At 38.4% G+C, this 126765-nt stretch overlaps 5 protein-coding genes and 1 pseudogene across 5 annotated transcripts; 3 read left to right on the top strand and 3 right to left on the bottom strand.

Annotated features, from left to right (window-relative positions):
• Positions 1-6092: 6092 nt before the first annotated feature.
• c9 (complement component 9) lies at positions 6093-13168 on the bottom strand. Its single transcript, XM_042509542.1, has 11 exons — positions 13062-13168; positions 12868-12958; positions 11829-11979; positions 11607-11745; positions 10163-10301; positions 9790-10011; positions 9410-9650; positions 9188-9313; positions 8294-8469; positions 6784-7018; positions 6093-6681 (listed from the first exon to the last, which is right to left on the bottom strand). Exons 1-11 carry the CDS (start codon positions 13133-13135, stop codon positions 6524-6526), a joined length of 1752 nt encoding a protein of 583 aa, XP_042365476.1. The 5' UTR covers positions 13136-13168; the 3' UTR covers positions 6093-6523.
• A 3651-nt stretch (positions 13169-16819) lies between these two features.
• On the top strand, positions 16820-38225 carry LOC121959729 (disabled homolog 2-like). The gene is given in 16 exon segments (XM_042509199.1): positions 16820-16886; positions 28216-28485; positions 28593-28732; positions 29386-29484; positions 29570-29701; positions 30651-30731; positions 30982-31008; positions 31086-31127; positions 31236-31298; positions 32555-33178; positions 34945-35077; positions 35952-36170; positions 36173-36553; positions 36636-36799; positions 36895-36987; positions 37896-38225. Coding segments are annotated over 14 exon segments (2319 nt in total). The 5' UTR covers positions 16820-16886; positions 28216-28346; the 3' UTR covers positions 36970-36987; positions 37896-38225.
• Positions 38226-39261: 1036 nt separating this feature from the next.
• Positions 39262-56324, top strand: zgc:162472 (uncharacterized protein LOC553495 homolog). Its single transcript, XM_042508840.1, has 28 exons — positions 39262-39339; positions 41091-41293; positions 41373-42021; positions 42494-42597; positions 42740-42805; positions 43133-43297; positions 43554-43687; positions 43797-43891; positions 44009-44063; positions 44182-44316; positions 44408-44647; positions 44919-44982; positions 45069-45270; positions 45358-45452; positions 45585-45963; positions 46107-46241; positions 46868-46904; positions 47014-47127; positions 47236-51385; positions 51477-51631; positions 51779-52017; positions 53528-53591; positions 53681-53834; positions 53936-54071; positions 54160-54193; positions 54549-54843; positions 54961-55252; positions 55364-56324. Exons 2-28 carry the CDS (start codon positions 41097-41099, stop codon positions 55454-55456), a joined length of 8478 nt encoding a protein of 2825 aa, XP_042364774.1. The 5' UTR covers positions 39262-39339; positions 41091-41096; the 3' UTR covers positions 55457-56324.
• A 680-nt stretch (positions 56325-57004) lies between these two features.
• Positions 57005-66982, top strand: rtknb (rhotekin b). Its single transcript, XM_042509680.1, has 10 exons — positions 57005-57022; positions 60169-60368; positions 61381-61427; positions 61514-61567; positions 63266-63383; positions 63477-63716; positions 63805-63899; positions 64005-64111; positions 64209-64337; positions 66812-66982. The coding sequence occupies exons 1-10, from the start codon at positions 57005-57007 to the stop codon at positions 66980-66982; spliced, it is 1179 nt and encodes a 392-aa protein (XP_042365614.1).
• Positions 66983-85348: 18366 nt separating this feature from the next.
• On the bottom strand, positions 85349-90527 carry arid6 (AT-rich interaction domain 6). The gene is made up of 6 exons (XM_042509453.1): positions 90357-90527; positions 89286-89442; positions 88731-88783; positions 88423-88520; positions 88194-88341; positions 85349-86633 (listed from the first exon to the last, which is right to left on the bottom strand). The coding sequence occupies exons 1-6, from the start codon at positions 90366-90368 to the stop codon at positions 85710-85712; spliced, it is 1392 nt and encodes a 463-aa protein (XP_042365387.1). The 5' UTR covers positions 90369-90527; the 3' UTR covers positions 85349-85709.
• A 17523-nt stretch (positions 90528-108050) lies between these two features.
• Positions 108051-121737, bottom strand: LOC121959755 (annotated as a pseudogene).
• Positions 121738-126765: the final 5028 nt, after the last annotated feature.

The following is a 126765-nucleotide window of genomic DNA, read 5'->3' as shown; positions in this document are numbered from 1 at the left end:
ACTTTAGCTACATACTTACTTTAGCATTTTGTAGATAATATATTCCTTTTATTGGCCGCTGCCATAATGTGTAGAGCTAATTATTCTCCCTCAGTATGTAATTATATTAGAATACTGAATGAGCAGCTAAATAACAACAAAAGCATTTTGCAAGGACGAATTATTTGGGCCTATTTACAGTGTTCTTCAGTTAGGTAGGAGCAGTGGCAATGCAGTAACTCCCTTCCGCTGAAAGTCCCAGTGGAACTCTGCAAAACATTTTTAAACCTGCTAACCCGCCAGATTAACTTTTTCCTGTTGAGCCTATTTTGCAACTCTCAGTCCTGGAATAAAGACAGCTGCCTTCAGTTGTCCCATTCATGTGAACCCAAAGTAAGAGACAGTGAAAAGGTTTGAGACAGAACTCAACCTGGAACCTATTTTACCATGTTTGTGTGTATAAATGATTAATAGAGGCAACTATTTTTTAAATTGATCCGGTATTAAGTGAGAGCGCTGCAGTTGGCAGTGGGGAAACAGGCTGCAATGCTACAACTTGAGGCATTTGTGCAATGTTAACTTACATCCACTAAAGGTGTTTGTTTTTGCCACTTACAGGCTCAGATTGTCATCCAAAGTAAAGGTTTTCTGCAGAGACAGACCTGTTTTTAAGTAGTAAGATCCTTTTTGTTTAACAAGAAACAGCCCCAAAATCACTGTCGCCAAAACCACCAGACTCCATTTAAATAAACAGTTATTTTAACATGTGTAGAGCCAGCTGATTTTCACACCTAACTGGGAAAGTTAAGGGCTTATTTCTACCAAACCAGAACTGGTGATTGTTGGAACAGTAGAAAGATAAACCAACATGTTTTTGTGAGTTTTTTTTTCTGTTTGTCCACTTTGAATTAAGAGTGATTTACAATGATAAAATTACTCTGTATTAAAATGGAGTGTGTAGTTTTGTTGATAGCAATTCTTGTCAAAAGGAGAAAAAAACAAATATATATTTTGCTACTGCAATACACTAAAAGTCAGACTGTACTCTATATAGGGTACAATCACATTTGAGGGGACAGAGTTTTCTTGCTTTTAAGCAGCCATGGGAGGTAGTAAGAGTACCAAAATGGTTTCTGTTTAACAGGGCACCTGGCAGGATGGCAGTGGTGTGTTGTTTGACAACATGTTTTGTGTGCGATGCGATGCACTGCAGGAGATTTAAAAAGTAGCCGTGAGCAGTTAGTGACTAACTCAAAAAAGAAGAACAGCAGTTGTCAAGTCCACAAATTGGGAAAAAGATGAACAAGGTCAGTTGTTTTGATATGTTTTGCCACATATGTTACAGTATATGTTACTATGCTATGTGCTATGTGTCATGCTCATAATGCCTATTTTGCTTCCACAATGCTGGCATGCTATCTATAATCACACTCTTGAGCTGAGTGATACTGCAGTCGTTTAGTTCTGTTTAGAAGGGACAGCTCTTTTGCGTGATCTCTGTGTAAAGAGGGCTTATGGATGCTACACATTCTGACACTGAATTTCATGTCAGTTGCCCACTGACATTATCTGTTAAGTTTTAAAACACAGTGTATGAGACAGTTACACAGACGTATCTTTAACTACAACAAGCTTATTCCACACTAAGTCAGGCTGTAGAACAAAACTTCTGAGATCATTAATTTCAGCAAGGGTGTGTTTTATTGCTTATGTATCCAATTTTCATTTCTAAAAGAATTACGTTGTCAATATTCTTTTCTTTTTCATTTTAAACTTTTTAACAAGTTACTAGATTTGGGTCACAGTTCAGTTTTGACCAAAAATAAACAAACTTAGCAGAGGCAAAGCGGAGTGAATAAACCTCAGTGACCCACAGTAATTGGAGGTTGGGGGGTGGACTTGAGGAGGGCAGCACCCTGAGCTTTTAGAGAGGTGGGAAAGGTGGAGGAGGGGTTGATTTATGATTGAGGCTTAATGGGGGAAGGGAGTCCTACGAGAGAGGGGCTGCGCTGGGTTGAATGTCAGGGATTTCTCTCTGAATAATGATGCAAAGAGGGAATATTTAATCAGCCAATCAGATCTCTATCTGCTGTGGCTTCATAGGAATTATCCTTTCGTTACCTCCCCCGAGTCCCCCCCTGCAGCCAAAGAGCAGTGGTGCAAAGTTTTAAGGAGTGCAAGGAGAGGAGGGGGGAGACACAAAACAAGGCTGACAAGGGGCATAACTTCATTTCCACGGTGCTGGGACAGCTGTGTGGAGTAATCTGCCGTAGCAGCCCTCTAAAACTTCAATGCCTTTAGTGACCCATGGAGGTGGGGAGGGGGCACCTCCAACTGTGTCCAGGCGTTTAGGAGTGTGAGGGGGCTCCTTTTACACCCTTCTAAGGGCTTTTGTTAAAAAAATATCCCTTACCTCTTGCTCATTGAAAACAGGGACTATATGTTTATGAGATGGGACAACAATGGTACGGATTTTGAATGCAAACTTGAGTTCATTTTTTAGCTTTTGAGCAACAAGTGTGAAGAAGTGAAGAATTCTGGGATTTAGTTTTAACAAAATTCAATTGTAAGCTCTATGGTTGTCAACACATTTTTCCTGGAATCTGCTTGATGAGATTTGGAAAGTAGCTAGAATATTTTTTTATGTTGTCAAGGCTAGTTTGTTTAGCCCATTGAATCCTGGGCAAATTGATAGATAGATAGATAGATAGATAGATAGATAGATAGATAGATAGATAGATAGATATACTTTATTGATCTCAAAACTGAGATAATTTCTTTCAAAAACACAGGAAAAAGGCAATGAGCAACTTAAGAAGGAATGAGCCAAAAATTAGGAAAAAAATAACACAAAAAAACAAAAACAAAATAAAATAAAATAATAAAATAAAATAAAAAAACAAAAACATTAAACACAAAACAAAATAAACAAAATGAAAAACTAAACAAAAAAGGGAGTTAAAAAACAAAAGCAATAACAAAACAAAACAAAAGAAAGCAGCAACAGTGAAATTACCTGAAAAACGGCTTTAAAAATATAATTATCCTGAAGAATAATTTTAAATATATAATAATGATAATAAGATATATAATTCTCTGGAAATGTATCCCTAGCATTTTATAAAATTCCCTAAATCTATTAATTTCTTGCAATTTGTGGGACATCTCTACCAAATTGCTCATTGCCCACTGGTTTTCTTATTGAATATCTGGTAAAAAATGGCAAATGTCAAATCATGTCAAGAAATAGTACCCATTATATTCCAATATATGTCTTTGTTCAATCATTTAAATGCTCCCTGGTTATTCAGTTTATAGTACAAGTAAATATTAGTAAAAAAGAGAATTGGGCAGTCTATCGATGAGGGCAGGTTCATTATTTTGTGCTAACGGTTCTGTTGAAGGCTAAAGACAGAACAAAACATTTTAGCCTAAGATAATGGCCTGAGGCTGAGTTGCTGTCCGGAGTGAATGGGGTCTCCCTGGAGCTCAATAAGGCCCCAAAGTTTTACTCCATTATGCTGACATCCTAAAGGCCAGGGGGTACCACCCCCAGTGGTTACCTCTCAAGTATGCATTCATCAACCCCCCAACTACACACACACACAACATTTTAGACCTTTCTATTTAAGTGATGACAGGAGGAGATATTCACATAAAAGAGGGAGAAGAGTTAATAAATAATGTACTGCTTGGGTAATTTTAAACAAATTCACAGTCCTACACTATATCCAAAACATTTAACCCTTTTCATCCCCAACTGGTGTATGCACATAGGTTTTTAAACTTTAAACTGCCAGTAGAGCAGAGGTGTGTACATGGCTCTGCAGCAGACGAGTAAACACTGGGTAAACACTTGAAAGCAACATGGAGAGAGGTCTGTGAAAACTTTACGGTAGTTACTTCTCTTTGTATATTTCTTACTCATTCAGTCTCTCTTTAAAACTCGGAGCAGACCAATTTGGATCAATGTTTTAGCGTTGCTTAAGAGGAGACTGACTAATTAATGGTGAAGCGTCATTGCATCTCACCAGTTAAGGAGCTGAAATTAGCAGGTTCACCTGGGTGATGTGTTTCCATCAGTGCCAAAATTACTACTGCAGAGTCATTTGATACAGGTTTGAATGTGGATTGTACACTTTCCCATTGCATTAAAAAGCCAGATGTTGGCAGGTGTAAGCCGTTTTTCATGCAGTAAGAATTAGGCTTCTAATATGCAATTTGGTAGGTGTTTTATGTGCTTTGTTTCCTTTTAGCAAAATTAAAATCCATGAAGTGGTTTAATCATATTTAGGCCCAAATATCAATTATTAGTTTTTCCCACTGTTTGACACATTTAAGGGTTGAGGACAAGTACCCAAAGAATTCACTTTACTTTCCTCTTTAAAAAAAGCAGAAAAGAAACACTTATTGCAACTGAATTTCCATTTTACAGGTCTCTGTACACATTCCTAAGTATTGTGCAAGGCTGTAGCAGATACGCTCACCGCCTGTTTGCTTAACAAGGCTGTCTCTGGCACGAGGATCTCCAGTCATGCCTGCAGTGTTGGCGCTAAATGACTAAATCCGTGTGCAAACATGGAAATCAAAGGCTGTTAAGCTCAGCAAATATGACAGTGATCCTTTTTACCCATTGTGAGAGAAAATCCACCAGCATGAAAGCAATAACCCAACAGTAATGGTTTTAATAGACCCTTTTCTCAGCACACATTTCAATTCACCTGTGCTTTTCCTGCTGCAACTTCACAAAAGGCCTATATGTTGCTACGTAATCCTAAAAACACAGATATAAGTGTATATTCATCTTCATTTTAACTTGTTGCTGTCATTAGACTTTTTTTATTACCTTTAATGACATGTACCCTCATATGTTAGCCATCACAGAAAGACAGCTAATTTAAAGGGACAGTTCACTCCAAAATGAAAACTACACATTTTTCTTCTCACTTGTAGTGCTATTTAACAGTCTAGATTGTTTTACTGTGAGTTGCCAAGTGTTGGCGATATCAGCTGAAGAGATGTCTGCCTTCTCTCCAGTATAATGGAACTAAATTATACTCAGCTTGTGGTGCTCAAAGTGCAGCAATGTCTCTCCAGAAATCATGTCCCAATTACTCAAGATAATACACAGACCTTTTTGGGATCCAGTTTCATGTAGGAACTATTTTCTTTCTATAAAACTACACACACTAACCATATCGCTGCACAGAAGGAAGTGTGCATCTACTGATGGACACGAGGCTTGTGATTGTGACAGTGCCTGATCTTAACATTAATCATGTCCTCCTCAGCTGGGTTGTAATGTTAGTTAGCTTAGTTTGAGAGAAGGCAGACATCTCTTTGGCCGATACCTCCAAAACTGTGCAACTGACACTAAAACAATTTAGACTGATAAATAACACTACAGGTACAAGGAATATTGTGTAGTTTGGATGTGATGGTTAACTGTCCCTTTAAAGTTGATACATTCTTTGTATTTGATGAGGGTCAGTTTGCATCGGCACTAGTGTGTAGCTTTGTGTTAGAATAAAAAGACTGTATAATGGTGCTGCTTTCATTTCCACATGAAGACTTCCAAACTTAATGAAGCATTTTCCACAAAAAAGTAAAAAAACAACAAAAAAACAGAATCCAACTGTTCCCAAATTACACCAATGTGGAAAATCACAACATTTATGGGTTAATGAACAAATCTGAAAGAGGTTTCAGGACCTTTAAGTAAAAATAGATGGCGCATATAGTGTTTTCCTTTATATTCACGTTGAGCACCTCAATCTGTAGCTCTCTCTCCACTCTGCTTCTACTCATCTGGTTCTCATTTGCACAGCACAGCAAGCTGGAATGTGTTCATGCTTTTAAAGATGAGTTATTAGCCCATTAATACATACTTCAGCTAACACCATTTTAACTGAGCTAAAGTGGAAAGACACAGTGTTGTTTGTGGTCAGAAATCCAGAGTGCTTTTGTAAATGTAAGACTGATTAATGATTGAATAAGACACGCTCTTTTGTGCTGTGGACTGTGAGGAAGAGCAGACCTTTGAATGAAAAACTTTTAAGTAACTGCAGAACTGGTGTTGATATGAAGCAAAAAAACAAAGTATGCAGAAGGACTGAGGTAACACATTTTTAATAAAATAATAGAAATATTATGCCTAATACTTGTTTTGTAGCTGTGATGTCCATTCAGTTTATTTCATTTGTACTTCAATAAATTACAGAAGACATGTGTGCTTGGATACAATGGGTCCTTTAAGTTTTGCAGAGTTTATTTTCTATGAAATTCATATGTTTACATATTTACAATTGAATCTGAATACCCAAACTCCATATATTTAAATCACAAAAAAATGTCATACATACACATTAAAAAACTAATTTGATAAACTGCATTATTTATTACCCACCTCAAGATGGCTCCGCTCTCCTTACCAAGCATTTACAGATAACACTGTTTATGACTTTAAATCTTTTGGTTTTTATATTTTACAGAAAGGTTATGTGTGTACAGGGTGATAGTTTGTTTGTTAAATAAATGTATCTGCTTAGCAGTGTTCTTCACTGCTTGTGTCTCCTCTGCACACAGCTCCAAGGAGCCCATCTGTGTTGCAGCTGCGTGTCCTGGTGCGTTTCCCTCCGTTGCAGCTGGACCAGCTAGCCCAGCACGACCAATTCCCCTCCTGATTAACGGTAGGTCTTGTTCCTGCAAAACATTGTCCAAATTAACACAGGAAAGTCAACCTCAAGTAATGTGAATGGCCATGTTGGTATGTTGGGACACTGTATCGTATGATTTATCTCTTACCTGGGTGTTCAGCTTTATCACCCTTGAAATTCTGGCAGGCCATGCCTTCAAACAGGTGAGTGCACATGCACAAACACTTCCCATCCAGCAGAGCAAGAGTGCCTCCGTTGTGACAGGGCTTACACTTGCACACATTGTACTCCGCCACGTAGTCTATTGTAGCCTGCCTCAGGTTGGATATCTTGGAGTTGGCGCCTGGCATATCCACTGGAATCAACATATGGATGGCCTCCGGCTGTCGGAAAATAATTGAACATGTGAACTATTTTACTTGCCAGAATATGATGAGAGGAAAAAAATCTTTCATTTGCCTCATATCTTATGAAAAGAATCTACAGCAATGCAAGTGGCTGTGTGAAGCTGTAGCCTATAAGTCTCTTTCTCATTGAACAATAACTCACTAACACTCACTAACATCTTTTTTGTGTTTAATGGGAAAAGTTACTATCAGCATTTGTTTCCGATATAAATGATTCTGCAGTAGTCATGGGTATTTATCGGCTGCAGCTCCACTTAGTTCTGTTCAGCAATGATGGAAAAACAACACCTGGTCTGACATGCTAATTTTGCCCTTTTTTTCAATGATGTACTGCTACAATACATTATTTGTCTCCATCCAAGCAGCCCCTCAGCCCCTGCTCAAAGACAGTTGATACCAAGTTCTAAGAGTGAGGCTAAATAAGTAAGAGATATAAAAGACACATAACCACAGAAACTTTTGCACTAGCCTCCATGCTGCTTTCTACTGTTTACTAACCCTGTTTTTTGGCATGTTTGTGATGTCGAACGCAACATAATAGTACAAAAAGCAGAAAGGCATAGTCATCAGAGCTGCAGAGCCATGTAAACTGGAAATGGGAAAGGAGTCTTTTTTTAAAATTTTTAGCGGGTTGTCTAATTTTGGTGGGAAAAGGGTATTAGGCACAGCAGTGCTTTGAGCTAAATGCAAATGCCAGTTGGCAAACATGCTCAAAATGCTAATATACTGATTTTTAGTAGGTACAATTTTCACCATGTTCATAATCTTTATTTAGCATGTTAGCATGCTAACATTTTATAATGAGCAGTACACAAAGTACAGCTGAGGGTGATGGGAATGTGATTAGTTTTGCTGGAATTTAAACCAGCAAAAGTATTAGTAAAGTATTGAACAAATTCATATTTTGACCCTAATGATGAAAACGTCACCAACATTATAACAAATCATACAAAGGGGGACATGAATACCTGTGCCAAAGTTCACAGAAATCCATTCAATAGCGGTTCAGAAATTATACTAAAATCATCGTGGTTACACTAGCCTAAAAGCCAAAAGATCAACAAAGTCATGAGGATTCATCCTATGGACACCATGAATATTATTGCAAAATTTTGTGTTAATCCATGTTATAATTGTTACGATATATATGTGGTGGACTGACATTGCAATGCTGCTAGCCATGCTAAAAACATCATAGAATGACACCTATAATGATGTTACAGCTTCATTACAGCAGCCTAGCGTAGTTACCTCACTGGAGAGCAGTGCAGGGGCGTCAGCGATGGTCCGGGCCCAGTTCTGATATGTAGCGATGTCCATCACTCCTTCCGTATTCAGTTTAGCCCTCATAGTAACAGCACTTTCTAGTGTTCCTCCTTTGACTGATGTCATTACTTTGTCCACTACTGCCTTTCCATGAACATCAACTGTGCAGACAGGAAAAATCTTTAGCAACTTTCCACAATTGATACGTTAGCCTACTGTATATACATCACAATAATGCTGCAAAATGGATGAGTAAAGATATATCACAAGAGAGGTCTGGTTTGGACCTTTGCGAGTCTATCTTAATGCAGTCTTCCAAAGTTACAATCTGTAATCAAAGGCCACGGAGGGATGCGTCTTTGTAGTTGCAATGCCTAAGGCCCCATCTACACATTTTAGAATTTTTTCTTTCTCCATGAATGGTTTTGACGCCTACTCATTAAACAAAGCTGCAAATTGAGGTGATGCTATTGTTTCCCAAGCACTCCTTCTTATAAAACCATGTGGATATAAAGTAACTGGAGTTTTGGAAAATCTAAAAAAAATCTCAAAAATCTCCATTTTAGTGACCTAGAATTCCATTCGCAAATGACAGAAGGATGCAGATAGTATACCTATTGGTATACATGTAGACAGGGTCTTAACCTACACCTGATCACCAAAACAAAGACACCCACCCTCATTATTTGACTCAGATTGCTGAGACTCCATGCAAACCTTGTCTTGACTTTAGAATGCAGTTGTGCTTGGAATAAGGTATTGATTTTGCCCCGATGTATTGAGTATCAAATAGACCTGAAAAATCTTCAGGTTTACATTAAATATTTACTTTATAATCTGTACCAATCATTGTGATCTGTTAAAACAGGGAAAGCCCACCGTTGTTTTTGTTTGTGACATCATCACAGTCGTCACGTTTCAAGTGTCCATCTTTCAAACCAGTCTCCCCAAAGTTTGCTGTGATGCCCATTTTGACACATTTTTGAATCTTTCTCTCTGTCAGATCTGCAAGAATCATAAAGTATAGAGGGTTTGTGCTTATCATGTTTCAGCGTATTCAGAATGAGTAGTTTGAAAGGAGACTCTTTCGGTTACACTTACTTTTCGCTTTGATGGTGTCCTGGTTGAGGATATAGACCAACTCATATTCACCACCAGTCTTTCCGTTTTTGGTGTAGTGAGTTCCGTAGTCCTCCAGGAAGGCAAAGTAAATACCCTTCTCATACTCCACAGGCAGAGATTTGACATGTGCCAAGAATTCATCTGCGGTTACGAGGTCACGGGAGCGCATCCTGTAGGTGCTCAGCTGCACTCTGCCCTTCACCCGCATAAAGCTCTTGTTCTGAATGGAAAGAAGCATTAGTAAATACATATGCAGATGACATCTTTCTATTTAGATAACACAATGACATTATAATAAGATTCTTTAATTTGCTATGTGTGCTATGAACTACTCATACTTGTCACTGGCTGGCATTTACCTTGATGTTGGAGTACTCCGACACCTCTTTTATCATTGTTTTCTTCTCGTATTCATAGCTCAAATCCACCTTTGAAGGAGACTCAGACATAGACTCCTCACTTGGGCTGAATTTGAAGGAAAGACCAGCATCAACTTTAACACTCATCTCTTTAAGCATTTCCCTCAGGAGGCTGTGTGTGTTCTCATAGATTTCTCTAGAAGAGGTTTCCTCCACTAGAGTCTAGAAAGACAGAGAGCCAAAGTGTTTAGGGTAGACAGAATTTTCATAATCTTCATTGGCATCCTGCATATTCATTATCATTTTACACAAACACACACTGGAATTTTGAATGCAATCTTGGAATAAAGGAGGAAAAAAGGTTTTGACTAACCTGATAACTGAGTACACCCACGTTCCAGGGAAGCCTGTCATCCTTCCCAGTGTTTGGGTTCCTCACTAGATCACACCTCCCATTGAAGTAATCATTGTTGAAGGGATTCATCCGAGGATCTGCACCTAAGATGTTGATTCTGGTGGATGGACACAGGCACCACTTTTAAGACCATACACAGAGTAATGCATACTTAAGATGCAGTATTGGGAGACTATGAGTTAGGAGGTCGAAAACAGTGCATGTCTCTGCCTCTATATTCAATGCACTTTTGCTAGATGTTTTGAAATATTGCTCCTGTTTGTCGCTTATGTGCAAAAGAGTTGTTGCACTTGTGGCATCAACTCTTGAGAAGTGTCTTTGGAGGGAATCACTGAAAGTAGGGCTCGTGTGTGCGTGACACAGAGTGGCAGAGCTCCCCCCGCTCCTTACACATGTAGCAGGCTGCAGGCTCTGACATACAGAGCTCTCCTCTGAATTGAAGATTGAAAATGCATCATAAACAAATATTTTAATCTTAGAAAAAAATTAGAAACTGGGTTGGTGAGTTAAAAACTGCAATGGATAATGTTTATATACCCTAAATAATCAAGAAAAAATATTCTTCATTTCTCCAATACTGATAGCACAACCGTTAACATCGTAACAAGCTTATTAGTACTCCAGCCTTTAATAATTCGACCCTGGTGCCATTTCAAAACTGAGTTTCGGTACCCATCCCTAGTCATGTGTAACCTTTGCAAGTTGCCTACGCTGTTGTGAGAATTTATAATTGTGTGGTGGTGCATCTGTGTCACTCTGCATTCCACTGCCAAAATGCTGCTTGGATGTGGGGTATTTATGCCACTGTGTTTAGTTTCTGTGAAGTGCTATAAAGTTGGATTCATTTAAAACAAACAGAAAACATTGCCTATTAAGGAGCATTTTTTTAACAACTACAACAATTGGCTTCACAATGACTCACAAGGTTCACAGACAAAACATATCTAAGGCGAGATACTTTTACCCCAAAATTACTACATGCTAACAGTTTGAGTATGAGCTGAAAACATTTTACATTGAATACATTAGCCTCGCTGCTCGCAGTTTTTCAGCGTTAGCTAAGGTGTCAGAAGGCACAGTGTTGATTCAACGCAGCAATATATTTAGAGACTCTCTGGCTCTGATTGGTTGTTTTCATGATTCTTGCAAATGCCATTATGAGCATCGAGGCAGAGGAGCTGGATTTTTTTCACTGATGATTCGTACTGTTGTCAGAAAATAGAGACAGTTATGAAAAAATGCTTTTTGTCTTATTTGCCATGAAAGTTACCAACTGTAGCTTTAATCTTTGTCACAGGATCACCATGGATACGCTGTCCTGATGTAAGTGCTCTTCATGTCACTTTTGTATTATCTATGTGAACTATTTGAATCCATCTGAAGTGGTTCTTTAAAAACTTACCCATATCCTGCCGTCCTGCCTTGCTCATTGCTATCCACGGCCGTCAAACAGGTTTTACGAATCGGATCACAGTCCTCATCTGATCCATCCTCACAGTCGTAGTCACCGTTGCACATTAATCTCTTCTTGATGCATGAACCTGTGTAAAGATGGGTGATTAAGCTAACAGAGTCAAGCATATTACAGAGAAAGATACAGGTGATTTAAAAGAAAGTGAAGTACCTGATTCGCACTGGAACTCTGAGTCGGAGCACTCAGGGGGAGGCAGTACCTCGCATGTAGTATCTGTAACACAGGACTCCCTATCCCCCAGTGATCCCTGGCAGGACTCACCGCCAAACTGGCCAAACACTTGTATGCTCCGAGAGCGCCTCTGAGGATCACAAGAGATATCACACTTTGTTATTAAGTGCACCTTTTTACGAAGACAGAGAGCAGTTACTACAGACAGAGAGAAAAGGGTTTAGCAGAAGTGTAACAGATTTATAAATTAAAAAACCTTGTTATTTTGCCTTTTAAAGCTGATTGGTGCAGACTTTGCTTAAAAGACTGTTTGGATATGGAACTTTATGGAAAGTCTTGTTTGCATCTTGACTGCCAGAAATGTTGGCATTGTACATTTCTGCAAACCACAGATGTTACATTTGTACCTCATAATGCAGTGCATACGCTGAAACTTCAAGTGTCTTTAGGTTTAAAAAAACGCTGTGGTTAACGTGCGGTTTGTGTAGGCATGAAGTACTTGGTTATAGTTAGGAAAGATCAGGCTTTGACTTAAAATACCCAGTTTTTGTGGCACAATCCCTGCTGGAAATACACCAGTGTCAGTGAATATATTACTATAAAACACCTATTATTGGTGGCTAAAAGGTCCTGGAAACACAGGGATGCCTTCCTTAAAAACAACCCATTTTGCTGGTTTTGTATGTAGCTTGGCAGGTGTCTCACCTAGGTGTCTACTTCACATTTTTATTACAAATTCAGCCAATATACTACGTCACTTTAGAAACATTGAATATATATGTATGAAATGTACAAATGTAACATATCCATTGTTTTCAGAAATGTATGATTCCAGTATTCTCTTGTGGGCTGCTATTTCAACTAATAAGCCAGTTTAATAAGTTTGGAAATCAGATTCTGATCATATTTAATTTTTGAACAAATGTGTATATACTTGGTTTTTGGCTTCATAGGGCAGTACAGTTGTTCAAATGTTAGCTCACACAGTATAATGACGTTGCAGTTTTAATGGACTCACTCTTATTTTCGTGCAAGGATCACAGGAGCTCCACTCTGACCAGCGGCTCCAAACACAATTCACTGCTGGTGGATCAGGAAGTTCCACTCCCCTGAAATACACATAATAAGAGCCATTTTTCAATAAGTATTAGATTAAAAGTGATAAAAACAAGATCTTTGCTGTTGTGTAAATAAATTAGGAAATATACATACATTCCTTCTCCAAGAAGTGTGAGTGTTAGATACAGGCTACAGAAGCCCAGCTGGAGAGCAACTTCAGTCCTCATGATGAACCTTTAAAGAGAAAAATAGTGTTGTGTGTTTGTCCCCAACAAGTCTTTTAAGCTCCCTGTCTGTCAATGATTATTCAACTGCAAAAGGACCATGGTGTTTACCTCAAAGTCAATAGTTTGGATTTCAGGCGGAGCGATATTGATTTGTTGCTTGGGAAACTCCACAAACTAATACAATGTTTGAATTGAAACATCTTACTCATCCTGTCAGTATGTTTTGTTCTTCACAGTGGGAGCAAAGCTTCTTTAAAAACATAATAATCAATAATAATTTTTGCAAAGCTGTGAAGTTTTAAGTCATAATGATGAAAAGTTAGAGTCATTAATATTACCAATTATCCTAAGGAGGGCACAAAGGCCTGTGCCAAACCTAATGACATGTACTTCTCTTCTGCTAGTGGTTGAGAAATTATACTAAAATCTTAAGATGTCAACCTCATGGTTGTGCTAGACCAGGGGTGGGCAACCTGTGGCTCTGAAGCCACATGCAGCTCTTTAGCCCCTCTCCAGTGGCTCCTGCATCTCTGACTAAAAATTATATGGAAATGAATAATGATTGTTTTTTAAAGATTTTCATTCGATTTTATCATCATTTTAGGCCTAAAATTACTCTTGCATTTTTCAGTTGCAAAAACATGTAGCCTGTACACAGAATATGAAAACATATTAGCATTTTATTAACTAAAACATGCATCATATTTCTGTGGCCTTGGTGCCTTTTCTGCTAAATTTTGCCAAATTTCAAAAGTGGTTTGGCAGTCCTGAATAAAACAAGCTCGACTAGCTATGGATTCCAAATCCAAGATCTCAAAGGAAAATGGAGAAGTTAATAGTGCATGAATAGATCTGTTAATTAAATGCAAAGTTAATGTCACAAAAAACAATAAATAGTGGTAAAACATGTTAATGAATGCTCATTTTAAGTATCAGATATGTTTTGTGGCTCCAGACAGATTTTTGAGGGTTTTTTTGGCCAAAATGGCTCTTTTGATCATAAAGGTTGCCGACCCCTGTGCTAGACAAAAAGTCAAAGGATCAACAAAATCATTAGGAGTCATCATCTGGACACCATGAATGTCAGAGCAAAACTTCATGGTGATCCATCCAATACTGGTTGCAATATGTATGTGGTGGACTGATAATGCCATGCTGTTAGGAATGCTAAAAACATTTACATCATAGCGTGGTACCTATAATAATGTTACAGCTTCATTTTGCTAATCTATTGTAGTTACCTCACTGGAGAGCAGCACACATGCAGCAATGTCCATCACACCATCCTTATCCAGTTTAGCCCTCATAGTAACAGCACTTTCCACGGTCCCTCCTTTGACAGATGTCATCACCTTGTCCACTACTGCTTTTCTGTGAACATCAACCGTGTAGATACAAGGCAAAATGTTTCTTGATTTCCCACAATTGATACAGTACTGTATACACATCACAATAACACAATAACTATTTGGTTTGGACTTGGCCTGAGTTAACAGAGAGTTAACACCTTCCTCCGTTATCTCTGACTGGGATTTTAAGGCCTTGACAGACCCAACCTACATTAATTATAAATCATTTCGTCTTATGAGCTGAGTGGCTAAGAAAAATAATTTTGCCTCATAAAACAAGTTTGTTTCAATTTCATGGCCTCTTGACTCCTACCATTTGTTAATTTCCTCACACTGTCTACATTTCTTTTCTAATGCATTGAGCTGAACTGCCAATCAGCCAAAAAATATGTTGTATTTACTATGCTCTTTATTTATAATTGTCGTAATCACAATTATAATTTTTTTTAGCACTTATTCTGGTCATTGCATTCTTTTTTGTACTTGCACAATTTTTTGTTTCTATTTTTGAGGTAATGTTTTGTACAAATTTCTTGATAATTTTTGTGTCATTTACTCTTTTGTTGCTCATTGCCTTCTCCCCATGTGATTTTGTGCAAGCCATTTTGCTCCGGTTTTAAAGGGTTAAAGCGTAACCTGTTGAATTAGTGTAGGTGTAATCTTACAGCAAACTGTATCATGCTATATTATTGTCCCCTTCCCACTGAAGTCAGAAGGGGACTATGATAAATAAATATGAGAAAATTATCTATGTCATAATGTCATTTAAACTGATTTACTTTAAAAAATCTGTATGGTAAAATCAATGCAAAATTTGTCATGGTCAGGATAATCCTGAACAGAAATCTTTTGAATCTAACCTATCAGAAATTAAAAAGAATAATAATATACAAAATTAAAAAGCAGATATTTCTAATATGAGGAAATTATGAATACAGACTTTCCTTTTACATTTAATCTGACTTTTAAAGGAAAGTTTGAAAGGTCTGAAAGGTCAAACATGATTATTTGATGATATTTTATCTTTGGACCCCCATTTTTTAAATCAAGAAAACAGTAATCAATTTAAATAGATTATACTTGTATTTTATATAATATGCCTTATAATGTCTTGGCTTTTGACCCTGGACATCACAGGGCACAGGGGCAGGTACTCGAGCACCTTAGTCTCTCCCTCTGCACATGCCTGCTTGGCAGCATACATGATTGAAACAATGTGTTAATATTTTTGGTCATTTGTTAATTTTTTGTTCCCATTCAGTTTTCCTCAGAGTCACAGGAAACTGGAAACTATTCCAGCATTGCACTGGGTGATAGATAGGAAGGATTTAATCCTTAAATGCATACACATAGTTTATGCACAGGGCCATTTATTGTTTTTATTTTAGGAGAGCTGGTACTAACTACAGACAATTTCTTAATTTCAGTCTTTCCACGATGATGCAACAGGTTGGGTCACAGCAAGCAGAGCAAATATTTAAAAAGGCAGTTTTTTGACTGGCATCCATGGTACACGTAGGTCGCCATGTGAGTTTTGGGAAACTGAATAGCAAAACTGAACCACGTCCACACTCACTTTGACTGCCAGCAGTCAAGATGTTTGGGAAACTTGCCATGCACATTGACAGGGCTCCTCCTGCACAGACTCTGAAGTTCAGCTCTTTGTCCACAAGATGGCAACACCAAACAGATAACAGCAGCATGTAATGCTGTGCGTCTTACATACACACACTGTTCATGCACAAGGCAAACACACTTATAGAGAGACTGTTATAGTTTATGTAAATACACTTGTACTAATTTCTTTCTCTGACAAGTTAAACACTTTATTATATAATGTATATGTTTTAAAACAAGCATTGCACAATGCACAGGAAGTTTGAAACTGTTGCACCTAATGATCTGTCATGTGATCTGAGCGGTTTTTGCTGACTCCGCAGTTCTTTGTTCTTCAGAAGGAGGGAGTGCAGTGGGTATAAATCACAAAAAAGGAGAAAACTCCTCAGTGTAGACAGATGGAAGCAGCACAGAAATTAAAAGTGGACTTGTTAGGATCAAATAGGTGGATCATTCACGATCAGGTGAATCATAATTCATAAAGGCAGAGGTTTGACAGTGAAAAATCACCTGCTTTTATCCATAAAACCCATGTTAACTTCTGTAGTGTTCAGCAAGCTGACAAGTACTTTCTGCTGACTTAAACAAACACGCTCTGACTATTCCCCGATGTCTCCAATCTGGAGGCTGCCCTGTCCGGGTTCTTTCCGCGTATCTGCAAGCAGAGCCGGGGTAGTCTGGGGGCTATGTGGTCATGGCCCCCTGCAGAGGCACAAATATGTGCTGAGGTCACCACTTTTACGACGTTCGGCAGTTTCCTCCCAGATTTCTCAGGAAACCAGAGGGTAGGTAAGGTGCTTGACCAATATTTCTCCTGACTAGAAAGACTTCCTGTTTTTTGGGAAGGGTGGACGTTTTGTGGAAACATTGTTGGAACTGTTAATTTACACCCTATACATTTTATAGAATTTGTCATCATGTGCGACAGAATATGATGACGTTGCTTCCTGCGTTGTCCATGTTGTATTTTTAGAGTGAGCAGTGAAGGAAGCTGAGAGTTTAAAGATCAGGGAGGATAAAATCTAAGACTCCCTCAATTATGGACTGGAGATAAGTGGCTATCTTAGGTTCAGGCTGTGGTGGCAGCCGGTTCCAGGCTTCACGCCCTAAATGCTGGATGTTTGGATTGCGGCCTTCCTGTAATAAAGCGAGGAAAGGACACTTCCCATTAGATTGTCTCTGTCAGCGTTCTATCATAAAAGAAATCCTCTAATGTGTATGTGCTGACTTATGCCATCTGTTTTCTTGGAAAAGGTCTCCCATACTTTTCCTTTTCCTACCAGAGACTTTTACATGACTAAGTAGCATCCAACATGTCCTCCTATGTGTGTGAGTGTGTAAGGCTGCACTGGGTGTGCCACTTATCCAAGCAGACAATGAATCACATTCTGCAGAACAAGGAACCATCTTCTCTATTTGAGCGTCATCAGAAAGTGACACTGGACACGTCATTGAAGAGAAAAGGTTGACCGGTCTCGAAACGTATCTTTCTATCTCTGATTTTATGAAGTACAGTGAGTGATCGTGCAAATGTTCTGTGCCAGATGCATCCACATATAAATGCATTTCATTTCGGGTTTCTGCGATTCTTGACAAAAGTCTGGCGATATTTAAATGTTTAATAAGAGGCTATGAAGAAGATCATTCCAGCGGTTGGTGACTAAAGGGGAAAACAGACTCTCAGCTCGTCAGTTATCTGGCTTCTGAGGAGCTCATCTCCTAAAAAGCAGCTTCTGTCAGCAGAACACAGGATACAAAGGCAGGAAGGACGTCCTTCCTCTGTCCCTCTCTCTGTCATTCCTCAGCTCGCAACATAAAACGTACAGAATACTGTAACATCAGGCAACATTGTTTGTGTTTGCTATTGCAGTTCTGAGAGTGTCAGAACTATGTGACTGTAAATGACTGGGATCTGGGTTGAAGTAACAGGTGCTGGTGTGACGGGCGGGTTTCCATTACAGATTTGTACAAAACTCAAGCGATATTTCCAAAATTTTGATAAAACACATTGCAAGATGACTGTTTCCATTGAATGATGTAATGTGACTTCTCCTCTTGTGATAACATTCCAAGAAGCATGATGATGGATGTTCAAAAGATTAGCAGGTGTTTTTCTATGGCACTCACCACACTAGCCTTCATTATTTCCAACTGGAAATTGGAATTGTGGATTCCAAACTCCCGGATGATTCGTTCAACTTTTGAAGAGTTATGCGATGCGATAACACCTCTTGTGGCGCCTGCTGCATTATAAGGGAGCCAGTTTCTACTGACAAGCGCATAGCCATAGCACCATGCAACCTAGAAAAGCAATAGGTCACATGGCTTTTTCGAAATGCCTGATATACCACCTCATGCAAGCATAAAAGCTTTGTTTATTTTTTTCGAAAAATGTGTTTTTTTTTCAAAATTGATGTGTTTCCATTAGGCGAATGCTGTATTTGCAATTTAAATTTGTGCAGTTTGAGGGTTAATGGAAATCCACCCACTGTTACCTTCTGGGAATTAAAAAAATGTTTGCTCATTTGAGCAATATTTTTAGTTGAATTAAGGGGATAAGGTGAGGTCACACTTGTAATGTTCCATTGAACATTACACTAAACATTTATGTATTAGTGCGACTTTGCTCATGTTGAGGTGAGAAGGTCAGATGTTCTTGTTGTCTGTGGGCAACTTGGCACAATGATCAGACAGGAGATCTGCACACTGTAAAGCTCCAAAAAAAAATTTAATTGCGCAATGTTTCAGTTTAACAGAGATCTTCATTAGGCCATTTCAAAATTCAGAAATGCCTGACAAGATCTCTGTTTGATCAAAACATTGCACAATTAAAACTTATTGGGAGAATTTATTACAGTGTGCAAATCTCCTGTCTGATTTTTGATCCAGAACCTGTGAAAGGTTTCTAGATGTGTGTGCCCTCCACCATGCTTGTTTCTAATTTGGCACAATCAACCACTTTTACCTGGAAAGGCATGTTTAATTTGCCCTCCATGTCTTTCTCACAAAAGGACACTCTCAGTAAGAAACCCACCAAATGTGTTTATTTGACCAGTAACTCTGATGCTTTGTTTTTTTGTGTCATGAAGGATTATGTTACTATTCATGATATTAACGATATATTTAAGTAGCCTTGGAGCCAGACAAATCTGTATAGGTCATAAAGCCCACCCTTTCATATTAGTAGATGGGACAAAGGCCAAACTAAAAACTCAAAGTACACACCAAATACATTTTTTCCCAAAGATAGTTTCTGTCACTGAAGTTAGTTTTCATGACTCTGATGTTTGTTCAAGTGATCATTTTATTATAAGTTTGATTTTAATTAGTTATTAATTTTTACACAAAGGGTATTTTCCGCCATGGTTGACAGCTCCCCCACCATGGATAGCGCTACTACGCAGACTCCGGCTCTGATTGATTTCACCAGCTCAAGATGGTAGCAGCAGTATCCATGCTTTTTTAGCTTCATTTAAGCATAGCGGGGGTACGTTTGGATGTGTAATCCATCTTTATATACAGTCTATGGTGCAGACATGTTGACATGTCTTTTAAATGTGAAAATGAATGCTGCTGCTCTCAATTTGCTCCAAAACCAATCCCCAATATATTAGAATTCATCAGCATAGAGAAAAAGCTTTTTTGTCATTTAATCAATAAGCTCCAGCATTCTGCCAACAGTAACATTATCACAACGCCAATAGTGCCGTTATCTGCTGTTTCAGTTACTATCAGTCATTTGAAAGTTGTCGGATTTGTAAATTGTAATTCCTTGGTAGTTGGCCCACTATTGACATAAAACACATTTAGAGAAGTGAAAGCCGCCAGTCCACAGGAAGAAGCCACATTGACATCACTACTCACGCTGGCTGACATCTCAGTGTTGATGTTTACCCAAGTTTTGTAGCAAATCAGACGGCTGATCTCCTTTCCAGACCATTTGTTTCTGTTCCTTTTGTTATTCTGTTCTTTGCCTTTTTAACTATGGCCATCCCTGCTTACACTAACCCCCAGCTTCTTCTCTTAATTTTCCCAAACAAACATTTAATAATGCTTCTGCAAACATGAGACAAAACACCTACTGTGTGACCTGAGGGTTTTCCTCCTGGGAAGATCATAACTAGTACTCACTGTGTAGAACAGCAAATATAAAAACTGTCATTTAACGGCCAAATGACTATATGGTATTGAAAAGCAAAACAGACATTTACACTGAGGAAGCTGATGACCCATTTTCAGCCATCGGTTTAATGTAATTGCAATAACACTGTGCCTGGCAGAGGAAATGTAGTGCCTGGTCTCTCAAAAAAAGTGCTGTGTTAGCAACAGCAGAGCTTTCCTCTTTGGTTTGGACTTTTCTTTCCCCTCACTCTTAAAATTTTATGTTATGATGCTCAGAGTGTATAACATGCTGTGGATCCTGTTGGTAGGAGAAAATAGGATTTATTCATGATTACCAGTGTTAGAAGCATACCATGTACCAAATGTTGAGCAACAAGGACTCTTTGCTTCATGACAGCCAAGCCTTTGCCGTTTTCCATCCATTTGGCCCCTTTACACAATGGAAACATTTGGCTCAAATCAAATATTTCATATTTTACTTAAATCAAGAGTTATGCAACAAGATAGGCTGTTTCTAATGACAACAACAATGAAAACGCTAATTGTGCCTAATTTTAGACATTACATAAAGGCGTAGGAGCAGGGCCTTCTAATACCCCTTTCCCACCAAAACTAGCACTTACACGCAGGTTTTTCAACACAGATAAACCTAAAAAACCTAAAAACCTAAATATAGGAAATAGACTGCATTCCCACTGCCAGTGAACACACTGCTGCAGCAAACGAGTCTCCCTTTCTGTCAGGCTTTTTGTGTTTGTGTGTGTGTGTGGGGGGTGGGGGGGGGGGGGGTGCAGAAGACCTGTTAGCAACCTGTTAGCAATTAATTTTTTTTTTTTTTTTTTTTCTGGAATCCTAGCAAATGCAAATCCACACTCATTTTAACTTTTTACTCATTTTAAGGTTTTTGTTTTCCACTAACCACAGGGAGATATGCGCCCCTTAGCGGCTGAATGCAGCGCCATGTTTCCAAGCCAGTTGGTAACTTTTGTCTGCTGTGTGGTGCTGGGCAGAGAGCTTACAATATGGTTTTTGGGGCTTGCAGCTGTTTGCAGCTGTTTGTTGTGTCTGAAAGTGATGCATGGCTTTGTTCAGATTGCAGGCAGAATTGGCCCAAATCACATTTTTTTTTTTCGCTTGTAGGTGGTCCTAAATCAGATAAAGGTCTAATTTTTATGCTTATGCACAAGTGACATTATACGGTACATTATATGGTATTTTGGCATGTGAAGGCATTGTATTTTTGGGTTTTCTGTCTCGTGAAGGCCATATCTCAAGAACACCCTGAGGTAATTTCTTCAAATTTGGCACAAATATCTATGTTTAGTTATGGATGAACTGATTAGAATTTGGTGGTCAAAGGTCATCATCACTGTGACCCAGTCCGTTGTATTGTCGTGAATGCAATATCTTTAGAACAACTTTGGGGAATTTCTTCAGTTTTGGCACACTTGGACGTTAGAATGAACTGATCTGAATTTGTTGGTCAAAGGTCACTGTGACCTCACAAAATATGTTTTAAGCCATAATTCAAGAATTCATATGCTAATTATGACAAAATTTCACACAAAAGTCTGACAGATTAAAATGATGACGTGATGATTTTCACATATATCCAAAAAGTCAAATGTTAACTTCACTGTGACATCATAATGTTCTGCAAAACACTTTTCTGGCGATTCCTCAACATCATAAGTCAGGAACAGAAGGAGAGACATTTAGTCAGATATTGAGCTGGTGACACTGATCTTGGGTGTCCACCTTGAAACTGTGCTGATTGTGTAGATCATCAGTGATGCCGTGGGGGAAGACATGTTTGAAGCATCCAGGTTACAGAAGAGGTAGCTTCATCCGTATATAAAGCACTGTATACTCATAGGGCTACATGTGAGTCTGGACAGACATGGATATAAACTGTAACTGCAACTTGACTGGTTTTGCAGAGGCATACAACCACGAGTCGGTAATTCTAGCTTGCAATTCAACCTCAGTCTGAACAGTCATTTCAGAATTCATGCTTGACTTTAACGTCACTCTATGCTTCTTACAATTCTGAAATGGTGGGAGTCACCCAGTGAATACAAATGTGGTTTGGTTGACAGATTAAGATAAAAGTGACCCTTAACATCCTGAAATTTTGCATGAAATTGGTTTCAGTGAAGCCATTCATGTCACGATCTCACAGTTCCTGCTTCAGCTCTGCATCCACACTAACCTCTGTGCAGGAGTAGCAGCCATTGCTCTATAAAAAAGCCATCATTGAAAATATTTCTCTCTCCTTAACCTCGTCTTCATTATCATCTGCTTATGAATTTGTTGATCTTCACTGTTAATCAACTTCAAAATGAACCCATAAATGCTGACTACGATGACTACGTCAGCTTCCTGCATGTGATATCTCTATATTTTTTTTATTGTTGTTTGTTTGTTTGTTTTTTGCATATGTGGGTCAGTTATTGACCGTGACCAGTTCACACTGGAATCTGATATTGGCCACATTTTTAAAAAATGTGAACATCCAAAAACAAAAAAAGGATCAGAGCAGTAAATCAGTATTAAGCACTGAGCATGTATGAGATTTTACATTTGCTCGACCAAATTCACATCAAAGTATGAAAATAAGTACAAAAATTGATCCCTGATGCAATTACATTAGTTGTATGTTATACCTTGCATCTTGGCATGTTAAGTTTTGATTCTTAATTTGTGAACATTAATAAATCAAGGTGAAAATTAGTTTTTGAAAATTGGGAATTTGACACAGAGGCAAATATATATACATATGTATAATTTTAGTGCATAGATTTTCAGTGCTAGAATATTTTAATTGAAAAATCAGATGGAACAGATTTACTTCCATATTTAATGAAACCCCAAAACGTGCAGCAATCTTCAAGCAGAGGTTGAAGTGTGGATGAAAACAGACCAGCATTGTTCCTCAGTGCGTTGAATAAAAAAAATCCAATGAAATCAGATCTATTTTCTTATGACACACCATTTTTTCATGACCCACTTACCGTGTGGGCTGTATGACCGCTTTTCCACGTGAAGAGACCGCCCCTCTCTTTGCGGAGCCTACAGTGAATTGGGTCTGTCAGTCAGGCAGTGAAGGGTTAAACTGGGAGTTTGCAGGCAGCAGGCTCTCCTTTCTGTCCACGGCATTTAGCGGAAAACATCTGACTCCTGCTCGTTTTCCGAAGGCTGTGTTTGGTTTTTACTCATTTTTTGCGCCGCAGTCGCGGAGGCATCACGGGAACAAAAGTTAGCGTTTCGACAGGCGGATTTCAACATCTCACTGCGCGCTTTCAAACAGGTAGGTCCCCTGTGTGGGAACATTTTCCATCCGTGCATGAATTAAAGAGCCACCAAAGCATTACAGGTAGTGCTTCGAAAGTAGCAACACATGTTTTGACCTTTAGGTATTCGAGTTTGTTGACAAAAGCAGCAATAATAATTATTTGTAAGTTTGTTTGTAAAACAAACCTAAAATCAGTTGTGTTCTATCAACTGTACTTTCCTACACATCACTGCGGGAGGTAAAACTTCATCCCATGTTTTCATTTCCTCACATTTCCTTTCCTGTCTCAAGTTTTGGGATAACAAACACTTTACTCCCCATGTTTTCTTTCCAGGACGCTATTTTTAAGCTGCAACCCTGTTAACACCTTTTTTAATTTTGAGAAAATAAATCATGATCAGTGCTTTTTAAAGTTGCATCTCTCATCCACATACTTTTGTATCTTTTTTCCTAGTTTTTGTTACAAAACTATTTCTATTTAGTGGCTCTAAAAGTGTTTGCATGGCCTTTGTGTTCACAGTGGGCCTGTGGTATTTCACCATCTCATTCACTTGCAGACTGAGTCATTCCCTGATTTCCTCCAGATGTGCAGTAGTTTACGTTTCCTGACGGCCCAGGATTGTGACATTTCTGCCCTTGCACTGCAGTTATTCTGCTGACAAATATGAATTCACACTTCTGTGGTGAAAAGTGTTGCTCGTGTCATGACACTGACGGATGCTGTGTAAAGCAACAGATTCTTCTTTTCATCATCTCTTGGTAGTGACTGCCTTTTTGAGGTAGTTGTTAAAGGGACTTTTGAGATTTTTTTTTTTTTTGAGAAGGGCTGTATGAGGTACTTACCCATAGTCAGTGCGTTACACACAGTAGATGTCAGTTGGTACACTCGCAGTTTGGAGAATCAGGCTAAAATGGAATCGAGACGTAAGCCAAGCCATGTACTGCTGCAGATGGGTGCCAGCAGTGCAACAGATTTTATATCTTAAGTGTACGCTATATTTAGAGTATTTTCACCACTTAACTGTTAGACAGCCCATTCTGACTGGGAAGCCATTAACATTTTCAGTTCCTCATTTTTCCCCTCGATAAGCCACCAGACTCCATAAAGAAAAACACTTACTTTGGCTCACAACACACAGGAGCTGCTGGTCTACCACTGCTGCGATCAGTTAGTTAGTTTTTGTTATGGTGTGACTTTGCTGAATCTAAACTAACCCTTTTAAACTCTGAAGTCACACAATTAGACAAACCAACTAATTGATTGAGGCAGCGGTAAACCAGCAGCCCCTGTGTTCAGTGATGCTAAATAATTGTTTTTCTCAAAGGAGTCTGGCTTTGAAAAGGGTGATATAACACCTTAATTTTTCTCAGGGAAATCACTTGTTTGACATTAATGCAAAACAGTAAAAATATTCTTAATATAGCATACATTTAAACCATTGTTGATTTTTTTTCAGTGGGACTTTTTAAAGTGGCTAAAAAAAAGCTTTGTTACTGAGCCCTTCACACCAGTCGATTGCTTAGCTTTCATTTCGGACTCCAGCCTGCTTCTCCAAACTGGAGATGTTCCGACTGACATCTACTATACGTGATATACTGTCTATGGATAAGTTCCCCGTGCAACCCCTCTTCAAAAAATCTGAGCTATCCCTTTAACACGTAATCCTTTAACTCAAATCTGCAAGGAACTGCTGACAGTTCACCCTTTTTATTAGCCTGTCCTCCAGAGTGGGACTCTGACACCACTGGAGTTACTGGACTAGTGCAGTTGTGTGTCACATGTGTGTAAATGGAGCGTCAACAAGTGTTTAGGCTTGTGTCTTGTTTGTCCTTACCCGGCAACAAAAGTAGTCTCTGTGCAGCTGCAGGAATTTGAATGTCACCATGGGGAACCAAACATACAGAGCGCACTTACCCAGCTTGTTTCCTTGTCATCAAAACTGGCACTGGTGGAAGAGATGACGGTTTTATTGTTTTACAGCTGCACAGTAGCTCTCGTGATGTAACTCTTGTTTGAACAGCAATTTAAGTAATTTCTTGATTTAACTTAACTTGTTTTTCACTAGGTGTTTCTCATGTAGGGTTAGATGTGATATGTGGAGAGTTGGCACACACCTGTAGTGCACTCCACAACCTGATAGTTCCTATCTGTTATCTCATCCTGTGTGGCTCTCATTTCCTTCATGAATGAAACACATTACCTCCTGATTAATTTCATCATAAACAGCACCTCTGGACTGGAGCTGAATTTGTATGTTCTGACTGTCTCAGGGTGAAATTTACATGATCACACACAGGCGCATTTGTTCTCCTCTGAGGATCATTTTAACCCAGATTCTGTGTCATCAGTATATTAACCCTTTGAAACCTGGATTGACACCTTTCACAAGTATTTGAACCTTGAGCAAATTGTTTGGATTTCTTACAAAAACATGATGAAACATGAAACACGATTTAGAAAATTATATTTAAAAAAAAACATTTCCAGAAAACTATATATATAAGTATCATGAATGTACATATATTTTTAGTGGGAATGCAAAATATTTTACAAAATTATTTTATTTATATTTTATTATTATATTATTTTAATTTTCAAGAACTTTCAAACCATTTCCATTTTTATTTATTTATTCATTTTTTAAACTTTCTTTTCTTTATTTGTTGCTAATTTTCAGGTTATTTTCTAGATTTTTAAAATTAATTTCTTGATATTTTTAGGTCATTTTTTGCATATTATGCAGTTGTTCATTGCCCTCTTCTCATGTTTTTGAAAGAAATCAAGCTTCAGGTTTTAAATGGTTAAGTGTGGCTTTTATAGACATAGTTGGGTAAATGATCATTCTAAAAGCCTTCAATTTCCGTTTGTAATTGCTTAGCTGGGCATCACGAGATCTTTTGCCCTTCTAGCGTAAGATTAACCTCAGATAACTGCTCAACCTTTGCCCACTTTCAACCTTTGGTCTGTCCTAGAGTGCTCACAGCCTCTTTACAGTGGTGGTGTAGTCAGTGTGGCCTCTGGAGCTGGTCCTAAAGGTACGTATGTCCCACACAGAGCCATGTTTGACTTGGTTGTGCTCCACCGGCTTCCTTTATGCAGTTCTGGCTGAATGGTTGTTGTTAGCGCCTTGCTGTGATTGTCTGATTCGTAAATGGTGGTAAAAGTTTGTTCCACCTCACATACTTAAAGGAGATGTGGGTGAGTCTCAGCTGCTGCGGCGCACGCTGCGATCCTCTGTGATGTTGTTTTTGCCTCATGTGACATTGCCTTGTGGTTTCTGCAGAGGTATTCATGAGTGTGCGATGTTGGCAGACAAAGTAATGATGATATTGTTGCTGTGCAGATATGACGAGCATGTTACCTGTGAGCTACAGTTAGCACAGCTCAATGTTTTTGGATTTCTTTGGAGAGGATTTTTACGAGTCTGACAAATCACATGATGTGACAAGAGGATTGCAAAATGTGTTTTGTCCATCTAAGCAGTCTTAGTGGTACTAAGTTATCAGTCCTTAAAGGGTAACTTAATTTTTTGTTTATTTTTATTTTTTTTACAACTTGGACCCTCTTTTCAAATATTTTTTTTTCTTCTTTTTTTTTTAAGTGGCTGATGGGAACAACAATTTTTGAAACCAGTTTTTAGCGAGAGTGCTGTGGCCGGTTGCGGTGAAACACTCTGGGCATTTGTGCATCACCACATTACATCCTCTAGACATGAAAATTAGTTTTAGAAAAGTAAGATCAAATAACTAGGGAAAAATCAAAAAGTATCAAATATCAAAAAAATCTGTATTTATGATTATATATTCAAAATGAGGCTACCGAAAAAAAAAAATTTAATCAAATTACTTACATCTCATTTATTTTAGATATTTTAGGTTTCTTGTTTTTTTCCTTTCACTTTACTGTAAAATTCAAGTAATTTTCTTTCAAGTTTTTAATCATTTCTTGCAAATTTTTGCATTATTTTTTAAGTGAAGTTGCTCATTACATTTGTTCCATTTTGTTCCAGTTTGCTAAGGTTTCAAAGGGTAATGGCAAAAACAAGCACTTTTAGTGGGCATGAATTGATAGTGCAGATTTGTCCATTAACTTGCACTGTGGCCTGTTTTGCAGCTGTCAGCTGCAGTGCTCTGACTCAATATTGGACCTATTTCACCAAATTTTGTTTCCATTAGTCACTTAGACACAATAACATGGTTAATGGGGTACAGCTTGAAAAATACCTAAGTTAACCTTTAATAAACCGCAATAATATCAAACCAAAATAAATATCAAGTTGAAAGAGAGAACAGTATATTTGTAGGTGACTGTGTAAAGGACCTTCTTTATCTTTCGGATAATTTACTTCTTTAAAGGACTGAACAACTGACACAGCATGTGTAAGGCAGGGTTAAAGAGTGTGTTTTCTGTGTTCCCGTCCTTATGAGACCGTGATGTTTTATGGGTCATATGTCTTGCTTTGGTTCTCTGTCTGACGGCTGTTTCTGTGGTTGTAAATGTTTACTGTGGATTGTTAACATATTTGATTGTTTATGATGTGCTGAAAATCTTTTCAGCAGTTCTTTACAAAACCTTTTAGCACCAACAAAAATTGTATCCTTTCACAGTACGAAATTTTGTTTGCAGTTTCACCAAGAAAGAGTGTGTATTGACCTTGAATCTCCTTCTCCTTTTTTTGCCACTTTTTCTACTCCAGGCAAATAACAAGAAAAGCATGTGTGGGTGTTAGGAGTCATCTGTTCGGTTGACCTTGCTGCCCCTGAACACGGAGCCGCCGCCTGCTTAACCCCCAGCTGTCCATTTGTCCAGTGAGGCTCATTCCACACCATGTCTGCAGAGGTGGAGAACAGCGCTCCCACCGCGGCCGATGCCACCACCGCGTCCCCGTCGACAGCCTCGACCAATGATGCTACCAGCTCCCCTACAGTCGCATCCAAGGTCCCGTTCAAGAAAGAGAAGAAGAAAGGTGAGAGATGGACAATGCATCGGCATGGTTATGATGCTGCTGTGATCGAGACAGTGGATTGATTGGTTTGATCTTGTAGAAATCATAGTTTTCTTGTTTTTTCACAGTTCCAGAGAAGACAGATGAGTACCTGCTGGGCAGGTTTCAAGGGGATGGTGTGAGGTACAAGGCCAAGCTGATTGGCATTGATGATGTCCCAGAGGCCAGAGGAGACAAGATGTGCCAGGACTCCATGATGAAACTTAAGGTGCAACATTGGTCCTTTGACTGTACCCTGCTATCTGTTATAATCATAGTATGTTAAGATGGACGACATGCCCCCACCTACAACCGCTATGCTTAAGTGAGGTTAAAATATCCCAGATATGGGCATTGCCATCTTAAGATGGTGATACATTGAGAGCCAGATTTTGCACAGTAGGGATATCCACAGTAGGGGACTTCCTGCCAAAACACCTGTCCGACCAATCGCAAGCAGCTCCATTGAATGCGAGCACATGGATTGGCTTTCACAGCTGTCAATCATGATAGAAATTTCCCTTTGTAGAATTTAATAGCTTATTGCAAAAACAAACACTTGAACTAACAGGATGATGAGAACTACCTTCAGAGACAGAAACCGTCTTTGTGAAAAATGTATTTACTGTGTATTTTAAGTTTTTAGTTTGGCTTATGTCCCATTCACTAACATGGAGGGGCGGGCTCTATGACCTATACTGCAACCAGACACCAGGGGGCGATCCAGATTGACAAGTAACATTTTGGGGAACTGTCATGTTGTCCAACTTTATATACAGTCTACGGTTATAATTCATTCAAAATATCATAGCACTGACGCTGGTATCTCTAATACTTTTCAATTAATAATTCATATGTGTGGTGGGGATCATTTGACACCAGGGTATGGCAGTAGCTGCTCGGTCCCAAGGCAAACACAAACAGAGGATCTGGGTCAACATTTCCATGTCGGGCATCAAGATCATTGACGAGAAATCAGGAGTGAGTTTTGCCATTTCCTTCCACTAAAGCCGCATTGCACTGTGAAGTTCATCTATTTTGTTGCTGATGAAACTTTTGTCTTCAGGTGATTGAACACGAGCATGTGGTGAATAAGATCTCCTTCATAGCCAGAGATGTAACGGACAACAGGGCATTTGGATATGTGTGTGGAGCAGAAGGGCAGCATCAGTTCTTTGCCATTAAGACTGCACAACAGGTAAGGGCTTATTTATACTCTCTTTATGTACTAAAATCAAGATGTTCATTTCAAACATTGCAACCACAGACTGTATAAAATAATGGACGTAGCCAGCAGTTATGGAATATTGTTTTGAAGCCTGGAGTTGCCATTTGGATTTCTTTCAGTCAGAAGTGATCATATTATATACACATATATATTACAGGGATGGTTACCCCTTTGAAACCTGGATTGACATCAGTTTTCTTGTGTCATGCTTTTAGACACCTTTGACAGTCATTTAAATATTTTAAGCCCGAGCAAATTGTTTTGATTTCTTTCACAAATAGTAAAAATGCAATGAGCAACTTGACAAGAAATGTCCTGCAAATTGCAAGAGATTAGCAAAAGCTGACAAGGAAAGACCTGAAAATTTTAGAGAGAGAAACAGAGAATTATAAGAAAATTATCCCAAAAAAATTGCCTAGACACCTATATTTATAAATATTATGTTTCATATTCCCCCAAAAAATCCTTTTTTTTTTCTTTTTTAGTCCATCCTTGTTTGTTTTTGTTTTTAATTTTCTTTTTTTGGCTGACTTTCAGGTAATTTTTCTTTTTACTATTTACTACTTTTTTGTGCTAATTTTTGTGTCAATTCTTGTTAGGTTTTGTGAGCAAAAACAGTCTTAAAACCATAAAAACAAAATGTACTTACTGGAAAAAAACTTATCCAACTCCCCAGAAGGTCTTTTAGTGCAACCAAACCACAAGACCTTCATATGTGTTCGCTTTCAGAAAACATGCACCAAAATGGTCAACATGAACCCAGTGTATGTACAGAAGGCTCAGTCTGTACATGTATTTAACGTTAGCATAAATTAAACAGACACATTAACAACAAGTGCACACACTGCGAAAAACAAGCACTGCATAAACAACAGAGACAAATGGGCAACAATGACAATGTCTCTCTGTCCCCCCACAGGCAGAGCCCCTGGTTATTGATCTGAAAGATCTCTTCCAGGTCATCTTCAACATAAGGAAGAAAGAGGCCGAGGCACAGAAGGTAACTCATTCAAACTGGAAAAAGTTTTTTTTTCTTCATTTTCTTTCTGAAAGAAAAGCACTTTGGTGTGGTCATCTGGGAGGGCTGACAAGGTACACACTGTACATACCTCCTGAGTGTCAACACTGCCTCTCTGTGTTATTTCAGTGAATCACATCCTCAGACATTCCATTGAAATGATGTGAAATGACATGTGCCTCAGTGAATTAAGAAAATAAGTAATCATTAACAGCCTACCTCCTGTTTACAGGGTGAAAATGGCAGCGCTGTGGTTGAGGTAAGCAGTTGGAAGTGCTTGTTTTCTTCAGAAAGTTTCTCCAACTCCTCCCATTACTTTTTACTTTTTGTTTTCAGAATGGCGGCAATGCCTCGGGAGGTGAAGCAAAAACTACTCAAGTCAGTATTTCTGCCCTGTTGTGTTTGCAGCTTAACATTAAATAACATGCCAATGATTTCTAGTAGCTGGATAAATACAGTATGTTTCTGTTTCTTTTCGACATGCAGCCAGTGGAGCAGCTTGACCTTTTTGGAGACATGTCGACCCCTCCAGACATCCAGGCTCCAAATGTAAGTGTGGTAAAATGTTGTCTTTGTCTGGGCGACATGGTGGAATTATACTCAATCAGTATATTTCCACCTACACATATAATTACTTTTTTAACATTTCAAACATTAGAGTAGGCAAGAGAAGAGTCAAATAATATTTTTCTCTATAATAAGACTTTGAAAGACTTATTGACTTGAAAGCCAAAAATAGCACTAATGTTGCATTCATCCCAATAAAGTGCCCTGGGGATGACATTTTTCTGTATGCCAATTTAGAAGTTAGCATCAACCTTGTTCCCTTGGCAAAAAAGCCAATTAGATTTGTTTCATAGGATTTTGGATTATAGCAGGAAATAAGCTCTGTGGAAAACAAACTTTTATGATGCTTATACATTTTGTTCATCAAGACTATCTTGAACAAACACAAATGAACACCACTTTTAGGATTTTATTAGCCTAAATACAATCACAAAACTAATGTTTGGCCAGTGGTTCCCTACTGGTCCAGCCCCATGGCCCAGACTTCTCCTTTTTCATTAGTTTATGGGCTACACATTAGATAAATTGCCACTTTTTTTTCTATTTAATTTCAAAAAATGTAAATAACACATTGACTTAGAACAAATAAACAAATAAATAAAACATATTGCAAGAATATTCAGAAACAGCACTTAAAAATAAAAAATGTCTCCACTGAATAACCTCAGCACCTCCAGATCATTCCATGTGTGTTAACTCGATTCTTAAAAGGCCAACTCTTTGTGTTTACATTGGACTTTTTTTTTAAATTGTAAATTTGAGATTTCAAATTATCTTTTAAGAATTGAGTTTTTGCTTTTTGTTTACCAATCTCATTGTTGTTCACCAGCCCTTTAAAGCTGCTGCCAGTAGAATGTAAAGAAATTTTTTGTTGACTATGGTGACACCTAGAGTCTTATTATGGTAGTGTTTTATGTCACTGTTGCTGGGCCAGTTCACTCGCTTGGTTTCAGGCCAACGTGCAAGTGCTGACCTAAGCACATTTCTGCACCTTGCTGTTGTCCAAGAAGAGAGGAATTTAGTAACAACTTCACTGTCTAAGTTGCACTCTAGACTTTGCTTTCTCATGAAATTTAATGATATTTAGAGGTAAATGTTCTACAGGTAGCAGCTTTAACTTGTCTTTCACACCATATGATTCATCTGTCATTTTGTTAACACGTGTTTTTCTCCTTCTGCAGAACTGATTCATAAATCTTTTGTTTTTTCTCTCCCACTGTCCCTCTCGTGTTAACCAGGACTCTAATGATATTCTCTTGCTGGACTTTTCCGCTGAAGTTGACAGCAATCAGAATTGCATAAAGGGAAACTCCTTTGTAACTTCCTGTGCCCCTGACCATATGACATCTCCCCAGACAGAGAATCCCTTTTCCTCAACATTTGGCTACTTTCCAACTCCAGACAGTGACCCTTTCAGAGATGACCCCCTTTCTAAATCCCCCACTTGGTCTGAACTCGATAATTCACAGATCCCCCTCACCACCGCGAATCGCCTGAACAGCACTGCGGGCAACACATGTAAGACAATTATTAACGGTGGTTTGAACGGAGACTCTGAACACCTCAGTCAGCAGATAAACGGGTTATCCAGTAAGACCATGATCCTCGCTCTCAGTAATGGACTGTGGCCACTAGGGGGTAAAATAACTCAGGGCAACACCATTACCATGATAGACGGGAATGAATCTGGAGCAGTTCCCTCGACCAAAAACCCATTTTTTGACTCATCTTTGAATGCTGCCCCCGTCTCTAATGGCGTAACTCATCACCCACAACCCCCAGTGGCTCATAGTAAGGACTCAGTTGTCATAAGCCCACCACCGCAGAGCTCTAAGGCCGGACGAGGTCGAAGGAGCGCAAAGGTGAAACTCTGTAGCTAGATAGTAGCATGTGTGTTGCTTATAAATAGGTTTAATACACATTTCTAAGAGCATTATTAGTTTGCTAACATCTCCTTTCTGAGCGTTTGGGTCTTGCATTGGTGTCTGACAGGGTGTGCCGGAAAATGCATTTGGTCAAGATGCAAGGCCTATAATTTAGAATTGCACTCAAGGGCTTTGTTGTTGGGATCTGGTGCATGCACTGGTGGTCACCTGCTTCTCTAACTGGCTTGAAAAACTGACACTTTGACTGCTAAACAATCGACTTTACCTTTTGTCACCTCTGCTCTAAATCTGTTTTTCTAACATTCATGCTTCAGTGATACGAGCACAGGTAAGTGGAAAAAGCATGCATATGTATCAATGTTAAGGTGATAATGTAGTCTTTTTTCTGACCTAATAATTATATTTGTTATAAGGTGGTTTAATCTCAAGTTCTAAGGACTGAGTTAATGGCAAGCTCTTTTAACATTTAATCAGTGATTGACTTGTGGCTTTGTAGTTTTCACTAGTGTAACTGACATTTTTCGACATGTTAAAAGAAATATGTAAAACAGTTTTTACATGTCACGTTTATATATTTTATTTTTTACAAATGTCTTTAATTGAATTATGCAGTAGATTTCAGTAATTCATTTTTCACTTGTAAGAATAACAATTACAGATTTTAAAAAAGAGTTGCGAGCAGTGGAAAATCAGTTAACCTTTCGGATATCAACAAATGCGTTTCTAAAATATTCACAAACCGTTTCAATTATGTCGTCACCATGTAATTAAAATACCACAAAGCCATTGGTCGACTTTTAAATTAGTTTGTTCACTGGGGATATGTAGCTCAGATCAGCGCATTTAATTTAATGTAGATGTATATGTACATCAATGAAGATATCTACAATTATATTTTTGCCAAATAGATACAACTTGAAATCTGTAGATATCAACAATTGTTCTTAAATTACAGAGATCATAAACACAATTCTAGAGATCCAAAATTCAATTCTGACCAGTCAAAATTACAGTATGTCAACTTGGATTTTTAACTTGTCAAAACTGAATTATAGAAATCTGTAATTAAGTTTGAGTAGAAGTCAATAGCATAAGTTGACAAGTAATTATAATTTTGTTACAGATACCAACAATACAGATATCTACAATGACAGTCTACATATCTAGAATGAACATTTTGACTTGTGAGAAATTAATTGTAGGATTCAAAATTACATTATGGATTTGTTGACTTGAAATTATAACACGTCAAAGTTGAATTCTAGAAATCTGTAAATTTGTTCAAATGAAATCAGTGGGAAAAGTTAACTAGTTGTAATTAAGTTACAGATATCTACTTAAATAATAAACGAATTGTTGATATTAAGAATTAACATATTTACTTGAGAAATTAATTGTACATATCTGCAATTAGAAGTGCAATGGTATCAATTTATGTGATTATGTGACACTTACCTACACTGAGTATTTCCACTTGTTGATATCACGAATGAACATTTTGACTTGTGAGAAATTAATCAATAATATCTGTAATTAGAATTGCTACTAGTCAAAATAACATTATAAATATATTTGCTTGCGATTCTTACCAGTCAAAAAGAAATTGTTGTCACCTGCAGTTGCTGTTGCAGCTACTGATTAAATGTTAAAAGAACTTGTTATAATGAGTTGTGCATAAAATTATGTCAGTTGGGTACAACTATACTTATATAGTGTATGACTGTTTTATTTTCTGTGAATAGTCCACGGCGAGTGACCTGTTTGGAGTAGATCTGTTTGCTGCTCCTGCTCAGTCTGAAGTCTCACCTGCTTCAGCGGTCCTTTTCAACAACACACCTGTCACCTCCACTCCCTCCTCCTCCATAGCTGCTCTGGGTAATACACAAGAAGGGACCTTTGTGTCTTATCCAAATATTACGATACTGTTTTGGCTTTACATATGCTTTGATTCACATTCACATTCCTTTTTTTTTTTTTTTAGAACAATCTTTTTTATTTGTTTTTGTCACAACTTGCAGGCATACATCAATAACTGCTGTCAATATCACAGCACAGATTAGCATGTTCAGATTCCTTTAAAATTATGTTAAAAAAATGCAATAATATAGTTTTATGAGGAACTGATTGTGTTCATAATTATAGTATTAAGTATATAACACTTTAAAAACAATTAAAGATGTGTTGGACCAATTAAATTTTTGCTTCAGATCAATTTAAAATGTTTGTTCATAATTATGGTAACCGTATATGACACTTCCTATTGTATAATATATAATTTTTAAAACATTTTTTTTAAGGAATCAGCTTAAAATTGTATATTCCTAAATATTGTAAACACTTAATTACCATAACCATGAACACATGTTTGGAAGTTGATAACCCATACAGATTAATGTGTTCCAACTAAGTTTCCATCATTATCTAAAAAAAAATTCTACAGAGTAATTTACCATTTTCATGAACACAGATTTTCAGTTAATTACTCCCAAAAATTAAGTTGTTCCTAAAATTTTTTTTACATTATTTAAAATGAATTGTTAAATAAATAAATAAAAATAGCAACAAGGACATAATAATAAATTAAATACACATTTGACATTTACTTAAGAATAAAATTTAAAATTTAAAAAATAATACATTTTTTAAATAATTAATGATAAATTAATAAAATAATTATGCATCATGGAATACAGCCTTACAATTATGAAGATTGTAACAGACTTTCATATTCCTTTTTCTTCATATTCAGGGAATCTTCAGTTAGGCCCTCCAGCTACCACAGGTATCCCTGCTGCAGGCATGTGGGGAGCCCCAGTCGCTGCCCCTTCCATGTTCCCCATGCCAGGAGTGACTGCTCCAGGCCCAATGCCCACCTACCCACAGCCCTCTGCCTTTGGTGGCCTCCCCATACCACCCACAGCTTGGGGCCAGCCTGTGACACCTCAATTCGGTGCCGCACCCTTATCCCCACCCACCTCAACTGGAGCCAACCTGTAGGAGCGGTTCCACTGGCATCTCCAGGCTGGGGTCAGCCCAACATGACCAATCCGTTCCAGTCTGGCCCGTCGCGCCCCCCTCCCAGGCCACCGGCCCCTCCAAAGGTAGAGAACAGTGCCTTCACAGCGTTGGATCCCCTTGGAGATAAAGAAAAGAAGATTGGAAAGGACATGTTCAAGGACTTCCAGCTCGCCAAACCGCCCGCCATCCCAGCCAGGAAAGGGGAGCTGGCGCCCAACTCTGCTCCCAGCAGCAACGAAGCTGGGGCGTTCGATCAGTATTTTAACAGCAAAGTGGGCCTGCCGCAGGATACCGCAGATCACGATGACTTTGTTATCAATCAAATTACAGCAGGTAATCCAAGCTAAATTTAGCAAGTTTGAGTGTTTCTGACTCTGAGATTTGTCATTAATTGTGTCCTCTGTCCCCAAACCAGCTCCTGCTCCTGCTCCTGCTCCAGCTGCAGCCCCAGCTCCGAGCTTTAACCCCGGCCTCCTTGATGCCGCCTTCTCTTCTGCTCCTGTCGCAAACAATTCAGCACCAGCCCAGGGACCCAATCAGGACATGTTTGATCAAGCATTTGGGGCCCCTGTAGCCATGGTACAGAGACGAGACTCTCACACACACATATTCACGCCATATAAAAGTACTGCAGTAATAATTTGTAATTTGGGCCTTTTTTCTCGATCTTACAGCAGACTGCTGCTGTTGGTCAGACTTCTGGTTCAACAGCTGCTTTCGGGGATCGTTTGGGAAATCCCTTCGCTTGACCCGAGCTTTGTACAAAAGTAAGTATGTTTTTGTTTTTTTTTGTTCCTTAACCCTTTGAATGTGAGCAACATCACTTTTCCATTGCTGCTTTCAGGTGCCTTTTACTGATTTTTTAAAACTTTTGAACTCTTAGCAGCTTTCTCTCTAAAACGTGGGGAAAAGGCAATGAGCAACTTGGTAAGAAGTGATCCACAATCAAAAGGTTTAGAAAATCATTTGTAAAACAAACAAACAAACAAACAAAAAAAGGCAAAAAAAGGAAAAAAAGAAACTAAGCTGTGAACATTTTCAAAGACAGCTGAAAGCCTATTAATTCTATCTCTTTAATTAATGTAATTCTATTTTAGAAAAATTATTTTCTTTCTGTTCTCTGTAGTTTTTACCTTCGTTTTTGTAAATACATGAATATATTTTTATCACTGTCTTTTGATTGTCTAATCGTCATTTTTCTTTTGTGTTACATTTTTTATTTTGAAGCACTTTGTGATGAATCCCTTGTATGAAAAGTGCTCTCTAAATAAAGCTTATTATTATTATTATTATTATTATTATTATTATTATTATTATTAACTTGTGCTACAATATGATCAATATTCATACTTGATAAATTTTCAGGCACTTTCTTATGTAATTTGCTTGTTTTCATTGTTTTGTTTTTTTTTCTTTCTTTCTGTCTTCCTTTCTTTTGTTTTTTTTTTCTTTTTGACTAGTTTTCAGGTAGTTATCGGAAAATCAGTTTTAAAAAATGTTCTTACTTCTTCCAGCTAATATTGGGGTAATTTCTTCTTTTGTTTCTCATTGATTTTCCCATGTTTCTGAAAGAAATCAAGCCAGTGTGCCCAGGTTTCAAAGGGTTAACTGACATCAACTTGACACAGGATGAACTTTAATTTCTCTTTTTTTCCTCCTTCTTCTGCCCTCACAGTTGAAATGGAGCGAATGGAGATTTTCACATGAAATAACATCTTTGGGACAAGCTGCTACAGTGCGCGCAAGACAATCCAGATGATGAACATTTCTAACTCTTGTCCCTGACCCACCCTTCTTTTACACCTCCACCTCTGATGTTTTTTTTTGTTTTTTTTTACTATCCAATCAGTAGTTCCCTTATTTCTGAAGACCACTGATCTAAGAAGTAAATGTAATGTCCTGATCTGCTGAAGAAGGAAATGTGGTGTGTGTGAGAGAAGGCGCGTCCAAAGAGGTTCACTGCTGATGCTGTCTGTGTTGAAGAAATAAAATAATACAATCATAACGCTGCAATGTGGTCAGTTATTTCTATAGGTTATATCTATGATCACTAGAATTCTATATCATAAAAAAATATCTAAAAGATTCTTTAGAGTCACAAAATTGAATGTATAAACTCATAAATGTTAGATCTTTGGATACAATGCCACAAAGGCAAAATGCTCTCTAGTACAAGTCATGCAGTCTAAATTCTACAGAATAATATGTACTAAAAGTGCCTTAGCAAAATGGACTAAATTATCAAAGTAAAAGTACTATTTAGAGTGTTTCTTTGCAGTATAAGTGTATGAATTAATACTGATGATTTCATCTGTAACCACTAATCACTTGTAGTTGTTGAGGTTTAGGTGGATCGGATTTAAAAAGGATGAGTTTGTAGGATTTAGGGGCATCTATTGACAATTGAGTATGTAAAGTGTGCAGGAATATAAAATGTAAAGAAATACAGTAATAAACAATTAGCATTGCTATGTGAATATTTAAATTTTAAATTTAAAATTATGATATTTATAATGTGCTGAGTGTGGTAAGTTTGTAAATTATAAAACGGTGCCTTATGGTACAATGCTATGTATAAAACTAGTATGTTAGTTAAAAATATAAATATGTGTGATGCTGCAATGTACAGCAGATATATACATAAATAAGAAAGTAGCCTAATCAAAATTAGCTCCGCCTTGCTAAACAACAACTTCAAATTCCTGCTTACATGTAGTTTTATCAGTATTAATAATTTAATTATTTGAAGTAGCTGGGTTCTCTTGCAGATACTTCTGTCATTTTACAAAGATAAAATTATGAATTATTTTACTTTGGATTTAGTGTTTTTAGATTGGTGTATTGTTACTTTTACTTAAATTCAGTCTTTAGATACAGCGAAAGCCTTCAAACTGTTCAAATATTATGTTCAAATTCCTTTAGAATAATGCTTGCATGGAGACTGTATATCTTGCCTCATCCGCCTCTTTGCAGCGACCTGACTACATTTCCCACAAACCCCTTCACTAACGAAAATATCGCGTCAGGGACAACATGGCGGGCTAGAGTGTACATGGGGTCCGCTACTCGTCGACAAATTAAACCTTTTTTCTCCAAACAAACGACATATTCCTGAACAGGTACGTTGTCAAAGGCCGAATAACATCTGTGGCCGCAGTAAAATCATAAATGTAGCTTTTTAAGCTTCTCAACAAGAACAACAGGACGGTGCAAGTCAGGAGACCCTCATACAAGAAGTGTTGACATGCGAGTTTGAGCTTAGCTTTGTTCACTTTTCCACCTGTTTCGTCTATCATTGGCGCTTTTACCGACGTGTAAGGTTCAGTTTGAGTGTGTTAATGTGTGTTAGCTCGTTAAACTTCTGGCGGTCATTCTTAACGTCCAGACTTTGCGACCCCACACCTGTCAACGTCAGTAGTCGTGTCAGTTGAACGTATTTAGCTAAAGCTAGCAAAACAGTAAATTGCATAAAATAAGCTATTCTTGCTAATGCTATAACAATAAGTGGCGGTTTGCCACATAGTTAACGTTCAGTATTTTGCAGCAGTACTTAACGTGAGAGTTAAAATTGTTATTGTTAAATAAACAGTGGCTAATTTTGAGAGGAACAGAGTCTGTGGTTGTAATTTCCTCAAAGTTATACAATCTTCAACCAGAATAAATGTCCACACTTAAACTGAAGTCAGTATTTCAAGTGTGAAATCTAAATCTAGGTGATGCATGCTAAGCAAAAAATGACTATTGTGACTGCAGCCTATTTCAATTTACTTTTTCGGCTCGGTTTGTTTCTGTTCACGGCACCGAACCATATATATGTAACAATAATCCTTTCAAAGAAAAATAATCCAAATGAACTGTATGATTATCGTTGCAGAAAGGTGGAACCTGGTTCCATTGTGATTGTTGTTGTTTTGATTGTTGTCATTGTTTTTTTAACAACTGTAGCAACTAAATACGTGAAACAGTATCAGTATTAATTCATGCAAACAACACGACTGTAATAGCAGGAAAGTCATTGTATTTCCTTTATTTCTTTTCTTCCACTACTGCCATATGTTTGAAATGTATAGTGGGTAAGCATTGATGCTGAACACATTGATTCAGTGACCTGAATGCTTAGTCATGAGCAGTGATACTTGTGCTGACATGAGGTGTCTTTAGTCTGAGAACTGAACATAAGATAATTTCCCTTGCACATTGTGATGCAAAAGACATAATTTGGATTTAAATAGAAGAATTTAGCTCGTCAATTTGGCTTTTTGCGTTAAGACTTTTGCATGTTAAAAGTCTACTGTGAGACTTGAGGTTAAATGCAATTGTAATTCCTATCAAACCGCATTCTGGGAGAGGATTTTGTGGGTTTCTGTTTTTTTTTATCCAGTATATTTGGCTTTGCAAATATATAAATTGAAAAAAAATAATTCAATTATTTATGCAGTAAATTGCACATATCACTTGTTTTATGCAAAGCATGCAGGCCATACCGCTGCTTTTCCACAGCGAGGTTCCCAATCTCTGAGTAATTTTTACTCAGAGATTGGGAATACAATGGTATACAATGCATGATTTTTCTAAAAAGAAAAAAAAAATTCATAAACTCATACAAAAGTCATCCCTCTTAATTGTCAATTATGACTGAGTAGGAGTATGTGGTGGTGTGTTTATTTGCGGAATCTCTACCCTATGCCTATATTTTCTTACTTTTGTATTATTTTTATGTGTTTGAGATGTTCTGGGGCACAGCGCACAGGTGAGATTGGGACTTAATTAAGAGGTAGCGAGTAGGTGCCAGACTGAGACGAAGCCATGGAAATGTAAGGTTTGTTTCTTGAATACTGATGCAGCTTTGACTTCCTGTGTATTTTTTTAGGTCAAAATGTTTCGTCGGTCAAGATTTAGTATTCGGCCCAATGTCGGTACGGCAGGGAGAACAGCAGCAACACCTCAGGAAACCCCTTCAGCAAGTCAGGAGGCCAGTGAGACCCCTAAAGATGTCAGTGAGAGCAGCACTGCGCCTGCTGAGACAGATAACACGTCTGTTGTGACCCCATCAGAAAAACCTACAGCCTCAGGGTGAGTGACAAGTATTGAATCACATGTCTACTACTTTTATTTATATATATCAGTAGTAACTCTTCTTAATGCTTTTTAGGGATGGGAATGACCAAAATGGGGAAGGCACCAGCTCTTCAGCAGCAGTTCAGAGAAGGAAGCGCTTTTCCATCAAGCCCAAAGTGGCCCCAGGCCGCACCTCCGCCCTTGCTCGGACACCAAAATCCCCCATCAAGGCAGTCTCTGAAACTCTTACTGAAGTCCCTGTCTCAGACCTGGACAAGCTGACTACGTCCAGCCAAACTGGGACTTCAGCTGCCCCTCAGAGACTCCAGTCCCCGAGGCGACGGAGGTCTTCAGAAGAGAGCAAGCAGCCCAAAATACAACCTAAACCCACCCTCATCTCGTCTGACAGTACGGAACCTTCAGCTGCTCCTTCAGCTGAGGACTCTGCAGAACAAACCCACCTGCCCACAGAGAGCGGCAAAGAATTAGAAAGCACGTCAGGCAGTCAAGTAAAAGAATTTCCTTTCAAAGTACCAGATAAAGTCCCCCCCTCTCTACCAGACAAAGATGCTATCGAGATATCGGAGAAAGCCAAGACTCTCGTGTCATCTAAGTGTGGGCTCTCACTGTCACCGCCAGCGTTCTCCTTGAGTAGACTCCTGAACGACCCGTCAGACATACAGAGGCTGGCAAAGGCCCAAAAGCTCCGAGAGCTGCTCAAACAGGAGATGAACAAAGAAAAGGTAAGCTCAGATAATTCAGTAGTTTCAAGGATTATATACTGTTATATATAATCATTGCATTTACCCTTTAACACCTTGATCAAAATCAGTTTTCTCGTGCTGCATTCAGATGCTTTTCAATTGCATTTAAGCCTCTGAAACCTGGAAAAATTGGTTTGATTTCTTTCAGAAACATGGGAAAACACACAGTGAGCAATTTGGCAAGAAATATCCTTCAAATTGCAAAAAAACTACTTTTAAAAAGAAAAAAAGAAATCTTTTAACACTCTCTTAAGGTCATTTGCTATTTTCTTTCCTTTTCTTTCTCTGTTTGTTTTGTTTCTTAATTGTACTAGTTTTCAGGTAATTTTTTTGTAACTTTTCAGTATTTCCTGGCTATTTTTTGGGCCTTTTCTTGTCAAATTTTTCAAAGAAATTAAGCCAATTTTCTAAGGTATAAAAGGGTTAAAGACTGTACCAATTGATGTTGCAGAAATTGAAGAAAGACAAGGCACGTGTGAAGGAATATACCTTAGATCCTGCCAAAATGACCATGAGGGACCTGATCCGTTATCTGCCGCTGTCGAACCCCATGCCGTAAGTGTCTCTTCTGCAACTTAGTCAAGCTTGTGTAACATTTAACCCTTATCTTTATAGATAAGGGTTTCTGTTGATTATGCTGGATCTTATTTGACATGCAGGGTTTTTTTGTGGTTCCTTTTCTTATGTTTTTTTCCAGATCTACTTTAGAAGAGTCGGCACAAGAGAACGAGACTGTGGTCCCACCGTCTCCAGCAAGAGAGGAGTAGGTTTATACCATCGTCTCTCTAAAGTCTCTTATTCTGACTTTTCTTATCTGTTTTAGTACTTGAGTATTCAAAGGGATTTGATGTTTTTATGTCAAGTTGTCTTATTATTTGATGGGAAATTATCTCACGGAAACCAGTTGACTATAGCATGATTTTGGTTAAAAAGGAAAATGAAGAATTAGTGAACTCAGATATACACTAATCAGCTAAGAAAGCAAGTATAACATGACGACATAATTTAAGTGCCAAAAAAGTTTTAACAGACCACTGCCTAGACATGCCCCAAAACAAGCCCCTTTCCTTCTGTGATGTAATCCCTGCAGGTCACCAGAGAGAGCGCAGCAACCTGAGGTTACCCCTGAAATGGCGAGCACAGGGGAGGAGGAAGAGGCAGCAGAGGCAGGGGTAGAGGATGAGGAGGATGAAGGCATCATGGTTCCTCAGGTCAAAGTAGCAGAGGACGGATCACTGATCATTGATGAAGAGAGGTCAGTGGACTTCTAGAGGTTATGAAATGCATTCACTCATGTTTATTTTCTTCTCTTCACTTTGTTATTGAAGATACAATGTTGTACATCTCGAGTCTTTTATTACCTTGATAAGAACTGACTAACAATGTCCACAAATACATCTATAACACCCTTCAGATTATGTGTTTTTTTTCTTAATAAACACATCATTGTGGTATTAGACATGTTAGAGCTAATCGTGATGTTAATCATACTCTCTCACCGTATGTCTCAGCTTGACGGTGGAAGTTCAGCGAGCCAAAGGACCAAATCCAGCTCAGGATCGAGACCCCATCTTCGAGCGTGGCTCCACTACAACCTACTCAAGCTTCAGAAAAGGGACCTACACAAAACCCTGGTCAGGCGAAGGTAGATCCGATATCAGTATCTGATCGTCGTACCGTCTTTATAGCACACATTTTGCATGCCTGGTTCATATTGGTTTTAATGTCATGATTGTTTTGCCTTTTTCCACCAGAGACAGATATGTTCTTCCTGGCAATAAGCATGGTGGGGACAGACTTCTCCATGATTTGCCAACTGTTTCCTCACAGAGCACGATCAGAGATAAAGGTTAGTGATAAATATGTACATATGTTCCTAGAGCATGATATCAATTAGCAATACATTGCATCAACAAATACTCAATAAAATGATTGATTTTGTTGATTGTATTGTTTAAACTTTTAGAACAAATTTAAAAAAGAAGAGCGAGAGAATTCCTGGAGAATCGACAAAGCCTTCAGTAAGTTTTCAGAAGGGCAGTATGTATAGCTGGATGAATACAATATCAAATAATTAATACTCCCTGTGCAATCCTTGTGTATATTTTCATGCAATATTTTATATTAATTATTTTGTAGGAGAGAGGCGCAAACTGGACATAGAGTATTTTTCTAAGCTGCTGGAGAAGATTCTGGAAGTTCAGAAAAACAGGAAAAAACTAAAGTCACTCGCTGGAAAAAAGTCCCCCAAGAAACCCAGGAGAAAGGCAAAGGGTAACTATACCGCTTCATGCTTTTTAACATGTTTAAAACTCAGTGACTTGTGTGTTATGCTAAACAATCCTTGTTCTAATTCCCTCTTAAGAAAAAAAAGCTGCAAGGAAGCTGAGTGTTGTGGAGGAGGAAGATGAGGAAGAGCAGAATCAAACCCATGACTTGGAGGAGGAGGAGGAGGGAGAGAAAGAGAATGAGGACCTCCGTAATGATGGAGAAACCCCTGATGCTAAGCCTAAAAAGAAACGCAAAAGAAAGAACAAACAGGATGACTCGACTGAGGAACCAAAGGGCAAAAAAAACAAAATGGGTGAAAAGAGAAGTGAACAAGGTACAGAAGCATTCTGTTATTTCATGAATATGTTTTTGTTTGTTATGAAAATCGGTAGAAAAATGTTTGCACAAACATTGCAATTTTGACTGAAGATCCATTGGGATACAGTGTAGTTTTGCCAACTGGTTTAACAAGATTTCTAGAATATGAATGCAATTCTAAATTTTGTCTTTTTTTTACCATATCAAAATTATCCCAGTTTCTCCATGAGTGCTTGGCCTTTGTTAAACGCTTGCCTGTTACTTTTGCTTTGCTTTTGTATGCGTAGATGAGGCCTGCATACCTGAAGACGCTGAAGCAGCACTTCCCGAGGGCTGTCCAAATTCAGACATGTAATTAATCTTTAAAAATATTTTTTTAATAGAGTATTTTGCATCTTTAGTTGGTATTAAAATTTTTGTTTTGTCTGAATATTCAGGTCTGAAAAGACAGAGAATGGGAGTGCAGCCAAGGACACCACAATCAAGCCAGCAAAACTCTCACGCAGCAGAGCACCAAAACCCTTACTGCCTCTGGGCCGAAAGTGGGGTAAAAAGTCTGCAGCACCTTCCACAAAGGCCAGCGATGGTGCATCAGATAAAGGGGATGAGAGTGTGAATGATGGAGCCTCTAAAGAGCAGGTTAATATTTTTACTTTCAGTTTAGAGTATTCAGATATCTCTACCCATTGTTACGTTGGCTTATTGACATTTCTGCTAACCTTTCAGGTAAATAAAGATGCATCACCCAAAAAGAAATCAGCCAATGATGACATTTCCTCTGAAGAAGAGGATGCCACCATTCAACCTCCGAGACCTACGAGGTACAATATTTCATATTTTTAAGACTTCCATTTTAATATTGTATCCAAAAATATTCCTAATTCCAAAGTACTAAAATACTACGGCTATAATAGGATAGGAGTGGTTCATCATTGTTTGATTTTGTTTTATAGATATGGGAGAGTGCCCAAACCCACCAAGCCCTTGAATTACCCTGCCAAAGAAGCTGCACACTCTTCTGAAACCACTCCCGCCTCACCACCGGGGTCCACTGCCTCTGCTGCCAGGCCTAAACCCAAAGGCACAGCCAAGAGAGGAAGATCATCAAAGTCACAATCAGCCCAAGAGTCCAAAAAGCCCAAACTAGTCACCCTCAGGGCTTCTCAGTCAGAATACAGCGATGAGGAGGATGAACGGCAGCGAGATGAAGAGCTGGAGGAGGAGGACGAGCATTCTGCATCCAGTAAAGACAGCACTGCCCCTGTGTTTGTGCCTGCCAGCCTGCGCTCTCCACATCCTGTAACGTCAGAGGTGGAAGAGACAATGGAGGAAGTATGATAAAACTGTTTCTTGTCATGTCTTGCACAGATGCACATCATCCATTATTTTTATTTCGTTTTTGCATTATTCTTTGTGCATGTTTTTTCATTCCATTATTCAAACCCTTCACTCTGACTCCCCCATCCCACACATAGCTTGATATCTTGGCCAATATGTCTGATGTGTTGAGCATCTCCCAAGATGCACTGTGCCCTGATGCCTCTTGCGAGCAGGCGCAAAATGAGACAGGCACAGCTGAACCCTTTGAACATCAGTTGGATCTGCTTGTTGTAAGTGTCCTATGCCTAAAATAAATTTCCATTGAAAATATATAGCTATTCCCAGTTACACTTTTCATATAATATTATTTCAATTTGTCTGCTAGTTTTGTTCAAGTTGGCCAACACTGATAAAATGCAATCTTATTTTCTTCCAGTGTCTTTCTCTTTTTAGTTTTAGTGCATGTAATTGGTTCATGGTTGGATTACACAATTGCTTTTGCACTATTAAAGTAAAGAAAGGCAAGATGAGTTTGAACTAGAGCTGGGCGTATGTAGAAAATCAAATATCTCAATATTTTTTACCAAATACCTTACATTCTGATAATAATAATGACAATATTGTAGAGTTGACTATTGGTGTTTTACATATATATAGATATAATACTGATATATTGCCCAGCCCTAGTTTTAACAACATTGCATACAGTCTTCATGCATGAACTGAATAAATTCAAAGCAATCTTTTTGTATTCACATGTAATCAAATGACAAAGATGTAAAACAAAAATGAAAAAGAAGTGTAACTGGGGCTACTTTTATTACATATTATTCATTTACATCACATCCTTTTACAACTAGTTTGGCTTATAGCGGAAGCTTTTGATGTGACTCATGATGTATTTGTTCCCTTGTAGGATGTGATAGACTTCCTTTCTTCAGAACACACAGAAGGTATGTTGAAGATGTACTCTGAGATTCTCCCATTTGAAAACACACATACATACTGTATGTATTTAGATGGTCTCAGAGTATTCATATTTTGTTGGTCTTTTTGTTTTAGTAGCTGAGGACGAGAGCTACAATGAAGCAGCTCAAACCCTTTTGACCATCGGTAACATGGCTCACATCTCTCAGTCAGCTCAGAATCAAATTGCCATGCAAGATCACATAGCAGGTTAGAGTCACAGAAAGCAAGACATCCTTATCCTTATTGGAATTGGTTTGCATTCCTTTTAGATTATGTTACAGTAAATTTTAAATGTGCTATTATGTTTAATTGCAGAGACAACACCAGTAAATGTAAATGAAACCAGCCATCACCAAGAAGAAGAGAATTCATCAATGCCTGCTACACAAGAGGAAACAAGTGCCACACCTCTTGTGTCTGAAACTTCTGGTAATGGAGTCACTGAAACATCAGAAAGTGTTATTACTGTGGAGCAACAAAACAGCACAACACACAGTGATGATCTACCCATTATTAAATCCAGTGATCTGAGGACTGGTTCTGATATGGACCCTACCCCTCAATTACACTCAAGTCTAGAGAGCCTTGAGAAAAATTCTCCACAGACAAGGAAAGGACGCTTACCCAAGGTGAAACCAAAGCCTAACTTAGGCCAAGCCTCAAGGGCTGCTAAGTCAAAATCCAGTGCAGACACATCAGCAGTACAGGCAGCTGAAGAGAGCTGCGCAGTTGCTCCTGATTTTTCTCAAGCTACTGAGACACTATCAGCTGCAGAGGAAGTCCCTGAGATGGCAGACAGTAGTCAAAAAATGTTAAAAGAAACTTCTTGTATTGAAGCCAGATTTACAGAAGAGCCTTCTGGCAGAGCAGATTACAGTGCCCCAGAAAGGCAGAACTTCTCTGAAGCCCAGTTTGAACCAAGTAAGGAACAGGCCACCAGAGAGACAGCGCCATCATCCGACTCTACAGATGAAAAACTGATTTCTCATATTGGGACGACTGAAAGCAGTTTTAAAAGACTGTTGGCATCTAATATAGTAGCTACAGAATCTCAAGTTAGCCAAGGGTCAAACAGACACTCAGTCCCTGTCCAAGAGAGCAGCGACTGTCCTGCTCCATGTGTTACACCCGTACAAGAGTTACCTGTGAGTCAGAAAGAAGAGGTTGAAGTTGCATCTAATCGCCAGACCAGGAGGAATCGCTACCAGAGAGTCAAACCTAACCTGGCACAGACATCAAGAAATATACAACTCAAACCTCAAACCACACAAGATACCATAGAGAATGACACTCTCCCAAGTCCTGCTCCCAAATTCCATAAAGAAACAATAACAGAGGTTGAAGCAGAACCAACTTGCACCACCTCTCCTGAAAAACCAGGTGAAAGCCCCGATTCAGCTTCAGATTTAACACCATCATTGGATTTAGGGTCTACTCTTACACCCACAGAGGACCTGTCTACAACTGAGGAAAAAAATATAGATGCTGGAGTCATTGGTCAGATGGAATCAAGTGGTGCAGCATCAGATCAGAGTGCCTCAGAAAACAAGACCTTCTCTGAGGCACATGGTGGACCAAGTAGGGAACAGGCCACCATAGACACAAGGCCAACATTTGACTCAGTCCCTGTCCGAGAGAGCAGCGACCATCCTGCTCTGTGTGTTATACCTGTACAAGAGTTATCTGTCAGCCAGGAAGAGGAGAGTAAAGTTGCATCTACATGCAAGACCAGGAGGAGCCGATTCCAGAAAGTCAAACCCAACCTACAACAGACATCAAGGACTGTACATTCTAAACCTCAAACCTCAAAAGACACTGCAGAGAAATACTCTAAATCAACTCCTGCTCCTGAATTCCCTGAAAAAACAATAGCAGAGGTTGAAGCTGAACCAATTTGCACCACGTCTACCGAAAAACCAAGTCAAAGCCCCGGTCCAGCTTCAGATTCGATACCATCATTGGATGTAGGGTCTACTCTTACACCCACAGATGACCTGTCTACAACTGAAGAAAAAAATACAGATGTTGGAGTTGCTGGTCAGGTGGAATCAGGTGGTGCAACTTCAGATCAGTGTGCTTCAGAAAACCAGACCTTCTCTGAATCCGATGTTGAACCAAGTAGGGAACAGGCCACCAAAGACACAAGGCCAACATCTGACTCAGTCCCTGTCAAAAAGAGAACTGACTGTCTTGCTTCATGTGTTAAACCTGTACAAGGGTTACCTGTCAGTCAGGAAGAAGAGAGTAAAGTTGAGTCTAAGTGCCAGACCAGGAGGAGCCGATTCCCAAAAGTCAAGCCAAGCCTAGCACAGACATCAAGGACTGCGCGTTCTACACCTCAAACCACAAAAGACATCATAGAGAATGTCACTGACCCAACTCCCAATACCAAATTCCATGATAAAACAGTAGCAGCGGTTGAAGCAGAACCAACTTGCACCACCTCTACTGAAAAACCAGGTCAAAGCCCTAGTCCAGCTTCAGATTTGACACCATCATTGGATTTAGCGTCTACTCTTACACCCACAGATAAAGTGTTTACAGCTGAGGAAAAAAATACAGACGTTGGAGTCGTTGCTGAGGTCAAATCAGAAAATGACACCTTTTCTGAAGCCCATGTTGAACCAAGTAGGGAACAGGCCGCCAGGGACAAAAGGCCAACATCTGACTCAGTCCAAAGCAGTGACCATCCTGCTCTGTGTGTTACACCTGTACAAGAGTTATCTGTCAGTCAGGAAGAAGAGACTAAAGTTGCGTCTACATGCAAGATCAGGAGGAGCCGATTCCAGAAAGTCAAACCCAACCTAGCACAGACATCAAGGACTGTACATTCTAAACCTCAAACCACCAAAGATACTAGAGAAAAAGACTCCAGCCCAGACCCAAATCCCAAATTTCTTGATCAAACAATAGCAGCGGTTGAAGCAGAACCAACTTGCACCACCTCTCCAGAAAAACCAAGTCCAAGTCATTCAGATTCAACTCTTACGCCCACAGATAAACTGTCTACAGCTGAGGATAAAAAGAAAGATGTCGAAGTTGGTGGTGCAAAATCAGTTCAGAGTGCCTCTGAAAACCAGAACTTCTCTGAAACCCTGTTTGAATCCAGCATGGAACATGCCACCAGAGACACACAGTCGACACCTGAGTCTAGAGATGAAAAACTGATTCCTCATGTTGGGACAGCGGAGAGTCGTAACAATCTGCCGACATCTGACGTAGTTTTCACAGAATCACAAGTTGGACAAAGGTCAAATATTGACTCAGTTTCCATTTTAGAAAGTAGCGACCATCTTGCTCAGCTTGCTACACCTTTGGAAGAGTTACCTTTTAGTCAAAAAGGAGAGAGTGAGGTTGCATCTATCAGTCAGACTAGGAAAAGTCGATTGCACAAAGTCAAACCCAACATACCCCAGACATCAAGAGCTGTACGATCTAAACCTCAAACAACAAAAGATCCTGTCACACCCATGCAGCTTCCGCAGAAAACCTGCAGGCCAACTTCAAGTCCTGAATCCACAACCAACACAATAGCAGAACTAGAAGCAAAGCCGACTTGCAGTACCACCCCAGAACCAAGCCTGATTAAAAGTACTGGCACTGCACCTTTGTCAATACCACCACTGGAATCATGCTCTACTCATAAACCCACAAAAGAAGTACCTTTAACTGAGGAGCAAAAGACAGATGTTGAATGTGGACAAGACTCAAACTCAGAGAGCTCAGGACAAAATGTTCTTCAAAGAAGGCGACGCTTTTCCAAGGTCAAACCCAATTTAGGATCATCCCAGAGAACTACACGCACAAAACTACAGGCAAATAAACCCTCAGAACAATGCCATATGGACATCTCTCTAACCTCAGAACAACAGCCCGTGAACATTTACAATGTACAACCGGGAGTAGAACAGACAGCAGACATCAAACACTTGACATCAGCACATTGTTCATTATATACAGAACCTCCCAGCTCAGCAATGTTAGGACCTGTAGAGTCAGAGAAGTCATCTAACAGCACAAATGATAATGATTTGTCCTCTGATGGTGCCGTCATAGCAAAAACTTGGGCTGCTGAGAATCAGTTTGTGTTGACAGACTCGGTTCTTGAAAATAAGACAAGTGAAACACCCACAGTAGAAGGGGATTCCACAGGGGACAATTATGACAAGGTGGAGGCCAGGCCTACTTCACAATGGAAATCAAACCAGGACATGTCCATTGGAGCTACAGAGACAAATACCCAATCAACAGATGATCCAACTGCAGTTTCAGATGCCCAGTCTTCAAAAGATGGTTCAGCAGAGTCAAAAATTGAATCTATGCCCTCTACCGATACACAGTCCTCACTGGATCCAAAAGAAAGTGTTCAAGTGCCACGTTTCGAGGTCGACTGTGAGGCAGTTAGTCAAGATGCAGTCCAACAATGTCCTGAAACCACTGACACTAATCAAACAGCTGTCCTAAGGTAAGATATGCACAATATTTCCTAATTCTGTTGTCTAAGGACAAAGTATTAAGGGATTATTAGTTTAACAGAGTTTATTTTCCACTTAAAGCACTGACAACAATCAGTCAGAGGCAGCTGACTGTGCCTCAAGAAAACCTCCCCAGACTCGTAGAGGCCGGCTTATTAAACCCAAACCCAGCCTGAGTTGCAGCAGCCGACCTCGAAAACCTCAACCAGTTCAGGAGACAAAACAAGCAGACGCAGGTTTGACATCTTTTAACATAAAAGTTCCCTTTTCATCAAAGAATGCTGAGCAGATACTCAGGGTGACTGACTGCCATCTATGACCCTCCTGTATCTTCGCTGTTCACTAATGATTCTGCTTTTCGACACATTTTTCTACTCACCTAGGAAATGTGGATGCTTCAGTTTGCCACAAACCTGTGTCTGAATCCCGACCTGACATCCAGGAACCAGTGGAGGGAGGTGTTGAACAATGTAGTGACCCAAATTCCTCTTCAGATGATGCACGGTCTTTGCTGAGTGGCTTGACACAAGTTATGGAACAACTGAGTCAGCCTGACCCCCCTCCAGATGTTGCTGGATCCTCTCTGAGTTGTTTAAAACAAGTACCTTACAGTTGTACTCAGGTAAGAAATAATATGTCCTGGAGGAGGCATATCCTGTGATCATTACATGTATGATTGCAGTGTCTTTTTGTGTTGAAATTCCTGTTAAGCTTGTTAAAAGTTGGTCTTGGCCAGATATGTACAATTATGCAAATAACATGGAGCAATATTATAATATTTTTACCATGTGTCACTGACTAAGTTCATATTGGGTGGCAGTGATTCCCTACCAGGTGGTACTATTATAGAGTCACAAAGAGGTCAACTGTATAGTGCCAACAAAACTATACACCAAGTCATTGCAATAATAAACACTCCTATTTAGGGGCCCCATGTAGCTCACCTGGTAGAGTGTGCGTCCCATGTACAAAGGTGTCGACTTGCCTCGAACAATACACCTGTCCTATCAAAAAATAAAGGAAGCAAAAGCCCCAAAAATCTTTAAAAACATTAAAAAAGAAATAAACACACCTTTGACCATTTTTGTCAAGAAGCTTTTACCATATTAAAGGGACAGTTTATCTCCATATTAGAAATACAAATTTTCTTCATACCTGTGATGCTATATATCAGTCTAGATAGTTTTGGTGTGAGTTTTTGAGTGCTGATAACAGCCGTAGAGATGTCTGCCTTCTCTCCGATATAATGCAACTAGGCGCCAAAAAAATGCATTTGGAAAACTCAACAGCAATGTCTCTTTCCAGAAATCACGACCTGGTTACTCAAGATAATCCACAGAGCTTGTTGTGTGCAGTTTCATGTAGGAGTTATTTACTTTCTACCCACCTACACACACCAACCGTATGCGGCACAGAAAGAAGCATGCATCTACTGCTAGCTTACTTAGCACCTCTGAGCTAGCTGCCATTAGAGCTCAGCAGAGGAAATTGCCATTAATGTTTACATCTCACACTGTCATGAGCATGAGCCTCTTGTTCACGAATAGATGCACACTCCCTTCTGAGCGGTGATTTAGTTGGTGGGTGTAGTTCCTCAGATAGAAAATAGTTCCTATGTTTAACTGCTCACAACAAAGTCTGTGGATTATCTTGAGTAACTGGGTTATGATTTCTAGAAAGAGACATTGCTGTTGAATTTTTCAAAACTACTTTTTTGGTGCGTTGAGCACCACAAGCGGAGTTACATCTAGTTCCGTTATATTTGCGAAAAGGCAGACTACGACCCATATTGCCAACACTTGGCAACTCACACCAAAACAATCTAGACTGATAAATAGCACTAATAGTAAGAGTGAAAATAAATATTTTTGATTTCGGTGTGAACTGTTCCTTTAAATATGGTAAAAGCTTCTTGTTCAAGATTACATTCTGTCCATGGTCAAAGAATTGTTTATCAGTGCAGTTACTCAGTAAAGTAGTTTTTTGGAACTTTATAGCAGTCCTTTGTTGCTACTCAATCATTTTTAGTAGTCAATAATCTGACAAAAATATACAATTTTGATTTTTGGCCAAAATGTCCCTTTAAAGATTACTCATCAAACGTTTCTTTCTGATTCTCTTTACAATTGAAGGATGCATCAACATCAAGTACAGAAGGAACCCAGAGTTTTCCAAGTCTCACATTATTTCCAGACAGTAAGTCAGTTCTCAGCTGATGTCCTGTGAGTCTTATGCAGTATATGCAGTACAGTTTTGGCTCAAACTTCTCTTTCTTTCCCTCTCAGTGCTGTCGCAGCAGGCGCCTTCAGATCCAGACGAACCGTTCTTCATCCTCTCGCTGACTGAGATCCCAGTCTGCTCAGCAGGGGAGGAGTTGGGCAGCACGCCGGAGCCCCTCACTTATCTTCCTCTAACAGATGCATCAGTAGAGCAGCAGAGGTTAGTGCCTGCCTTTTATCAGATAGTCATCCTGTTCATGCAGGCATGGATCTGTTTTTTTTTTGGCGTCTGATTCCACAAATCTCCTCATCCCTTATCAGTGCTACTGGAGAGAGTCCGGCAGCAGCAGGAGACAGGCTTCTCTCTAATGTTGCTGTGCCTGTGTCCATGGAGGAGAGTAGAGAGACAGGCCGAATGAATGTAATCGATAATAGGCCTGATCGCGCTGCATATATAGTAAGTGAAGTTACAAGAAACAATATGTAACCAGTGTGATAAAATGTATTTATTTGCAACACGTTATGTTTTTTCTCTCCCACACCAGGGTTCAATCACGGAGAGTCCAGTAGATCCACAAGGTACAGTGACTGCAAATTGCAAAATTTGTTCAAAGTTTGAAATACTTGTGAAAGGCATCTGAAAGCAGCAAAAGAAAATTGATGTCTCTGTGGGTTTCAAAGGGTTAAACTAACGATTACTGTGGTATATCTTATAGGAAACGCTTATTGTTTATGTTAATGGAACAGAGAGCATTATAGCCCATCCATCTAAATTATCAAAGACCGCAGAGAATAATGAGACTGAAATTCCCCCTTCAAAGCACAGACTAATGAGCATTAGAAGAACGGCCAGGCAGTACATGAATACTTTCTCATCACACGCACTCTCAGCAAATTGGACACATCTTTTTCATCATGTACCTGTTTCTCTCAGGAGCGGCCAAACTGCAGGTTAAGCCCAATAAAGCAGAGAGGGAACAAGCCAGCAAGACCCTCGCTGCCAAGGAAGCAGAGCCAATCCCCATCCAGACGAACACCACCCAGCTCTCAGAGCTTCCTGGGCCCTCTGTGCAGCCAAAAACGTTTGATGACATTGACACGGAGCAGCAGAAAGGAAGTGGTGATCATGTAGATGCTGAAAAGGAGACTCAGACAAGTGGGGAGGACCCTGAAGACAGCAGCTCAGGAGAGACAAATAAGCGGAGAAGAGGGACTTCTAGTAGGAATAGGTGAGATAAAGTGTGACACTTGTATAATTCCCCCAGTTTTCATGTCGGTATCCTTTTTTTTTAAAAAAAAAAAAAAATTTAAGTGTTAATTGATTCTTATATCCCAATACCTCACAGGAAACTTAAAGGCATCATTTCTGAGACAAACACTACTGCAGATTCTCCACCCAGCAAAGCAGCTTCTAAGGGCGCTAAGGTCAAAACTCCAACAGCAGGTAAACAATCTAACCCAACATCCACAGCCTCAGCATCACATGATGTCGCTCCGACACCCAAAGTGACAGAGGAAACCAGTTTAACATCCTCTACCACATCACCAACACACATCGAGATCGACGATGAACAGACTTCTGAGCACAACCGACTTTGCTCAGACACAACACCCAGCACCCCTTCATGTCCAGCTGAGGTAAGGAGGGTACAGAGGAAGATGAAAGGGCATCTCGAGTCAGTGCATTTTTGACTCATCCAAAAAAGAGTCGATTACAGCTTATCCTTCATTCTTTCTCTTCTTTTTCAGCAAAGTGTGGAGAGCATCTCTGTAGAGGAGGAACCCACCAGTGTGTCTCAGTATTTCTTAAGAGACATTTTTACTGAAGTGGATGACGGATGAGAGGTGGAGTGAGAAGAGGAACCTGCAGATGGCCCTTTTAAAATTTTTGTTGTATTATGTCTGTAAAAACTAATTTATGACTACAAGACTGTAGAGTGTTTATTTTGCTTTTAGTTGTCATGATGTGAAGCTGAATGTTTTATACTTTCACATGCACTTTGAAAATGTACAGTAGTTTCCATTTACTGAAATGCCTTTTTAAAAAGCCATCGGTTCAGATAACTATTTAATGGATCCATTATTAACTAAATTACTGGTAGGTCACTAGTTTGAATCAGATTGCCCAATTTGGTTATAAACTACCTGTGAAAATGTAAATATTGTACAATAACAAATGTGGTTTAGATTTTTATTTCTCCTCCATATCTGTTGTGTTTAAATACAGACCACAACATTGGTCGCAGGAAGAAAAGCATAACCTGATTATTTTACACCATGTATAGCTGTATGTTTTAATTTCCTTAATTAAGCCTCTTCTGTGTATTTTTGTGCTATGTTTTATTTATATTTTCTATTCTGAAATTAATATTGGTGTATTTGACAAATGATGTCTTAAAATTGACTTGCCATTCAGAAAAATGACAGAATTTTATTTTGTCAAATTGCATCATTCTCCAAATTCACCCAATACAGAGGAGAGGTAGTCAAAATTAAATTAAATTAAAGAAAATGTTCTGCCAGTTAGTTCAGATATTTTGTTATACTGTACACAGCATTGATCAGCGGTCCTTGTACAGATTTGCAACATTCATATCATTATTTTCGATACTTCAAACAAAAACACCTTATCTTCCTTTAATGTTTCAATTCATTAAAAGTAAAACATGGAATTCTGTATGATCTGAATAAACGGAGTCTTCCACCAACACTTGGTTCAGTCTTTCACCTCTGTAGATGCTAGTTTGCTTTTTTAAAAGCCTCCATGCAGGTGGCAGCCATGACCAGAGGCTTTCTGTTTAAGACATTATATATGATTGTTATAATTATGCATTTAAATTTAAGTTATAGAGAAAAATATATTATTTTTGTTTTAATTTACCATTTTTTTTCTAATTTCCTGTTTGTTTGTTTTTTCAGCATCTTTTTTGCTTATTTCAGGTAATTGTATTGAAATTTTTTTTTTCCAATGTCCAAAGTTTTTTGTTTGTTTTTTCTAAGTTGCTCATTGCCTTCTTTCTGTGTTTTTAAATGAAATCAAGTCAATTTTGTTCATGTTCAAAGGGCTTATTATAGGTATGTTTTAAAATAGTTGAAATATTCCATTCACATGATACAGTACTCTTGTGAATCACTGTGTTTACGCAGTCATTGTTGCATGTGACACAGTGGAGTAAAAGACACTAAGGTCTGAGACTCATATAATCCCATTTGCTGCAACCTCTTGTAGTGAGGCTTAAGACTGTTTGATCTCTCTGTTGAGTAACTAACTGCTCTGTCCGCAGGTCCACTCTTAACACTCAGCCAGTCAGCTGTGAGATTAGTCGCTCCGCCACTGTTCTGCCTGCACAGAGACTGGAGCCGACTGCTGAGGCACCGCAGAGAGGCAACATGGACAATAACACCCAGGTTAGTGAAAAAAATGGATTATTGCATTTTCATGAACTTCTAATTCATTACATGTGTTCATATTGTGGTTCAGTTCAGGAATGTGTGTATGGTTGTTTGGTTTTCATTCGAGGTAATATAACTACTTTAAAAATGTTCTTTTACCAGTTTTTGTCATTTTAAATGCTGGAAAAAGTATCTGCTGGCCAAATTCTTGAGTGATTTGTGCTGCAACATTATAGTTTCTTGATAGAAGCCATACGTTGTTTCTGTGAAAAACTAAAATTAGTTGATCACGATCAATCTGCGTCATCATCAGTTTCTATTGTGGCCTTTATAATCTCTGAAAGGGCAAACATTTAAATTAGTTTGCTAAATTTGAGTGAACTTCAGGTTATGTAATTTTTTGGGGTCTGTGCAGAGCAAAATTACAACATATGATCACGGCTTAGGCTCAAAAAACATGACTGAATTATGTAATAACCACCTGATCCCTAAAGCTGTATGTCACCTAACGTATGGCTTGTTAATAATGCATGGTAAACCCCAAAAGAATGCCCGTTAACAATGTGGTTATGCTATGTAATGAAAATCACATGTATATGGCTATTTCTACAATTACCCCCCAATGGAAAAAGAAAAAAAAAAAGCTCAAATCATCGTTATCAATTGCAAGAAATTGCTAAAATGTGACACTAGAACAACCATATTCATGTTATTAGAAAATGATGCAAATTAAAGGGAGAAATGTCCAGAAACTAAATTTATGATTATTATTTATTTATTTTTAATATATTTTTATATTTATTGTTTTTTTTTTAATGTTTGTTTAGTTTTTTTCATTCCCCCCTCTTTTTTGCTATTTTTGAGGCAATTCACTCAGTACCTTTTTAATAATTTTTTTTTGCTAATTTTGGGGTCATTTCTTAAGTTGCTCATTGATTCCCATGTTTTTGAGAGAAATCCTGATTTGCTCAAGCTTGAAAGGGATAAAAAGAGAATCTCAAAAAAAAGAGAAGAAAAATCTCATTAGGAAACCTGCTACTAAGTGGCTTATTAATAAGGAATTCCATTGAGGAATTCCATCGACTACATGTGGACTTTGGAAGAGTTTTCCTGTTGCTTAACATATCAAATAACATCTGTTGTTATAGACAAGGACAAAGGTAACATTGTCTATTATTGGGAAGTGAATTCCAACCAAATGCACTTTGTCATTGCCTAGTCTCAGGGCTCTGACAGCTGGACTGCATTCAAGGATTAATGTGATGCACTAATTTAATGCTGTTGCCCCATAGGGTCTGGGCTCTCTGGGTCAGTGTGTTTGAAGTCTGTTGCTGAATGCATCATCTGGGTGTTTAAAGGTCACAATTCTGGTAATAGTGACTGCCAGCTGAAATAATGTGGTAGTCATGTTTATTTTTACTGTATATCATCAACAACAGCTGAGAATTGGAAATACTAATCACACTCCCTCACACTATGACTCAACAAGACTTAAAGAGTCTACAGCCTGCAAGCAGCTCCACGAGGCTGCACTCAGGCACAGGGGTGCTTTGGGCTAAGTAGTGACATCATGTTCATAGTGTTAATATTCAGCAGGTATAATGTTTACCATTTTTACCATCTTGGTTTTGCTTGTAGGTATACACTTAACACAAAGTACAGCTAAGGCTGATGGGAATGTTGTTAGTTTGGGTTTTTTTGTGACCAAGTTTTTATTGTTTTTTTTCCCTTTTCTTTCATTCAATTAGGAGGTTAAAATTCATATGAAAGTGCCATAACAGAAACTAGAATTCCATAGCTCATCCATTCAGTCATGCACTCACATAAACATTATTGGAATCTGTTCATATATTGAATAAATCAAAATCTGCAAAAATAGATAAATACATCAAGTAAATGATAGATACATCACATATACATAGATATACATAGATATTTAGGGTGAAACCCAAAATAAAAGCAACAGTGTGCTATGTACAAGTCAAGGCATATAAACATAGTAAATAATAATAAAATAAATTAATAAGAAAGTATATACACATACATATACATACATCCACATATCACATATACACACATACATACAAATGCACATACATCATTTTCTAACCTCCATCTCAATTTTGATCATACACTTTATAATGTGAGTTTTAAAAATGTTTGGCCATGAACCAAAGTATTAAACATGATTCAGTTTGACTTGATTATAGCATACAGAGAAGTGGGGGATCTCAAATTTTTCAAGATTACAGGGAATATGAATGCTTGAACTAAGAATTGCAGCATGTCCAAGAGTTATGAAGACATTTTACCCAAAACCACATGGGGGCTTTAGAGGAAAAGTCAAGGGTTCAGTCTGTGGGATACATCATCTGGGAACCATGAAGGGCTGTGCAAAATGTAGTGCAAAAGCAAGTTTTTGTCGGTTTATTTGACATTTAAAAAATGAACATAAAGGAAATGATGGAGTGTATGTGGAGAGCATTGCAGTAAGAGAACGTTTTTTATTATTTACTATTGTTTGTTAGTTAAGTAGTTGTTTATTTGTGTTGATTTCTTATTTATTTGTGTTGATTTATATCTCTTTATGGAAAGTGCAAGGTTCGGCACTGCACACCGCCATCATTGTCAATACCAGCCTCATAGCACTCTGAAGCCGGCCATACATCAAACATTTTTTGTCGCTGATAAATTACAATGTTGGAATAAAATCTTGAGAGTTTGGTTTTTGCAGCTAACCAACAGGTGCTGGTGGTGAGGCAACAAAATCCAAAAATTAAAGCTGAATTGATGAGAATTCTGTTTACATATTCTCCCTTTTATCTTCTGTTTCTAGCATTATGTATTTTTGTGGACATGTAAGGAATTGTGTCATATTTCTTAAAGGATTTTTTTTTAACCAGGGACAGGAGGGGAAATAACCCTCAAAAGTTAGTTGCAGTCTTGCAAAAAGTCATCCTGCAAGATCCCCAGTGTTTGGAAAAATATATAGTATATGACTAAAAATTACATTGTCTTTAGATGTGAAATGGCGTCGGACTTTGGTCTCGTCAAAGTCTTCTAGTGTTAGGCAGAAACTGTATCTGTCTTTTTTGTGAACAGAATATGAATTTTCATAGATTTGACTCAAAGATGATTATTTTTCCATTTGTCTCCTACAGGATGAGGAGGTGATGAAGCAGATTGAGAGGGAGGTGAGAATGCGAGAGGGGGCCAGCAAACTGCTGGCAGCTTGTTCCAGGAGAGAGCAGGCCCTGGAGGCCTCCAAGAACCTGCTAACCTGCAACGCTCGCATTCTGGCCCTGCTCAGCCAACTGCAGAGGATGAGGAAAGCTCAAATCCTTCAGCGGGTGGGACGCAGGTCAGATGGAGTGCAAGGATATTTTATATGCATGGGTTAAGACAAATAACTGATGTATTATCAGTGGAGAGGGATAAAGAGATGTGATTATGTGTTATTGAAGAGCAGAAGCAGGTGAAATATTTGTAGATGTTGCCTTGCCTCCTAACAGCCACTAGAGGTCAGGCAAGTTTACTTTTTCAATTCTTGGAGTCCAGTAATTCCAAAACAAACCTTTGTTTAGTTTATGAGTTTACCAGATTTGTTGTGTTTATAATGCATCGGTGTACAAAACATTATACATATGATTACGAAATTTACAACCATAGGCTTTGTTGTGGTAGACACTTAACATTTTAACCCTTTGAGACCTGAGCAAATTGCCTTGATTAAAAAAGCAGGCTAAGAACAGCTTAACAATAAATGGCCCAAAAATTAGTTACAAGAAACAGTTACAGTTGAAAGACAATTACCTGAAAATAAGCACACAAAACGTGAAAACAGAAAGAGGCAAGAAAATGACCTTAAGAAAATGTGAAAAATAAAATAAAGAAAGATTTTTTTCTGTACATCATTTTAAATGTATAATAATAAGAATTACAAATATATTTTTCTGGACAGTTTCCCCTTTTTTGGATAATATCTAATAGTTTCCCCACAGCTAGTTGCTCATTACCTTTTCCCTGTGTATTCAAAAGAAATCAAACCAATTTTCTCTTGTCCCATTGATTTAAAATGCTTGTGAAAGGCTTCTGAATGCAGCACAAAAAATACTGATGTTGATCAGGGTTCTAAAGGGTTAATGAAATACAATACAATACAAGTTAAAATAAATATCTTTTTGAAACAAAAGATGTTTAATTTTGTTGAGACTGTGAAACAGATGTCTAGATTCAGCTTCAAATTTGTGCTGCTGCTGTTCTGGACTGCACGAGTGTTCCTGTTCCTTTGTCCGTCCCCTGTGAATCCTGAACTGCACAGCATGAATGTATGCATGGGTGGTTGGATAGCTGATCGATTTCTTTGACTGCAGGCCATCTGAAGATGTTGTGCCATGTTTGGGGAAAGTATCCCTTTCAGGTGAGTGTTAAATATCTTGCCACAAATTTATAAAAATGCTGCAACCAAGCTTTTATATTTCTTACCTTATTATATTTACTCTGTAGACCTGCGAATCCCACTGATGTGGAAGGACTCGGAGTACTTCAAAAACAAAGGAGGTAAGTGAGGATGTTGGGATTAGGGGGAAGTGATTGCATTAATGAAAATGAAAAGAGTTAATTGCATTGGAACCTTGTTGACCTCATCATAACACCGAGTTCTTGTGCTGGATATTATTTTTACTTTTATTAAGTTAAGGAATACTTCACCTGAAAAATGATGTTTGTTTGGTGTTTGTATATCAGATACTCACAGTGTGTTACCTTGAATTTGTGTAGAAAACTTTTCTTTTTCCTCTGTGCCTATACGGTGAATGGATAATCCCAAAAAAAAAGGCTAAACATATGTCACAAATGGGAGTAAACAGGGATCATTTTATAAAAAGTAAAGCTATATCAAAACATGCTTTTACAAACTGTCACACAACTCCTGCAGTATAATCCAAAGCCCCTTTTGGACATGCTCTGCAAACCTGAAATTATTTAGACATTACCCAGAGGAGCTGAATGTGAGAACACAATTAAATAGACTTTACACTGCCAGCTCCCGAATACAAAGTCTGTGTAATGTCTGATTGAGCCCATTTGTGAATAGAGCAGGTAATCGTCCAGAGATTTCACAGCAAGCGAGTGGGCTTGTTGATGAAGTTTCTCTCATGCAGCTTGCACGAAACTGGAAGAAAACAAGCATTCACTGATGTAGAAAAAAGGGTCATTTATACAAACTGGAAAGAGATTCAGGAATAGTAAGGGCTTAAGCAGAAATAGACAGACAAATTAAAGAAACGGCATGAGACTAAATTGGCTCTGACCAAATTACAAACCAGCTATTGGACTGCAGTGTAATCTGCATCTTGTCCTGCCTCCTGCACACTCTACCAAGACACTAACCCTCACCTAAACCACATAGAATATTTTCAACCAACACCAGGATGCTAGCAAGATGCTGGCACAGATTATTAAGATTTGGCAAAAGAGGCACATGGTAAGGAGTAGAAAAAAAACATCAAACTCAGATTGGAAGTGAACTCTGAACTCCTGTATGAAAGTTCCCTCGTTCGCATATTACGTCCTTACCTGCAGCGTTTCACCCTGACGCTGCTGTGGCGTATCATTCAGATGAGACAGGTTCCATCTGGCCGTCCGGTGGTGTATAATAACACAAACTGCTCTATCTGGCTGTTTCCAACTGATTCCATCCAAGGGTGTGTCATGTGAACACAAAAGGTGGCTTTTGGCATCAGGATAGCTGAAAGCACATCAAAGCGGCGCTTTTTGACAACTTCGGATTGACAATGTGCTGGTGCTACATGTGTGAAACTTGGTGGCTACTCATAGGCGGGAGTGTTTTGAATGAAGCACTGAGCATATGACGACAAATAAGACATGGATTATACCGCATGAGTTGTGTTTGTAAACAAATATTTTGATGGAGTTGTTATTAAATATGGACCCCGATGACTTCAATTCATGATGAATGTTTGCCTTTTTTGGATTTTTCATTCACCATGGAGGCATGTGATGAAGAAAATAGTTTTCTTCACAAATTAAACAAAACATGCATTGAGTGATTGATATACAAATGGCCATTTTGTGGGTGAAGTATTCCTTTAATTTTGGTTCAAATGCACTGAAAAGACTTAAATTACTGCCAACCATCTCTGGTATCTGTATCTGAGTAAATAACATTACAGGTAATAAACACGTTTAATACCATGAGAATCGAGTGCAGTTTTGACCCTCTTTTTTTCCCTGCAGAGCTGCAGCGCTGTGCTGTGTTCTGCCTGCTTCAGTGTGGCACAGAGATCCGTGACACTGATCTGGTGATGGTGGACAGAACTTTAACTGACATCTGTTTTGAAAACACTATCATATTGTAAGTCACCTTTTTTTCAGGTCTTTTTAGAGGTTCACGTTCAGTTGCAATCCAGTTTTAAGAGTTTTTTTTTTCCTACATGTGTGTAAGCAGCAGCGAGGTGGGTCCAGGATTTGAGCTTCGTGTTGAGCTGTACAGCAGTTGTGCAGTCGAGGATTTCTCCCTGGGGGCTTTAGGACCCAGGAGAGGGAGCCGTGTTGGTGGATCAGTGGGATGCTCCTCAGGGAGAAAGATCCGTGCTGCGTTTGAATCTGCAGCTGTTTGTGGATCCAGTGGAGGAAATGTCGGACCTGGGAGCGAGTCACCGCCTTCATCCCCTGACCTGTCCACACTGTGAGGATGACAATTCTCCCTTAAGCACACACCAAAGGGAACTATTTTGAGTGTCACCCTAATTTTGCCCAATGATTTATGTTTGAAGGGGGCCTAAGTATAACCTGCTGGCTCACACAACACTCAGAATCGAACACGTCCAGGAAGGTTTTAAGACGCATGATTTGTCGCTAGCAGCAACAGGTGAGTCATAAATCCTCTCATCTCTTCTTCTCCCCTCCTGTCCTTTCTCTCCTGCTTTTCTCTTCTCCTCCTGAAAGTTAATCCCTAATTTCTTTGTTTTCCCAGAGGATAATCCATTCTGGTTGCCTCTGTATGGCAATATGTGCTGCCGCCTAGTTGCTCAGCCTCTGTGCATGATTCAGCCAATCATAAATGGCCAGCTCAAGGTTAAGGTGAATTGATTTTCACATACCATCCTGCCTTTTGATTGTTTTTATATTCTAGGACATTATCATTTACTGTATCAAATTACTCCCTGCTCTCATTCAGCTCGGAGAGGACCTTAATTGCTGGGAAAATGTCTACGGCGTCCTCAGGGGGCCAAGTCTTCTTTGCTACCAAAGTCAAGAGGACCCAGAGTCTGAGGACAAGCCATTACTTGTTATCCCCATCAGAAAGGTTAGTTCTAAATGAGCACAGTCTCATGAATAAATAGATGGATTCATTTACGGTTTTGTCCATATTGATTACAATTGACATGCCAAGGCTAACACAGTGCACTGGTAAATTAATGAAAACTTTCCAAGGAGAGGAATCCTGTTCTAATCGTGAGAATATGAAACCTGGAATATTTTGGTCACTTTTATCCTGATTAATTTCTGTCACACTTTCAGATATACTATACACTCTCACTCACCATTATTTAAAAATGAATGTTAGTTAAAGTTAATCCCAGAATAAATGATATCCCCATACTGCAATCATACTACAGATACATAGGCAGTTAAACCCTTTTTTTAGACTTACACCTTATAACATGCAACAAAACAATAGTGCAAATCCAGTGGTGGAAAGAAACCAAGTGCATTTAGTTCATGCCAAGGTTAGGCAAATGTGTTTATATAGCACATTTTATACCCAAAGGCAACTCAAAGTGCCTTACAGATTATTCAAGTCAAAGTTCATTGTAGCCCAGTCACAAAGCATGTCTTAAAGGGTTGTACAAACAGTTATTTCAATTAAATTTCAAATTAAATTTGATCTTTAAAGTCCAATGTCACATATCATAATTTGCCTTGGAGGGCTTTACTACATCCCTTTGTCCGTGGACCCTCACAGCGGTTCAGGAGCCCCCCCCCCCGTGCCCACCCCCACCCCTCCCTCCCCACACACACACACACACACACATTCACACATATTATATGATTCCTATTCTGAGGACTTTTGTGACTTTTGCTGAAGTGTTTTCATTCAACCTAATCACCATAATTAATGTTGACATTGTATGTTTCTGCAACTCACTGTATGTATGTAACATTTGTATATTTGTACAAAATGGATGTGTTTCAACCTTTAATTTCTTTACATTTCAACAGTGCTGTGGTTTATGAGTGATTACGTTTAGGCTTGAGTGTTTTGGCTTAAAGACTTGCTTTTGGTGGCGCAATTGTAGCTAGAAATGCCACCAATATCTTGCTGAAAAACACCCAGTTTTTTGGTCGCACAGTCTCTGGAAGACCCACTGCTGATGTCTCGCTAAATACACCCGGTTTTGGTAGCACAATTGCTGCTGGATATGCAGCCAATGTCTTGATAAGGATCAACTGGTTTGGTGGCACAGTTGTTACTGGAAATTTTGCCTGTGCCTCAATAAAATCAACTTGTTAGGTGGCACAATTTCTGCTGGAAATGGCAACAATGTCTTAAAAAAAAACATTGGTTTTGGAGGCACAGTCACTGCTGTAAATGTTGCCAATGTTTCAGTAAAAAAGCAATTGCTTTTAAAGGCAAAATTGCCACTGGAATGCCACCAATGTCTTAAAAAAAACTTTGGTTTGGTTGCACAGTAGCTGCTAGAAATGTTGCCAATGTTTCAATAAAAATCCACTGGTTTTGGTGGCACGATTGCAGCTGGAAAGGCGGCTGATGTCTCGTTAAAAAGCAACCTGTTTTGTTGTTTGTTGATCTCAAACAGTGGTCTGCAGTGATCTGCAGCTTGGCTGCAATCTCGCCAAGGTCTCACACCATCTACCTTGTGATGGCTACATCAGCTCATATACATGTAATCAGAACTGCGTCACTTTAGGACCATTGAAATTATTTCTATTAGACATACAAATGTAAAGTGTTTGTTGTTGGCAGAAATGCAAAATGCCAACCATTTCTTTTGGGGTCTATGCTGTTTCATATGATGCAACTTGTACTTCTACTGTGACATTTCAGAGGAACATATTGTACTTTTCACACTATGCCCTCAGTCTGACCGCTCTTATTATGAGTAAGTGTTCAGAGTAAGATTGTATATCAGGGCGACCAGTAGCTCAGTTGGTAGAGCTGGCGAGATTTGTGTTTATTTGGTGTGTCCTGCCAAATGTTCCAGATGTAGTTAGCTTTGATTTCCTCTCTAAACTTCTTAAATCAACTCATTTTAAACAACTGTTAAAGGCTCAAAGAGGTACAATTATCTAATATTTCACAAATCAGTTAGACAAAAGGCCAAAATATTGAATACAGATTTGTCTTCCAGAACATTTTTTAAATGATTCTTTTCTGCTGCATCAATAATGTAGTGCGGCCCCAGATTTATCTTGTGACCTTTTGGAGGGGGTCCAACCCTTTGTTTGAGAGCCATTGGATTTACTCATGATATATAAGTTGTAAAAACTAAAAAAGTTTCCATAGTGTAGTGTCATTTTACACAGCTGAGTGAAAAGAGGTTTTTGTCAGCAGCAGATGAGCTTCTGTCAACTGCATACAAAGCTGTTGGATTGTTTTGTCCACAGACACATCAGCTAATAAAATCTCATTGGGGAAATCGTAGCATCAATAACACACCTTTGGTACTTTTTCATGTTTATTCAAGCAAAATTCCAACCACATTATCCAAATAATTAGATGTGGAAATGATTATGAATGTATGTTTTCTCTGTCAGGACACCCTTGTATGTGTGTCAGAGAGAGAGCCCGTCCATTGCCAGAGTCTCTACATCAGCACACAGCTCCAAGGACAGGATGTCACCTATGTGCTGACCACACACACACCTGAAGACATGCAGCGCTGGACCGAGGCCATCTGGCAGCACGTCTATAACATGAGTGAGTAACAAAACTGAACACATATGCAGTCCTCTCTCTAACACTAGCTACTCTTCCAGGGAAGCTGCGGAGGCAATATTTTAGAGGCCTGAGGACAGGTTTTAGGTTTCCCAGAGACACATTATGAGGAGGTTTTGTTTGATCTATTTGTCTTTCAATAAATTTGTTTGAATTTAGGCCATAGGCCAAGATTTAAATGTTTGCCTAAGTGTCACTATAAATTAGTAGATGCTTCATCAAACACCAGAGTTTGATTTGTACTACTGCACATAACATAACCAACACCTTTCTAATACCTGTGTAGTCCTCTAAATGTGTTACTACAGGGAGTGCAGAATTATTAGACAAGTTGTATTTTTGAGGATTAATTTTATTATTGAACAACAACCATGTTCTTAATGAACCCAAAAGACTCATTAATATCAAAGCTGAATATTTTTGGAAGTTGGAGTGGGGCTTTTTTAGTTTTAGCTATTTTAGGAGGATATCTGTGTGTGCAGGTGACTATTACTGTGCATAATTATTAGGCAACTTAACAAAAAACAAATATATACCCATTTCAATTATTTATTTTCACCAGGGAAACCAATATAACAGCTCAACATTCACAATGATACATTTCTGACATTCAAAAACAAATCAGTGACCAATATAGCCACCTTTCTTTGCAAGGACACTCAAAAGCCTGCCATCCATGGATTCTGTCAGTGTTTTGATCTGTTCACGATCAACATTGCGTGCAGCAGCAACCACAGCCTCCCAGACACTGTTCAGAGAGGTGTACTGTTTTCCCTCCTTGTAAATCTCACATTTGATGAGGGACCACAGGTTCTCTATGGGGTTCAGCTCAGGTGAACAAGGAGGCCATGTCATTAGTTTTTCTTCTTTTAGACCCTTTCTTGCCAGCCACGCTGTGGAGTACTTGGATGCGTGTGATGGAGCATTGTCCTGCATGAAAATCATGTTTTTCTTGAAAGATGCTGACTTCTTCCTGTACCACTGCTTGAAGAAGGTGTCTTCCAGAAACTGGCAGTAGGACTGGGAGTTGAGCTTGACTCCATCCTCAACCCGAAAAGGCCCCACAAGCTCATCTTTGATGATACCAGCCCATACCAGTACCCCACCTCCACCTTGCTGGCGTCTGAGTCGGACTGGAGCTCTCTGCCCTTTACCGATCCAGCCACGGGCCCATCCATCTGGCCCATCAAGACTCACTCTCATTTCATCAGTCCATAAAACCTTAGAAAAATCAGTCTTGAGATGTTTCTTGGCCCAGTCTTGACGTTTCAGCTTGTGTGTCTTGTTCAGTGGTGGTCGTTTTTCAGCCTTTCTTACCTTGGCCATGTCTCTGAGTATTGCACACCTTGTGCTTTTGGGCACTCCAGTGATGTTGCAGCTCTGAAATATGGCAAAACTGGTGGCAAGTGGCATCTTGGCAGCTGCACGCTTGACTTTTCTCAGTTCATGGGCAGTTATTTTGCGCCTTGGTTTTTCCACACGCTTCTTGCAACCCTGTTGACTATTTTGAATGAAACGCTTGATTGTTCGATGATCACGCTTCAGAAGCTTGGCAATTTTAAGAGTGCTGCATCCCTCTGCAAGATATCTCACTATTTTTGACTTTTCGGAGCCTGTCAAGTCCCTCTTCTGACCCATTTTGCCAAAGGAAAGGAAGTTGCCTAATAATTATGCACACCTGATATAGGGTGTTGATGTCATTAGACCACACCCCTTCTCATTACAGAGATGCACATCACCTGATATGCTTAATTGGTAGTGGGCTTTCGAGCCTATACAGCTTGGAGTAAGACAACATGCATAAAGAGGATGATGTGGTCAAAATACTCATTTGCCTAATAATTCTGCACTCACTGTATAATTACCAGCCAGGACAGCATCACAACGGCTGCTATTGTTTTCAAATGCTGAGTTTGGGTGTGTGTGTCATCTTGGCAAAATTAGTCCTGGTGACACCTATCGTAGCAGGAACTAACAGAGATGCCATTTTGGTATTTACCACGGGCCCTCCACTTTATACCAAGCGCACACAGAACTTGGTCTGTGTCTGTAGCCTTAGTCACTGTAGTGTGTCCCACAGCGTTGGGTCTAGTTGGTACTAGTCAGCTTTTTATTCGTTGCTTTATCTTGTTGACTCAGTGATGGCAGAGCCGGTCGGTGAATAAAATCATTCTAATTGGCATTTCAGCGTAAGGAGAGAAGAGAACCTGAAGTGATGAATGTAAACAAAGACAACTGAAATCAAGACAGAGTGAAGTGGAGATAAACTTGTAAAAATAAAAAAAGATTGTTCTTCAACCATTGAGCTCTTTCGGAGAAACATTTCCTGATGGTTTGTGTTGTCGGTAAATTTCCTATGTTGTTTTAAAACTGGATTGGGCTGTTAATGTGCAAACTGGCTAAATCAAAATGATCTTCTGGTTTCCCTTTTTGAAATTATTGCATATGTCTGCTGGTATGGAAGGGGTATTTTCTTTCATGCAGGCAAAAAACGTACAGAAAATGTCACCATTGTTTGCAGTCATTTGTGGTGTGTTCATGTGCAACATGAAGCGATACAACCAGTTGCTTTTGTCGCTAGCTTTCTGATATCAGCCCCCCCCCCCTCTTTATGCTCCAGGCCTACACTGTTTTAAGCTGCAGATTGCTGTATTGCTATGGACTTTTTATTTAGATTTTGTTCTGGATCAGCATCAAAATACACACCCAAGCTAGAGTGCAGTAGTTCATGAGGTTGTGAATATCCACCTAAATTCACATTTGCACCCAAAATCACTATTTCTTTTCTTGTGTCATGGCCTGATTCTCTACCATATTTCAGTTAAATCTCTTCAAGATTATAAAAACTTAGACAAAAAGAAAAAAGGACTGAAATCATTACCTCTCAGGTTTGTTTAGTCCACACTAAAACCAAAGTGTATATACGACTGGTGTTGGTTCTGTGTCAAGCTGTTTTCAGCAGTGACTTCCTTATAATCTGTCATCACTATGAAGGTTGCCAGGCCACCAGCAGAGACTTGTCAGTTTGTGTTTTTGTTTGGATTAAACAGACGAGATATATGATGAATTTGTTAATTTAATCTGACGCTCTAAACTAAAATGAGAGAGCTGTTGTTCAAAGAAACAGAGGGTTCTGTTTCTGCATGAATACATGAACGGTGTAGTTAATTCCACATTCACTCTGTTCAGCAATCTGATGCTCCGTCTCCCCAAACAAGGTCCCCAAGGACGCTCCACCACTCCGAGAGAGCAGTGCTCTGGATAACCGAACTGTACATTCCAAGCAGCAAAATGGAAAGAACCCAATATATTTTGCAATTTTGTACCTTTGAACAGAGACAGGCTAGCTGTTGTTCTAAGTTTCCAGTCCTGGTGCTCAGAAAAGCTAATTGAATTAACTTTGTATTTAGTGTACAGACCCTGTGACTTTTTCATAGTAAAAAAAAAAAAATAGCTTAAATTTTTCCAGAGTGTTCATAGTTGCATATTTTGAATTCTGAAGAAATGATAACCTCGTCATAGTGTTCACATTGTGTTCCTTGACTCACTGTTATCTGCAGGCACCAGGAAATTTAATGTCATCAAGATGCAACAGAAGCAGTTGCCAAACTTTTTACTGGGTTTTTCCAAGGAGTTTGGCATGATCCTACTGCATCCTCAAGTACAATCAATGTACAGTTGAGCAGTGTTGCAATCTTTTTTTCAAAGGGCAGGAGAAACAAACTGCACATGACTGCAGCCTCAACTCAAACTCAGCCAACCCTCCACTCTAGGAATGGTTCGAGGGGATGTTTATCAGGCTTTGTGTGTCGAGGAAGCAAAATACATCTGCTGATACCGTCTGATACCCGCAAGATGACATTCTTTAATGATGCATTCATGGCATGTGTGAGACATGCATGTCATTTCATGAATAGCCTGTCACAAAAGAACTTTTTGTACTTTCTTATTTTCTGAACATGAACAAAAAGGGATAATCTATATATCAAAAGACTAATGACAAGATTGTCTGTCTGGCTGTCTGTTTGTTTGTCTGTCCATCAATCTAACTCTCTGTCTTGCCTCCCCAATGTTACATTTGAAATTGCACAGCTTTCATGTTAACACACACGTTAACCTGCATATGTGACATACCTGTGTGTTAATACCATGATGAAAACTCTGAGTTATGTGTGTACAGCATCAATTAAGCTGGCGCCAGGTAATAGCTCACAGACATGCTATATGTGACATCTTGTGAAGTATCTAAACACAGTTCTATATATAGAACATTATAGGAGCCACAAGTTTGGGTGGGTAGTGATTTCTCCTTTATGGTGACACACAAACAGAATCATGATATTCTAGACAGCTAAGTGTATAGAGCTTTGTGTCATGTCAGTGAGACATTCCAGAGTGGACCAATTTTAGTCTCACAGTTGATGATTAGTAGTTTCATGTACATTCAAGCAAATTCTATATAACATAATACAACAGTGGGTGGCCTATGAGCGCCATCATGTTTGATCAGCAAAGTTAATTCAAGTTACACCAGTTGTAAAAAAAAAAAGTGGGAGAGACAACTGATAAAAAAAATGGATGGATGGATAGATCAATGGATGAATAGTTGGATGGGCAGATGTGGATGGATGGATGGACAGATGGATGGACATACATGATAGATGGATAGATAGATAGATAGATAAAAATGAACAGGTAGGTAGATGGATGGATGGATTGACAGGATGGAATTATTATCATTGTATATATATATATATATCAATTGTTCTATTAACTGGGAACGTGAATGTTAAATGTATTTTTGATCAGTTACAGTTACTGTGAAAAAAATGTTAATTACAGTTACTTATCAAAATGTTGGTGATTACAAAGAGTTTACATATAAAAAAGAATCTTTTCAATTTATATGGAAAACATTAATTCTGTTGCCATTGCCGCATAGAGAGATAGATAGATATGGACAGCTAGGTAGGTTGGTAGGTAGGTGGATGAATGGACATGGATGGATGGATGGATCCCTTGTGGAATACATTATGTCATCGACATTGACTAAGTCTTGTAGGAGCCCCCCTCCAAGCCTTAAATTAGATAAATAGATTCCTTTGCTTTGCATCAATACAGCCATGGGATAAAGTTTGCTTTTCTTTCATTCCTTCAAGTCTCTTCAGTGCCTGAACCAAGAGTGCATCCCTAAAACAGACACCGTGTACCTTGCAGCTATTGCTGTAGCGCTTAAGTGCTTATCTGAGAATTAAAATATGGAATAAATTTTGTTTAATAAGGCAGTGTTTGCAGGGAGCAATTGCATTTGGGGAATCTTTGAATGTGTCATCACAGCAATATTGTGTGAGTAAGTGAAGGTGTGATGCATGCCACTCCTTGGTGCGAATGAGGGTGTGTTTGTTTATGGGCAATCTATTGTTTACAATTTAACACTTATTTTCATATTGGAAAGAGATGATCTGTATGTTGTTGGTGCAAACTGCAAAATACAGCAACCTTCCTTAGGCATTTTAAATGCACGGTGACAAATGACGTGCAGGAGCTAAATCTTGGTAGTTATACTCACCAGTTATTCTCCCTCTACAAAGTATGTATGACACCGAGTACATTCCCTATTACAATGACCTAAGATAACTTGATTTTATGGATGTCGGCTTGCAGTACTCAGTCAGGCTCAAAGTTTATATTGTGAAGTCTGGGAAATAGTTGAAACCTCATTTAGGCTGCAGAGGTGCAAATCTGACTTGAGAACACCAGCACAGCACAAAAACAATTCTGATAACTAGATTGTCAACATACATACCTGTGTTTGATTACTGTACATATGGAGGATTATCACAGCAACATCTAGTGCTGCCTGGTATGTGGTACGACAGGTATGACATTGTCTCTATGCTGTATGCATTGTCAGGCCAACAAACTGAGATCATGCCGGCCTGTCAAGTATCAAGAATATTATTCGACAGCTTAACTGCACAGAAACAGAAGGTGGTTGTAAAATAACTGATACAAGCTTTTCAATTGGCATGAGAATGAATGCATCTGTATCTGTTGCAGGCCTCTGGAAGCAGTGTTGTGATCACCTCATGAAGATTGAAACGCCAAGCTCCAGGAAAGCCATTACTGTGAAGCAGGGATCACTATACCATGAAATAGGTAGTGTAACACAAGCGTGACACAGGTGCATCACATACTGTCGTCACTGCTACCTCACAGTGATATCAATCAACAAAAGCCTTTAATGGTGTTAGCACTGGCTTTGCCGGTTTACTTCCAGTCACCTATCACAGGTCATAATTTTATAACAAAAAACAGTTGTGTTTAATTTTTTTCCTGCAATTCTTACCCTTCAAAAGTTTTCATTCATTTCTGTATGAGCTCAAATATATTGTCAGAGTTACATTACAAATTCATTTTCAAATCATGCTGCATGAAAACCTTTGAAATCTGCAGTGACATCACTTTTCTTGTGCTGCTGTCAGACGCCTTTCACAAGTATTTAAATATTTAAAACATGAGCATATAAGTGCAGTTTCTTTCAAAAAACATGCGGAAAAAGTCAAATTGGTAAGACATGTTCCATGAATTGCAAGAAAATAGTGGATTTAGAATTTTTTTTATCTTGGGTAAAAAAAAACTATATTCATAATTATTATAATTACAATTTTAATTTATGTTACAGAATTATTTTACATTTTTTAAGTTTCTTTCTCATTTTTTCCTAATTTTTATGTCATTTTCTATTGTATTTTCATTCAATGTATTTTGGGGTCATTTCTACTTTCATTGCTCATTGCCTTCTTCCCTTCTTAAAAAAAACAACTTTTTTTTAATCAACCCAATTTGCTCAGGGCTCCAGCAGATACTGAGCTTCATTCAGTCGACCTCAGAGCTGACAGTTTGTTTTATCTTAGCAGGAAAAACACAGGTGAAGTTGATAACAGTAACGATGGCTCAGCTCCACTGACTGAGAGATATTCCAATGAGTCAGCATACACAGTGTCAGTGGAATGCATGCATGTTATTGAATATAGCTGCACGTTTTTTTTCCTATGACATGCCAAAATGTGTGAAAAAGATCTGTTGCAGTTGTGTTTGGATCCACCTGATGAATGTAAGTTTACCCCCCTACTTTTTGCTTTTTTTCTCACCACTAACCTCTGAGGGAAATATCTGTCTCTTTAGCTGCAAAACGCTCCTGTATGTTGAATGTTCACCAGGTAGCTGCTAACTTTAGTGCTGTTTGTTGCAGGGCAGGTTGTGCTCTATGGATTTGTAGATGCCCTTCACTCAAAGCAGCTACCTGCTGCAGCCTAAAACTATACTGATGAAAGCAGTTACATTTAACATAACATAACAATGTAAAAGCAAAACGATAAGGTGAAATAAGCAAGCTCCTTAGAGTATAAGAAAATGCAGCTGACTTATAGTTCTCTGTGGATTTCTCAATATGAAAGGCCCCTTACAAATACAAGTAGTGCTGCTATACATTTTTAATACATATAGATAGATAGATTTTATTGTCTGTCCCAAGTGGTGACAGAAATTCTCCTTTATAATAAGGATGACTCACTGTTTAAGACAGAATTAAACTAGCTGAAATTACCTTGCTCAAATTTTTGAAGCCCAAAACTCACAAATTGCTACCTGTGGCTTTTATTTTGGGCAATTAAACTTCTTCCCTCTCTCGCCCGAGAAAGCGCTTAACCCGTGATTGCCACTTGCAGATGATTTCCACATCACATAGAATTAAAAGGCAACCAATGGCTGCCTCGAACTGCAGGTAAAATGCACAAATGTGAAACTATCTGTTGTTAAGGGATGAAAACTTGCAAACATAGATATCCATGGATTGATCAAATTGTCATGGCCTACTTACACAAACACATCTGTCTCTCCATACAGGCATTCTGACAATATAAAGAGACATGGAATGTAACGCCCCATTTGCTCACGCTGTGTCTTTATCTGCTGAAAGCTAGAATGGCGCCGTGCCTTAAAGTAGACAAACAAGTTTGAGTAAATAGCAGGATCTAAAAGAGATAAATAATGCTGACAAACAATGGCCTGGAACAATGAGCCAGACACTGTCACCATGAATGGGTGCATTATCTCCAACACCTGCTGACAAAAGCATCAGTCATGGTGATCAGAAAAATATACAGCTACATAATGTAGCCTACATAAAATAGCAACCAAGGGGAACAAATATGATAGCACCTAAAATGTGGGTTTGTTTGAACGACGAAATGCTGTTTTTTAAAGAGCATTCCAGTCATTAAGACATGAAAACAAAACTCAAAATAAGGAGAAGACTACAGTGCAGTGAAGGAAATAAGAATGTCTCCTGGAAATTCCTCCTTACCAAGCACAAAAATGTTGTCAGTCTCCAAAAGAAAGAAAATATGTGATCAAGAGTTTGATATCTCTAAAATGAAAAATTTCCTGTTCTTCCTCCTTTTCTTTTCTTTCAGTGTCACCCTCCTGTCCCAGAGAGGGTCTTGGGGTTGCAGATTTGTCTGTCGAGATCCGCACTTTGCTCTCCTCCTACTATAAGGAAAGGTAGGCTTTGCACTCCCTCGAACATTCAGTTTCACCTCTGCATGAATTTGCCAATATGATTTACTTTCTCTTGGACATATTAAACACAAAATCCTCTACTAATGCTCATGAAGACATGCATAATCACTTGTTTGTTGTGACATTCCAACACAGCTTGCATTGTACAAGTGAAAGCAGTGCAACACTAGATAGGACTCCGAGGCATGAAAATAAGCTTTACAACAGACGGACAAAAATGCAGTGTCTGAATTTGACCCTCCCTGACAGACAAGAGGCGCTGAGTGAAAAAGCGAATTCCTGCCTGTATAGTTTCACCATGTATATTCCTCAATGCATACTTTTTCTGTCAATATTTCAATAGTAGATATGTCAGCAAAGGTGCCAGATATGTGAGAGATGAATTCTTTGTAATATCTGTCTCTTGAGATTTCAGATCTTTAAATAAGTATTTCACTGGTTGTCACACTGGGCTGTCTATACAGTGGAAAGATGCAAACAGGCTACTTTTGAAATTGATGCTACACAATTGAAAAATAGAAAAGGACATTTTCTTTTGCTAAAGAGTTAAAAGCACCTCACAGCTACCAGAATGCACTGTGCCGTACCAGAACAATAAATGCTCCCGCTCGTGGTTGACATAATATGACCATGGCTGTATTACACATTGGCGGATGGCTGGTAACAAGCAATCTTATGTTACAGTTAAGCAGGAAACTAAAACATGTTTCTGTTATTCCTTTATCACTCAAGCCATTATACAACTAAATCTCAGAAATAATCCATTATGAAGCATTTTATTTTTCGCTGTGGACATCTGACAATGGTTTTTAGGGATGGTTTTACTTTCAGTGTCCTTTAATGTATTTTTGCATTTATGTATGTCACTGTTCCTTATGGCCGACTCTGTGTAATTATTTTATTCTGTGTTTTGCTTTACCTGGCTGCAAATCAAATTTCCCTTAGGGGACAATAAAGTTGAAAGTTGAAAACATTTAAGGCAAGGACTATGCAGTGTAATAACAGAATCTTGCCTTATATAGCCTTGTTCCCACTGTTAAAAAAACCCACTAACACCAACTAACATCTGGCTTTTTAATACAATGGGAATATGTACAATTGGTACTCAGACCTGGGTCAAATGACTCTGCAGTAGTCAGAGGTATTTATCGCCTCTGGTGCCAATCGGCATTGATGGGAACTCAACACTGGAGTGGACGTGCTAATTTCAGCTCCTCAACTTGCGAGATGCAATATCATGCCGTCACTAATCACTGTCTGTCTCTTCCTAAGCAGCGCTAAAACATCAATCAACATCAGTCTGCACCGAGTTTGAAAAAGAGAGACTGAATAAGTAAGAGGTATATAAAGAGAGTGCTGCTTTCTACTGTTCTCTGGCTTGTCTGTGACATTGAGCGGACACACCAAAGCAATCACACACACACACATACTCGTCTGCTGCAGAGCTGCGTACAGAGCTTTGCTCTACTGGCATTAGAAATACACTCAATATCCTATTTTCAGGGGGTTAACCATGTTTAAAAAACCTGCATGCATGCGCTAATTTTGGTGGGAAAGGGGTATATTTTATCAGTGCTGCTTAGTTTTACCTTTTCGTCTCAGTTTGTTTGGCCTCCGTTTTCACTGTGAAGAAGTAGTCTGACTCTCACTTCCTTTTCAAACACTGTCCCTCTTACAGCTAAACAGGGCACTAAAATGTGTTTCTGCAAACATTTTAGGAGAAAAATAGACAGTGCAGTAACATAATTTTGTTTACATCCAATCAGCTCCGTCTAGTTTTACTATTTGATCAGATTTCAGTTTGAAAGAGAAAGAGGTAGAGACTCTTTGTGTCAGCAGTTGTGGGCAATAAAAAATTGCAGAAGTACAAGTGTTAATCCAGAGCAACAGCCTGAGAGCCAGAGAAGCTCTACATTCATCATCTGGCGTAGTTTCACCAATGTCTTGATACAAAGCTGGTTGAAATTTGGTGGAGTATCCCTTTAGGTATTGCACATACCCTGCTATTTCTGACTGTTTTATAGCAGGACATGTAAACAGCTTAGTACAGTCATGTCACAATAAATATATAATTACTGTGGGAGGTTAATATTTTTATATCATAGAGTTATGGAGTGATTAAGCTTTATAAGTTGTAATTACATTATTAATTCATGTTTGGTCAGTCTGTTTACCATAACGGAAAAAGCAATTATGAACGATTACAACCGTCACAAACTGTTCCACTGGCACCTATGAAGGTCAGCAGTGACGTGACATCACAGCTAAGCAAGATAAATACCTCTTTGACTAAAACACATACTGCTCCTCTTGTACGTTGTGGGCTAAGTCATCAAGCCTAGACTACTTTCCAGACAATTTGACTTGTTAAAATGACAAACACTCAAAGTTACAAGTTTAAGTCGGCACATAATGCATCCGGGTGTCAAATTCCACATATATTGTTTGAGAATGTGGTGGTTTGTGTACAGAAGAAGACCAGAGATTGGTCCAAAGATGTCCTGGAGAACAGGTTGTGCTGGAGATTTTGATAGTTGATATATGTGAAGGAACAAGCTAAGAAGATGACAAAGAGTTGACAGCGCTGGCTTTGTGTAACTTTGAATGCTTTGTGTGTGTGTTTCCAGCAGTCTGGAATGTATTTTTCCATTTTTCTAGCAATGAGTCAGACATGTCTGGTATTGTATGCACAACCATATTATATGCAGCAATAGGATAGACAGTAGCTCACTGATAGTTAGATGCCTGGCTGTCTCCATTGCTGTAAAGAATGAGTCACTTGTAATTTAATAACTGTTTCTGATGTGCATAGAGTTTGACATCATCTTGGATCTCATTTCCATAAATCATAGACGATGATTTGCCAGCGATTAATTTATATTTAACGGAGACGTATTGTGCTTTTCTGTGTTTTGTTACTAACATATAGTGTTAGAATGAAGAATGTTCATTAAAAATGGTAAAAGTTTCAAATAATGAGGTAAATGTATGTAGAAGTAAAAACCTCAGCCTTCAGACCGTACAAAAGTTGTTTCCAACTTTTTGGTCTACTCTGGCAACAGTATAACGCCATAGTGTGTGTGAATTTCAACACATTGTCATGCCAAGTCTTCACATATTGCTGCTTTGTCAGTGGACCTTTGCATCCTCATTTTACACTCAAGGTATCCTTCTGCATCTGCATCTGTTCCAGGATGATGCTACCAATGCCAGGATGTCAATAAAAGCACATGGTTAAGATTTGGCTAAAAAGGCACAGGTGGTTAGGTTTATGCAACAGAAGCATGTGGTTAGGTTTAGAAGAAAACATCCTGGTTTGGCTCTACATTGATACGAAAAGTAATTACCGATCTCTAGCATAAAGGTCTGATCTTTGTCCATTCCCCTTCTGCCTACCCTATAGGCACCCTTGAGCTTCTTATATTATGTTGTTACGGGCAGCGTTTCAATGTGACACTGTCCAGCGGTGTCTCATACAGCCGCAATAGGTGCTGTGCTGCCGTGTTATCAACTGACGCTGCCCATTCACATATCATATGGCCATGCCAACTGTTCTCTGGCCAACTAGCAGTGTATATCATAACACCACGAAAAGTGCCATCCAGCAGCATTACAAACTGATGCTTGCGCATCATACTGTGGCAGAAAGCAGCTTTAAGCATTGGTATTCTACGCCGAAATCACTGAAAAAGCAGCGGACTTCGGAATAACGGGCTGGTAAATTTCCTTGATTTTTCATCTTAACCTGTCCAGTTGTGTTTAGCAGCTATTGTTGGTGACTTTTCGCTGTAGAAAGTGCAACTATTCACTGCTACAGTCATTCCCCATGTACATTGCTACTTGCAGCTACATGCTTACACCAGAGAAACATGTTATCTTGGTCATGGATGTTGTCAAATTTCTCCCCAGTGTTGGATCATAGCCCTGCCGGAACATGTCTGATTGTATTAAGAAGCTTTAATTGTTGCTTTTTCATGGAAGAATGTGCCGCTATTCTCCATTGCAGTTAGCCTAAACTGCTAATGTACATGTAGGCATGCTAAAGCCAGGGAAACATGTAATGTAATGTAATCTTGTTCGCTGATTTTTGGATCATATATCTGCTGAAACATTTCTGGTTGTGTTAGCAGCTTTCGTTGGTAATTTTTCACAGTAGGAAGTGACGTTATTTTCTGTTGAAGTCATTCTCCGGCAGCAAGTACATTGCTACTTAGATGTAGCTACATGCTAATATCAGGGAAACATGTAATTTTGGTTGCTGATGTTGTTAATTTCTCCTTAATTTCTGATCGCACTCCCGCTGGAGCATGTCCAGTTGTATTTAAAAGCTTTTATTGGTGATTTTTCAGGATAGAAAGTGCTGCTGATGCTTATTAATTTCCCCGGCATCATTGCTGCAGAAACGCTGAGATACAGAGCTGGAAAGCTGACCAATAAGAGCGGACTGGACTTATTAAGAAAAACAGGCTTAAAGAGACAGGCGCTAAAACAGAGAGTTTTAGACAGAGAAGGCCGATGTTCTAGCACAGACAGTTTGAGAAAAAATTTTTTTTTTAGACCATTAAAACATGCAAACGTGTTTAAGTACAAGTGTGATTGTGAAAATGAGCAGAGAGGGTCTGTTGGGTGAGATGATATAAGCAGTGAAGAAATTTTAAATTGATTATTAGGTTGATATATTAGTTCTTGAAAGTAGGCCTACAAACAGCCTAAAGTCCAGTCATTTGACTGTTTAATTAAAATTAAAATAGAACTCATATAAAATGCTTTGTAACCACAGCACTCTAATCTTGTATACCTGAAAGTTTGGTTTGTGGGCAAAGACAAATGTCACCTGTGAAATGCATTTCCTTCTACTTGGAGGCAAATGAGGCCAACCAGTATAATCATGTCCTTGTCAAAGTGATCTGGCGAATAATGTTTCGTGTCTGTTCCCGTAAATAAGAGGATCATATCCTCATACCAGCCCATGCCCAGATGAGATTGGCAACCTCACAGTTGTGGTTTTAACAGATATGCCCATAAAGAGTTTCAACTGTCAAGATGTGTGTGCTGGTTTAACCAGGAATTGGAACTGGAATTTGGGTGTGAACATGTTGGTGTGTCAGCCACAAAACAATTTCCATTGCAATATACCAGCATTGCAATTAATTTAACACGGCCAATTAGATACAAACCTAAACAGATGGGAGCTGACTTATTGGATGCCGTTTAAGAACTCCTGCATCCTTTTCTTTTTTGAAAAATTGTACTACAGTTTTATTTTTCTTCTCAGTTATTGATGACCTTGCCACAGGTGCACTGGAGGAGTGAGAAACATATTTATTTGTTTGTAGTTACCATTCCTGTTCAAGGAATCAGACATGGACATGATTGATGGTGCTATTTAAAAATCTGCAGAGGACATTTCCAAACTATTGGCTGTTTTTTTTCTTAACTGTTAACTCACCAAACAATATTGTAAAAAAAAAAAGTCAAACAAAAAAGGATGAAGAGTGTCAGTCTGAAATACCAACTCAAAATTGACTGGATGGTCATTTTAAATGCAGAAAAACCTTGCTGTTTCTTTTTCTAGCGATATACATTTTGTGCATGTTGAAAAAAATCAGTACATGTAATATTTACATATTACATTTACATATACATGTAGTATTTTGTAATCAATGTGTTGCTCATTTGTGTATACGCTAAGGCCACTACAAAAATTGACTTGCTTTTGCAACACACAACTATTTAAAGGTTTTGGGTTTGTTCACATACAACATGCCTGTATTTTTAATTAGGATAAGTTCAACTGTGACCCTGTTATACACATAGACTATAATGAATGTAGTGACTATTATGGTAGTCACTGGTTTGTGGACTCCCAATTTGAAGCCTTGAGTCTGGCATTTTGGCCATCAGGGGTGGATTTTTATAGCCAAAAGTGACCATATTTGGACGACAGGTCGGAGCTATAGAGGAGCCTGTGCCGGGCTTTAAACATGTTTATTCCTGCTGTAAATTTGGACATTTTAATGAGAGCCAGCCTCAAGTGGCCATTTCAGAATTTGGCGTTTTTGCTACTTCCACGTTGGCTTTTATTTTTTCAGCACCAGGGTTTGCCACAAGACGAAACCACAGAAGCAGTTTGGCCTGCTCGCACCTTTATGGTGAGTCATTAGGCAATTCATGAAGGACATCCTTAATTAAATTTTCAGAACCCTTTGGAGTGTCTGCCAGCGGTTCTTTGCCAACATGATGGACATTGAGCATCTTATGGCCACACCATTTAAAGCTCTTGAAGTATGTTAAGTTTAGGTTCTATGAATCTTATGAATCTTCTAAGTCTTCAGTCCATAACTAAGGTAAAAGTAAGAACACTTGCACACAGGCTCAGGTTCAGATACAGTCCAACAGCAACACAGCTTATGTTCAGTTATCAGGGGTACCCTGTATAGATCATGGATGTATAAAGACACTGGATACAGTGATGGAGGCAGACCTTGTTCATTCCTATGAGAGTTGCGTGAGTTGGTGCACAAAGCCAAAAATGATTGGCTTCTCAGGTATAAAAATTACCTGGATTTGCCAGGGTTAGGGTTAGGGGTTAGCCTGGATTCTGCCTCATTGGGCCCATAGAGTGCCCCAGGAAGGAGTCCTAAAACCTGTAAATAAGTTAGCATTTTAGCACTCCAACTTCCCTCTTCTCATAGTTAAATGGTTTTTGTTGGATGTCTGAAATCTGAGCAAAAGCTTAAGAGAATTTCAAGTTTTGTTCTGTGACATAAAACATGTAAGTAAATACCTTCCTCACGAATTTGGAAGCTTTTATGTGTCTTAAAAAAGGCAGATGCTAATAAGTAGCTAAATAAAACTACTGGACATCATCACACTAAACACATCTTTACAGCCTCACTGTGAGAATCATCCTATGTGTAAGTATTAGTATTTTGAACTTGAGGCAGTAATTCAGGTCCTGTTGTGTCTAATAATGTCCAAAAATGACATTCTGTAATCTTAGTCTTTTAAGAGCATGAATTACGATGAAATAAAATGCCTTAGCTTGACGATTTTTGCGCAACATACTGTGCACTGCCTGAGGGCTTCTCCACAATCCCTCTTTGATTTTTGAAACTAACTTGCTTTTGGCATAGTCTGACTCAATTAAATTGTTTTGAATTCCCCTTTTTTTCCCAAGTGACTCCCCTCATGAAAAGGCCTCTGAGTTAAGCAGCACATGTGCCTTAACATGTTCACACTGGATTTTTCCCAATCACCTCTATCATTTTGCCTCCTAGCTTTTTGAAACCTCTCCAATACATTTAAAGCTACAAAGAGCAGGTGAATCAAAAATACCCAGGACAAAAGAGGAATTAGCTTATAAGTTGGTGCCTCATTCAGCATGGCTCCCTTTGTTAATGGTTTTAGCCCTATTCAAATGAAATGCGTTTTCAGTTATCACAGGCCTTGAACGGTGTTAGGTGATGAGCAATTTGCACGCAGTAATCAGCAACAATGATGGGAGTGTCGCTTCTGTTTGTTTTTGTCACACCTGAAGATGCCATACATTTCGCAATAAATCTTAGAATAATAATTATAACAGCAACATAATAGTAGGACACACGTGAGCTCTACGCATGTAGGTATGACAAACAAATAAAAACAAAGCTTACGAAAGCACTGTTGAGGTATTTTTCTCTGATGTATCTGTTTTTATACTGTACACTGAACAGCCCAAAAAATAAAACCACTGGCTGGTGAAGTGAATGATATTGATCAATTTGTCACAATGCAATAATCTGCAGGGAAAAATTGGGTTTTGGCATTCATGTGGGTGCCACTTGATGCTTCACCCACGTGAACACTATTGCAAACTAAGTACATGACAAAGAAGCTCAAGGCATCAACCTGGCCTCTAAAAAAAATTCCCAAGGTCCCAAACTGATCAAGCATTTGTGGGATGTGCTGGTACCCTGGAGGTACCCTCAAGGTACCCTTGATCCATGGTGGGGTCCCCTTGAATCGGACTGGCTCTGACAATATATTCTCGTCCCAAGTCATCCTATATAGCCACTTTGACAAAAGCATGGGTGGTTGAGGCCATGACACGCAAGATGCAGGATGCTTGATCAGTTTGGGATCTGGGGACTTTGGAGGCCAAAGTGGACGGTGTGAGCTTTATGTCACGTTCTTGGGTGGAACGTGTCAGGGGTCATCCACATGACCCAAGGTATCCAGGCAGAACGCTTCATTGATACGAAATCATCATAGTTTTTCCACTTCACCTGTCAGTGGTTTTCATATTTTTGCTTATTGGTTATATACTGTATGTAGGTCCATGAAGTGTTGATAAAGGCCACAATTAAGAAATGTAAGATATAATAATAAAAGACCAGAAGCAAAATGTCTCCATGCTTAATGAACAAAGAGAGAAAAAAATCTGACAGTGCTTGCTTCCCACAGGAAATGAGAGCGTTATCACAGATTTTAAAGCCCACAGGAAGCTATAAATAGTACTGCTGTGCTGTTTGTTTATTGGACATTTAATTAAGGAACATAATACCTGAACATTTTTTAATTGCACAGGTATGCGCGCCCTATAAAGGAGTGACACCTTGCATTGGGGCACGATTACATAGATGATCCTTTTGTGACAATTACCACACCTCCTAAATTAAGCTTCAGGCCACTACCTCTGTGCAAGATGTAATTTTTGTTTTTTAAGTTGGCACACCAATGCAGTGATTGCTGTTACACCTGATGCAACACTAAAGAAAATGATAAAAAAGTAGTTAAATGTTTTCGGTGGATTTGTGGGAAAACACCAGTGGTGGAGGATGTATTCAGATCCTTTACTGAAGTAAAAGTACTAATAAGACACTGTGAAATACTCTGTTACAAGTAAAAGCCCATCAATGAACTTGAGTTAAAGTGAGTAAGTAGGAACATTTAGTCAAAGTATTAAAAGTAAAATTTCAGAAAATCTTCAAAAAAACAAACACCCAATACACTTAAATATATTCTAAATAAATTAGAAAATGACTTAAAATTATTTTAAAAAAAAGGAAAATAAAATAAAAGTTTATTAAAAATAGTTGCCATTTCTGTCAGTCATCTCATTAATTAATCATTTAAACTGTACTTTTATAAACTGTTGGGTATGCAAAAATCTTAATCTTTAAGATAACTAGTATTAAATCTTTTTTTTTTTAAAAAAAAAGAAGTGTAGTGAAAAGTATAATGTTTCCCTCTTAAATGTAGTTGTGTTATTATAAAGTCCCATAAAAAGAATAGTAATGTAAAGAACAAGTATCTCAAATTTGTACTTCACTACCATACTTGAGTAAGTGTACTAGTTACATGTCACCACTGGAAAACATGACAACAGGAATATCAACAAATGAGTCATGAAACTTCAATCATATTTATTTGAATTTATTCATATTACATTATAATTAATGAATGTATTATACAAATATAATATTTCAGAAAAACTTATAAACAACACTCTCCTTGAATGAAGCTCTGCTCCTCATATGACTAAGTTAGTAATCCTTAAATTATAATTTTAGTTTATTTACACTTGCATATTTAGTGACAGCTAGATGTAATATAATCCAGAGCAGAGAATGTCAATAAGGCACAGTATATGAGAGAGCAACGTAACGTGAGTGAGCTTTAACATGGTGTTGGAGTGTCAGAATAATAATCTGAACGGATGTTCACGATGAGCTGGAGATGATTTTCTTCAACTTCATCACCTCTTCAGTGGTGAATTGCAGCAGAGAGAAGCGGAGCTGGGATTTACCATGAGCACAGCTGAGGGAGCCATGTCTGGTTTCGCTCCCTGGACTGTGTCTTCATTATAAGAAGCAAAGTCTTGCTGATCTGTGCAGGGACTAGAGTCAATACTCACTTTGATGAGAGGAGCCTGGGTCTCTTTGTCAAAGGCATCCCAGCAACTTTGGCCTTGGGGGCTGTGTGACTTATTGACATCTTGCTGATTAACCGGATAGACGTCCCGGCTTGCTGCATTTTTCAGAATGCCACCTGAAGGCAAAGGCTTGTAGGTGGAGAAATGATTTTGGCTTGTATTGTGTTGATTACTGGTAATCTGGCTGGTTGGTATGGGGCTTGGCAAATTCCTTTGCGTCAGCCGCAGATCCTCAGGCACAGAGCTCCGGTGTTGTGATTGATCTGAAATGTCAGATTGGTGGGGAGGACGTCTGTGTCGGAGCAATTTCTTTGCCCTGAATATTCATCCTGTGGAGGGAAAGTAGGTAGCTGCTTCGCTCCGTGCATCAGGGCGGAGGAGCCACACAGCCTGAGCCAGTTATGGAACACAGACAGCGGTACCTCAATTTCCATCTTGCCCCCATTCTCTCGAGGGAGGCTGGGCTGTAGGTGGCTGAGATTTAGCTCCCTTACTTCTGGACTCCTCTCCCACTCCTCTTTTGGCCGGATTGTAAAGTCTGTTTGCGGAGAGCTCGGTTTTTGTTCCACTGTGGTGCCACCTTTCTCTGCTCTGCAAGCAGAATCATACGTGGGGCTGCTTGAGGCTGTTACAGCTTTAACATCAATGTCATATGCCTCCCTGGCTTTTTCCGGGTATGTTGTGTCTACCACACCTGCCTCACCACCTTGTGTCTCACATCCATCACTTCTCACCTCCTGTGGTCGATGAGGAGTATACAGAGGTGATGGTTTGTTCAAAAACTTTGGGTTCTTGCTGGATGAAGTTGGGGTAAACGATGAGGCGGGGCTGCCGTTGGATTCTTGCCTGGATGCTTTAACGCTAAGGTTCAGAGGCTCAGTCAGTCCAGATGTGGTCTTGTACTGTTCTGCCAGGTAGCGCAACTGCTCCAGTGGCTCCTTAAGCCTGTCTGTGGGGTCAAGCTGAGATGGAGGGAGAGGGACCCAGGGTTTTGGGGCCGGCGGGGTATGTGGGGTCATCACTGAGGAGGAGATAGGGACATGCGGGGGCAGAACTGTGTGGCTTGGGTGATAGTAGTGAGGGTAGTGGAGCGGCAGAGGGAAGACACTCCCATGTCGGTCTGACTGGAGGTTGTGATGGTTCTGTTGAAAAGACAGGAGGTCAGTCAGAGGTTGCAGGAATAGTTGAACATTTTAGGGAATATCCTTATTCCCTTTTTTGTCAAGAGAGATGTGAAGATGGGAGGATTTATATCACACCCATTTCCTTAACCCTAAATATGAAGCTAAAACCAGTCTAGACAGGCAACCCCTGGAGTCATCAGGAAGTTGAACTGTCAATTTTACAATTGTACTGATCATGGATGTATATTGAAGGTTCAGCTATATATATATATATATCTATATATATATATATATATATATATATATATATATAAATATAGCTTTGAACACAAGACCCTTTCATTTCTATAAGAGTTGCTCAGTGGAAGATGTAAGTCAAAATGGTTTAACTGCCACATAAAAAATACCTAGATGATTTGGGGGTATTTGGGGATATAGCATTAAAGACTTATGGCGGCTGAGCACAGCCAAGCAGCCCAATTCTGCTGGCCAAGCGGCTCACTTCTGGTTTGGCCATCCACATACTTGAATGGGGATAAAATTATTTAATCGTTCAGCTCTTCTTTACTCTGCAAGTGTTATCAGACTGAATGGATCAAATCCTGAAAGTGAAACGAGTCATTTTGTGGGCATTGTGATGCTCAAAAAAATGATCTGCTAATTAACAGACGGTACACTATTACTGCCAGCAGCATGCTTTGAAGCCAATTTTTGTATAGTGGCCAAACAGTGGAATTTATAAATTTGATTCGATAACCCTCCATGAAGTCTAGAAGAGTAGCACGATTGAATGGTGTTGTCCTCATTAAAGTTTGTGGAACGCCTAACTACAAGTAGCCGGCATGGCCGAGGGAAGTCTCTGAAGCACCTGCTTATTGGCCATACAGTGTGGAAGCAGTGCCGATCATCCTGGTAATTTTATATGCAGTGGTTGAAGTTTTTTGGATTCATGCACCAATGAAAAACTTTCAGGGGGCCGTGCCCCCAACGCTGTATCCAGTTCACTTTATACATCCATGGATACAGTGTGTTAATGAGAGTACAGGCTATGTGTCTTCCTCTGTTTAAAGTTTTTATGCTAAACTAAGCAAATCTGATGCAGGCGTCTGCTACATATTTAGCAATTAAGCATATTTTCGAGCATGTCAAACTTTTGCTTTAATGTATTATTTAATGCACTATAAAAGAAAAACGTTTTACTTACTAGGACTGTGTAATAAATTGGGATCGTGATAAAGTTTTTGAATGCATTAGAACCAGGTTCTTTACAAAAATAATCTTTTTATTATTGTATCATATCATACCACTTATTGTGCATTTAGAACCAAAACAGCCATTTCAAGATGTAATTAGTCATTTAAAAAAAGAAAAAGGATATTAGATTATTTTATTTACTGATGTTTTGCAATTTAATTGTTTGTTTTTTATTGTGTACTTAGGTCTCCCCTGAAAATGAGATCTTGATATCAGTGGAACTTACCTGATTAAATAACATTTATTTTATTATAATAACATGAAGCTAAATTTGCAACTCTACTTTTACTTTCCTATCTTGCTTAAGTGTAAAATATTACCAACCTGGTGCAGAGGTATTGATAGCAGTTTGCGTTTTGCCGGCCTCTGGCCATCATCGAGCTCTTTGAAATAGTGGAAGTGCTTCGGCTGATTACGTGGCAACACATTGACAAGTACGCCTGTCGTGTGGCACTCGTATGGCAGCAGCAGCCTGCACAAATAACACATGCATCAGATGAGTGTGTTCAGAAAACAAACCCCCCACCATCAGCCTCACACAAATTTAACTCACTTCTCGTAGTGCCTGCGGGTGCAGGTGGCTGCACTTGTGCTGCGTGGGTTTCCTCCGAGCGTGTTGTACACTTGTTTCCACAGCTGCTGAGCTGTCACCTGGAAGAGTACAGGGAATTTGACTGTTTGTGACTTCATAATTAACAAGAACATTAAAAGTAGTATTAGAGTGAGTATAGTTTTAACAATGAACAAACATGACTAAACAAAGATTCATTTTATTGTTTAAAAAAATCAAACATGCTGTTAGTAATATTCACAATATTACCACTAATATTATATGGTAAAATTAGAAAATAAAGTAATTACCTGATGGTAGCCACCCAACTTTTTGACAACCTTGAACATCACAAATAAGTCAACTGGAAAACAGGAAAAAAAATTACATAATCAAATACACTTCATTATTAGATTGTAGGGCTATTACAGTTTTTATTATCATTTAATCTGCAGATTATTTTCTTAATCAACTGCCTTATTGTTCAGTGAAATATCAGTAAATGGTGATTAAATCTAACATGATGTATTTAGATTGTTTGTTTTATCTGATAAAGTTCAACCAGAAATATTTATTTAAAGACAGCAAATTCTCACTTTCTAGAAGAAATCTGCAGAATTTGGCTGATAGATTATTAAACAGTTGCAGATTATGAATTTTTGACTAATGTTTGAAATCAGAATTACTATAATCACAGTTAGATTTACGAGTTTATATCCATATACATTACAGTAGGATGATAAATACTATATATTAACAATAAAAAAGGTTTAAATAGTAGAGGACTTTTTGGTGCATAAAGTGAAATTCATTAAAAAACAGCCTCTGCCTCAAAATGTGATAAAATATTTAATATTTCAAATTACTTTGTTTGAAGCCCAGGTTTGGGATCCTCTCTATGGGTGTATCTCTCTTCTTCATGAACAGGTAGAGATCTTTAAGGAATCGCTCCTCCGTGATCTCCTCTGCCGGCTCTTTGCTTCTCTCCTGTGTGATCTCCCTGTGCGCCATTTCCATGTGTGTCTGAGAACACGAACAGAAAACAAAAGATTATGTGTTAGCTGATGATCAGGACTAATGTATTTAAGTAATTTGAAAACAATCATAATATAAAGCAGCTCTGTGTTTACAGAAGTCTGAAATATGATGCACAGCGCCACTTGACCAAACACACCTCGAGACCTGAGATTCTGTGGCGACAATGCCTCTCTTTCTCATGGTTACATCATCTTGACTGATGATTGTCAAACAGAGACTTTTGACCATATATCAAAGTTTTATCATGTTTGTACTTGCTTCAGTAGAGTCAACCCTGTCCCTTGAGACAACATACCATTGAGATGTTTTTGAGATGAGACTCAAAAACGGCATCAGTGCCCTCTTTCATTCCCTAGTTTCCACCAATTTGTAAAACTGTTATGAATTTAACTAACATGTCAATATCACACTTTAAATTTCACTTCAACTAAAAATCTATTTAGCGAGTTATTCCAGTTCTAGTTCAGAATCTTTGTTCGTTTCATTTAGTTAAGTATTTTATCACTTAGTTCCACTGATTTACTAAAACATAAATATGTTACTGTATCATATCCATTTTTAAACACGTGCCTTTTATGATGTCAATAAGATAATGTTTTTCAAAATAAAGCAAAGACTTACCTTAACCTTAACCCCTCTCTCTTTTATTTCTCTTAGGTTTTATTTTATTATTACAAAATAAGAGTTTTTAAAAAGGGCCTCTACAAGTAAATGCACGTAACCTAGAAACGGACAAGTGACATCAGCTTATGTTTTCACAACAAAGGCGACTAGAGGTGGATTGAAAATACAAAGGCAGTACATCTAGCATCATACTTTTAATTCTACCTAGCACAAAGTAACAAATAAAATAACAAAGTAGCTCTATTCTGGTTGTCATCTCAAATATTGTTCCTCACCTGTGTTTCCATTGTAAATAAGGATGGATCATATTATCTCATAGTCCTGATGATGAAGCACAAGCTGTTGCAGTGTACAGGTTCCCTCCAGTGTAGTGAAAGAGACGAGAAATCACTGCAGCCAGTTATTAATGTCGCGTCACGTCAGCCACACACCTGTCCCAGTATCTGTGTGACAGTGTGGGTAACTGACAGAGGGGGTGTTTACTCCAACGTCTTCCTGCTGAGATTGCTATCGTCGAACCAGTCGAGCCTGTTCTTGAGCAAGTTCCCAAAAACAGTGCAGCGGAATATTCCACAGAAATTGGCAGAATTGTGAGTGGAATTGTGTGCTCATCATATTTAAGTAACAGGGAGCATCGTTCAGTGGAGTTAAGCTTGAAAATGTGTGGGTTTACATCCACTCAAGGACAAATGAAAGCTCATAAAACACACAAGTTGTTATTCATCATGTCATAAAAAGGAGATTTGTACACTGAAAAAAGGATCTATTTGTTTTCACACAAAGAAGTTAGTGTCTTAGCTGCCTTAACATTTTAAGTTGACTGAATTTGAGAGGACAAGTTGAGGTAATATTAAGATGATTCAACTTGTCATGTCAAATTCAGTCAACTTAAAATTTTAAGGCAGCTGAGATACTAACTTCTTTGATTTTATACTGAAAAACACTGCAGCTGTGGATGATTTTAGTACAGATAAGTTGCATTCTAATACTGCGGTATAATGTTAAGCAATATATGTTTGCCGTGAGCCTTGACAACATATTGAGTGTGGTAATTATCAATGTGGAATCAGGAAATGTGAGATTTAGATAGCTGACTAATAAGTGGTTGGGACACATTGCATACAGGTGATGGGCCTGGTTTTAGAGCTTGATTGCGTTTCTAATTGTCAAAATTATCTTCGTTTTTTTAAATACAGTTATGACGGAGGTTCTAAGGACATCTATTGATGTATGACTGCTTTAACAATCAGTCTCATGTTTTATTGGTGCAATTAGGCAAACCCAAAATCACATGGCCATCAAGTCTCTTGTGTAACATCTATTAACCACAGAAAGTCTTGATGCAAAGTTATGACTAATATTTAATTGGAAAAACAAATTGTGTTCAGAACTCAATGGTCTGTCAATCTCATTCATACTTCTTAGAGAAGAGGAGGGGTCGGTTTATTTGAATATAGACAAAGTCGTTGCTGAGTAAACCGCCCGAAATGCACAAAAAAGTTACTCACACATAATCCTTTACTGACCCAGTTACTTAAAAAGTCGTCCAACTGGGTGGTACACTGCCATCTGTCAACACTTTCTGTAAACATTTTGATTAAAGTAAATTAAATTAAATTAGGGTGTTGCCTCAGAGAATGCAATAAAACAGGAACTATCATTACTGTTGGGTGAATTATTGTTGCGTTACCTTCTCGTAGTGTTTTTTGATTGGCCTCTGTCTATGACACTGTTCAGGTCAAGGGAGTTTTCTGGGTGTGGCACTGCCCTTATCAAAACACACAACATTATGTAAGCACAAGTTCATTGTATTTAACTTGCAAGAATATGTATGTAAACGCCTGACATGGATACTGGAAGATGGATGAATGGGTGAAAGTTATGTAAATGCCGCTGAGCTCTGAATGACTGAGATTCTTTATTGCTAGTTGTCTCATCTGATTACAGTTAATCACTAACGGTTACATGCTTGAACAGCATAGCAAATTATTTAAGTATGGGTGAATACGAATGCATGCTTGGAAGAAAACAGTTCCTTGTGTTACCGATGTTGAGGTGAAGAGGTCATAAAACATAAATGGATTCCAACCTAAAAAAAATCTATATTTAGAGAAAAGAAGCACGCGGTGTATATACAGGGAGTGGCAGTTTCAATGTAGTCAGTGCATAGGACTGCATTAAGTTTGTTTGCATAGAGGCAGACTTAAATAAATTCAAGTAGCAGGACACATTACTGCTGATCCCACACATCAATCTGCAGCTTTTTTTCAGGTTTCAGCCCCACGGGTGGTGCAAGGGCAGCACCACAAAGAAATTACATTTCACTTACGATTTTCTGTCTTTCCTTTATTCAGCCGCTGTTTCATATAGCACTCTTATTTCATTGTACAGTTACACACAGTGCACTCCCCCAACCCCTCCTCGCCCTGTTCCCTGTCTCTGTTGATCAGATCCAAAGACTGTATATAAAGAGGGATGACACGCCCCCCACTTACAACCATTATGCTTGAGTGAAGCTGAAATATCCCATATACATCCGCTGCCAATCTGCGCTGCTGAGGTCATTCGGAGCTCCATTGAACATGAGCACATGGATTGGTTGTCGATCATGGCAGAAAAGGCCAATTTTGAAGAACTGAATAACTTATTAAAACAAAACTGATCATAAAAACAAACAATTGAACAAACATCAGCGTGATGAGAACTACCTTCAGTGACAGAAATCATTTTTGGGAACAACTTAGTTGGCATGTATTTTTGTAGTTTTTAGTTTGGGCCTATGTCCCATTGACTAACATTGAGGGGCGAGCTTTATGACCTATACTGCAGACAGACACCAGGGGGCGATCCAGACTGATAAGTTAGGGGGAACTGACATGTTGTCCATTTTTATATTCAGTCTATGATCAGACCACAAATGAGACAAGAAGTTGTCAGCTGGTTAGCCACCCCACTATCCCCTCGCCACACTCTTCTTTGCCCGTGTTGCGGCTCATATTTGGTCATTGCAAAAATCCCCAGCACTGGGTGTCACAGCAGGCTGGTGGCTGGTTACAGTGCTGGGTCTAACCTGTGTAACGGCAGCAACGTAAAGTTTGCTTGAACTGTGGTTTGCGCCAGCTGGATTTGCGTCGCTGCGACCGCTGAAAGCAGATCTGTTGCCCTCTCTTTCCAGTGATGTTGTCTTTAATGGCGAGTAGTGAGGTCGAGGACACATAGTTATTCAAAGCTCTAGCTAATGTTAGCCACATAAACTTGAACTTGAAAGCTTTGGCTCTGTTTAGCAACATATTTTCTCAGTTTCTGAAACACTTTGCTGATATTGACTTGGTCATTTATTGTCCGTAAGACTGTATTTTTTTTTTTTGTTTGTTTGTTTTGTTTTGCAGTGTCGGCAGTTGTTGCCTATGCTGGAATAGCAACTTTCTTTGCAGGATTCTTCTCCGTGGAATCAGACTCTTCCCTTAGGGAAGTGCACATGCATTTCTAAATTTGTAGAAAAGCCAATAGAAACACCCTCTCTCTGAAATGACATTGGCCAAAGTTTACAGTCATGGCCTAGACTTATCTTAAGCCTGAAAGCAGAGCCGAGAGGAAATGCAGGAGTCTGGTTTCTCTCACATTACTTGAATTACAATATGCTTAGAGTTTGTAACGGTATTTTTGACCGATAACTTCAAGATTAAACTGCTTACCTGTTATTCAGTTAGCTTCTTTATACTAAAATAGCTGCATGATAAAATACATCCATTAACGATGAACCAATCTTGTCAGGAAGAACCAGAAATTAATAAAAAAGGAAGTACCCCGACAGCCAACTAGCCAAGATTCAAAGCTAAAATATTCTCCCACATATGTTTGCTTAGATGTGAACTTGTGGTTTCTCTATTTTTCCACCTAATTTGTTGATTTCCAAGTTTTCCAAATTTGTCAGTCTGATTATTATTTTAACTTCAAAAAAAGAAGAAAAGAATCAGAGGTGTTTGTTATGAATCGCTACCTGTCCTCAGCTAGCCTCATCATACATAGCAAATCCCATAGCCACACCAATAAATAGTTAAGCTCTCAACTAAATCCAGTAAGAAAAGAAATCTCTGGTGCTGCCAGCCATTTCCTGCTCATTGTTTAGATTCACAGGGCAGACATACCACACCCTAAGCATAACATGCCAATCTAACACAAAATGACTGGCATTGTAAGCTACAGTATGTGTATTTTGCTGCTTGATTTGAGTTTCTCAAAGCCAGATATTTTTCACAAATCCACCCAGGGATAAAATGGCAATAAATATTGTCCTCTCAGAAAGGGCCCAAATGCACGCCCAGTTCACTTGGGGTATTTCTACCCACTAGTGATCACAAGTAATTGGATGCAACTTTAACTTTAAATTTAGGAATGACAGATTGAATTACGTGGAACACAACAAGTTGTGCACTGTGAAAATAAACAATTAAACGAATGAAAGATTGCTGCATGATAGCGTGTTTTAGGATCGCGATACACAGCTTTTACAAGGGACAAAAAATGTGCTGACATTTCCTCAGTGAGACACCTTATGATAAGATCTCCTTGACAAGTTAAAATTAACACTTCCTTGAATTGGCTTTGCCAGTTGAAGGCAAGTCAAGGACGCGTGCTGAGTCAAAACTGGCCTTCTACAATACAGGTGACAGAGAGGACTTTTTTATGTCTGGGGTTGTTACAAAAATTAGACAAGTAAATCCTTTAAGAACTGAAAATTGTTGCAACAAAGAACTCACACAGTGTCTTCGCTGAGTCATTAATCCCACTACATCATCACCCTGGCGGTGAAACAGTGCATATTAGTATTCACAAGGAATGAGATCCTTCAGGTTTAACTTTGTTCTGCTCAAGAATGACCAACAAGCTTAGTAACACTTCCTTTTTTTTATGAAACTTTGTTGTATAAGAATACCTCAGAGGAATATTCCACAGTTATAATATCAGAGACATTTTATCATGGATACTATGCTGTATACTCTCCTGCAGATTTGTGGAAACAAGTCACATGTATTGGCCTGGAGTCAGACTTGAGTCACAAATTTAATGATTAAATTTATGTTTTTTGTTTTTTACTATTTTCAACCTGATGATGTCAAATTATCTATATTTATCATATAGAGAAAATACATGATATTTCCACTAGGTGCACTGTCACAATCAATGTTGCTGCAAATCATTGACATATCTCAGACTGTCATCATCAAAACAAACAACAACCTACAATTCTAGTGACATCATGACAAAAACCTGGCATTTAAAGGGTTAAAATTCTTTAAGAAATTAATGGATATTTGATATTTATGATTTGGACTGATTTTGGTTAAAAGATAAATTCAGTGAAATTAGAAAATCATAATAATGTATAATATTTTTTATAGCCTGATTTTGAAAAGTACACTTTATGTGAAAACTGCTATGAGAGTGAGCATTTGACACTGCACAAAAAATAATAATGTATAAAAATCATTGTTGCTGCTGATCATTGGCATACCCAGGCTATGATAATCAAAGAAATAATAATCTACTTAGCATGTAGTATTTAAAAAACCCTCAGAAAATAGATAATATTTTTTTAAAGCTTGAGTTTGAAAAGCGCATTTTGTGTGCATGGTGATACGAGTGTGTGCAATATTAAAGCAGGCCCTATGCACATTAAAAAAAAAAACAAAACTATCAAATTCTTTTTTTAGGTACAGCCATATTTTATCATACTATATGTAGACTTTGGTAACATGGATTTACTGTTCCATATATTTCTGTGTGTTTTCTGTGTGTCTGTCCCAAAGATTAAATATAGTTGGGGCAGGGTAAAAAAAAAACATATTTCATGCATCAGACAGTTAATAAACAACATGTAGCATTTTTGCTAATTGAAATAAAAAACTGTGTTTTTTTGACGTGGTCTAAAAAATTTCAGTATTGTACTGATAGATCTGTGCATAAAGTGTGTCTGTACCAGATTTCAATACTTTTAATCACTGAGAACAAATGTAGAATTTTTCCTTCTCATACTAACTACATATAGTCTTGCTCACAAAATAAATATTCCCGACCGCCAAATAAAACATGTTTATCCATTTATGTATTTTAGGTCACAGAAAGTATAATTCGTGTCCTGCAACTATGTCACCTTCATCCGTCAAAGCAAAGCCGTAGCTGTTGCTTTAATTGATGCAGGTTGAGTTGCAGGTGTGACTAATTACCTGGAGCTGCTACATCAGTGTTAACTAATTGTACCTGTGCTTTTCCTGCAACGTTTGTCAAAAGGTCTGCAGTGAAAATGGGCCGGTTGCAGTTTTCCAGTCAAAAAAGGGTCAAAATCTAAATGTGGAACTTTGGAAACAACCTGATAGCTGTGTTAGGATCACGGACCTGGTGGATTACATTTGTAAAAACAATAGTCTCCAGTATTTTCAGAAGTTTGTGGACTATGCAGGAAAATGTAATATTTATTCCTGGCAATAACAGAAAAAAAGAAGAAGACAAAAATATCAGGTGTTAAACTCTGTAGGAGTGCATGAAAAGAGATCAAACAGGCTAAATCAGATGGATTAGGTCCAGAGATCTGTTTATATAGTTGTGCATGAATCACTAAAATAAATATTTGAGTAGTGGATGAATATTTTATGAAAATTTAGTTTCAGTGGTGCTCAGTGTGACTGTGTTTTCTTTCATTGACAAGCTTTAAACTTGACCCTGAAAAACCTGCTTCGACATCTTGTGCTGCTTTCAGACGCCTCTCACAAGCTCTTTAACTCTATTAAACCTGAGCAAATTGATGTGGTTTCATGTGGTTCAACATTGGGGGGGGCAAATAACCAAATTAGCAAGAAACATTCCACAAAGTGGATATTAATCTTTAGAAAGAACAGTTCAGTGTTTCTCATGTGGTTCCTCATCAAATACTTGTACTTGAGTGTATTGTAGTTGTTCCAGGAGTGCAGCAGTAGCTGTCTGCCACCCTGAAAGAAGGTCTGCCAGGTCATAAGCAGGATGCTAACTTACTGGACCAACCTTGAATCATGCAATGACAGGTCATTTACTGTGAGTCATGCTGATCATGTTATACATGCATAAAGGGCATAGGAGATTTTACTAAAAGTGTAAATCATTATATAATAGGGAATAAAACGTGACACAGTAGTTGTCTCTAATCTCACCTTAATCCACAACAAAACCTCCACCTCATGTGTTTCACTCCACTATAAAAAAAAGTTGTACATGTTTTTGACCAGATGAGTTGTTTCATGAGTTGATGCTCCAGTGGAGACATACAGTAGTGTCACTATTAAAAGCAACAGTGACAGTAGCTGCAGGTGGTTTTATTGATGCCAACGCTAAATCAACAGGCTCTTCGTTGGTAGGGTGACACTAACAACTTTTGAAATCCATCATGTGTCATCTTTTGACTGTTAGCATTCTGTTTGTGTTGCCCTTTTGAAGACAGACCAAAGTTACTGTAATCTGATTTAGTTCCATTCACATCACAAGAAAATGTAGCCCAAACCTGATTCTCTCACTCGCATGTGACACAGAATTTTTTTTTTTTTTCAGATTTTGGCCTGTTTAATGTATGGTTTAAAATCCCATACATATTGTATTGTATTTTGTGGTCATCATGGTATTTTCATGTGTTTTTACCATAGATTCATGTTTTTTCCACACCAAAGTTAATTGCATAGGCACAGATTGCTCACCATAGAGTGTCACAGCAGTCAGTTAGATGCAGTCATGCGACGTCTGATAGATGCAGTTCCGACAACGTCATGCGGTGTTTGTGGAGTAAAGTATGGCATTTCAGCCGTTGGCATCTTAGTTTTTGGAGACTGAAGTGACCATATTTTTTACAAAAGGCTGGCGCTGCAGAGGGGTGGATCGGACTGAGAAGTTCAAGACACTGTTAACGGAAACTTTGTCACTCAGAGTGCCTCGCCCTTAATTACGGGTAACTTAAAGCTTTAATAAAATGTAAATGACTGAATTATATAAAAATTAACCTCCTATGAACAAGAAAATCAAGTAGAGACCAAAACTTCTTTTTGCACCAGGCTGTAGACATGTTTATTTGTGCTGTAAAGTTGGGTATTTTAACATGGGGGTCTTCATGGATTGACTGGCTTCTGGAGTTGTCATTCAAAGATCAAAAGTTTTTGGCACTTCCATGTTGGCTTTGTTTTTCAGCCCCAGAGGTTGCTACTTTGTTGAAACTACAAAATATTGCCATAGCTGTATCGCTGCAGTATGCTGCCTTTGTCCCGAGCTAAACGAGCCTGACCTCTAAGCATGCCAAGCTCCAAGCCATGCCTATTGTCATGACGCAGACAGAAATATTGGTCATATCAGGCCATCCTAAAGTTAACAAGAACTGTTTCTCTGTGAAACCCTCCACATTGTGACCCCATCACTCCTGACTCCTCTCCCTGACCGTAATAATTAGTTTAGCAGTGGATATCTCTGCAGTACAATACATTGGCATCTTGGACATGACATCAAAAGTGTGACTTCTTCACGCTCTGTTCATAGGGTTAGTTCCTTTTTTTGAATGTTTTAAACTAAAATTTTGCCCAGATTTTACAAATTGCATATTTACGCCCTGTAATGTAAACATAGCCTTTGACAATAGCCACCAACAGAGAAAAGCAGGAAGGCTTAAGGGTTAAAAGTCACTGCACACCACATTGGTAAAAAGTAGAAGTTCAGCCCACTTTGAGCCACAAGCTAATTGTAGTGAATCCTGAATGTAACTATACACCAGAAGATCTATAAGTTTTTAAGTTTTAGAACAAGTTAAAACAACAGTCACATGCTCATACAAACTTTGAAACAGGTTTTGCCTGCTGGAATCATTCTTCCTGTTTCTACTAGCCTTCCCTCTGCACTTTTAGTGGAAATGAACTGTGAATGGAGAAATTCAATGTATTGTGACACATTGGTACAAACCACAATAAATAACATTTATTTATTTATTTATTTTTTGCTTTATAATGTTTGTTTCTTTCACTCTCTGTCCGTCGTTGCCTCTCCCTAATTCTCGGTCCACATAAAGGAACTGTCTTCCTGATTCTCAGAGTGAAACACTTTCCTTTTTCCTCCTTTGTTGAACCTGTCAGACAAAGACAGCCGTGTTCAGTGCTCACAGTGAAAAGCAAATCTGTGATATTTTTGGTAATGATGCAAAATTATACAGAGACTTATCAATGATGCAGTTATTTCTTCATGAAAAATGGCCATTAGTAATAACTATAGTTGAAACATTTAGAATGACGTGCAACTAAAGGGCCATACACATAGACCTTTTGTATTTTGGCATTATGCTTTCAGGTTTTTTTGAAGGATTGTGTTTGCATTGTTAGTATGAATGGGTTTTAATAAATTATTTGAGGTCCCAGTTTAGATAAGATTTTAAAACAAGATATTAATAGAATGTAAAAAAGCCTTTTGGAATACTTTTTCTCCATTTGTGCTGATTTATGCCCCGTCCTGAAGCCAGTGTCAAATTATTATTCTTATTATTTTTAATGGGCATAAATTGTCTTGTTTATCAGCTCAAACATATGTAAAATATGTTTCATGTTATCTTTCATGCATCGGATTGCTGATAGTGTATTCAGATGCCTATCACATTCATCTGTGAAACTGAGATACACATACCAATGATGGGAGATTCTAGTTACAGTGAAAGGGATGAGTCACCCTGGCTCATCTGCTTTATACTGGAACTCCATGACTCACTATGGTGAAAAAACAAAGATCTTTCGCGTGAAATGTGTGACTTTGGGCCTGCTCGTTTGAGAAATTATGTTTTGTGCCGTAAATGGTGAGCACAGTCTTTTTGAACAGTAATCTAGGCTTTGTCACATGAAGAAAAAGAGAAATTTGGTAATGATGCGTCCGGGCAGCTGTATTAATGTTATTGTTCATGCAGATGTGCTTTCATTCTGTGTCAAAGTAAAAATGTAAATACTGCACTCTGCCTTTGGAAAACGCAGACTCTACAAACAAGCAAACAATCAGCTTTCTTGTCAACTTTACTAGTTTATCTAAGAGGATTCAACATTCATAGGTATTAAATATCTTTATTTTCCAGGGTGTCCATCTACTGCCAATATTCACATTGAAATGTATTCTTCTAGAATCAACAGCTGAGACATTGGTTACTGTTACTCTGCTAAGCTACTTACCTTTAGCAGGAGCTTAGCTTTTTTCCCCCTCCGTCATGAGAGGATTTAGCTCCTGCCTCTTTTAGTTATGTGCAATAACAAACTGAAATACTGAAGATGTCAGGTCAGCAAAATGAATAATTTTCAATTACACATAACAGCAAGTGGAAAATGTGTAGGTGCATTTTTAACTAGCTTCTGGTAAAGCTCTTCATGGCTTTCTCTTAGCATTTGGTTTTTTTTTTTTTTTAGCTTCAAGTTTAAGTCCATTTCTTTTGCTGTTGCATGAGCGTAAGGGAAGTAAGCTGATCTGTCTGATTATCTCCTATCAGACATAGTTGTCTGAGGCGTGGCCCCTGTATGTCTTCTTCTTTACACATAATCACTTCCTCCATTGTGTCGTCATCTTGCTATTTAATGGTGATGACATTCACGACTCTGCATAGCTTCAATTCTGAAATGCAGACATGCGCGCGCGTGTGTGTGTGGGGGGGCTTATAGAAAAGAACATGCGACACAGTCACACTCAGGTATTTGAGAATGTTATCAGATGAAAAACCAGTGTCCCGTTAAATGTACATGAATAGCACAAAGCTGTTTGGTATGTTCTGTTGAAATTGGCACTTAGACGTTGGCTTTGTGAAGCCGTGCTGTGCAGAGAATACAACCTGTTTCAAGGGGTTTATGAAAGCAAAGATTGAGCAGCTGTTGGCTCATTTCTGTTGAAAGAAACTGGTGTCAGTACTGGTGACAAACACGTTTCATTACAAACACATAGACAAAGTCCCCAAACTGTGTGATGGTTTATGAGTAATTTATGGTGCTCACAAATGCATTTTTTCAATTTGTCAAATATTGTTGCTTGGTCAGTGGACTTTACCATCTACATATGATGTGCTACATATCCTGCTGCATCTGTCAATTTTTGCCTGTTCAGTGCATTTTGTTTTAGCCCTCTAGATGCATACAGTCTTTTTCCAAATATACTCACAAATTTGGTAACGCTTCATATTTAAGTTTATTTTCTTGTGTAACATAAGCACAGGGCTAGGTTTAGAAATGAACATCATAGTTTAGCTCAACATTCACATGAACAGCAGGGTCCCTGGGTAAAAGTCCAGGGTTTGTTGGACCTTTCTGTCTGTCTGCCCTACAGGGACTCTCCGGCTCCTTATATTACATTGTAAGCATTGATGCTTAGTAATGACGCTGCTCTGCAGTATATTATTCCGGCACGAAAGGTGCCTTTTGTGTCACTGTCTGATGCCGAAATCACCGACCCAACGGTGGCATTTGACAAGCTGGAAATGAGAACAGGCTGATTTTTCCATTCCACAAACAAATACCAACCAATTTGAACATGTGCAAAATTATTTTACAAAAAACGAACCAATCTGAATAAAATACTGTATTTTGCAAATGTATTTCCAATTCCAAATACACTGATCTAGTAAGATTTTCAATTGAAAAGTTTCTTGATCATATAAATGTTTTTCTTTTTAAAGTGACTTCTTTCAAATGAACTTGTTCAGTATTCATGTAAAATACTGTGAAATACTTGTTCAAGTTAGATTGTTTTTTTTTTTAAATCCAAATTGCTACTTGTTCATGGAATGCAAAATGCATCTTAAGTGAATCACAAATTGTCACACATTTGTAAAATGTGTTTTTGCTTGTAGATTGGAAAACATGCATTTATCACCAGTATTGACATTAAATTCTTTCCATAGATTTCTTTACAGAACAAATGTGAAATTTCTAATAAATTTAAAAGGTAACGCATGGACTTTTTTGTCATTTTTTTTTTTAAGTATCCTGACATTGAGTGTTACGGACCAAACCATATGCATGCATGCATGCATTCACCATGAAACAAATGCAAAGTCCATTTTTGACTTTGAAAGCTGCATTGTTTCCATCAGTGTTTACTTATTGTCTTTTCTGGTGCATTGCTGCAGTTTTGTTTTGTTTTGCACATTAGCACCACCTGTAGGTCAGTGTTTTCACGGTGTGAAACCACTGCAGAAATATGATAACCACAAAAACAAATGACATCATACTTCAGTCCTGTAATGTGTCTTGTTTCGCTTAATGACTACACCTACTGCCACTCCATGCTAGAAGAATGTCACAAACTTCACCTTAATCATCTACCCTGAATGACAGAAACAGGAAACACACACAACAGATAATAAACAGGGTAATCACCTGCATTACATGCAACACGTGTCTTCCTGGTACATGTAGTATTGCATTACAGGACTTTGTTGTAGCACGATGAAAATATGTGTTCTATCGCCCTCTGTGCAACATGAGACATGGACTTGACATCATATCAAATGAAGAAGACAATGTGTCTTTCTATTTATGTCTTCATGCATAGACAAGTCTGCATCCAACAGTGCAGTCCTCTGCTTGAGTCATTTCTTCCAAAGGGTTGTAATATGATTTAGTACAAGGTAAATAGCAGGTAACAGATGTTTGTTTTAATAAGACTTTATTTCAAGGCGTGTGCATATCACTCTCATAACACATCAGTTCTGAAGACTGACGAAACCATGAATTAAAGGGATAATTCACCAATTTTCAACCAGCTTTGCATGAAAACAATGAGGGTAATATGTGTAGATGAACTGTGATAAACTTTTCTACATCTAAGCAGTGCTCAGCAGAGTTTCACTGGCTTTTTGTTAAACTACAGGCTGTACTTCTGCTTTCTACTGCTGGTGACATCAACGCTCTCCCCTCCACATACTTGTGAGGACCATCCATGCTACAATATATATATAAATATCCATTTCTGACTTTTGTTGATTATTCACATAGCGATTTGTTTTGTTCACTTCCTTCATACTATTACAACCCAGCATTTCTTTTTAAAATTAATTGTAATTTTTATTTATTCTTTTTTTTATTCCTAATAATGTATTTCCATTATCATATTTTTGCTATATATGCCATTGGTATTATTATTGTTATTCTCATTATTATTATTACCATCATTATTAATAATATTGTTATTATATCATTTTATCCTAATTTTTCATTCTTTTTCTTTCATTGATTTTCCCCTTGCACACAAACACAATCACATATAAAGACATTTGACAAATCTTCCCAAATTAAATTGGCAAGATATTTGATATGGAATAATTAGATCACAATTTCCCCCCTTTTTTTTCTTTTTTGTTATTGTTTGTTGTTGTTGTTGTTGTTGTTGTTGTTGTTGTTGTTGTTGTTGTTGTTGTTGTTGTTGTTCTTATCACTGCTGTCGTTTGGTTATGTCATCTTGTTTTTCTTTGCATGCCCTTAAATGATATTCCCCAGCTCATACCATGGTTGTATCTGTAAATCCACCACTGATTGATTATTAACAAAACTTTTTTACTGCACAGCTTATCTCTCACCTAAAATGTTTTTAGAAAAACATTTTAATGTTTTTAGAAAAATAATTTAGTGCCGCATTTAGCTGCGAGAGTATGTGAATGGAGACTTAAAAACTGTGTTTCTCACCTTAGATGTTTTCAGAAACATGTTTTAGTTTACCGTTAACTGTAATACAAGATTGTTTCTGACTGGCCCTCTGGCATTGTTTCACATGTATGAGTGTGCATTATGTCACCCACCAACGGGAGTCTTTATTGGTCTGATGCATTCTGGTAGTTGTAGGTTTTCTACCTCTTGATCGAAAGCATCCCTTTTTCTCTGTTTTCTCTGGTTACGTAGCACTGGTTTCAAAAGTATTTGTGTCTTTCTACTGCATAGACAGACTAATTATATTAAAAGGCCATGTTTTCATCAGTGAAATATATCTTTAAGCTTTCTAGTTATAAGAATTTGGTCCACACACAGGGAGAAATTAATATTTGCACTGAATATGTGGAAATAAATATGCAACAGAACACATGCTTTATGGTATTCAGCTCTTTTAATCGACAACAGTTTTGTCATTGGTGACTTCCTGATAATACCAAGTGGTTTAAGTTCATTCCTCCACCACACAGTGGAGCTGTGGCTCAAGCTTTCATATTGCTTCAGCTGCACTGAAAAGCCTCTGTGACATGACATAAAGGTTAGTCTGAATATGGCATTTAAGATTCTGCATGTTTAATCTTAAATGAAACCTGCTACCCAGGTGTGTACATGTTTTCATATCTAATACTTTGCCCTGCATATGCTACCAGTGATCTGAAGGAGGCAACAAACAAACGCGTTAGGCTTCTTATTACTCTTGCGGTTCGTGTTGCTGATTTTCTGGTCATAGATAACATTTTTCATTTCTGCCATGTGTCTGCCCCGGCATCTATAGAAGACTGACTCCAATGCATAGGAAATGAAGAGTGAATTCGGATTTACCCTGCAGTGGTGGCTTTTCAAATCAACAGACCTTGTTATATTTGTAAAGGAACCTTTTCTCTGAAAACATGGTCGAACCCGGCTTTTGTTCGATGGTGACATCTATAAAAGCAAAATCCTGTTGCTTACTCCGCTTCTCCCCCGCATGGGAAGGTAAATTAGAATTTCAGAGGCAAATGGTTAGATTGACAATAGATATGTTTGGTGAACTGCTGCAAAGGTCATGCCAAAGAGGGACTCTAAATGTCAAACAGCCGTCTCTGAAGTTAAAGCCTTTGTAAGATCTGACGTATTGATATTATTTCCCAGACTCCAAAAATGTCATTACTGATATTTTGATGCAGAATATGCTTCTCAGATAAAGGTAATTGAACATGCATTGTCATCTGTTGAACTTCTGATTTATATGTGTGTAATGTGTGTGCTTTTGTTGCGTAACGTGTTTGGAGCGTTATTTTGAGCAAATATCAATGACCTTTTTTTGCCCTTAGTGCCCTTTCAAACCAAGATCGAATTTCTAACAGTGATAACCACCTGAGGCACTAAAAACCAAAAGGGGCATATTAAGAGTTTGGAGGGCATTTATAATGCAGCAAATGTCACTATTTGCATGCCAGCGAGTCTCTGAGGCAAGCTTCTCTTCACCAACTACACCAATAAATAACTATTTCTAGCTTTCCACTTGAAAATATACCAATCTTTTTATTTTCTTTTTCTTTTTGCCTTGCCTAATTGGGGTAATGATACACTCATCCGTTGGACAGAACCGACTGAACACAGATTAATAGTCGCTGATCATCTTATGTCAATTTCAAACCATCTGTTGTGATGACATCATGGGGAGCCGGCTGAAACAAATCCTAAATAAGGCCCATAAATAGCCCACAAGTGGGTGCAAGTGGGTGCTTGCAGAAGAGGGAACGCAACCTTTGTGTACCAAGAGCATGCTGGGAAACAAGGGACGCAATTAGTTTTGGAAGAGCTCTTCCAAATCAAAGTTTTTGATCATAGCTACTTGCAAATTGTTCTGGAAAAATATGTACGAATATCTGCTGAAAATAAATACAGTCTGTGTGTTCCAAACTTTCATTCTCAGTGTCTCTGTCGGGAAGTGGCGATGCATTGCTTTCTGCCACGGTGTCCTTTATGATGCTACCACAAAAGGGCACCAAAATCGGAAATTTTCTACACATAGATTAATGAAATCCCCCATAGACAGCACTTGGCATCCATGGCAGGATGTGGTAAATGGTGACAGCAGAGCAGAGTTCCCATAAGTACCAGTTGTCCTGGATGGAACTCTCTCAAAGGAAGTGAGATTAGGTCATCTTGAAATCTGTGCACGCAGATAAAGCCAAGGCCACATGCTTGTGTGGTTTAAAACCCTTACACACTGTAAATATTCTATACCTTCACAGCATTGACCTGCACCAAAAATCCCCCCATAATAAGTGTCTGTACCATAGAATGAAAGCACATTTTTGGCTCACTTTCAGAAAAGTCATCAAATTTCAGGGAAAAATAATGTCTTTTAGCGTATTTTTATTGCTCTCAAATGTCAAAACAGGGCTTTCTTTTTTTTTAAAAAAAAAGATTTTTTGCAGTTTTATTAGCCTTTAAAGGATAGGACAGAGTAAGTGTGAAAGGAGGAGAGAGAGGGGACGACATGCAGCAAAGGGCTGAGGTCAGAGTTGAAACTGCAGCCGCTGCGGCGAGGACACAGCTTCTGTACATGGGGTGCCTGCTCTACAGACTGAGCTACTGGGTGCCCCAAAACAGGTCATATTTGACCTGAACATTATGCAAGGGTTAAAACTACTCTTGGCATCCAAAAATCTAAGAAAAAATTGTGAAAAATCAAGGTATAAAAATAGTTTTTCCTATAATAATAGCCAAGAATCCATTGATTGGTCTTATTAAAGGTGATTCAAATGATTTTTTATTATTTTGAATCAAATGTCCATATAAAAAATAAACGCTAAGGGTCTCCTGTGCTATTAAAGGAATAGTTGATTTCATTCCATTTAGAGTCTAAAGATGTATGAATATGTCAAGGAAAATGTTTTAACTTATATGAATCCTTCAAAGTATATTAGGTAATTAAAATGTGAATTTGTAGATTTTAAGCTTGTTCATGCCACTTGTTGCGCATATTCATCTCTTGTCATGACATATTGAAGAAAACACAGTATATAGCCTGCAGTAAATCATTATACCATATGTCCCTTGCAATAAGTGTGTATACCTTTAAGATCCTTTAGGTTGTGATTGTAGATTTAGCACAGCAGAGGGCCGGTAAAAAAGTTGTAAATGTAAAAAAAAAAATGCACAAGTGAATATTCCTAAAGCTCATTGCAACCCATAGTAATAAACAAGATCACACAGATCCACACAATCCACAGATAATTTCTTTAATAGGCAAACATCAGGAAACACTTGCAACAAGATGTTAAAAGTGCTGGGGACGCGCTTCAGTGAAGTTTAACAAGTGTGACTCAAATCTGACTTTTGTATTGGTTTATGAGATGTTTCTGTGTTAGGGTGGTGCTAAGAAGAGAATGCGTCTCTTGAGCTCAAGAGTTTTGCAGTTGTGGCATCCAACACAGTTTTCACAAATGAAAGAACTTGTAAAAGAAAAGAGTGAATGTTTTTGATTTGATGGCGATTTGAAGGTCTCTCCCAAACAGAAATGAACGAGACACCCATCAAATACCTCTTCAACTCAAACTGCCTTTTGTTCGTTTTTTTTTTCTTTTGGCTGATATATTTGTTTTGTCAGACGCGCAGCATGAGAGGAGTAGTTTTGTGCTTCAAGCAGAAATGAAAGAGCTGAGTGGCGTTTGGTTAAAAAAAAAAAAGATTCAGGAGGCATGTGCCATCATTACCTGAGAAACTGTTCCTGTCTGTGATGACATGAGAGCAGATGTCTTTATGATTATTGCTTTATGGCTTATGCTGTCTGAAAAGCGCTGTTAGTTAAAATGAACATCTCAAAGATCTCACTTTTGTTGTCTTTGGTGAGACAATGGCAATAAGCAGTAATTGCAGGTATGTTTTTGATCTCAGTCTCTAGAGATCCAAAGTGTGTAGCCTGTGTGACTTTTTTTTTTTACATTTGCACTTGTTTTTGACGACCACTTGAGAAAGTTTACATACACAAAATACCTTTTGCCCTTATAGTGAAAAAAAAAATCCTACAAAGCTGTTCACATGGCTAAAGAAAATGAAAAATCCACTAATATTCATGTTTACATGCAGCTGTGCATGTAAATGGGCTTAACAGATGTGCATTTCAACAAAAATCTTTGAGTATTATTGAAATGTGTTCAACTATGCAAACAAAAGAGTTTTCGTAAAGAGCAAAAGATATAGCTGTAAGTAAGAATGTTATCTACTGTGACATAAAAGTGCAAATGAATTCAACTGTGCTCATGCATCTTCTTCAGTTGTCGTGTTGGAAAGTTTGAAACTTTCCTCCTCCTTCTGTTTCTCTCGCACTTCTCCTTCTAAATGATATCCAGTCATTAGCTGGTACATCAGCACACCCACCACTGCACCCAAGAAGGGAGCACAGATGGGCACAAAGAACCAGTAGGTGTTTGCTCTAGAAGAGAATAAATGGAAATATTGTAATGCATGTTGTCATTTGAAATTTTTGGTTCAATTAATCCACTGTACTGAGCCTAAATAAAGTATGAATGCATAATAGAAGTTACATGCAGTGTTATGGGTCAAAGAGCTTGTGAGCCTTGTTAAGACATTCTAATTTTAAAATGTTTGAAGAAACACATAAAGTTCAGTTTGCTCGTCACTATGAGTACCGTTCAGTCTTTTGTATAAATTGTATAAAGTCTTCTGTGGCTATAGCAGGACCTTGCATTACAAACCAGCAACACATTCTAATCCCAATTTATCAAATATTGCTGCCTGCTCAGTGCTGTTAATGTCTACATGTGACATCTTGGTATCCTCCTGTGTCTGCTGACAATGTTTGGAAACAGTGTGTCAATTTATAACTGTTAAATGCATTGCATCTTTTCAAAATACACCTCTGTCTTCACAGGAAATGTACAGTTTCTGCATTGATGCATAGAGTCTTTTTTTAAAATGAACTCAAAACTTTTTCAAAACGCTTTGTATTTTCGTTTATTTTCTTGTGCAACAAAAGCATGTGGTTAGGTTCAGAAAAAAAAATTATGTTTTGGCTCAACATTCAAATGGGAAGCAAACAGCAAGCTCCTAGGTGAAAGTGTGGGGTTTGTTGGACCTATCCACATCAGCCCTATATAGGAACTTTAAGCCTGCTCTCACTCGGACCTCGTCAAATAGCACCGCTCTGTGCTTTTGGCATGTGAGCTTGACGCCAAAAGCCACCTTCCACGTCTAACTGGAATGTGGCTGGATGGCATTAGATGAAAATGCGCCTGTAGAGAACCGCTGGCGTTGATATGATGCACTTGCGGCCTGTCGCGTCCACTTGCAATGTGCATGTACACAAATCTGACTACACTTTGACATTTTTGCTATAGAGAGATGTTTAGCATGAGTGTGTTTTGGTGTGTGTTTGCTTGACTGACAGGTGTCTCAACCAGCCACAGTGGTTACTGCTTGTGATGCCTGTCTCAGCTCTGTCTGGACTTCTTCCACTTTGAGGAAATTCAAATTTAGTGGCTCTAGTAACTAAGATGGGTGGCAAACAATAATCTAACATCCAGTCTTTATCTAATCTCCTGTGCCACCTTCTGTATTGGTGATGTTAGTGTTCTCAACAATTAAACATGGCGTACTGGTTTTAAGTAATCCAAAATAGTTCTGTACTTACGTGAACACCTCTCGTCCCCAGCCTGCAAGAGCCGTGAAGATGCCCCAGGTCCCTGGCCGGGTTGACGGCATAGCCACAGTTGAAGCCCACTGACAGTCCGATGACCAGCACCACAAAGCCGACAGTGAAGGGCTCCAGACCTTTTGGAACTGGATTGTTGTGAGGATCAACTATGGCCAGGATGCACACGATTAGTGCTGCCATTCCAATAACCTGAAGATGGTACAGGGAGAGTGATGTGTTTGTTTAATGTGGAAACAGACAACTTTTCAAACCCCACAGTATCTCCAAGTGGTATTACTGCTGACAACAACCAGATTGTGTTCTGTTTTCTGGGGATGGGTACCAGTAGCTACCAGGGACAACAAAAGTGCTATCCTTCTCCTGCTTTGGTTACACAATGATTGATGCACTTCCTTTGCGCCGTAAATCAAATCTTTATTTTCGTAGCAAATTGAGCCTGAGGGCAGACAGAATAGCATAGTGAAAGCGAGACTCATGAGGAAACAATCTAAATGCTGATGGCGTCATTATTCTATGGCCATTACATTGTGCAAAATCAGTATTTACTTCATAATGATAAGTTAAAGCAAAAAACTTGACTTCTCTGACTTAATTACTTTAATTAATCATAAAAATTAGTGCTGCTGATGCATGAACAATCAAGAGTCTTTTAATCAATCTGTAACAGCTTCTTGATATTTTTTTTAATCACAAAAATCTCAATTTTGTCAAATAGTTTGCCTTGTGATTCCTGGGAGGAATGTTTTAATCACCTTTAAGAAGTTGTTATATTCACAATGGATTTGCTCTGAAGGTGTTGACAAGCTGTCGAAGTGGAAACTTCTCTCACGAAGAAAATAAATTTGAAATCTAGCGACGAGGTCCACGTTTTCATCAGAAAAGAGCAGATCATAGAATTTGCACTGATGTACTCTGACATCAGTGGATAGCTGGAGCACCACATGGAGTGCGTAGATGAACATAGGGTGTTTTCTTTGTTTCACATGGTTGACACACTACAGGTCTGGTCTTGAGAACAATCGGTTTCACAGTATATGCACACAGCAGATATAGTATGGATTAATCCACATGCTGTGACCTGTCAGGATCTATATGTGTACTGCAGCAGCAACGGCGCTGGCTAGTGGCCACCGTGGCCAACAGGGGCAGCACTTCTCGTTTAGTTGATATAACACTGTCAGCAGGAACAAAGAACCTGTTTAGTGAGTGTAAAAGTAATGTAAAATATATTAGTGTACAATACCAGAAATGTAATATTATAGAATTTGGAATAGTCAAAAACAGTGGTGGAAGAAGTATTATTTAGTAAAACTGCACTGTAAAAATACTCTGTTACAAGTGAAAGTCTGGCATTGAAAACTTTTACTTGTACCCAATTCAAAAAAATCTGTTATTTAAAAACAATAGAAAAAACACCCCCAAAACTCAAAATTATCAAAAAAAGTAGAAAAAAAATCCCCAAAACTCAAAACTATTTAACAAAAAGAAAGAAAGTCCCATAAAACTGAAATTAGAAAAAAAGACAAAAACACCACAAAACTGGAAAGTATTAAAAAAAGGAAGAAAACAAACCACCCCTAAAGCTAAAAATAATAATAAAGACACGAAAATTACTTAAATATTTATCAAAATATTTAGGCATTTATTGTTGTGTCAATCAGCTGATTCATTAATCAATTAATTATAGCAGCTTTTCTTGTATAAACTGTTTGGTAATTAAATTTATTTATAAATTATTTTATAACAAAATATATTTAATGAACTCGTATTTTTTATCAAAAAAAAACTTCATCTGTTAAGTAACTAAAGCTGTAAAGTAAATGTAGTTAAATAAAAAGTGCAACAGTTTCCTCTGAAAAGTAGGGGAGTAACAGTATAAAGTGACATGAAAAAAATACACAAGCAAAGCACAAATACCTCAAATTTGTATTTAAATACATTACTTAAGTAAATGTGCATGCATGCAATTTTTTTTGTCTTTCTTCTTGTTTCACGTATGTATCATGGTCAGTCTGTTTCCTGATTTATTTTGAAGGTTATCTCCTCATGTGTCACATTTTATGTTACTTCCTGCCTTCGTCTGTTTCCCACCTGTTGTCTGTCACACCTGTCCTGCATCAGTCCTGTTAATCCCTCCTAGAGCACTTGGCTCTGGTCCTTCCTGCTCCTCAGATTCTCCCAGCCAATCAGCTCCCTGACTGTTATTTTGCCTCATCACCTCATTCCACTCATCTGAGCTTCTCTGCCCTTTTTCTCCACCTGCACTTCATCGCCTTGTCAGTCTAGTTTGTATCAGTCTTTGCTGGATCCTTGATTTGTTTGCGTGATGTTCTGTTACTGTGTCCTTGCAATAAAGTGTGATCTTTTTGGGTTCCTGTTGCCTGCTGTCTTCTGCATTTGGGTCTACCTGCTCTGCATGACAGTGGCTGGGTTTAGTCAACAACAACTTTAGATTTATTTGTCAATTTTTAAAGGAAAAAACGTCGGCATATCATACTGCTGCAAAAAGTGGCTTTTGGGGTTGATGTCTGACACCAAAATCAGCGACCAAGTGGCAGTATGTGACTACTTTGAAGTGTGAATAAGCTGGGTGAATCATGCACCAAACTATCAACTCAATAAAATTTTTCCCCAATTTTTTTTTTTTTTTTTGTCATTTAGGAAGTTCATATCACCCTGAAGTTTGTTCAATTTTTTTTTCTGATAAGTTTGGTTTTGATTTTTTAATTGATGGAATTAAAAGATGGGTGTGACGTCATGATTATATGTGTGTGCCCATCAGGATGCTTGTGTTTGGTCGGATGAGTGTTTAAGCTGGAACATGATACCACTGAGATCACTATTGTACAGACTGGCTCCAAAAGACATCACCAGTCAGGAGTGCACATTGTATAGAAAGTGCAGGCAGTACCCTTGCAGAACAGACTTATTATTGTAACAAACCAATTGCAAAGACAAAATTTAGTAAGTAAAACTGATAATAATATCGATCATGATATTTTAAAAATGTTCTAATATACTTGTAATTTACACAATTACTACATACTTATATATAATTTGACTTTCGATATATATATCCCCTCAAATGTGTAAACCCATCTCTATCATGGTGTTCAAATAATGAAAGTTAGAATCGAATTATAACAAATTTATAGGCTTATTTTTAAATACTATAAACAAACTATTAAAACCATTCAATCTAATGAATATTTTGTTATTTAATTTGCTGTTTCTATCAATACAGATGAAATGATGAATGCTGGGTAATGAGTGTATGTTATTGTCCAATCTGAAGTCTCTTTTTGATCTCGTGGCAAGATAACAAGACTCTGGCCCTGTGAAGCGCAACATTGTCGCACTGAGCACGCCAAGGCAAGCCCAGCAAACAGACAGGACATTGGCGCAAAGGGGTTTCAAGAAAGGGGGGGGAGGTTGCAGAGCTCCCTGAATTGGACTTTTTATTTTTATTTTTTACAAAGATTTGCCAGCGCGTGAACAAGCCCCCCCTGCTGCCATCTGGTGTGTGTCAATTAACATGCAGCAGGTAAGCTAATGTTAGCAGTAAGCTAGATAACACTGGTCTAAAAAATGGTAAAGTTTGGTTAATGTGTTAAATTTAAATTTTAACACAAGGCGTACATGTATTATTTAGGCTAAGATGTAGGCTGCTGTGAAATTAATGTCTCTTCCATGTGGATAGCCAGCCTATGAAGCTAATTAATAGCCTAATGGATGCTAGCTGTCCCTAGCATTAGATAACCGTCATATTTACATATTTTCGGTTGCAGGACTAAACCAGTCAGAAACAGAAGCCCTCATATCGGTGAGTACAAGTGTTTTTTAAGGGGATTTGGGGTATGTGTTGGGCTGCTGTGCCCCTGTTTCAACAGTTAGAATTTGGAGTCAGGTCGCGAGCACCTGTTGCATTGTGTGTGTGGACTTTTGTGTACTTTGGCTTGTGTGCGCGTGCCGCTGTTGCTGGTCAGTTTTCGGGACATGGGGTTGTTTGTTGATAAGTATTGCAGCGCTCTTATTAACCAGGATGTTTTGCGTTTATGTGGAGGAGCACAGTTGTTGTGAGGTTGTTGTACTAAAAATGCCTGAAAAAAAGTCAGCGGTCTTTTCAGCAGGCAGTGAAATGGACATCTGTTATGCTCTCAGGTGCTTGTTGTCACGTTTGTGATGTTTGACTGTCACAGCACTATCCATGCTTTGATCACTTTCTCTGTGACCTCAAATACACAGGCAGATGTAACACATTCCCACTGTAAAATCCAACACATGGTTTTTACTGTATATATATATATATATATATATATATATATATATATATATATATGCCCAATTACATTTCTAAGCATGTGCATATGTGTGTGCTTCATAATTAAGGAGTGCTAGGACCCCTCATAATAGCCTGCACTGGGGCCCATCTTTGCTATCTAATGCCAATGTCACTAGAGCAATACTAGGGCCACTGTATCTGGGTTGTTATGGCTTTATTTCTGTACTGTAGGAAGAAGTAGAGACACTTTATGTGTAGATAAGGCTGGCAGAATCAGTGACTTCTTGTAAGTCACTGATTTAAACCCAATTTAAGATTTGCTTTTATGCGATGTCATCCTTTTATTTTGTGTTTGTATTTCTATCTGTTTTACCTCTTTAATTTATGTTTTATCTCTTATACTTCCTAGTGTTTGTGGTTTTATTGCATTTATTGTTCCTGTTGTTGTTTTTGGTTTACGTCTTTGTATTATTTTTTATCTACAGGGGCAGGATTTAATAAGCTTATGTTTCTTCCTGCTCATTTTCGTACATGTTGAGAAAAATGATGTGTTTGATTCTTTGGCAGTTTTAGTTTGTTTTTGCTTTTTGTTTTATTCTCGCATGTTCGAAATAAAGCCTTCATTCATTCATTCATTCATATGTCCTGCATCTTGCATTATTTGTCTTCTAATTTCATCCTAACTCTACCCTATTTTCTGCTTGCTTGTGGTCAATAGGACTGTTTGGCGTTCTGTTGTTGTGTCGCCATCTATGTATCCCATTTCTGCTGTGTTTGTCAAAGGACTTTGTAAACTCTGTTTTTAAAGGTGCTATATAAATTTGATTATTATCATTATTACTTTGTCCATCTGTGGGTTTGGCTAGCGTACAGCTGTTAATGTTAATGGTCTCAGCTGTTTTGTCGAGCATGCATAATATGTGCAAACTATGGAGGCAAAAACTCCTTGCGTGTTCTTAATAGATTATGTTCACTTGTGTTTCCGTCTGCTCAGACGACCCCGCAATTACTCAGACCTCTCCAAAACTGTCACTCAGAGCTGTTGTAGGAATGTAAAGCTCTTTTTGAGATAAACACATGTTGTTGTCATCAGCAGCAGCATTCTGTGTGTTGCATCTGCAGTGTCCAGATTTTTGATGCACAGCGCGTAATTTTACGCGCAGAGCACCTTCATTAATTATTTGAGTCTTCCGACAGAGCGGGATCTAATTGACCTTCCTTTTCTACACACTTACAAGCTGTTCCACACAGATCCCAGGTTTAGACAATCAGATCAAATGAATAGTGACACTGTCCTGCTCATTACACCGTCTGCTGCTTTTAAAAGGTTAAAGAGGATGAGAGGAGCCGATGTGATGTGATTGGTTATTAGGCTGTTACAGGAGAGCCAGATTTTTCATGCAATACTTCTGAGCAAGGAGGAATTTGGAGCTACATCGTGGACATAACTCAGCGATGTTTTTCAATCATCTGTCTCTTCGGAGACTTTTATTTGAGCCAGTACTGCAGTAGAAACTCCAGCGAACATGTGTCACTGTCACCTCAAGTGTTCTTTTTTACTTTACCATGTGAAATTGAGGCTGTTTCCTAGACGATCAAACGATGGCTAAGAGCTAATGGAGAATGATTAATGTGTCACAGTGCTTCAGCTGGAGTGTACAGTAGCCTATGGCCTGTGAGAGGGCACGTGCTGAGTTAACCATTTTCAATGAGTAGAGTGAAATACTCAAGAAATCAAGTCACTCTTACCTGATCAAAGAATCCATTCAGCAGGCTGAGATGTTTGGATGGATACGTGGCAAAAACCCCAGCTGTGGCATTCTCCCCCACCACGATCAGCTTCCCGTGGCTAAAGTCCCATAATGCGTCTGGTGGAAGAATGTAGAAATTATTCTAATAATTTTATTTTATTATATTTATTCTAATTGTTTTGTCCATCATGAAATTAAATAAATAAATACAATTATTTATATATATATATATATATATATATATATATATATATTATATATATATATATATATATATATATATATATATATATATATATATGACATCCAGCCAATTTGCTCAGGTTTCAAAGGCTTACTTTGAATATTCCTTTTCCATTTCACATACCAAAATACATGCCAAATACAATGGCTGCACCCAGAAAGGCTCCGAGAGTCTGGAAGACAAAGAACAAGGGGAACTTCCTCCAAGGCTCCCTCCCAAGTAAACACAGCGAGAGTGTCACAGCTGGGTTCAGGTGACCACCTAAAGATGAGAGAAATATAGAGACTTTGGTTTATTTTTATATCTAAGATCAGATTGAGTCACACCTGGGAAAACAAAACACATGGAGGCTGTTTTTTTTCCCACCTCTTCTCTCAGTGAGACAGAGGAGAGTTGTAAGTCCACTGTCTATTCAGTAATTGTGGTCTCAGTAAAGTCTTGTTGGGATAGAAGGTCCCAGCAACACAAATTAAATTGGAGGGATGAAAAGATTCAGAAAAGTATCTTTTTTTTTCTAACCTTGAAGGGGGAAATAACTGCTCTGATGGCACACTCGTGTGGGCGCCTCGCTTCTATTCACACCTTAATCGTGTCAGGGTAGGAGCTATCTAATTATAAGAGCTTATTTCCTCAGCTGCAACGTGTGTGAGAGGGGGGGACAGCCTCATTATAAAGGCATTGAAGAAGTGAGTATGAGTGAACTGCAGAAGCCTTTGTAGTGCCGCTGCTTTTGACAGAGGATACTGGGATTGAGAATTGACTCCCTCACTTTCCTTTCAATTACAGACCACATAGTTTTTGAGTTCAGGGGTAAGCGCCCCCCTCCTTCTGTGTGTGTCTATTAAACTTTGCATTCCTCTGTCCACTGCATCCTGCTCCCCCTGCCGCCTCGAGCTGTCATTCGTCTGGCAAAACACATCAGTGTGGTAAATACTGCACTTCAGATAACTGCCAGTTTACCCTTTGCTGATATTTAGTGTCTGTCAAGCCATCAATAATAATGACTCCCTGTTATGATGGAAGTTGGAGGAAAAAAAGCTGAGTCTTGCGGAAACACTCATTGAATGACAGGTACTTCATGACGGTGATGCAAATGACTGTAGCTTAACTGTGTGTGATTTTCATGATGATAAAAAGGTTTCCTCCATTTTACAAAAAACACCCTTTGTCGACATTGGCTTTCCTGTCTCGTTGTTGTTGCTGCTGTATGTATGAATAGATACAAAAGATTACTGTTTTCTTTTCTTCTAACCTCATTAAATTATATGAGGTGATAGATTTCTGCAACAAACTGGACTTGCACATTTAAAAAGAGTCTATTATGCTCGTTTTCAGGTTCATATTTGTATTTTGGGTTTTATTAGATCATATGTACATGCTTCAGTGTTCAAAAAACACTTCATTTGCCTCATACTGTGTAATTACAGCCCATTTTGCGCCTGTCTCTCTGACCCTTTAAAACCTGAGCAAATTGGCTCAATTTCTTTCAGAAACATGGGAAGAGGGGAATGAGCAATTTAGAAATAAATGACCAAAATTAGCAAGAAATCAATAGAACGTTACAAGAAAACGATCTGAAAAATAGCAAAAAAGAAAGAAAAAATCAGGGTAAAAAACAACAACAAAACATAAGGAAACAATGAAAATACCTGAGAGAAATGCTTAAAAACTACAATAATTCTGTAACATAAAAACTAAAATTCTAAAAATAAAAATGATATTTTTCTGAACATTTTCTCCTAGCCTTTAAAGAAAAAAATTCAAGATCTACAATACCTTTAAATATGGGCATTTAAAATTATTCCATTATATATATTACAAAAATAAGAAAAAGCAGTATAGGTCTCCTTTAGCAAAGATGACAAAACACATAATTAATCACAAAGCATATCAAGAAATATTTCATGTTTTATATGGTTTTATGGGCTATGTAAGCACAAAAATATACTTTCTTTTATGTGCCGAAAAGTAAAGTAAAACTCAAGTAAGAAAAATGCTAACAGACTTATTTGGGATTTGAGAGGAGTAATGTTGCATGAAAAATACTGCCAACACAATCTCAGATATGGATATATTTTTACTTAACCATGTTTTACAGCTGAAGTGTCTGAGACCAAACACATTTAATGTGTCATTGTCTGTACTGGATTTCTGAGACGTGTCATCACCTCAGTCACATGTACAATTATCACTGAAGTGAGGTGCTAAAACAATAGGTACTTTTAAACTTCAATTTATAGCTCTGGCTATTATTTGCTCAAATCATTGAACTCAGTAGACTTATATTTGGGACAAGTGTCTATATGGGAAGGGCTTTTATTATTTATTTATCTATTTTAATATTTTAAAAGCTGTTAAGTAGGTCTTGGGGTTGAGATGTTTTTTAAGGACCTTTACAGTTTGAGAGACAGTGACAGTATGTCCTTACCTGAGATCTGCCCGCACACAAGGAGGCCCAATGTTACAGAAAAACCAAAAGCAAAGTTGTCGCTGAGGAACGTGCCGTGGGAGCCTCTGCTTAGCACCCGCTGTGCTACTGCACCACAGCCACACATCTGGATAGTGGAGGAGGCAAAACTTCAGATGGACAGTCTGGATTTATTTACTGAACACCTTTTTATGTCTTTTCAACATTTCCTAGCTGTGCACTTTTTTTTTTTTGTGGTCCAACCACAGATATGCAGTAAAATTGAAAAAGACAAACTGTGAGACAAGGTTATTTTCATAGACAGACAGTAGTCAAAAAACTTCAAAGAGAATAATAAAGACCCGCAGTGGCCTGACCTCGAGTCAGGTATCTTGCTGGATCTTGCTTTTCGTTGCACCCAGGGTGTGTCTCTCTGACCTCGGAGGTCAGGAGCGTGTTGCGGTCAGGCTTTGTGTGGGACTATTGATGCGGACAACAATCTGAGTCCACCTGCAGAGCCTTCCTCTGCGGAGGGCCAGCTGTGACCACCGAGGGGACTGGACTGCCAGCAGAGTGAAAGGTCTCCTGGAATTAACAGATCAGGCACAGCTGGGAAGCAGAATAACAAATGGCCTGCCGTTTCACCGCCGGTGCCCTCTCCTGATATTTGTGTTGACAGTGGGTTACCATGAGAAACAGGGAGTCCAGGTTGTTTTGCAGCAGCTAAAAAAACCCTTTCGTTTTAATTTGAAAGAATGTTTTGACTTCCTAGTGTGTTGAAACAGGGGACTACAGACACTGCCTGCTATCATTAGCAAACATATGGATATAAATTGATGTGAAGTGTGTGTAAGGTTGAAATAGAGAAAGACATAGCTAATGCAGGAGTTTAACGAGACATCGACTTCATAAATTTAAAAATAAGGCCTTAATTGGTATTAAACTGACTTAAATGAATATTTCTAAAGTCTTAAATGTGCTCAGACAAAAAAGAAATATGATTTTATGAATATTTTTTTTCTGACATTGCATCGTGAAATCTCAAATAAATTGGTAACATCTATTTTTGTCAAATAATTAAATAATTTCCTTTTCTTAAAATCCTCATGATGGGAATCCTAGCAGTGGAATTGGCAATATAACCGTCCAGAAACATAAAAAATGTTCCACTTCTTTTGATAAATCAAATAGATTCGTTTATGAAAATGTAAAATGTTCACTGTCTTTGATGTGTTTCACTCTTAAAAGGGGCAGGACAAAAAAAGTCATGTTTTATATTGCAATAAACATTTAGGCAAAATAAAATTGTACTTCAATTTTGGTTATTAGAAAATATATTTGATTCTGAGTGACATTAAAAAGAAGTCTTAAAAAGTCTTAAATCTACCTGGTTTTAAGCTGTAGGAGCTCTGGTCTTGCATGAATCTAGTCAAAATAATTTTTTCCTTCGTAGACATCTAAGAAAGCAGCAATTTTAATGAGAAGAGAGCAGCAGTTAAACGTTCTTTACCTTTTAGCACTACTGTAAGAGTTGCCTTTGAACATCAAATCAGTCTAAAAGAAGACACCTGGAGGAGGACCTCACAAAAAAACAAATTATTAACCGCTTTCTCATCAAACAACTAAACTCTTGCCAGACACGTTGGCACCCTCACCAAGAAAGGCCGAGGCAAGAAGGAGACTGAATCCCTTGGGGGCATTTTCAAAAGATCTTTTTTCTCTTTCCTCATGTTGAAGCTGCCAGAAGGGTCCAGGAGGTGTTCTTAGTGAGATCTATGCAACCTGTTAACCGTTTAGTATGTTGTGCTTTTCTCACCGTCTTGCATCTTTAATTGTCGGTCGGGTTCAGTGATTGGTTGGATCACACAAGTAATTTCATAATGTACAATTTTATAGATTTTTGACAAGATCTCAGACATATTCAGCAGTAATGCTTTTCATTTTCATTTTCATTTTTTTTTTTTTACATCTCTATGCTATACGCTGCACTATATATAAGCTGACCTCGATTGGAGGATAGAATATGGAGCAAATAGCTACGAACAGCAAAACACACCTGGATCCTAGCCATGGGGGCTGTTCTTACACAGGAGGATTCATTGAACATTTACTCACAGAGTGTCCGAGGTTAGCTGGTCTGCTGAGGGCTTTAGAGTGGTGTACAGGTTTGGGAGAACACTTTTTTAAATCTATTTCTACGTGGTCCGAAGTATCTGGTGGGAAAAAGCCATGTCTTCTGATTTTCATGTTGACTTATATGGATATCCAAGAAAAAAAAGGGTGCAGGATGTACAGATGCTGTAGGTGATGAGGGGATTGTTGGTTGCTTGTCTAAAGGTTACACATGCTCACTGTCAGACAGTGAGTAATGTGGAGGCTGTCAGCAGGGGCGTAGCACCAGAGGTCTGGTTCCGAAACATAAGCAGTCTTTGTGGGCCCCTGTCCATCCTGTCTTTCATGTCATTCTCATGCATTTTTTTAAATGTATGATTATTTGTTATTTTTACAAAGTTAAGTCCTTTTCCTTTCTGTCTCTTCTTTTTTCGGAACCCTTTCCCGGGTAAACCATGACCTGGTTTTAGCTGTACTTCAATATTAATCCTCGTGCAGAGGCGGACTCAACCATTTTGTGCCTTTCAGGGATTAGAGGGGCCTCAGAGGGCTTTCATTATTTTTTTCATACAAAGTTAAATATTTCAACTATTTTATTCTGCCAATTTTTATTTCGTTGTGGCACAAATTAAAAAGAAATAAACTGTGAACAAAACCTAATTTTGTAGGAAAATCTTTTTAAAATGCTAGGGAAAAACTGGAAAGAGAATAAAGAAAAATGCTAGGGAAAGGTATATTTAAAATGATCCTAATCACATTGTGTAGATTATGTTACATAGTAATTATATTTTGAAGCACTTTTCCAGGTCTTTTACTTGTTTAATCATTGTTTGTATTATTATTTAATTTTTGAAATGTATTATTATTATTATTATTATTATTATTATTATTATTATTATTATTATTATTATTATTATTATTATTATTATTATTATTATTATTATTATTATTATTATTATTATTATTATTATTATTATTATTATTATTATGTAATTTTTGTACTTTTTACTAATTTCTTCAAGTTTTGTAAGAAATCAAGCCAATGTGCTCAGGTTTTAAAGTGTTAAGTATCAACTAGCAAAGGAAAAAATAAATAAATGGCAAAAGGAAACAAAAAAATGAGGTGTACATATTGTTATGCTAACAAACCAATTTAGATTCTTATTAAAGCATAACCAAAAGTCCATTTAATTCACATAAATGAAACTGAATCACAATAATCTGATGTTCGATTATAAACTGAGTTTATTTGTTTATTTTGAGTGAAGACTAGCAATCTAGCAATTTAGTTTACAATCCCTGTTCACTCGAACAAAATGATCCACTCAGCACGCTGCAGGAGGGATGCAAAATAGTCTTTACTCACCACCAAAATAAGAGCTCCCAGGCACTCTGCCAAAGCCTGGCTGAGAAGGGCATGTCGGATCTGAAAGGTCCCTGCCAGTTTCTCCCAAATGTTTCTCCGTATTCCCATGATGCAGTTATTATAAGATTATCTTGAGGTAGGCTCTGTGGTCTAACAACAAATGTAAGTCTGTGGCCATGCATCAGCTTTTAGGAGTCTCCATTGGATCCCTCCCTTTGGACTGCCTGCCACTCCTAAACACATTTCCACCCATCTCCTCCTCACAGTTTTTTGGGGCTGCTGAACTCGTGCTCTGACTTACTCTCAGCATCTCTCTCTCTACAGCACAGCCAAATATGCAAATAAGGCCATAAAGTTGCACATTTAGTCTAGAAGCTAACTGATGATTGTTTTTTTATTTTACATTAAAATTATACCCAATTAAAATACAAGTCTTTCAGTACATAATTGCATGCATTCATCAAACTGAGGACTTCATCCTGAGGGACGTGAGATGAAAAAGCCCATTTCCCAAACCGATCCCTCTTCACCAGCACATCACAAGTCACACACACCCCATATTACAGAGGGATGCATAAACAAACAGGTAAACTTTAAGATGCACACAACACTCTCCACCCTAAGTAGAAAACATCTGTCACCATGGATACTGATAGATGGCATGCTCAAGCAGCTGTTAGAGCTATTGTGTGATGTTTCACTGTAAATGAACTAATTCCTCTCAAGCAAACGACGTTAAGAGCCGACGTTAAGACATTAAGTTGGTTTAAAGGAGAGTATTTCATTGTGTTGTGTGTCCTTGTAAGGCAGAAACCAGCTCTTTTTAAATGGACAAGAAAGATGTGTGTGTGTTTTGCACATAGACAAGAATGGACATAGCTACTGTGATGTCAACTATTGGTCTGTGTGCTCCCATTTTTAAGCCTTTAATTCGCCATTTTGGCCATTGCCATGTTGTTTTTTTGAGTCACATGAGTCACTATATTTGGATAAGAGGTTGGAGCTGTGAAGGATTGAGATGTGGATCTGACTCATAAGCCTTATTTCCACCGCACAAAAAATAAACAAACAAACAAAAACCGCTAGCACCCACTAACATCTAGCCTTTTAAATGCAATTGCCATTCAAATGACTCTGCAGTAGTCACAATAGTTTGCAACACTTGTTTTCTATAATTACATCTAAAGCCAGTGATCAGCACCCCACTATAGCCCTTGGTGTGTATTAAATTTATGTTTAAAAGACACATCGGATCATATTTTACAGGTTGGAAAGAGATGAAGGAGTCCTGCATGTAGTTGTCTTCTTTTCATCGATAGTTGTTTTTTTGGTGGGATAAAAACAAATATCTGTAACAACAGAATAAAGTTGCAGGTAATCAACAAGATCTGCAATCTTGCTACAAATACCTACTTCTGTTGTGCATTGTGCAACACCGATTGGTGAAGACACATCTTAAGTTCAAATAGATTTACACAAAACTGGTGGAGATGTGGGCTGACCCGCTTGATAGCACCAAGGTTCAAAGATTCCAGAATAGAGCCAGTTAAAGAACCAGAGCCATTTTGGTAGTTAAGTCATATATTGGTTTGCTTGGATTTAAAAAACTTAAAAATGCTTTTTAAAAAACATATCCGTCATGACTCCAACAGTGTTATAGAAGTGCAATGCTAAATCACTGCAGTTAAGTTTATGTTGTGCTGACATAGCACACATCTTCAATATAGCTGTGTTGACATTACCACAAGCTAACTGGTGCACAGTAAACCTGGGACCGTTCTGTGTGATCTGCACTTGATGGTAGTTTGGAGGCAACAGGACAAAAAACACAAACAGGACTGAAAGTGGGGAGACAATAAGGCCCCAACAGCGAATAATCCAGCCATTTTATACATTTTATCAGTGAAGAAGATTGAGCTCGACCTTGCTACTAATTTGTCTTATTTAACACAATTAGTGTTGAACCTTCAGTTATCAAATTACCTTGTCAGTGTTAATCTGTGAAGAAAGCAGGAATAAAGCACATGGAAGTGTTTACTCAAAGGTGTTTTCACCTTGATGTAACATTCAACCATTCACCAGTGCATCTGTCTGTGCTTGCATTTGCTCATGCAGGCTAATGCAACTGTTATCATTATCTCTGCGCACAGCAATTAAGACGTTCGCATCTCATGCTTCGTTCAGCGTATTAGTGCGATTGGAATGGCCAGGGGAGAGAACTTTGATGGTTTATCTCAGAGGTTAGTTAAAATCACACGGGCTTGCTGTTTTGGCACTATGCAGAAAACAACCTCCATGATAACCCCAATTACCATATTTATTCAAATACAGATTCATTTAGGCCACAGATCAGGCTATTCATCGAAGATTTCTCCTGACCACAGTGTGTTCTCTCATGAGGATGCTGCCTTTATTTTTGCATTGTGTGTATTTTGTGTTCTACATTCACCTCACTGAGAAAGGGAGGTGTAAGGGGCATATGAATGTTTCTCTTCAATTATTACTTGAGATTTTCATCAACCAAAGCAAAATTATATCCATCTGGTGAAACTTCAGAGACCTGACACAGTGAATACCTGCAGTACAAGTTAGAGAGCATGATACTTCATTATGATGATATTTAAATCTGATATTTTGAGTATCCACATTTTTTAAATCCCCAAGTGGATTAAAGGTCCAGTGTGTAGGATTTAGGGGGATGCATTGGCAGAAATGGAATATTTTATTCATAACTATGTTTTATTGTATAATCAGAGATGGGACCATTGTTTGCAAGTGACAAGTAAATCTCCAGTCTTTGCACTCAAGATCCAAGTCCAGTCCCAAATCCTAAACTTGAGTCCTTAACAACACACAATGCACTCTTCACCAAATGTAATGCCATTTTAACCTCATAATAACGATGTATCGAATTTACAAAAAATCATGAACAAAAATTTAAATGCAACACTTTAGTCTTTGGTCCTATTCTTCACAGGTTTAAATATGTTTAGATTAAAAACCTAAGACTCTTTGTGCACTCTGTATTTATATTTCTATCAAACTTTGGACTCTAGCTGGTTAAAATATGTGTTGGTGGCAGTTCTCCTTTTCCAACACCGCTTTCCCATCAAAATTAGCGCCTGCTCGTGGGTTTTTCAAACACAGGTAAACCCACTAAATTCTGAATTCCCACGGCCAGTTAACACTGAACGAGTCGGTCTGAAAGTTTATTTCACTACCACAGGACGTCTCCAATGTCTGTTCCTGAATTTGGCAGCACATCCGCTATATTGTTCAACAGTAGCTAGAACAAATCAAACACTGGCTCTCGAGAGAGCCATTCCCATTTCGCATTTTCACTTTCGCTTCTGTAGTTCTCCTACCTGCTTGGCACAAGGTAGAAGTTTCACATGGTTGCGATTTGCAGTGTAGATGCAACTAAATCCCACAGACTGGACCTTTAAAATACGTTTAAAATTGGATTAGTTGCATTAAAATGTGTAAATTCAAATGTAATTATGTTATTTTCGCATATCATGTACTATTCTTGAGCAGACATGGGCTTACTCACAAAGAGAGACAGCCTAGCGCGTGTGTGCACATACACACACACACACACACACACACACACACACACACACACACACAAACACATAAACACACACACAGTGCTCCATCAGAACATATAAGACACAGGGTGTCCCAACCAGCAGGCTGTCACTTCTACTAAAATGCTGGGTTTGTTTAGCTGGAGCCTCATGCGTGCAAGATAAATTGATTTTTAAAATAAAAATCACAGTGATGCTCACTCTGCTCAACCCAGTAAGGCTTCTGTCACACTGATTACAATTGTTTGACTCTCCGATATTGACCTTCCACTACCAACCACAGTGAGACCGGAGTTAATCTTGTCTTTGCACTTGAAAAATTAAACATACATGCTGATTTATATTTTACACCCCTGAGCTGGATTCATAATGCATCATGTTGCATTCTGTGGACAAAATCAAAGATCATACATTGTTCTTTGTAAAACAGCCAGTAATAGGCTTCAGGGGGACTGTGGCTGCATGTTTATGTGGATGAGTTAGTAGAGGCAAACGCTAAGAGACAAAGATGAATAGGTATAAGCTTATTATTTACATTGACATGATTATGCATGGTGTCCTCCACCGCTTCCTCTGAATAAAATTAGTTTCCATTATCGGTGAATTGTATGAAAATTCACGGCTAAAGGTGCTCAGTGTGTGTGGACACAGTCGGGAGAGTGGCATCGCATTAGCATAACATCAATGTCAGGCTTACACCCCTGAATCGAGCTAATCAGTATTCCTACTGTCATAGTAGTGTGGCACTCAGAATCTAAAATATACAGGTATCTGGTAATATCACCAATCAGCCATGTCAATATATACTGTATGCTGCAGTCATACTGGAATGGAATTTTAGAGGAATATGAAAATACTCCACAAGGGTAAATTATAAGCGAGCAAAGGCTGGAAAAGACGATGTTCTATAATGAGAGTGCACATTATCTCTGTTGTTGTGAGTAGGACAGTGGTTATGTATCTTGCAGAATATCATGTAAGAGCTCCAGAAACATGTTCTGTATGCAGGTACAAATGTAAGTGCAGTACAAGTGCAGGTGGTTATGGTGATCAAAGGGGCCTTTATTTTGCCGCAATATCTATTCATGTGTTTTGTTTTTTTGTTTTTTTTTAAAAAGGGGTTCATTATAAATGTTAAGAAACATCTTAAACAGGCATTTAAAAATGAATGTTAAAAATGAAATGGCGCTATCATCCTCTGATGTGTAACTTCCAGAGACTTTTTTAAACCACAAAAATCATGCTTAATATGCGACTTAGGCCAGCCATTTGTTCCTGGCTGAGAATGTGAATTGAGCTTCTGATTATGCTTTGATAATCTCCAAATGCTAGAATTACCACCTTATATATCTTTGCAAACCTATCACCAATTCAGTATTTTACCAAATGTCTCCCCTTCTGTTTCTGAGTTATGGCGTTGAGCAATGACCACCAAAGTGTTTTTGCAGAACATTATAATGTCAGCGTTAAGTTGACCTTTGACCTTTTAGGTGTAAAAAAATTACCTCTTTATCATTTTATGCTATGAGACATTTGTGTAAAATTT

The sequence above is a fragment of the Plectropomus leopardus genome, chromosome 20 (genome assembly GCF_008729295.1).
Source record: "Plectropomus leopardus isolate mb chromosome 20, YSFRI_Pleo_2.0, whole genome shotgun sequence".
Classification (NCBI taxonomy): Eukaryota; Metazoa; Chordata; class Actinopteri; order Perciformes; family Serranidae; genus Plectropomus; species Plectropomus leopardus.
This window is presented reverse-complemented; position numbering and strand designations above follow the sequence as displayed.

What these genes read in the sequence shown, in the direction of transcription:
- c9 (XM_042509542.1), bottom strand. Translation starts at nt 13,135, where the DNA reads ATGAGGACTGAAGTTGCTCTCCAGCTGGGCTTCTGTAGCCTGTATCTA. An exon ending in CTGCACTGCTCTCCAGTGAG is followed by an intron (nt 7,019 to 8,293) that starts GTAACTACGCTA and finishes ATTTTCCGACAG; the next exon opens with CCGGAGGCCATCCATATGTT. An exon ending in TGATAAAGCTGAACACCCAG is followed by an intron (nt 6,682 to 6,783) that starts GTAAGAGATAAA and finishes AATGTTTTGCAG; the next exon opens with GAACAAGACCTACCGTTAAT.
- rtknb (XM_042509680.1), top strand. An exon ending in CTTCAGCGGGTGGGACGCAG is followed by an intron (nt 60,369 to 61,380) that starts GTCAGATGGAGT and finishes CTTTGACTGCAG; the next exon opens with GCCATCTGAAGATGTTGTGC. An exon ending in TTTGTCGCTAGCAGCAACAG is followed by an intron (nt 63,900 to 64,004) that starts GTGAGTCATAAA and finishes TTGTTTTCCCAG; the next exon opens with AGGATAATCCATTCTGGTTG.
- arid6 (XM_042509453.1), bottom strand. An exon ending in AAACCTGGGCTTCAAACAAA is followed by an intron (nt 88,784 to 89,285) that starts GTAATTTGAAAT and finishes CCTGTTTTCCAG; the next exon opens with TTGACTTATTTGTGATGTTC. An exon ending in ACCCGCAGGCACTACGAGAA is followed by an intron (nt 88,342 to 88,422) that starts GTGAGTTAAATT and finishes TTATTTGTGCAG; the next exon opens with GCTGCTGCTGCCATACGAGT.
- zgc:162472 (XM_042508840.1), top strand. Translation starts at nt 41,097, where the DNA reads ATGTTTCGTCGGTCAAGATTTAGTATTCGGCCCAATGTCGGTACGGCA. An exon ending in TCTCACATTATTTCCAGACA is followed by an intron (nt 53,592 to 53,680) that starts GTAAGTCAGTTC and finishes TTTCCCTCTCAG; the next exon opens with TGCTGTCGCAGCAGGCGCCT. An exon ending in CTGATCGCGCTGCATATATA is followed by an intron (nt 54,072 to 54,159) that starts GTAAGTGAAGTT and finishes CTCCCACACCAG; the next exon opens with GGTTCAATCACGGAGAGTCC.